The sequence below is a fragment of the Podarcis cretensis genome, assembly GCF_951804945.1.
Source record: "Podarcis cretensis genome assembly, chromosome: 4".
In the NCBI taxonomy this organism is placed as follows: domain Eukaryota; kingdom Metazoa; phylum Chordata; class Lepidosauria; order Squamata; family Lacertidae; genus Podarcis; species Podarcis cretensis.
The window spans coordinates 3777638-3920995 of NC_137173.1; the positions used below are offsets into that span (position 1 = coordinate 3777638).

General features: G+C 46.4%; 3 protein-coding genes and 1 long non-coding RNA gene across 4 annotated transcripts; 3 read left to right on the forward strand and 1 right to left on the reverse strand.

Annotated features, from left to right (window-relative positions):
• Positions 1-15056: 15056 nt before the first annotated feature.
• On the forward strand, positions 15057-24764 carry LOC307214704 (uncharacterized protein). Its single transcript, XM_079973618.1, has 6 exons — positions 15057-15109; positions 16093-16585; positions 16783-16864; positions 17150-17232; positions 18171-18297; positions 21744-24764. Exons 2-6 carry the CDS (start codon positions 16184-16186, stop codon positions 23453-23455), a joined length of 2406 nt encoding a protein of 801 aa, XP_079829744.1. The 5' UTR covers positions 15057-15109; positions 16093-16183; the 3' UTR covers positions 23456-24764.
• A 6750-nt stretch (positions 24765-31514) lies between these two features.
• LOC307214833 (uncharacterized protein) lies at positions 31515-99461 on the forward strand. The gene is made up of 4 exons (XM_079973879.1): positions 31515-31534; positions 89706-90198; positions 90395-90476; positions 98290-99461. The coding sequence occupies exons 2-4, from the start codon at positions 89797-89799 to the stop codon at positions 99321-99323; spliced, it is 1518 nt and encodes a 505-aa protein (XP_079830005.1). The 5' UTR covers positions 31515-31534; positions 89706-89796; the 3' UTR covers positions 99324-99461.
• On the forward strand, positions 31542-104814 carry LOC307214751 (uncharacterized protein). The gene is made up of 7 exons (XM_079973724.1): positions 31542-31565; positions 32707-33199; positions 70823-70931; positions 71715-71797; positions 82189-82315; positions 87888-89603; positions 104087-104814. The coding sequence occupies exons 2-6, from the start codon at positions 32798-32800 to the stop codon at positions 89303-89305; spliced, it is 2139 nt and encodes a 712-aa protein (XP_079829850.1). The 5' UTR covers positions 31542-31565; positions 32707-32797; the 3' UTR covers positions 89306-89603; positions 104087-104814.
• Positions 60912-106151, reverse strand: LOC307215243. The gene is made up of 2 exons (XR_013838420.1): positions 105834-106151; positions 60912-61133 (listed from the first exon to the last, which is right to left on the reverse strand). It is a non-coding gene; the product is annotated as an uncharacterized lncRNA (long non-coding RNA).
• Between the last annotated feature and the right edge of the window lie 37207 nt (positions 106152-143358).

Sequence of the window (143358 nt, forward strand, 5' to 3'; positions counted from 1 at the left end):
CCTTGACCTTTCTATGGGATTTTTATTATTATAGGCTCTGGTCTTCCACTCTAGGGAAGTTGCTCAGTTGTTCCTAAGGGACCAAAAAGCTAATTGCAGCCTGGATACAATTGCCCATTCAAACGGAGTGCAATTAGAATTTATATAGCCCCATGGCTCGCCGATGTGGAGTTCTGGTCCCACTTGGTGGCGGCAGTCGGCCTGGGCCTTGTACACATCCTTGGCCTGGTGCAGTTGCTCCATCAATAGTTGGTGCTGAGACTGGAGCTTCTGGAGCCAATCTGTCACCGTGGGGACTGCAGGTGCTGGCAGCACGTCTGGGAACAAACGCAGATGGTAACCGTAAGTGGCCTGGAACAGGGTCTGCTCGGTGGAGGCGTTCACCGTGTTGTTGTAAGCGAACTCCTCCAATGCCAAGTGGTCAACCCAGTCTGGAGGTACTCCAGGTTCCGGTGGTCGGATCTCACATCCACCAGGTGTCTTGCCCCCTCAGGATGATGGCCCCAGACCTCAAAGGCCACCTTGATGGCCAGTAGTTCCCACTCCCACACGGTATAGTTACACTCTGCCAGAAGAAGCTGGCAGGAATAGTAGGCACAGAGTAACAGCAGCACATCAGGTCTGTGCTGCTGGGAAAAGACGGCACCAAGAGCCGTACTGGAGCCGTCTGTCTCCACCACGAAGCGAAGAGAGGGATTAGGATGCTGTAAAAGCGGCGCCTTCTGAAACGCAACCCCTGAAACGCAACCCCTGAAACGCAACCTCTGCCTCCTTGTCCCAGGAGAATGGTGTCTTGGGGCACAGCAGTCGGGTCAGCGGGGTGGCGCGGTGAGCATAGTCCACAATGAAGGTCCAGTAATAGTTGGCGAACCCCAGGAACCGCTGTAGGTCCTTGCGCTTCTGCGGTGCTGCCCACTCCTGAACTGCTGCCACCTTCCCGGGATCCATCTGCACCCTATCAGGGGGAGAGTTGGTGACCGAAGAACTCCACCAACCGCTGGTGGAACTTTCACTTGCTGAGCTTAGCATACAGCCGTTGCTCTCGCAAGCGCTGCAACATGGACCGGACATGACCCTCGTGGCAAGTTGGTTCATGGGAGTAAATCAGAATGTCATCTAAGAACACCACCACCTACTTGTCTAGCAAGTCCTGGAACATGTGGTTGATGTACCGTTGGAACACAGCAGGCGCATTGCACAACCCGAAAGGCATTACCAGGTATTCAAACTGCCCATACCGTGTCCCAAATGCTGTCTTCCACTCATCCACGTCTCGGATCCTAATCAAATTGTAGGCTCCCCGAAGGTGCAGCTTGGTGAACATCTGCGCCCCTTGCACCCGCTCCAGCAACTCTGCAATAAGGGGCAAGGGATACCGGTCTGGGATAGTAATCCCAGTAATCATGGCAGGGACGAAGCTCCCCACACTTCTTAACGAAGAGTACTGGAGCGGCGGTGGGCGAGGTATAGGGCCAAATGAACCCGCACTCCAGATTCTTGCGACGGAAGAATCTGGTCTGCCCCCTGTTCCTGGTCTGCCCCCTGTTCCTCAAACACTTCTTGGTAGTCCTGGTAAGCAGTGGGGAGCGTTGACACAGCTTCCCCTGTGGGGGTGGCCGCTAGCATCTAGGACTGAGCATGGAAACACGGGTCTGGGAAGCGCACAGTCTAATTGACCCAGTCGATCTGAACATTGTGAGACTCCAGCCAGTCCACCCCGAGCACCAGGGGAAACCAGGGCATGGTGGCAATGTCCAAGGTTCCGCACTTCCCGGTGCTGTGGGTGACACAGGACCAAGGGCTGAGTCTACTGAGTAATGGCACCCGAGCGCAGGAGCCGTCCATCAATTTCCTCCACCTGTCCCGGTTCTGGCTTGTCCTGGAGTGGCACCTGATGGTGGGCGGCGAAGGCAGAGTCCATATAGGAGCGGGTTGCCCCTGAATCTACCAGAGCGTGGGTGAGAATCCAGGGCCCGCCAGAGGGGGTATAGACGCACCAGAACCATGAGGTGTTGCAATTCCACCGGTGAGGGCCCATCATGCGATGTCTGGGACCCCAGGTAGCCTGGGCCATCGGCTACTGGGCTTGGCCATTTCCCTGTGCCCGGCGTTTTCTCAGGACAGGATTGGGCACAGTGTCCACTCCCGCCGCAGTAGAGACACAGGTTCCCCTCCAGATGCCAAGACTTCTCCGAGGGGGAGAGGCGAGGCCGCGCTGCCCCAAGCTGCATTGGCTCCTCCAGTGACTTGGCTGTGGCCGTGGAACTGCTGGGAAGGACCGGAGCCGGGAGCTGGGAGTGCTAGCGGCCCGGAGCCTGGCGACGGTCCTCCAACCGATCGTCTATCAGCAGGCTCCGTTGAATGAGGGTATCCAGCGTGGTGGGGCGATCCATCATGGCCAGCTGGTCCAGTATCTCATCTGAAAGCCCCTCGAGATACTGGTCCTGAAGGGCGGAGTCATTCCAGGACAAGTCCTGTGCCAACAGCCGAAATTCTGTGGCGTAGGCGGCCACTGTGGACTTGTCCTGTTTCAACCACCGAATCGCCCGATTGGCTTGACTCCCCTTCTGAGGGTTGCCGAACGCGGTTTCCAGATGGTTGCAAAACCCTGTATAGTCTGTCAGCAAGGGAGAGTCTTGCCGGAGCAGCGGCAATGCCCACTTGGCCGCCCGGTCCTTCAGCAAGCTGATCAGGAAGTGCACCTTGGTGCGGTCATCGGGGAAATTTTGGGCTCACCCCTGAATATACAGCTTGGTCTGGGCAAGAAACATGGGAAAGCGGGCCAGGAACCCATTTAATTTCTTTGGCAGTGCCACTGGGTACTTGCCAGAAGCTGGGGCCGCGGCACCAGGAACTAATAAGGCGTCCAAACGCTGCTGAAGCGCTGTAGCTGCATTGCTTGGCTGCTGAATGGTGAGGGTCAAGACCTGGTTTTCCTGAGCCAATGCCACCAGCGCAGCCGCCTGGTCAGCCATGGCTTCTGGTTCCTCCTGAACGCACCCCAATGAAGGGGGAGTGCGGGTGTGGCGGGAGCAAACTGTGCTGCTCCCCTGGGTTAACCGAGAGGCGAGGTCCAAGTCCAGTCCGTGGTCAAAGGTGCAACGTGGAGGCAGTCCATAGTAGCTGAAGCTGGGTGCAGGGCAGGGAGTTGGGTGAAATCAGGAACAGGCTTGCAAGCAGGGAGCCATGGCGAGTCAGGAGCTCAGGCAGGAAATAGAAAACCAACAATGTTGCTACCGCAACATGGGACTGGGACTGGCCGGCTTTTATCTGCCCTGATGCATAGGGCGGCCCTGATCCTCTGGTGACTCTCCTCTCTAACCCTGATCCTCTGCAGCTCAGGAGAGGCTGGAGGGTTTACCAGACCCAGAGGCAACCTCAGCTTTCTCTGACGGGGCTGAGAGTGGAGTACCTGCAGGCAATGGGTCACAGGTGAGGACCCTTCAGGCTCATGCCCCAGCCCTGGCTCAGCTGGTTCTGGAGCCGGGGTCTCCTGTGCAGGCTGGGATCCCTCAGGTTCAGCATCCAAGTCCGAATCCCATGCCATCACAGCTTGTCAACAATGTGGAACTGTAGTAGTTCACAATTTGGACTTTATGAACATATGTGGAACAGAAATGTGCAGACATTTGGTCTTTATGAATGAACTGATTTATTGGGAATATATAGAAGATTATTGTTTATGTGACTGCACAACCGGTTACGTCTTGTGTGTTTGTCCATTCCAGGAACAGCATTCCTTTTTTTTTTTTCCCAAATACATTTTTATTGAGGTTATACACATAACAAACATACAAACAGATACAAAAGAAAAAATTATAACAAAAAAAAACACAAAAAAGCGTCAGGATATACAAGCCAACTTTTTCCTCTCTCTAACTATACAAAGATAGATTAATCTGGCTGTTTCACAAAACAGTAAACGATTTAAAAAAAAAAAAAAAAAACACACGCAAAAACCACCTCCTGGACTTCCTTCCATCCTTTTGGTAAGTATCAAATATCTGCTTCCATTACGTATTTGATTTTTAATCTATAGGCCTAAATTCACACGCTGGTAGTATTGTTCTGACCCCGCCAATCACATTAAGCATTTATTCCAATATAGTTCCAGTATTTACTCCAATTATTCAGAGATTTCTGTTCATCGTGGTCTCTTAATTTACCTGTTAATTTATCAAGCTCAGCATAATTTATCATTTTAATTTGCCAATCATTTATATTGGGGATAGTTTCCACTTTCCAATATTGTGCCAATAAAATTCTCGCTGCTGTGGTGGCATAGAGGAATATCGTTCTATCTTCTTTCTTAATATCTTTACCCGTCATTCCCAGCAAAAAGGCTTCGGGTCTTTTGGGAAAAGTGTATTTAAATATTCTTTTAAGCTCATTGTAAACCGATTCCCAAAAGCCTTTCACCTTTTTGCATGTCCACCATAGATGATATAGGTCACCCTCCACCTCCCCACATTTCCAGCATTTCTTATCTTTTAGTCTATACATTTTGGCCAACTTCACAGGGGTGTGGTACCACCTATATAGCATCTTCCAAACATTTTCTCTCAGAGACATACATGCTCAGGAACAGCATTCCTGACCCAGATTTCCACAGGAAGTTCCTCAGATGATTCCCCTTTCAAACAGGATACGTGAACCTGGGCCAGTAGGGTCCTCCTCTCCGGCAGATGGACCCCTCCCCCAAAGCCCCTCCATTGCCCACTTCCCCAGGGGGGGCCCACACCACCCATCAGTCACCAGGATGGCTTTGGTCGTCTCCTGCTTGGAGCACTTCAGGGTTCAGAGCCCCCTGAGCTGAGCTGCTTGGCAGTTCTGGATCACCTCCGGCAGGTACAGCTGGTCTTCCTCCCGCAGGTGAAAGGCAAAAGTCAGGCTGTCAGTTCCTCACGAAGGGAGGGCTTCTCCACATCCGAGAGTGCAGAGTGGGGGGCAAGGAGGGCAGGTCTGAGTCTCTGCTCTGGTTCTCCCCAATACTCACCCCTGGGGGACAGATGTGCAAGGACACGGGGACAGGTGAGTCCATCCCTGAGCACCTGGCAAGGCTATTCCAAGAGTTTTCTCCTGGATTCCAAATACTACTACAGGGGAGTGACATCCCAAGCATTGGCGGTCAATCCTGGCCTCCTTCAACCAGAATATGGCTCCCCAGGCCAGGGGTAGGTAAACGAAGGCCTGGGGGCTGGATGTGGCCCAATTGTCTTCTCAATCCAGCCCATGGACGATTCGCGAATCAGTGTGTTTTTAGATGAGTATAATGTGTCCTTTTATTTAAAATGCCTCTCCGGGTTATTTGTGGGGTATAGGAATTGGTTCATCCCCCCCAGAAAATATATAGTCTGGCCCCCCACATGGTCTGTGTTAAGTTGTGGGCGAACATATCAGACGACACAGCGATTCTTCAAACAGCTCTTGTTTATTCAAAAGGCCAGAACAGAACTGAACTGAGGAGCTCAGTCAGCCTGCTTATATAGAGCTCCAGAACGGCGTAACTGTTGCAACTTTTCTAAAACTATCCAATCACTGAACGTCACTTTTCGATCCTTCATTTGCATACAAACTATCCAATCACTGAACGTCACTTTCTATCCTTCATTTGCATAACTATCTACAGTATCCCCCTGCTGGCCCAGGGTGAGAACTTCAGTACATAACACCCCTCCCCACCAAGATAAGGCATTAGTTACAATCGTAATGGTTTCCTTATATACAGCACTACACGGAATGGTTCAATTAGGCACAAAAGCATATCGGTTACATTTCACATACTTAGACCAACAGTGATACATGTCCAACAACATAGTCCTTTAAATAAGTTGGGCGCTTGGAAGCTCTGCCAGACCGCCGGGGACTGGTAGCCAAGTCTGGGGGGCCACCCAATTCTTGCTGAGGCTGTGGTGCGACCCTAGGTGGCATTGAAACCAAGTCCCTTGGATCTGCTGCTGTGGATGGAACCTCCACAAGTGGAGTTGGCGGAATGTCAGGCACGGCAGTGGTCTGAGTCTGTGGTAACTCTGGCAGACCCTCCGAAGTGGCTTGGTTTGGCTCCACGCCAGCAGTTTGTGAGAGAGGTGTAGGTGGAGCCTCACCATCTGTAAGTGTCTCTTCCAGAGCCATGAGTGCAGTTGGGGGCCCCACAGTAGTGTCCAAGTCCCCAACCCTGCGCCTAAGCTGGTCTATGTGCCGGCGCCACAAGCGTCTGTCTTCGAGTGTCACCTGGTACGAGCGAGGTTCAGTGACTCCCACTACTGTGGCTGGCACCCAAGGAATGTCCCCCACAAAGTTCTGGGCAAAGACCTGGTTTCCTGGAACAAATGATCGTGGCGTGTTGGCACACCCTGGGGGTTTGGCCACGGCAAAGTACGGGTGCAGCTGGTCGAGCAGGGACCTGCGGCGGCGGCCCATAAGCAGTTTGGCAGATGTTGGGTTGAAATAATGACAGACAGGTAGCGAGTGTCATCTGGGAGGCATCTCCCAAACATGTGCCGGGGAGTCGCTTTTATTGAATATTACAGCATTGGCACATATGTGCTTGTTGCTGATTGGTTAACACAAATGCATTACAAGGATTGCATATAAGACATTAATCATCAAGGGATAAAAGGAACACAGAATTAGCCAATTAGGCACAATAATTTGGCGACAATCAATGCCAAAGAGACTTTTGCATCGGCGGCGACCCTTGCTGATGAGCTGAGCAAAGGAGTCACAGTGTTCTTCGGCGTGTGATGTAAATACAGCCATTCAATTATGTGAACTTTTGGTGGGCCTAACTGAATAAGGGCCACAAAAGGTTGGACAGAATCTGTCATTATAACTACATCTGGCAAAACATTAACAATTGCTCGGTCAACCCAATGGATACGCATAATTTCCTTTAACTGGGCAACAGTTTTCTGTTGAGAAGAGGTCAAAGTAATTTGCTCACCAGGAGATTGATGGTCTTTTAAGGCCAAAAAAAGCGGCCGTAAAACTTCAAGAGGGATTTTAAAATATGGTCTTATCCAATTATTGTTGCCCAGTAATTGCTGCAGTTCTACATATTTCATTGTTTTTGGAGCATGAAGCTCAGGGATCACGGGAATGGAATAGCTAGCTATCATTTTGTGTCCTAGGTAATGAAAAGGAGAGGATTCCTGCACATTTTCGGGAGCGATTTTCAAACCGTAAATTGACAAACAGGCTACCATATCCTGTTTCCATTGAGGGGGGAGGTGCGGCGCGGCCAATAATATATCATCCATGTAATGACAGATCAGAAGGTGTGGATACTGAAGACGGAAAGGCTGGAGGGCTTGATTCACATAATGTTGGCACATGGTAGGGGAATTCAACATTCCCTGCGGTAAGACTTTCCATTGATACCGTTCCGTGGGCTGGCTATTATTTAACACAGGAACAGTAAAAGCAAATAATTTACGATCCTTTTCCTGTAAAGGAATGGAAAAGAAACAATCTTGCAAATCTATGATAGCTAATTGGTAGGAATGGGGGATTACATTTGGGTTAGGCAGACCACACTGCAAGGGCCCCATCGGTTCAAGGATTTCATTAATTCTCCTTAAATCCTGGAGTAATCACCATTTCCCACTTTTCTTTTTTATGACAAAGATGGGAGTATTATAGGGGCTAACAGAGGGCTCAATATGATCTGCCAATAGTTGCTCATTAACCAATTGTTTTAAAGCAAGTAGCTTTCCCCCCGTTATGGGCCATTGTTCTACCCATACAGGGGTAGCAGATTTCCAGGTAAGGGGGAGTGCAAGCTCACTCATTAAATTGAATGGTAGCTTGTAATTGTTGCAGCAGGTCTCTGCTCCACAGATTGAGGTGGGTTTTCAGCACACAGGGCTGGATGTATGCAATGGTTTCAGAGCTATCAGGCAGAGAAACAGGCAGCCACTGAACACTTTTAGAAGAGGTTTGAGATCCACCTACACCCCAAACTGCAGAGGCAGACTCAGGGGCCACGTGGGGTCCCAGCAATTACTGGAAATGACAGAAATGTCTGCGCCCGTGTCAATCAAGCCTTCCAGAACCTTGCCATTGATTTTATACTTACGAAGAAGTTTCTGTTCACCAATCCTCTGGATTACAGCTAATAGCTGTGGAGAAAGAGGAGAAAGCTGGTGCAAATTACTATCCATAATAGAAGCAGTAGGATGAGAAGGGAGCACTACCAAATGCGCCCAAGACTCACCCTTTTTTAACTGCATGGGCATATGGCTCCAAAGTTGAACCTTGATTGTGCCCACATAGTCAGGATCTAGGACTCCTGGAATAACCTGGATTCCTTCTTTGGCCGCAGAAAATTTGGGTAAAATTAAGCCTGCGACCTTAGGTGGTAGTGGGCCTGCCAATTGGGTGGGCATGAGCACAATTTCACCAGGTAAAACAGCGTCTTTGGTTTCCTGATTAATTAAATCAGTGGTGAAATCAGAGGGTGTTTCCTTAGGAAAATTTTCAGTGGTGGTAACTGACGGCAAAGGGCTCCCTATTTCTCCTGGCCCGAAAGTGGGGCCACCATGGAGTTTCCCGAACTCCGGCACTGATTTGCCCAATGATAGCCTTTACCGCATTTTGGGCATTTTTTGGAAGGCTTAGCCTTATTGCCATCACCATTCCTATTTGCTCCTCCGCCAGAGGCTCTGCATTCTTTAGCAAAATGACCTGGGCGCTTGCAGTTGAAGCAGTTGCCTGTTGGCTTATTGTTAGCTTGGATGGCACCGGCAAGCAAAGACATCACATGGCTCTGGCTTCCTACATCGGCACAGGTTTGAATCATATCGGCCAGGTCATATTTGGGGCGATGTACAACTGACTGCAATGCCTTCTTGCAGTCGGTGTTTGCATTTTCAAAAGCCAATTTTTTCATCAATTCATTTTGGGCTGTAGTGTTATCAACCTGCCTAGTGACTGATTCTTTCAGTCTATCTAAGAATTGATGGTAGGGCTCCGAATGCTGTTGCTTATTATTAACAAAGGAGCTCCGAAAGGCACGATGTACACAGGTCGTGGTGCGACTGAAATGCAAAGGTGTCAATGTCGCCTGGGCTGGTATATTATCATACGAACCAGCGCCATAAAGTTGATTGGCTGAATGCTGTGGATCAGCCAGGGCTGATGCACTATGCTTAAATTCACTTTCAAAAACTACATATTGCGCCGGAGATAAAAGCATGCACATCAAATCATTCCAATCTTGGGGTAGCATTGTGTAACCGCTTGCTATCCCCTCCAGCATCCCTATCACATAGGAGGATTTTAGGTCAGTATCAGTAATGGCTCTCCTTAGTTCCCTCATAACAGAATAAGGAAGTGCCTCGTACAACACCTGTTGTTGAGCAGTTCCTGGGTTTGTATAGGTGATAGGGAAAGCAGATGGCATTTCACCAGCCCATTCAGACTCTTCCTCTAAGGACAGGAGCCCTTTCTGCCTAGCTAAAGAAAGCGCGGTGCGCACAGCTCCTGTAGGAGAGCATGCAGGGGCCGTGGCAGGCAAAGGAGGGATGGGGGGGATGTGGGCTGAGGCGGATGAGACGTAGGGAGGGATTGGCAGGGTTGTGAAGGGGGTGAAAGTTTTGGGTAAGATTGGGGATTGTCTGCAGCGGCTAGAAGGGCAGGGGCCGATGGAGATGCCTGAGGTCCTAATTTAGCGACGGCGTCTGCACATTTCTGCCAAGTGAGCAGACAATGAATCGGAGCCCTCGGTTCTGCGAAGAGGGTTTTTCCGATCTTTTGCCAAGCCTCTACCCCCAAGGAGCCTGCCTCAGGGTACCAGGGACAGTGGCAAGCAATCTCACATAACAATCGTTCAATTTCTTTTAAAGAAATATGAGCACCCGCCACCCGCTGTTTAACGAGATGGAGCAATTCCTTAGCATGCTCCTTCTGAAGCTTAGTCAGTTCTCCCCCCATACTCATGAAGTAGTGCGCTGAGACTTTTCCAGTTGAGTGAAGTACAGGGGCTTGGCTGCGTAAGGGATCTGGCACGTCGGGGTCACCAGATGTTGGGTTGAAATAATGACAGACAGGTAGCGAGTGTCATCTGGGAGGCATCTCCTGAACATGTGTCGGGGAGTCCCTTTTATTGAATATTACAGCATTGCCACATATGTGCTTGTTGCTGATTGGTTAACACAAATGCATTACAAGGATTGCATATAAGACATTAATCATCAAGGGATAAAAGGAACACAGAATTAGACAGGCATAAAGGTCTCCTATCATGATTGATATAGCGAGACTTAGAGAACGTACAGATAGGTACAGGTCAGGAACTAAATGTGCACTTAACATTCTAGGGTGATAAGAAAAGAATGTATACAGATAGATAAGAGCAGGTCAGGACATGTAAGCTGAACTTAATACAAACTGAAAATTACAGGCTGGTGCCAGGGTGGTGAGAAAGGAATGTACTGAAAGATAACTATTCATCAGGCAGGACTCCGCCCTGTGGCTGCATGAGGGGTGATGTGTTGTATGAACAAGTATTCAGCGAACCGCTCGTTCCAGTCTCCCCGATCCAGGCGCGCCAGTGCCTCTTTTGCCGAGCACACCATTCTCTCTGCTTGCCCGTTGCTGGATGGATGAAATGGTGCCGTTAGGGCATGGCGAATGCCTAGTCTCAAAAGATACAGCTCAAAAGTGCCTGACGTGAACTGTGGTCCATTGTCGGAGACCAGGACACCAGGACACCCATGCGTCGCAAAGAGGCCTCGCAGCACCCGGATGACAGCCTCGGTAGTGGTGGAGGGCATCAGAGCCACCTCCAGCCATTTGGAATAGGCGTCCACCACTACCATAAAGGTCCGGCCGTGAAAGGGGCCGGTCAGATCGATGTGCACCCTTGACCAGGGTGTCTTGGGCGTCTCCCAGGTGTGACCCTTAGCTGCCGGTGCTGCAGGCCTCGATTCTTGGCACGGTTGACAGGGGGGAACCCAGGCAGTGATGGCATCGTCCATGTTAGGCCACCAGACGTAACACCGAGCCAACGCCTTCATTTTGACGATTCCCGAGTGGCCAACGTGCAGAGCCTCCAGGACATGTTGTCTTTGGGGAATCACAACGTGGTCTCCCCACAGCAGACAGCTGTGATGAGCCGAGAGTTCATGTTGTCTGGTTGCGAAGGGCTGGAACTCCAACGCAAAAGGCCCTTGTGGCCACCCCGTCCACACCCAGTTGAGAGCACACGGCTGATGGTGCGATCCTGGGCAGATGCAGAAGCCACAGTGGCAGCCGATACAGGTGCTGCCAGAAGATCCTCAATTAGGAGGAGCGATGAAGCAGGAGCCGGGTCTTCCACAAACGCTGGAAGAGGGCAACGGCTGAGATAGATGCCATAGATGGTATTCATGGAACCTCTTCACTCCAGCCACAAGTGCCAGTGCCTCCTTGTCGAGCTGGCTGTAATTCCGTTCAGTCAGAGATAGCGTCCTGGAAAAGTAGGTGAGCGGTGCTTCTCTTCCATCTGGAAAATGGTGACTAAGGACAGCGCCGATGCCAAAAGGTGAGGCGTCGCAGGCAAGGACCAGCGGCCTGGCTTCACTGTACTGTACCAGCACACTGTCCGATGAAAAGAGAGCCTTGACCCCGTTGAAGGTGGCCGTCTCCCAATGACCCCAGGCCCAAGGCGTCTTAGTGCTAAGGAGTCGGTGAAGAGGCTCAGCCACCGTGGCTTTGTGGGGCAGGAACATGTTATAAAAGTTCAGCAGCCCCAGGAATGCCTGCAACTCCATCTTGTTCTTTGGGATGGGGGCCTGCTGGATAGCGCGGATCTTGGATGTGGTCGGGTGAAGGCCGGAGGCGTTGATAAGATAGCCCAGGAACTCTACCTGTGGAACAGCGATCTGGCACTTCTCCCTCTTTACCTTGAGCCCGGCCTCCTGGAACCTTGTCAGCACGTACGGAGGTGCTTGAACAGCTGCTGGTGTGAGTCTGCGGACACCAAGACGTCATCAAAATATGGTACCATGCCCGGAAGCCCTTGCAGGAGACGCTCCATAAGGCTTTGGAAGATGCCAGGAGCCACACTCACCCCGAACGGTGGCAATGGAATGCCCCTCGGTGGGTGACGATCATCTGGGCTTCAATAGTGGCATCATCGACGGGCAGTTGTTGATAGGCTTGGGCAAGGTCCAGCTTAGCAAAGACCTTACCCTCACCCAGGGAATGCAGCAGGTGTTGGACAACAGGAACCGGATAAGCGTGCTGCTGGAGTGCCTTGTTGATCATGCACTTGTAGTCAGCGCAGATTCTCACCAACCCGTCTGGCTTGACAGGCGTGACGATGGGTTTCCCACTTGGCATGGTCAACCGGCTCCAAAACTCCTTGGGCGATCAGCTTGTCCAGTTGTTCGTCCACCTTAGCCTTGAGAGCAAAGCGAACCCGGCGTGGCTTTAGCTTGATGGGGGCGACTTGTGGATCAAGGCTAAAGGAGATGGGCGTACCTGTATATTGCCCCAAAGTGCCTTCAAAAACCTTGGCAAAGTCTTTGACCAGACCCTGAGTCTCTGCGTTAGAGATGCAGTTGATGCCGGTGACTTCCAAGCCGAGGGCATCAAACCAGTCTAGCCCTAGGAGGCTTTAAAGAAAATCTCACCTTTAAAGTAACCCTCTAAGTAACTAAACCGAATTGACCCAAGCCTGCCTACCTCTGCCAACCTCAACTTCGCTCTTCAAGCCAAAAGACAACACTTCCCTGTCCCCGGGTGAAACCCCCTGGCCTTTCATTGGTAGAGCTGCCACAACACCAGTGGCATTTACTTCAGTGCTGCACGAGGAATGACTGAGCGGGCGGCGAGATGCTTTCAGCCTCGGACACTTGGCGGGTTCTGAAATGGCCATGCAGGCCAGATTCATGACCCTGGCGGGCTGGATTAGGCCCACGGGACATAGATTGAGGACCCCTGGCCTACACTGACTGGCAGCAGCTCCCCAGAGTTTCAGGCAGGGATTTCGTCCAGCCCTTGCAGGAGATGTCAGGGGTTGACCCTGGGACATTCTGCATGCCAAGCAGATGCTCTAGGGCTCCCCATATTTCCCTGCACTTTCAATGCTATGCTATTAGAAACTGTGGAGATTCCACCTGCCACTTTTGAAAGGAGAACACTCCCCTGATTAATAATAATAATAATAATAATAATTTATACCCCACCCATCTGGCTGGGTTTTCCAAGCCACTCTGGGCGGCTTCCAACAAGATATTAAAATACAATAGTCCATCAAATATTAAAAGCTTCCCTAAACATAACAACAACCATCCATTTTCAGTCCATTGAATTAGCAATTAAGCATTTCTGGAAAGGGAAATGGCATATTTTGTATATTAGTATAAAAAGCATGCATAGGAAAGTATTACTCATTTATTTTGAGAATAGGATTTATTTCTTTTGAACTTTGCTGGGTTCCTCCTTGGCAGCCAGTGCGATTGTTTCAGCAGGGCTCGAACTCAGGACCCGCTGCCTTGAGGGACATCTAAGAGCAGCTGGGCAGGGGAAAGGTCTCCCTTGGGAGGTGGGGGACTCTCCTTCCTTGGAGGTTTCTCAGGAGAGGTCAGACGGCCATCTGCCCTGGATGCTTGAGCGGAGATTCCTGCATTGCTGGGGGTTGTAATAATAATAATTTATAATTTATACCCCGGCCTTCAGTTTGTAAACCGAGGTACCACTGTATCATCATCATCATCATCATCATCATCATCACCACTGCTACTTCTACCTGAAATTCCATAAGTCTAGCTCTTCTCTGAGATTTTGTTTGGCCCAGTCATGGCATCCCCTCCATCTCCAATGTCAGTCGTCTCTTTGGTCAACCCAAGATTGACAGGAGCAAAAACAAAAACAGAAAACCTGAAGCTACTTATCTTTCCTAACAATTCTGAAGCTGACATTTAAGATGGCCTGGGCAGTTGAGAGCAGCCCAATCGTGGTAGAAAAAGGAATAATTTGAAGAAGATTGTTCAAAGAAAAAACTGTAAGTTACTTTTTATTGTGGGGGTGTTAGGTTCCCAGGAGTTATAGGAGGCGCCGTTGAGCTTTGTGAAAATATATGAGGTTGGTCACATTCAGGTATTTTTTGAATTTCCAGGCAGATATGACAATCCCACAGGGAGCCTTACCAAGAGAGGCCACGATCCCACGATTCTCCTCCATGACGTCCTTATGCAGAGCTCTCTGGTCTCAACAACAACAACAACAACAACAACAACAACAATAATTTATACCCTGCCCATTTGGCTGGGTTTCCCCAGCCACTCTGGGCGGCTTCCAACAAAATATTAAAATACAATAGTCCATCAAATATTAAAGCTTCCCTAAACATAATAACAACAACCATCCATTTTCAGTCCATTGAATTAGCAATTTGAACTTTGCTTGGTTCCTCCTTGACAGCCAGTGAGATTGTTTCAGCAGTGCTAGAACAGCCATCTGCCATGGAAGCTTTAGCTGAGATTCCTGCATTGCTGGCGGTTGTAGTAATAATAATAATAATAATAATAATAATAATAATAATAATAATTTATTTATATCCCGCCCATCTGGCTGGGCTTCCCCAGCCACTCTGGGCGGCCTCCAATCAAACACTAAAATACAATAACCTATTAAACAGGACTGCCTATTTAGGGAACTAGACCCGGCCCCCTCTTGCTTCGGGTTGGACTAGATGACCCTGGGATCCCCTCCTCTCTCTCCACTCCTGAATTCCAGGAGGAGCTTCCTTGCCTCCTGCAAAGCCCTTTTCCCTGCAGGCTCTTCCTCTGGTTTCTGGCCAAGGGAGGGAGATGCTCAGAGTCCAGCCAAGAGCCTCACCCCCAAAAGGATATCTGGGCATGGGCGGAGCCGGGGGGGCAGCTGCCCCCCGAAATCCATAAAAAATAATAAGAATCTGAGAGAGGGCTGAGCGAGGGAGGACTCGGCTTGGCAAGGGTTAAAGGGAAGTGAGCTGCCTTCCTAGAGAGGACAGGAAGCGGGGGGGGCAGGTCCTCCAGCTCCAAGGCCCCTCCCTCCCCAGTCCTTTCCTGCAAGGAAGGGGGGGGTGTTGCTTTGGGGTCTCTCCTGCAAGGGCTGCCTCGCTCTCCCCTCCTGGGATCTGGTGAGTCTCCTCTCTCTCTCTCTGGGATCTGGTGGGGGTCCCAGGGCTGCAGCAGGGGAGGGGGCCTGGGGGGCCTGATCTGCTCCTGCAGGGGGGGGGGACCCCAAGTCAGGGAGGAGGAGAGGGTCCTGCCAGGGAGGGGCCAGGTCTGCCACGCTCTCCTTCCTGCAGATCAGAGGATCCCTGACTCCCACAAAATCTCCCTTCTTTAAACAAAGAAGTCCCTGGCTCTTTAACTCTGTGTGACTTCGCTCAGCGTCATTGCACAACGGAGGAAACATGTGCAAATGGTTTTCCAAAGCTGGACGGGGAGGTGGACACTAGTCCCTCCCAAAAAAAGAAAAAACCACGGGGAGGGAGGAAGGGAAAGTAGGAAAGAGAGGCCAGGAATAAAGAGAGGGATCCCAGCCCATAGTCTGGCTGCTGCATTGCAAACCAGTTTGTGTTAAGCCATCTAATAGAACAACAAAAAATCAAGGGAGATGTCTTTGGCCCCGCCCACTTGGCCCTCTGGGGGTTGGCCAGATACATACCTGGCCCTCAGAGCAAAGAAAAAGGGACCCCACCCCAGAAGTCTGTTTGAAAGTCCAAGTGCAAGAAAAGGAGACAGAAGCAGTGGAGTGGGGGGGGGGAGCAACTTCTGAGGACCCCCAGGTGAGGACCCCCCACTAGAACCAAGCATCTATTTTTCACAAGATAGGTTCCGACGTCATCAATTGACTGGAAGGATGGAGAAACCAGGTTGATTAATCTCTCAGAAATCCCTTCAGTTGCCTCCACATTCTGCATTCCTAGAAGGCTAGAGACTTATTTCTTCTCCTCTTCCTCCTCCTCTTTTTTTTTAAAAAGATATCTCATGGTCTGGGATGCGGTGCAGTCCAGCCCTGGTTCCCAGCAAGACTCATCCATGCTTGCTCAGGGAACCATTCCCCCCCCCCCCCGTCCTACAAATTCTATAACAGAACAATGTATTTGCTTTGTAGGATTTGCTAGAGCTTCTCATTTAGACGGGCAGAACTTGGCAGAAGACCAAAGGGTTCCTTCCGATCTCTCAGAGGCTTCCTAAGAGCACAGATGGATGAGCAAGACTCAGCTGGCCCTGGAACAGGAAGAGGCCATGCCAGCCAAACAGGGAGCACTGGGGGGTTCTGGGAAAACTCTGTGCAGAAGATCCTGGGTGAGGTGGACACCCTCCGCTCAGAGGTGCAGAGTCAGCAGTTGAGGCAGTTCTGCTGCCAGGAGGGCAAAGGACCCCGAGAGGTTTGCAGCCGACTCTACCACCTTGACCATCAGTGGCTGAAGCCAGAAAGGCACACGAAAGCTGAGATGCTGGACCTGGTGATCTTGGAGCAGTTCCTGGCTGTCCTTCCACTGGAGATGGAGAGCTGGGTGAGGGAATGCGGAGCGGAGACCAGTTCGCAGGCGGTGGCCCTGGCCGAAGGTTTCCTCCTGAGTCAGGCAGAGGAGAAAAAGCAGGTGAGAGAGACTTTCCACTGGATACTCCCAAGGGGCTCCAAACAGGACAGAGAAGATCCCATAATGGTCTGCTGATGGCCCATGCTTTTTCTGGGAAAACCATCCATGGAATGAGATCTCACACCCTTCAAGTCTTTGTCATTCTCTTTCTAGTATTTCTCCCCATTCTCTGTTTTGAATCCTTGTTTCTTTTTCAGGGAAAGGATCTCTTTGCAGAAATGGACCTGGATTCCTGTGAGGCAGAGAGGCCTCCGTTGGACACCAGAGAGAGGCCACTGGGTAAGGAGGAAGGTGGTTTTTCTCAATTTGGTCTCATTCTGTTGGTTTCCCAACTCATCTGAGGGTTCTTTTCATCTTGTTTTGGGGGGAGACAGTTGGGAACAAGGGTCCAGAGGAGGGGAGATGTATTTCTGCACAAACAAACATATGAAATGGGCACAAACCTCCAAATGCACTCAGCAGGTAAGGTTTTCTCAAAGGCCCATCTGTAGTTAGAGATGCCCTGTTTCACCTGTGAGAGAAGCAGGCACTCCTGGCATCCTGCTTACCTTTTCTCTCTTGCAGGTGACAGAAGGATGCCGGCAAGACCTCATGATCTGCCTTTTCATGGGGGCAGAAGGGAAGCAGCGGCTGTGGAACCAGATCAGGTCAGGGGAAGCTGCCTTGTGGGGACAGAGGCTGAGGGATGGAGCAATGTCATTTACTGGTTGGGCACAGAGGAATGGTGGGAGGAAGCAGCCGGGGAACTAGGAAGGGAAGATGGCTGAGAGCCCAAGAAGTGGAGGTAGAAGAAGGATGGGCGGTCAGAGGGAGAAGAGGGAGAAGCCTGGGAAGAGGAGGTGTCAGAAGCTGAAGGGCGTAGTGAGCTGGGAGACTCTGTGGCAGAATGCAGTGCAGAATCAGAGGCAGAAGAGGAAGGCGGCAAGTGGGAAAGGAAGGTCGAGAGGCAGAGGTGAGTCAGGATAAATAAGAGCCACCGGTGGCTCCCTCTCCTTTTGCCAGAAGCCACCCTCCCTGCTTGTCTCTCAGACCCAGGAGACCCCCCTGCATTGCAGGAATCTCTGCTAGATCATCCAAGACAGATGCCCAACCAAAAGAGACTTATTTTATTTCTAGATTGATAACTGAATGCAAAAATTGGTTTCTAAGAAGTGGACAAATGAGAACAAATAGTGGCCTGGGTTCAACTAACCAGCCCCATCGGATGAAAAATGGGGCTTGCTCCACATTCCTCCCCCTCTCCATGCCCCCATGACCCCCTTGGATTTGACTCTAGGGCATTGGGAGGGAACCTTCCCAGAACGGCTCACAAGGAGATGAGAAAGTGGATCCTTCCATTGGGGAAACTGGAATGCTTGCGTAGGCAGAATGACTTGAAAAACACAAGGTGGACTACCACCTATTTGCGCAGAAACGAATACCCATAATTAAAATGCAGATTAAAATAAGCATCCATAATTAAAATGTGCAGCAAAGCAATCGTATTAAAACAGCACCACAATGTACAGGAAGGAAGCAACAGAGCATTGTGGAGCAGATCATATTTCTGCTGTCTCAGAGGAAGATATTTCCCTTTTTCTTTTAGGGTCCAGTGTGCTTTGAAGATATTGCTGTTCGTTTCACGGATGAGGAGTGGGCGTTGCTGGATCCTGACCAGAGAGCTCTGCATAAGGACATCATGGAGGAGAATCGTGGGATCGTGGCCTCTCTTGGTAAGGCTCCCTGTGGGAACGTTATAGCTGCCTGGAAATTCAAAACATACCTCTATGGGACCAACCTCACATATTTTCACAGAGCTCAATAGTGGCCCCTATAACACCTGGGAACCTAACACCCCCACATTAAAGAGTAACTTACAGTTTTTTCTTTGAACAATCTTCCTCAAATTATTCCTTTTTCTACCATGATTGTGTTAGGATATTGATGTTCCGTTCCACCTAAACAGATGTGTGGAGCTATTGTATGTCACATGTCTGTTTACATTCCAGCACAGCTTGCTGGGAACTTCCGTTTGTGTATAGCTTTTGCCTCATGCTTCCTGCTCTTAGACATGAAGGAGAGCAGACATGTTTTCCTTTGTCTTGATCTATGCTGAATAAACTGCTTGTAAATATGCTTTACATATGCCTCTGTACACCCTTCTGTTGCACAGAGTTAATTACTCTGCTGATTAGAGGGTGCTCCAGCTTCTGAAGAGTTCTGAAGCTGCGGGTCGCTGTTTGATGCTGTTCCGAGGACCGGAGTTTGCCCGGTTACCGGCCGGTGGGCTGGAGCCAGCTGGGGGCTTGCCAAATGCCCCTGTTTCCCTTGGACGCATCCCAACAGATTGGGCTGGTCTGAACTTCAGAGGCCATCTTAATGTTAGTTTTTATTGTTCAGCTCTGGCCCTTGAGCTGATACGGCTCATCTTGCCTTGAGCCCAGCAGAGTAAAATCCCAGAGTCCGCAAACGAAAGGATGAAGCAGGTATGGTGCTACATTGCGAAAAGCTTTATTCCTGAACTATGCTGAGATTATAAAAATATACATCTTGTCTCTGTGAGAAGCAGAGAGCAACTCTCAACGAAACGACAGAACAAAGAAACAGGAAACCAGTGAACGTCACAGTCTCCCTTTCCCGTGGGAACCCAACAGTAACTTGACTGTGGAATGGAAACATAGTCCCATGACTTGCAGCTGCTCAATGAGGGAAACAGAAACTAACACTTAAATGTCAGCTTCAGAATTGTTAGGGAAGCTGAGTAGCTTCAGGTTTTTGTTTTTGCTCTTGTCAGTCTTGGGTTGACCAAAGAGAGGACTGGCAGCGAAGCTCAGGTGCTGCCAGCCAGAGAAGAAGCAGGCCTAGGGAGAGGAGAGTTAGCAGCGGAAGGCAGAGAGGAGGGGGAGAGGAACTGTCATTTGAGCTCTGAACAAAGGGGAGAAGAAAAAGAGAGAGAGAGTGACAGACAGCTGTGTGAGAGCTACAGGAGTGAGTCAGACGCTGGAATGCAGGAAGCATTCTCTGCCAAATTTAAAGATACTGGAAGAGAAGGTGGGGGCTTCCGTGCTGGGGAAGGGGGAGGAGCTCAGTTTGGGCAACTCCATCTTCTGGGGAGGACGATGAGCAGAGGAGCTCCGTCCAAGTTTGTTGTTTTAGCAATAAATCGGAAATTATTAACAGCCAGAGTCGTCTCACGTTTGTGGGAAAGACCAAGCCATAACAAGGACTGACATTAGAGATGGAGGGGATGCCATGACTGGGCCAAACAAAATCCATCCCAGAGAAGAGCTAGGCTTATGGAATCTCAGGTAGTAGTAGCAGTAGTGATGATGATGATGATGATGATGATGACGACGACGACACAATGGTACCTCGATTTACAAACTTAATCTTTTCCGGAACAGGACTGTTCTTAAATCAGGGTACCACTGTAGTAATAATAATAATTTTTATTTCTACCCTGCCCATCTGGCTGGGTTGCCCCAGCTACTCTGGGCAGCTTCCAACACATATGTAATCATGAAACATAAATAACACTAATCTGATTCCATATAAAAAGAACATTAACTTTAAAATGAATAACTTCTACTAGTGGCCAAAATTTTGGAAACCTTTTGTGAAAAGTGTATTTCTGAGATTTGATGGCTCATAACACCACTTTTGTGTGGAGTAATACCATAAAATTATATAGCAACGGAAAGATAATTTAATGAAGAAAGTAATGCAATGACTTTTATGAAGGAGTATTTATTGGAACAGCAGTCATAAAGTGAAAACGTGAAACCTTTGGTAACCATTGGTAACCTTTAGTTGTAATTACGGCTTTACAACGCCTTCCCATGAGGTTTTTAGTTCTGCAGCTCTAATAATGTGAAACCAAGACTGAATTCTGGCCTCTGTTAATTGGGCTTTATTGCTGGGTTGCCTTTGATTAACAAGTTTCTTTAGTCGGCCCGATAGATTTCCGATTGGGTTAAAGTTTGAGCTATTCCCAGGACATTCCGGCAGTGAAATATCATTATCTTGAATGCACCTTTTGCACACAGCAGCAACACGACATAGAGCTGAATCCTGTTGAAAATATATAAATGCTTCGGTATCTGGGAAAAGATCACCTGCGGAACACTTCAGTTTGGGCTAAAGTATTTCGTTTTATGTATTTTGGGGCATTTACATTCCCATTAATGACACAAATTCTGCCCACACCTTTTGCTGTGATACAACCCCAGATCATCACACTGTCTGGGTGTTTCACGGTCAGTGTAATGCAAGTAGGATGTAAATCTTCTCTGATTCTTCTCCTCGCGTATTTCATGCCACCTTACCAAGCAAGGAGATTTGGGTCTCATCCCTCCAAATAACACTGTCCCATTGTTCCACTGTACAGTTAACATGGGTTTCATCTTTTCAACCTTTGTTTGAGAGATAACAATGGCTTTTTCCTTAGAACTCTAACATTTAGACCAGTCCTTGCACTCAACTTCACATTACATTGTGCCATGTCATCTTGTATACACCCAGATGATTTTCTTCTGTCATGTAGGCACAGTCTCTCCACTCGTCCATCGTCACTTGCCTTTGTGCACCTTTCCCTGCCTTTACCGGTCTGATTTTGTAGTGACTGAGTCTCCTTATACCTCTTCAAAAATATAGAAATGCCAGCTTTGGTTATGTTTTCCCCAATCTCTCTTCTAATTTCTTCATAAATGTAGCCTTGTTCACTTAATAGTACAATCTTACATCGCTTTTTGGGTGACCAGTCAACGTTTTGTGCTATTTCTATAATTTTATTATGTTTTACAACATAAGTAAATTGTGCTTCATTTTTCTGGTTATTTGGCTATAATGTTTGATAGAATACGGTATAATTAAACAAACTTTGTTGAATTGCATTCTTGATGAAATTATGTTTCCATTGATATATAATGTTATATTATTACTCCAAAAGAAGCGGTGTTTTGAGCCATCAAACCTCTGAAATACACTTTTCTCCAAAAGGCTTCTGCAATTTTGACCACTACTGTATATCAAACAAAGCAACATTGAACGACACATCAGAATCTCATAATAAATATGTTGGTTAATGACAAACAACACATGTAATGAACATACACCCAACTCCCTTCAGTTCTTCTCCATTTATTCCTGAGGCTCTAATCCCTTTCTCTCTCCAATGCAGATTGTGATGAAATGGAAACTGAGAACAAAGGTGAACACGACAAAATCCCCAGAGAGGAGAAACCACGCAAAAATTTGGAGTGTGGAGAAAGCTGCAGTCAGAGCTCCCATTCCACTTCCCATCAACAAAATGTCATTGGAAAGAAACTCTATCACTGCATGGAATGTGGAAAAAGCTTCAGTCACAGCTCCCATCTCATTTCCCATCAAAGAATTCATACAGGGGAGAAACCCTATCAGTGTGTGGAATGTGGAAAGAGCTTCACTGATAGCTCCTCTCTCAATTCCCATCAAAGAATTCACACAGGGGAGAAACCCTATCAGTGCGTGGAATGTGGAAAGAGCTTCAGTCAGAGATCCCATCTCACTTACCATCAAAGAATTCATACAGGGGAGAAACCCTATCAGTGTGTGGAATGTGGAAAGAGCTTCAGGAAGAGCTCCCATCTCACCTCCCATCAAAGAATTCATACAGGGGAGAAACCATATCAGTGTGTGGAATGTGGAAAGAGCTTCACATGTAGTTCCTCTCTCACCTCCCATCAAAGAATTCATACAGGGGAGAAACCCTATCAGTGTGTGGAATGTGGAAAGAGCTTCACTCACAGCCACAGTCTCACTTTCCATCAAAGATTTCATACAGGGGAAAAACCCTATCAGTGTGTGGAATGTGGAAAAAGCTTCACTGATAGCTCCTCTCTCACCTCCCATCAAAGAATTCATACAGGGGAGAAACCATATCAGTGTGTGGAATGTGGAAAGAGCTTCACTGATAGCTCCTCTCTCACCTCCCATCAAAGAATTCATACAGGGGAGAAACCCTATCAGTGTGTGGAATGTGGAAAGAGCTTCATTCACAGCCACAGTCTCACTTTCCATCAAAGAATTCATACAGGGGAAAAACCCTATCAGTGTGTGGAATGTGGAAAAAGCTTCACTCATAGCTCCTCTCTCACCTCCCATCAAAGAATTCATACAGGGGAGAAACCATATCAGTGTGTGGAATGTGGAAAGAGCTTCACTGATAGCTCCTCTCTCACCTCCCATCAAAGAATTCATACAGGGGAGAAACCCTATCAATGTGTGGAATGTGGAAAGAGCTTCACTCATAGCTCCTCTCTCACCTCCCATCAAAGAATTCATACAGGGGAGAAACCTTATCAATGTGTGGCATGTGGAAAGAATTTCAGTAAGAACTCCTATCTCACTTACCATCAAAGAATTCATACAGGGGAGAAACCCTATCAGTGTGTAGAATGTGGAAAGAGCTTCAGTCAGAGCTCCCATCTCACTTCCCATCAAAGAATTCATACAGGGGAGAAACCCTATCAGTGTGTGGAATGTGGAAAGAGCTTCACTGATAGCTCCTCTCTCACCTCCCATCAAAGAATTCATACAGGGGAGAAACCCTATCAATGTGTGGAATGTGGAAAGAGCTTCAGTAAGAGCTCCTATCTCACTTACCATCAAAGAATTCATACAGGGGAGAAACCCTATCAGTGTGCAGAATGTGGAAAGAGCTTCAGTCAGAGCTCCCATCTCACTTCCCATCAAAGAATTCATACAGGGGAGAAACCCTATCAGTGTGTGAAATGTGGAAAGAACTTCAATCAGAAATACAGTCTCACTTCCCATAAAAGAATCCATACAAAGGTTGGAAAAAACATTATACAGCTTTTGGAGCCTGGCAAATCCGCATCTTTTAGCCTTTAGCTGATTCACATCTACTGCCCTTTTAACGTGGTTTTTTGTGTTTTTATGTTGTAACATTCATCAGACCTGTGGGTGTAGGGAATAGGTGCCAACTATTAAAGGTCTGGGGGTCTTTGCCCCCCCCCAATAAAATATTTGAGGAGAACTTCAAATTGGCCGCCCGATTTATGGCGGACGGAAGCTCTTTCAGCTGAAAGAGCCCTGGCACTTTCAAGATTGGGGTGATCGTGAGAGCATTGCGGAACCCCGAAAAATACCTCAGACTGAGCATACTGAGAACCTGCTGTTTCAGCGGGTACCCTTAGCAACTCCCCTGCTCCCCAGTAAGCGTTAGTAAGAGCTCCGAGAGCGAGCGGGATTGGAGACGGTACTGTGGAGTCAACTCGCTTCCTTCATTGCGCGAAGCTCTAAAGATCGTGAGTGACCAATTTCTCGGACTAAATTAAGATTGGAAAACTGTGAGTAAAAAGGGTTTGCATTTGGACATTAAATTGGACTGGAAGGGATTTAAACACGGAGGTTGATCCCTTTCCGCTGAAGTGAAAGTGAAAGCAGTTACCGCTGACCGAAGCCGTAAGTTTAAAAGACTTGCTAAAAACTTTCAAGGAAATATTCCAAGCCCCTCTTTCTGCAGGGGGAAGGGGGGAGAATTTGACTGAATTGGGACCCTGCATGAGATAGATTTGACAGAGAATAGACTCTTGCTTTCTGGAAGCGGACCTCCCAGTGAGGAAAGGCTAGACTCCATTATTACGTCACAAAGGGAGAGGATACTTTCAACTTTTGTTTTCCTCTTTGGGGATTACAAAGTAACTGCTGCTGTCTGAACTCGCTGAAACATTGTACAGTGTATCTTTTACCCTCCTGGAATTGTTTACAATAGTTCAAATCAAATTTGGATGCTTTTCAATAGGAATAAGAAGAGTAAAAGATTGGCGATAGGCGAAGGGGATCGAGATCCGGATATGCTCGTACGCCTTCCAATCTGCACCCCATCCCGAGGGGCGACGGTAGGGTGAGCAAGGATTACTCACCTCCGTCACTGGTGTTGTGCAATGCCAGGTCTATAGGCAACAAAACCGCCACCCTGTGAGATTTCTTTACCTCGCAGGGGGTTGACCTGGCTTGTGTGACGGAGACCTGGGTGCGTGAAGGGGAAACTGTTACCTTACGAGAGATGGCGCCCCTAGGTTTCTCCATCCTCCACCAGTTGCGGACTGTGGGCCGGGGGGGAGGGGTGGCATTATTAATCCGGGAAGATTGTTCTTTCAGGGCTCTACCATCACCATCGATCCCCGGCATTGAATGTATTGGCCTAGTGTGGGGCTCTGAGGTGAGCTTGGCTGTCTGGCTGGTGTACCGGTCACCTAGTGCACCAGCAGCCACCCTGTCAGGTCTGCTGGAGGCGGTGGCCGGCTGGGCCTTGGAGTTCCCTAACCTATTGGTATTGGGGGACTTCAACATCCATGCTGATGCCACTCCCTCCTCACAGGCTCTGGACCTGGTGTCTTCCATGGTGACACTAGGGCTCTCCCAGTTTCTTTCGGGCCCCACACATCAAGCAGGCCACACGCTGGATTTGATCTTTGGCGCCGGTATAGATGTGATCATGTCTCTTTCGATGAAGGTGCCATGGTCTGATCACTACGCTCTGAAAGCCAGGATTGACTTTCCACCCCCACCCTGCTTAGGTGGCCAGCCAATTTGGGCTCGCCCGCAGAGGCTGATGGACCCTGATAGATTCCGTCAAGCCTTGCGGGACCTTGCTCCCCCTGGCAACTCATTGACTGAGCTTGTTGAGGGCTGGAATATCCAGCTCCTGGCAGCCATCAATGAGATCGCACCTAAGCGCCCTCTGCGACACCGCAGAAACCGGGCTCCCTGGTTTACCGAGGGGCTCCAGAAAATGAAGCGGGACCTCAGACGGCTAGAGCGAGTATGGCGGGGTGCCCGTGACGGAGCCTCAAGAAGATCTTATAGGGTTTTTATGAAAACCTATGAGATGGCAGTGAAGGCCACTAAGAAGTCTTACTTCTCGGCCTCCATAGCACCTGCTAGCTCTCGCCCGGTGCAATTATTTAGTATAATTAGGTCGTTAACGTCCCTTGAAGGACAGCCAAATTTAAATAACAATCTGACACACAGCTGTGAGGCATTTGTGAGCTGTTTTGCGGAGAAGGTCCTGTTGCTCCGCCATGATCTCCCTGCCAATTTGGATACAATAAAGGAACTGGAGGCCCCTCAACTGTCCTCTGGTCCAGTATTGGACCACTTTGACCGGATATCCCCAGCCGCTGTGGACAGACTCCTCCGAGCTGGAAAGCCCACCACCTGTCCTCTTGACCCGTGCCTGTCTTGGCTGATTAGAGCGTGTCCAGACGAGGTGTGGGCCCCCCTGGGGGATATCATCAATTTGTCCCTTGGCACCGGGATATTCCCAGGGGAACTGAAGGAGGCAGTGGTGCGCCCGCTCTTAAAGAAAACATCATTAGATCCCTTAGATCTATCCAATTACCGCCCGGTTTTGAATCTTCCATTCCTGGGTAAGGTGATTGAGAGAGTGGTTGCTGAACAGCTTGGTAGGTTTCTGGATGAAACATCGGCTCTGGATCCATTCCAGTTCGGCTTCCGCACTGGTCATGGGACCGAGACGGCTCTGGTCGCCCTAACAGATGATCTCCGCAGGCAGCTGGATCGAGGCGGGTCGGGGCTGCTGATTCTTCTAGACCTGTCAGCAGCCTTCGACATGGTCGATCACAAACTCCTGGACCACCGCCTTGCCGACGTGGGGATTCAGGGCACAGTCCTTCAATGGCTGCGCTCGTTTCTCTCTGGTCGGGGACAGAGGGTGGCGCTTGGGGGGGAATTGTCATCTTGCCACTCCTTGGTGTGTGGAGTGCCCCAGGGTGCGATACTCTCCCCAATGCTTTTTAACATCTTTATGCGCCCCCTCGCCCAGCTTGTCCGGAGTTTTGGGCTGGGCTGCCATCAGTATGCTGATGACACCCAACTCTATCTGTTGATGGATGGCCATCCTGACTCAGCCCCAGACACACTGACCAGATGTTTGGAAGCTGTGGCTGGATGGTTACATGGGAGCCGGTTGAAGTTAAATCCTTCAAAGACAGAGGTCCTCTGGCTGGGACTGGATGATATGGGATTGAGGGGGCAACTCCCATCTCTTGCGGGGGTGCAATTAGTGCCAGCACCGTCCGTTAAGAGTTTGGGTGTAATCTTCGATACCTCCCTCTCCATGGAGGCGCAGATTGCAGCTATAACAAAGGTGGCATTTTTTCATCACCAAGCTAAGCAGTTGGCTCCTTACCTCTCTCGCCCTGACCTAGCCACTGTGATCCATGCGACGGTCACCTCCAGACTGGATTATTGTAACTCGCTCTACGTGGGGCTGCCCTTGAGACTGACCCAGAAACTCCAGCGGGTGCAGAATGCCGCAGCGAGACTCCTTACGGGGTCTTCGCTGCGAGATCACATTCATCCGGTGCTATACCAGCTGCACTGGCTCCCGGTGGAGTACAGGATCAGGTTTAAGGTGCTGGTTTTAACCTTCAAAGCCCTATACGGCCTAGGACCCTCGTACCTACGGGACCGCCTCTCCTGATATGCCCCACAGAGGAACTTACGGTCTTCAAATAAAAACATCTTGAAGGTCCCAGGCCACAGAGAGGTTAGGCTGGCCTCAACTAGAGCCAGGGCTTTTTCGGCTGCGGCTCCAACCTGGTGGAATGCTCTGTCACAAGAGACAAGGGCCCTGCAGGACTTGACATCTTTCCGCAGGGCCTGCAAGACAGAGCTGTTCCACCAAGCCTCTGGTCAGGGCGCAGCCTGACTCCCTCCTTTGGCAATCTTTACAAAACTTTAGTTTATGGTTGCTATCAATTTTGATTTTAATTAATTTTTATAATGTTGCACTGTTTTAGTGTTGTTAGCCGCCCTGAGCCCGGCTTCGGCTGGGGAGGGCGGGATATAAATAAATTTTTTTATTATTACTATTATTTAAAAGGGAAATTCCCTTATTCCGAACAGGATTCCTTGCAAGAAAAGGGAAAAGTTGACAGCTATGAGGGAGAGGATCCCAAAGACCTGCTCCCCGCTGCCAGGACTCTCAGTTGTGAGGAACTGACAGCCTGACTTTTGCTGGAGCCAGAACAAGATTTCTTGCTCCAGGTGATAGAGAGCTGCCAGTCAGCTGCCCTGAGAGGCCTCCACGCCCTTCAGGTGTCCAAGCACCAGACAGCAGAGGCCATTCTGGGGAGGGACCACCAGGGGGAAGTGGGGGAGGACGGGGCTTTAGGGAAGGGGTTGTCCGTCTGCCGGTGAGGAGGACCCTACTGGCCCAGGTTCACGTATCCTGTTTGAAAGGGGAATCATCTTAGGGCCTTCCTGTGAACATCTGGGTCAGGAATGCTGTTCCTGGAATGGACAAACACACAAGAGGTAACCGGCTGTGCATTCACATAAACAATACTCTTCTATATATTCTTATCACAATATCAAAGGTTTATCTTGCACATAAACAACACATAAAGTGCAATAATATAGATGGAAGTACCCAATAAATCAGTTCATTCATAAAGACCAAACGTCTGCTAGTTTCTGTTCCACATATGTTCATAAGGTCCAAATTGGAGCCTACTACAAGTTCCACAGCATTGACAAGGATTCATAGCTGTCAACTTTCAGATTTGAAAATAAGGGATCAGAAGCCTCACCTGTCCTGGAGACAGTCTACAAGATATCTAACAATCCGGGATAGCAGCGGGAAACGGCGCTGGAATAAGGGAATTTCCCGCAAAAAAAGGGAAGGTTGACAGCCATGCAAGGATTTCCGGAATAATGCCTTGTTTCGCTCTCATGGGCTTCATCCGTTGTACATATTCTAAGCAACAGAAATGAATATAATGTTGTAATTCAACATATTTTAACAAATTAACAAACCTGTGTTTCATCCAGAAACCTACCAAGCTGTTCAGCAACCACTCTCTCAATCACCTTACCCAAGAATGGAAGATTCGAAACCGGGCGCTAATTGGATAGATCTAAGGGATCTAATGATGTTTTCTTTAAGAGTGGACGCACCACTGCCTCCTTCAGTTCCCCTGGGAATATCCCGGTGCCAAGGGACAAATTGATGATATCCCCCAGGGGGGCCCGCACCTCGTCTGGACACGCTCTAATCAGCCAAGACGGGCACGGGTCAAGAGGACAAGTGGTGGGCTTTCCAGCTTGGAGGAGTCTGTCCACATCGGCTGGGGATACTGGAGCAATACTGGACCCGAGGACAATCAAGGGGCCTCCAGTTCCTTTATTGTATCCAAATTGGCAGGGAGGTCATGGCGGAGCAACAGGACCTTCTCCGCAAAAAAGCTCGCAAATGCCTCACAGCTGTGTGTCAAATTGTTATTTAAATTTGGCTGTCCTTCGAGGGACGTTAAAGACCGAATTATACTAAATAATTGTGCCGGGCGAGAGCTAGCGGAGGCAATGGAGGCCGAGAAGTAGGACTTCTTAGTGGCCGTCACTGCCATCTCATAGGTTTTCATAAAAACCCTATAAGGGAAAAGTTGACAGCTATGCTCTCCCTACTCTTGTTTCCTCCAATAGTCACCATTGCTGGATGAAGAAAGCCTGTGGCACATCGTCAAGAAGAGAAAAACAAGTAATAAATGAAATAAGAAACTGAGAAAATAAGAATCCACTGATAGCCTCGCCTTGTCCTCCGTCAACTGCCACCAACTGCTCTCTTCTCCACTCGCCTCACTACTAACCCAAAATGGCCGCCTGCAAGTCTGTGGTCCTTGTCACCATGGCAACCCCCCCCCTCACCTGGACCTGGGCCCACCTGGCTCCACCTATTGGGAGATGATCTATAATGAAATGAAAAAAAAAATGTTTAAGTTAACCTTTGTTAAAAGACCAGAAGCATTTTTATTAGATGTTTTAGGGCAAGATTTACCAAAAATTAAGAATAATCCATTCATGTATGTGACAACAGTGGCCAGAATTTAACTAGCTCAAAGATGGAAAGGCGATGAAATACCAGCAAAAGAACACTGGCAAGAAAAGTTGGTGGAATAACTGAGAGACTTAAAGATAAGGGCAAAACTGACTTTTAAAAAGATTGGGAAGCTTTTAAGATGTATATATAGAAACAATGCGTAGAAATGAACTCACTGGCAGGATTTGAGTGATACACTTACAGAGGACAAATACAAATAGAAAATACAATTATGAGGTAAAAATGAGAAGGAAGAGACAAATGTTATTACCTTCATTTTAAAATGTAAGGAATACAAAATTATAAGCAAAAGAAACAGAGGTGTTATAAACCAGGAAGGGAAGTTGGGGGAAGTCGCGGGGGAGGGGGGGCGGTGTTAATTGAAATTGTACAATGTAATTTGAATTCTTGATTATGTTAAAATTTCCTTAATTCAGTTATTAAAAGTGGCTCCTCTTACTTAAGGGCCGTACAGACCTCATGGGACACCAGAGCAGATTCCCTTGTTGCTTTTTTAGTCAACCAGCAATGGGGGTTGCATTTCCTTATTTACAGGAGGGCTGTTGCTGAAGCACATGACATGCTCTTCACACTTAGTTATCTATTAGGAGCACAGGCACAAATTGTGTGTGTGTGTGTGTGTGTTTGTATTTGCAAACTACCCCAGTCTCTGAGCAGTGAGATTCCAGGGGTCCCAGACACTTCTCCAGATTCAGTTTCCTTGGAACGAGGGTCAGTGGAGACTGGGGCGTCTTTATGATATAGTTTTAATTACTCACATACACAACCGGAGTGTAGGACGGAGGGGCTCACAGCATCAACACCCAAACAGATTGCTTCTACATTAGTCACAGCTTTGGCTCCGGCACAGAGCAAGCTGGTTTCGGGGTTTCCCACAACTCTCTCTGGGTCTTGCTTTCCTACCTAGCAGCCAGGTGAGATGGGAGGGGGGGAGGACACCCCCCCATTAGCTGCAGCTCTTGCAACCCAGCTCCTTCGTTGGGGATGCTGAGGAGGACACTCTGTGGCCAGCGAAGGCCCTTGTCTTGCCAAGAAACTTGTCTGTGGGAATCGTGCATCCATAATGCTATGGAAAGGGTGAATGTCTTCTAGAATTCTCTGGTGTCACCAGAAGAGGAAGCAGTTCTTTTCAGTTAGGTCTGTTATCAACTACAGAGGATGGGTAGCCTTGGGAGCCTCTTGGGGAGATGGAAGTGATGAAAGGACTGAATCCATGAGGGAGAGCTACTTGCTCTGAGATGGGGGAACCCATTGTTAACTGGCAGCTTCTCCCCAGAGTTCCAGGCAGGGATTTTGTCCAGCCCTTGCAGGAGAAGTCAGGGGTTGACCCTGGGTCATGCTGCATGCCAAGCAGATGCTCTAGGGCTCCCCATATTTGCCTAGCCTTTCAACGCTATGCTATTAGCAACCATGGAGATTCCACCTGCCTCTTTCTGGTCGATTTAAATAATAATAATAATAATAATAATAATAATTTATTTATATCCCGCCCATCTGGCTGGGCTTCCCCAGCCACTCTGGGCGGCCTCCAATCAAACACTAAAATACAATAAGCTATTAAACAGGGCTGCCCGTTTAGGGAACTAGACCCAGCCCCCTCTTGCTTTGGGTTGGACTAGATGACCCTGGGATCCCCTCCTCTCTCTCCACTCCTGAATTCCAGGAGGAGCTTCCTTGCCTCCTGCAAAGCCCTTTTCCCTGCAGGCTCTTCCTCTGGTTTCTGGCCAAGGGAGGGAGATGCTCAGAGTCCAGCCAAGAGCTTCACCCCCAAAAGGATATCTGGGCATGGGCGGAGCCGGGGGGGGCAGCTGCCCCTCAAAATCCATAAAAAATAATAAGAATCTGAGGATCTGCCAAGCGAGGGAGGGCTGAGCTGGAGGGACTCGGCTTGGCAAGGGTTAAAGGGAACTGAGCTCCCTTCCTAGAGAGGACAGGAAGCAAGGGGGGGCCAGGTCCTCCAGCTCCAAGCCCCCCCCCCCAGTCCTTTCCTGCTTTGGGGTTTCTCCTGCAAGGGCTGCCTCGCTCTCCCCTCCTGGGATCTGGTGAGTCTCCTATCTCTCTCTCTGGGATCTGGTTGGGGTCCCAGGGCTGCAGCAGGGGAGGGGGCCTGGGGGGCCAGATCTGCTCCTGCGGGGGGGGGGGACCCAAGTCAGGGAGGAGGAGAGGGTCCTGCCAGGGAGGGGCCAGGTCTGCAACGCTCTCCTTCCTGCAGATCAGAGGATCCCTGACTCCCACGAAATCTCCCTTCTTTAAACAAAGGAGTCCCTGGGACTTTAACTCTGTGTGACGTCGCTCAGCCTCATTGCACAAGGGAGGAAACATGGGCAAATGGTTTTCCAAAGCTGGACGAGGAGGTGGACTAGCCCCCCAGAAAGAAAAAAACACCATGGGGAGGAAGGAAGGGAAGGTGGGAAAGAAAGGCCAGGAATAAATAAAGAGAGGGATCCCAGCCCAGAGTCTGGCTGCTGCATTGGGGACCAGTTTCCCAGTCGTCTCCAAGGGCAGCTCCCCACGGAGGCCACTGCAGCCAGCCCCTCGCACCCAGAGCAGGGCATCCCAGGACCACAGCCTCTCTGCCCCAAAGGGATTGTTGCTGGAAAACCACCTGGAAATCGGCACACCTACTCACTGAGCCTCCAGGGACCTTGGCATCAATGGCTGTGTGTGCGTTGTTAATAATAATAATAATAATAATAATAATAATATAAGAATAAAAAATTACCCTCCTAAATTTCAAGGGAGATGTCTTTGGCCCTGCCCACTTGGCCCTCAGGGGGTTGGCCAGATACATACCTGGCCCTCAGAGCAAAGAAAAAGGGACCCCACCCCAGAGGTCTGTCCTGAGAGTGGCAGAGAGTCCAAGTGCAAGAAAAGGAGACAGAAGCAGCGGAGTGGGTGTAGGTGTGGGGGGCAACTCCTGAGGACCCCCACTAGAACCCAGCATCCATTTTTCACAAGATAGAAATGACTCCTTTGTCAGTAGGTTCCGACGTCTTCAATTGACTGGAAGGATGGAGAAACCAGGTTGATTCATCTCTCAGAAATCCCTTCAGTTGCCTCCACATTTTGCATTGCTAGAAGGCTAGAGACTTGTTTCTTCTCTTTCAAAAAGATAGCTCATGGTCTGGGATGTGGTGCAGTCATGCTTGCTCAGGGAACCATTTCCCCCCCTGTCCTACAGATTCTATAACAGAACAATGTATTTGCTTTGTAGGATTTGCTAGAGCTTCTCATTTAGACGGACAGAACTTGGCAGAAGACCAAAGGGTTCCTTCCGATCTCTCAGAGGCTTCCTAAGAGCACAGATGGATGAGCAAGACTCAGCTGGCCCTGGAACACGAAGAGGCCATGCCAACCAAACTGGGAACAGTGGGGGGTTCTGGGAAAACCCAGTGCAGAAGATCCATGGTGAGGTGGACACCCTCCGCTCAGAGGTGCAGAGCCAGCAGTTGAGGCAGTTCTGCTGCCAGGAGGCCAAAGGACCCCGAGAGGTTTGCAGCCGACTCTACCACCTTGACCATCAGTGGCTGAAGCCAGAAAGGCACACGAAAGCTGAGATGCTGGACCTGGTGATCTTGGAGCAGTTCCTGGCTGTCCTTCCACTGGAGATGGAGAGCTGGGTGAGGGACTGTGGAGTGGAGACCAGTTCGCAGGCGGTGGCCCTGGCCGAAGGTTTCCTCCTGAGTCAGGCAGAGGAGAGAAAGCAGGTGAGAGAGACTTTCCTCTGGATACTCCCAAGGGGCTCCAAACAGGACAGAAAACACCCCATAATGGTCTGCTGATGGCCCATCTATTTTCTGGGAAAGTATCCATGGAATGAGATCTCACACCCTTTAAGTCTTTGTCATTCTCTTTCTAGTATTTCTCCCCATTCTCTGTTTTGAATCCTTGTTTCTTTTTCAGGGAAAGGATCTCTTTGCAGAAATGGACCTGGATTCCTGTGAGGCAGAGAGGCCTCCGTTGAACACCAGAGAGAGGCCACTGGGTAAGGAGGAAGGTGAGTTTTCTCTGTTTGGTCTCATTCTGTTGGTTTTCCAACACATCTGAGGGTTCATTTCATCCTGTTTTGGGGGGACACAGTTGGGAACAAGGGTCCAGAAGAGGGGAGATGTATTTCTGCACAACAAACATATGAAATGGGCACAAACATCCAAATGCTCTCAGCAGGTAAGTCTTTCTCAAAGGCCCATCTGTAGTTAGAGATGCCCTGTTTCACCTGTGAGAGAAGCAGGCGCTCCTGGCGTCCTGCTTACCTTTTTTCTCTTGCAGATGGCAGAAGGATGCCGGCAAGACCTCCTGATCCGCCTTTTCATGGGGGCAGAAGGGAAGCAGCGGCTGTGGAACCAGATCAGGTCAGGGGAAGCTGCCTTGTGGGGACAGAGGCCGAGGGATGGAGCAATGTCATGGACTGGTTGGGCACAGAGGAATGGTGGGAGGATGCAGCTGGGGAACCAGGAAGGGAAGACGGCTCAGAGCCGAAGGAGTGGATGTGGAGGAAGGATGGGCGGTCAGAGGGGCAAGAGGGAGAAGCTGAATGGGCTTAGTGAGCTGGGAGACTCTGTGGCAGAATGCAGTGCAGAATCAGAGGCAGAAGAGGAAGGAGGCAAGTGGGAGAGGAAGGTTGAGAGGCAGAGGTGAGTCAGGAGAAGGAGGAGCCACCGGTGGCTCCCTCTCCTTTTGCCAGAAGCCACCCTCCCTGCTTGTCTCTCAGAGCCAGGAGACCAAAATAGGCTTATTTTAATTGTAGATTGATCATTGAATGCTGAAATTGTTTTCTAAGCAGTGGACAAATGAGAACAAATAGTGGCCTGGATTCACCTAACCAGCCCCATCGGATGAAAAATGGGGCCTGCCCCCCAATCCTCCCCCTCTCCATGCTCCTATGGACCCCTTGAATTTGGCTTTACGGCATTGGGAGGGAAGCTTCCAAGAAGCAGCTCAAGAGGAGAGGAGTAATTGGATCCTTCCATCAGGCAAACTGGAAGCAACAGAGCATTCTGGAGCAGATCATATTTCTGCTGTCTCAGAGGAGGACATTTCCCTTTTTCTTTCAGGGTCCAGTGTGCTTTGAAGATGTCACTGTTCGTTTCACGGACGAGGAGTGGGCGTTGCTGGATCCTGACCAGAGAGCTCTGCATAAGGACGTCATGGAGGAGAATTGTGGGATCGTGGCCTCTCTTGGTAAGGCTCCCTGTGGGATTGTCATATCTGCCTGGAAATTCAAAAAATATGTCTATAGACCAACCTCATATATTTTCACAGAATTCAACAGCGCCCCCTATAACACCTGGGAACTTAACACCCCCACAATAAACAGTAACTTAACCTTTTTCTACCACGATTGGGCTGCTCTCAACTGCCCAGGCCATCTTAAATGTCAGCTTCAGAATTGTTAGGAAAGATAGTAGCTTCAGGTTTTCTGTTTTTGTTTTTGCTCCTGTCAGTCTTGGGTTGACCCAAAGAGACGACTGACATTGGAGATGGAGGGGATACCATGACTGGGCCAAACAAAATTCATCCCAGAGAAGAAGAGCTAGACTTATTGAATTTCAGGTAGAAGTAGCAGTGGTGATGATGATGACGATGATGATGATGATACAGTGGTACCTCGGTTTACAAACTTAATCTTTTCCAGAACAGGACGTTTCTTATATCAAGGTACCACTGTAGTAATAATAATAATTTTTATTTATACCCTGCCCATCTGGCTGCATTCCCCCAGCCACTCTGGGCGGCTTCCAACACACATGTAAAAATGAAACATAAATAATAATAATAATCTGATCCCATATAAAAAGAACATTAACTTTAAAATGAACAACTTCTCCTAGTGGCCAAAATATGGAAACCTTTTGTGAAAAGTGTATTTCTGAGGTTTGATGGCTCATAACACCACTTTTGTGTGGAGTAATACCATAAAATTATATAGCAATGGAAAGATAATTTAATGTAGAATGTAATGCAATGAATTTTATGAAGGAGTATTTATTAGAACAGCAGTCATAAAGAAAAAGCGTGAAACCTTTGGTAACCATTGGTAACCTTTAGCTGTAATTACGGCCTTACAATGCCTTCCCATGAAGTGAACCAAGTTTTTAGTTCTGCAGCTGTAATAAAGTGAAACCAAGATTAAATTATTGCCTCTGTTAATTGGGCTTTATTGCTGGGTTGCTTCTGACTAACAAGTTTCTTTAGTCGGCTCCATAGATTTCCGATTGGGTTAAAGTTTGGGCTATTCCCAGGCCATTCCAGCAGTGAAATATCATTATCTTGAATGCACCTTTTGCACACAGCAGCAACACAACATAGAGCTGAATCCTGTTGAAATAATAAATAAAAATAAAAATATATAAATATATATAACAACAACAACAACAACAACAATTTTTATTACGGTCCAGAGACCCAACAGATCATTACAAATCAACACACAGTTCATACAACCTACCTCCGGGTTAATCAAGAATTTTGTTTAGAATATAGGACTCATTTGAGAGCCAGTGTGGTGTAGTGGTTAAGAGAGGTAGACTCGTAATCTAGTGAACCGGGTTTGCGTCTCCGCTCCTCCACATGCAGCTGCTGGGTGACCTTGGGCTAGTCATGCTTCTCCGAAGTCTCTCAGCCCCACTCACCTCACAGAGTGTTTGTTGTGGGGGAGGAAGGGAAAGGAGAATGTTAGCTGCTTTGAGACTCCTTAAAGGGAGTGAAAGGCGGGATATCAAATCCAAACTCTTCTTCTCTTCTTCTTGCAACCACCGATAAAAACTTTGCCACTGCTAACGTTCTAGTTTTTGTCCGGTCTTCCAGTAGGAACCTGACATAGTGAGCCTCTGATTTTCCCGGGAAGGGTACCAGCAAGGGTAGTATCAGTTCAGCCCTGGCCTGCTCATATTTTGCACAATGCAACAAAATATGATTTATGGAATCGATGTCTTGAGCACACGAGCAAAGTCTGTCCTGGTAGGGAACTCCTCTCAACCTACCATCCAGCACTGCAGAGGGGAAGACATTTAGTCTGGCTTTGGTGAAAAGCCTTCGATAGTTAGGTACTGTCAGGTTTTTGATGTAAGATGTTAACTTAAAGACATACCCATATTGAACTCCTGCTGCCAGCGGACTACAGACTGCGTGTGATCGAGATGGCAAGTCACTGTGTGCATTGTCCCATAATCTTTGCTTTAAAACCTTTTGGGCGCCTTCATAACCCAGGTAATACAGTGGAGGGGGGGGGGGAGACAGACCAATAGAGGTGGCTTTTTTAGCTATGGTTTTCTGCCATTTGCTGACAAATTCCTCATGGGTCAGGTGATGGTACAGACCCTTCCCTAGATCAAACACTGAAATCCTGAGCCAATGTTTTAGGGCAGACCACCACGCTTTACTTGAAATTGGGCATTCACCAGCTTCTAACAGAAATTGGGGACGCAGTTACGTACCTGCAGGAGAGATCGTATAAATTTTGCCTGAAAGCCATCTAGCTTTGGCAGGTCCCCATTATGCCAGACATTTGCTGCATACAGGAGTTGGGAAACAGGCTTTGCGTTGAAAACCCTTAAGGCTGCTGGAACATATTTGCCGCCCTTTGTGAAGAAGAATCTATGTATGGCTAGCTTTGTAATCTCCGCCTTTTGAAGGGGGGTTTGCCAATGGTGCTTCCAAGATCCTGTATGATCATAGAATCATAGAGTTGGAAGAGACCACAAGGGCCATCGAGTCCAACCCCCTGCCAAGCAGGAAACACCATCAGAGCACTCCTGACATGGTTGTCAAGCCTCTGCTTAAAGACCTCCAAAGAAGGAGACTCCACCACACTCCTTGGCAGCAAATTCCACTGTCAAACAGCTCTTACTGTCAGGAAGTTCTTCCTAATGTTTAGGTGGAATCTTCTTTCTTGTAGTTTGGATCCATTGCTCCGTGTCCACTTCTCTGGAGCAGCAGAAAACAACCTTTCTCCCTCCTCTATGTGACATCCTTTTATATATTTGAACATGGCTATCATATCACCCCTTAACCTCCTCTTCTCCAGGCTAAACAGGCCCAGCTCCCTTAGTCGTTCCTCATAAGGCATCGTTTCCAGGCCTTTGACCATTTTGGTTGCCCTCCTCTGGACACGTTCCAGTTTGTCAGTGTCCTTCTTGAACTGTGGTGCCCAGAACTGGACACAGTACTCCAGGTGAGGTCTGACCAGAGCAGAATACAGTGGCACTATTACTTCCCTTGATCTAGGTGCTATACTCCTATTGATGCAGCCCAGAATTGCATTGGCTTTTTTTAGCTGCCGCGTCACACTGTTGGCTCATGTCAAGTTTGTGGTCAACCAAGACTCCTAGATCCTTTTCACATGTACTGCTCTCAAGCCAGGTGTTACCCATCTTGTATTTGTGCCTCTCATTTTTTTTGCCCAAGTGCAATACTTTACATTTCTCCCTGTTAAAGTTCATCTTGTTTGTTTTGGCCCAGTTCTCTAATCTGTCAAGGTCATTTTGAAGTGTGATCCTGTCCTCTGGGGTGTTAGCCACCCCTCCCAGTTTGGTGTCATCTGCAAAATTTGATCAGGATGCCCTTGAGTCCATCATCCAAGTCGTTGATAAAGATGTTGAATAAGACCGGGCCCAAGACAGAACCCTGTGGCACCCCACTAGTCACTCTTCTCCAGGATGAAGAGGAACCATTGATGAGCACCCTTTGGGTTCGGTCAGTCAGCCAGTTACAAATCCACTGAGTGGTAGCATAGTCAAGACCGCATTTTACCAGCTTCTTTACAAGAATATCATGGGGCACCTTGTCAAATGCCTTGCTGAAATCAAGGTAGGCTACATCCACTGCATTCCCTTCATCTACCAGGCTTGTAATTCTGTCAAAAAACGAGATCAGGTTAGTCTGACACGACTTATTTTTCAGAAATCCATGCTGACTATTGGTGATCACAGCATTCCTTTCTAGGTGCTCACAGACTATTTGCTTAATGATCTGCTCCAGAATCTTCCCTGGTATTGATGTCAGACTGACTGGGCGGTAATTATTTGGCTCCTCTCTTTTCCCCTTTTTGAAGATAGGGACAACATTTGCCCTCCTCCAGTCTGCCGGGACTTTGCCTGTTCTCCAGGAATTCTCAAAGATGACTGCCAGTGGTTCTGAGATCACATCTGCCAGTTCTTTTAATACTCTTGGATGCAGTTCATCTGGCCCTGGAGACTTGAATACATCTAAACTAGCCAAGTATTCTTGTATTATCTCCTTAGTTATTCTGGGCTGTGTTTCCTCTGCTGAATCATTTGCTCCAAATTCTTCAGGTCGGGCATTGTTTTCTTTATCGGAGAAGACTGAGGCAAAGAAGGCATTGAGGAGTTCAGCCCTTTCTGTGTCCCCTGTTTGCATTTCACCATCTTCTCCTCTGAGTGACCCCACTGTTTCTTTGTTTTTCCTTTTGCTACAAACATACCCATAAAAGCCTTTTTTGTTGCTTTTAACCTCTCTAGCAAGCCTGAGTTCATTCTGTGCTTTAGCTTTTCTGACTTTGTGTCTACACGTGCGGGCTATTTGTTTGAATTCCTCTTTGGTGGTTTCCCCCCTTTTCCATTTTTTGTACACATCCTTTTTTAATCTTAACTCAGTTAAAAGTTCTTTAGATAGCCACCCTGGCTTCTTTAGGCACCTTCCATGTTTCCGTCTCATTGGTATTGCCTGAAGTTGTGCTTTTACTATCTCCCTCTTAACAAACTCCCAGCCATCATGAACTCCCTTTCCTTTTAGTATTACTGTCCATGGGATCTCACCCAGCACTTCCCTAAGTGTTATGAAGTCGGCTTTCTTAAAGTCAAGAAATTGAGTCCTAGTATGCTTGGCTGCTCCTTTCCGCTGTATAGTAAACTTCAGAAGAGCATGATCACTCGCGCCTAATGATCCTTCCTCTTCTACCCCACTAACCAGGTCATCAACATTGGTTAGGACCAGATCTAAAATGGCTGTTCCTCTTGTTGCTTCTCCCACTTTCTGGACAATGAAGTTGTCTGCAAGGCCAGTGAGGAATCTGTTTGACCTTATGCTCTTGGCTGAGTTTGACATCCAGCAAATATCCGGGTAATTGAAGGCCCCCATTACTACTACCTCCCTTCCTTTTGCATGCTTGGCCATCTGTTCCAGGAAGGCATCATCTATGTCCTCCGTTTGGCTTGGGGATCTATAGTAAACTCCCACAATGAGGTCACTGTTATTCATCTCTCCCTTAATTTTGACCCAAATGCTCTCACTTTGGCTTTGAGGTTCTAAATCTTGGATCTCTTCACAGGTATACACATCCCTGACATATAACGCCACTCCTCCTCCTTTCTTGTCTGGTCTGTTTCTCTGAAATAGATTTTATCCCTCCATTATTACATTCCAATCGTGGGACTTATCCCACCAGGTTTCAGTGATGCCTATTAAGTCATATTTAGTTTACTGTACCAAGAGCTCAAGCTCATCTTGTTTATTTCCCATGCTTTGCGCATTAGTGTACAGACATTGAAGTCTATTAATCATTCCCCCGTGTCTCTTATTTAAGGATTTTTTCCTCCCACCACTAGGTCTGCGTGCTGTTTGCTCCATTCGGTCTATGACATTTGGATGATCATCTTCATCAATTGATAGACTCCTACCTTCAGGAGCACTGTCTCCCTCCCCCACATTAGTCAGTTTAAAGCCCTCCTGATGAGGTTTCTGAGATTTTTGGCAAAAACATTCCTCCCAACCGTTGTGAGGTGCAGCCCATCGCTTGCCAGAAGTCCATCTTCAAGAAACTGCAGTCCATGATCTAAGAATCCAAACTGTTCCTGTTTACACCATTTGTGAAGCCAGCTGTTCACTTCCACTATTTTTCCCTCTCTCCCTGGGCCACGTCGTTCAACTGGGAGGACAGATGAGATGACAATTTGAGCATTTAATTGCTTCAATTTCCTGCCCAGAGCCTCGTAGTCTCTTTTGATCTTTGGAGGCTATTGCTTGCAGTGTCATTGGTTCCCACATGAACCAAGAGGAAGGGGTATTTGTCAGTGGGTTTTATGATTCCTTGCAGTCGTTCAGTTACATCTTGGATCTTAGCCCCGGGGAGACAGCACACTTCCCGAGACATCTTGTCAGGCCCACAGATCATTGCTTCTGTTCCCCTCAGTAGGGAATCCCCTATCACCACTACATGCCTCCTCTTAGGTTTGGTTGGGGTTCTTCCGTGATCTGTCCGTTCCAAGGTCGCCTGCACATTTCCTGAGGACTGACTTTGCTGCTCGTCTTCATATACCTGATCGACTGTAACGAGGGAGAGATCCTCAAATGGAGTCTGCTCGTCGTCTTCCATGCTAGGGGAGAGGACCTCAAAGCGATTGTGTATTTCTAAACAATCAGAGCAAACCCTGGGCCTCCTACTTCTTTGAGTCACGTTTCTCCATATATCTGGCTCCTGTGTTGGTGAACTAGCCTCCTTCTCAGGGGAGTCCCCTGTCTCCTCCTTGGTGGAGACGGTGTGCTCTGTTGCTTCCAAGAAGAGCTCCAGCTCTCTAATTCTTTGGAGCGTAGCTACACGTTCCTCCAGTTGCTGGACTTTGTCTTCTAAGAGCGCAATCAACATGCAATTGCTGCAGGTAAAGCTGCCTGCAACCTTTGGCAAGATGGCAAACATTGCGCAGGAACCCCAGGCGACTGCAGCTGTTCCCTCACCCTCCATCTTGAGAACGTGTCGTTGGGGGTGGCTGCAGCGGTCCTCCATCATAAAAAGCGTGAAGACAGGACAAATAACTCCCCCCCCCCAAATCTAGGTCTCCCCCAACAAACGTTTGAGACTAGCTCCCCTAAATCTAAAAGATGGATCAAACCGCTGCCCTGCAAGCTCTGATAAGCTCCTCCCACAGCTAATCACCTGCCTCACACCCTGCCCCCTCTGACCTTTGCACAGGGAGAGCAGCTAATCAGCCACAAGAAACACACACACAAGAAATCCCTTTTTGCTCCTTCTTCAGCTGCTGCCCTGCATGGAATGTGAGCCCTAGGTAATTGAAGTATTTTACCTGTTCAAGTTTATGGCCATCCAGCACCCATTTAGACTGGGAGAATCTTCTTTCGAAGACTAAAATTTTAGATTTTTCATAATTAATGGATAAACCATTTCCAGAACAGTAATCAGAAAATTTCCTCAGCAGATAATTCAAACCCGGTCTGGAACGTGAGATGATGGCCGCGCCATCAGCATATAACAACAGAGGGGTCCTTCTCATTCCTATTTTGGGAATGTGTCCATCTGGGTCCATTAAGTTCTCTTCTAGGTCATTTAAGAATAGACAAAACAATGTGGGGGCCAAAATACAACCCTGTCTCACCCCCCTAGTCATCTCGATGCTGTTCGATAGCTGTCCCTGTTGACCGTATCGGACCTGCAGTTTGGTTCCATTGTACAGGGCTTTTATGAGAAAGAGAAGTCGTTTGTCCTGCAAAATTAGACTTATTTTGGACCATAGCTGGGATCTGGGGATGGAGTCAAATGCTGATTTCAGATTTCAGATCCATAAAGGCCACAAAGAGTTTACCCTGTAGAGGCCTGGTATACTTCTCAGCTAGGAAGGACAGCATTAGACAGTGGTCTGATGTTGAATGGTTCTCACGAAAAGCTGCCTGGGCTTCAGATAGTATATTATGTTCATTTAGAAAAGTTGTCAGTTTGCTACTGAGGAAACGGGCATACAGCTTCCCAATTATTGAGAGCAGGCTAATTGGCCTATAATTGGAAGGTACATTTGGGTGGCCTCTCTTAAAGATTGGAACTACTATAGCATGTTTCCAGCTATATGGTACCTTACCCGAGTTATTTACTACCGTAAAGAGTGCTGCCAGAAGCGGAGCCCACCAGTGCTGGTTTGATGTAATCAACTCTGCTGGGATAAAGTCTTTCCCCAGAGCCTTTCCATGCTTCAGATTCCCAATTAATGTATGGACTTCCTCCACAGTAACCGGCCTCCAATTAGGGAGCAGTGACAATTCTGCCCTGTCATCCTCCTGTAAGCTGGAAGGGAGGTTTGGATTTTCCATAAATATATTTCTGAAGTGATTCTCCCAAACCTGAGCTGGAATGACACAGCTGGGGGCTGAGGAACTATTTTTCATTGAGTCGGAGACCAGTAGCCAGAAGAGTTTAGTTTCATTGTTTAGTGAGGCATTCAATAGCAGGGACCAGGAATTTTGTTCGGACTGTCTTTTTTTTTGAGGCCAAAAGGGCTTTATACTCTTTTTTGATTTTAAAATAAGATGGAGGTAAGTAGTTTAATCCAGCGTTTCTATAGGCCAAATAAGCGTTCCTTAAGGCTTCCTTCTTTGTGCGGCACTCTTGGTCAAACCAACCGTGCCCTTTTGCAGTGCGTGGCTTGCCGGCTGAGTTTATGTTAACCAAAACCACATCCTGCAAGGACTCAGTGAGATTTTCGTAAGCCGTCAGGGAGGAGTCTATTGATAGATTGTTTATTATAATTGATCTTAACTTAATTGCAGTTTGTTAATTCAATCTATTCTCAACTGCAATTGCTATCTCAGGTGTCCATTTTTTCCTACGCAATGCTGGATAATTTGCTTTATCTATGACCTCATGTTCTATCTAGAGCGCTGAATTGAATTTTGGCCAGTAGTGGAGATGATTAGAGGTAGGTGATCGCTTTCAGTCCTATTATCTATGGTGAATTTTTTAATTGATTCGAAGGCCTCTCTGTTTGTGAGGCAGTAGCCTACTGTGCTGGCTCCATTTGTATTTATGAATGTGTACTCGCCTTCTCTGACCCCGGGGAATGCCCCATTAGCAATGATGAGGTCAAGACTTATTTGTAAAAAAAGCCAGGCAGAATCGGGCATAGTTGATTTGGCAATCTTTCGAATGTCTACGTGGGGGTGGGTTTAGAAAGAGGGCGTTATTTTCCTTTAGATCTCTTAATATTGGGAATTTTATTTCCAGGCTATCATCATTTGAGCCTATTCTGGCATTCATAACTCCCATTAGGTAAAAAGGCGATCCAGGGTGCCTAATTTGTAGGGAATAAAGGAAACTATGGAATTTACGCCACGTGCTCTCGATCTGTGTTTGCACTGTATATGGTGGGATATAAGCTGAAACAAGAATGATACTCGTGGATTCCAGATGCAAAGTGATCCCCAGTGCCAACTGCTCGAAAACTGAGCACTCAGTAACTTGTGACGCCAATTGAGTGAAAACCAGAGTTACTAGGCCCCCCCTCGGTCGTCCCCTTCCAAGCGGTTTAGAGGCCGTGATTTCATAGACGTTGTAACCGTCGAAAACTATGTTAATAAATGCTAATAAATATTCATTAAAAAAAACAATGAAAACTATGTTGTCAGTTGCCCAAGTTTCCTGCAGCACTATTATGTCAAACCCCGTTATATATTCACGAAATGGCTCATCCCCTAGTTTGTTGGCCCAACCCGCTATGTTCCATGAGATGAAGTTAAGGCTGCTTGTTCCATAACTGGCTTGGCTTCATTGTGATGGGGAAATTGTTATCAGCTCTCCCACTGGTTCGGAAATGATGCAGCCGTTCTTAGTATATGCACGGTGTTGTTCTCGGGGTTGATTTACAGCATTTTCCCCATTTCCCAGCATCGACGGTGTTTTCTGAATTGCTGGGACCATCAGGGGATCTTCGTCAAAGACAATTAAATCTGTCTCTGGGTCGTCACTTGGCATTGGCTGATCACATTCCAGCTGGAGTAGAGAGTGGTGAAATTCTGGATCTGCCAAAGGCATAATGGAGTGTCCTAACTTTGAATTATCTAGATTGGGCTGGCATTCTTTGTGTGTTTGGCCTTTTTGCTTTGATGTTTTCCTCTCCAAGGGAGTGTTGCAGCTGGGTTCACCGCACATATTCCTCTTTGACAGCCCTCCCGAATGAATCATGGCCCTATGGCGAAAGCCCTTCGGCAGAGGGGGCGTTGATTGCTTGGGGTCGGTCCGGCTATACGACAAGTTTGGCAGTAGTTGTTTTCGTTCTGGGTCTTTAAAAACACGCCTTAAAACAATATTATAGTCCTGTAAAATGGCCCTATATTTCAGTAGCATTTTAGGGGTAGCTGAGTCAGAAAATGTCAGCATGAGTCTAGTGTGCTGGGGGTCCGTGCAGAGCAAGTTTATCGTGATCAGAGTGTTGCAATGGATATTTAGTAAAAGCTTAAAGTTTCTCTTCACACTGTCAATTGATTTCCAGTAAGGCAGCATACTATTAAAAGGATATATATCGAGAGCTACTTGAGTACTTTGTAGGATCAGGTCCCTACTTTCGCTTTTGTTGTTTTTAGTCTTTCTAGTCTCTCGGTTATCAAGTCCTGACCGGTTACACCCCTGTAGGCGATGGTCTAGAGGGAGGGCAATGCTGTGGTCGGTCTCTTTAGCACTGAGTGAGGTATTTTTGGCTGCCAGGAGACCAACTCCGTCAGGAGAGACGTTACCTTTTCTAATTTGATGTTAATTTCCTCCACTGTTCTTGCAGTCAGCAGACAGTGGTCCGCGAGTATTTCTGCATAGAGCGGTGCCCCCTCAGATGGTAGTTCATGAGCGCTCATCTCAGCATTCTCCCCTGGGTGATCTCCACCCATTAAAGCATCCCCACCTACCTGGGAATGAGTTCTGTTTGGTGCAGTGAGTTCTGAATTCTGTGCTCTTACAAAATCGTCCATTTTGCTCTGCTTTCTCTTCTGTGGGCTCACTTGTGGAGATGAGGCCGGTCGTTTCTTTATCCTAGGCATTTCCCAGAGATAGAGCCGCTGCTAATTTATGTTGTAAATCAAGGAAGCTCGGCGTCTACCCACGATAGGCGTCTAATCTCCACTCCTGCAGAGCCGGAGCTAATTAAGGCTTTCTCCGGAACTTTCCAGACTTTCTCTAAAGCTTTTAACTCATGCCCTTGGCTCAAGCATTGTAAATTAATAGCTGCCAAATAACAAAGATAAAATACTGAGGCTGATAAAAGCTAATAAAAAGTGATAAAAATAAAAGAAAAACAGCATCAACTGATGCGGAGCTTAAGTCAACGCTACCACTGACGCCATTTTGGAATTATATATATATATATATAATATAATATATAATATATATTATATATATCTTGAAAAAAACTATTTCCATTGGGGTTTTTACTCTCTTGCTGTTTTGCATATTGTTTCTTTCAAGTAATTCCATTATTTTATCTTTTTGACTCGACAAAAAACTTCCATCGTTTGTTCCTTTAATTTCTAGACCTACCGGTAGATACTTTTTTTTACTGGCCCCAAATCTCTTACTTTAAATTCCTTTCTTAGTTGTTCTGCAAATTTTTTCACTTGCTTTTGATTTTTTCTAGAATAAAGCAATTCATCAACATAAGATAAACATAATTCTTGTTTATCACCCTTTCCTTTAGTGTACAAGCAATTATCAGCTAAGCTTCTTTTAAAGCCAAGATTTTTCAAAGCATTATCACGACACTCTTTCCAATTTTAGCTGATTGTTTGATCCTGGTGCTTGATTCATAAAAATTTCTTCGTGCAGAGTTGCATTAAGGTAAGTTGTTTCAATATCAAAATGGTTTACCTTAAACCCACGTTGTGCTGCAATAGCTAGCAGTAAACGTACACTTTCACTCTTTGCAGTAGGAGAAAGGTTTCATCAAAACTTTCACCTTTTCTTTGCGTAAAACCTCGTGCTACCAGCCTAGCTTTGTACTTAACACTACCATCTGCTAAATGTTTTATTTTATACACCCATCTACAGTCCACTGCCTTTTTTCCTTCTGGCAATGGCTCAATAGTAAACACATTATGTTTCACTAAAGATTTCATTTCTGCTCTCATTGCATTTTTCCACCTTACTGTTTCTTGGTGTGGTAACTTTAAAACCTCATAATCACGAGGCTCTTTCTTCACATCAACAGTTTTAACTTCTTGTATAGTAAACCTTTCTGGAGGTACCCACTTATTGCTTCTTTGTGATCTTCTAACTTGAGCACTCTCCCCCTCTGAACTATCTTCCCCTTCTGATTCATCTTCCTCAGGAGAAATTGGTTCAGCTTTAGGAGATTGTGTACTGGGACCCTCATCCTCTGATTCCTCATCACGATCACTTTCAGAACTTTCTCTAATTTGTGACTTTTCTTCCTCAGATTTCACAAATTTATCTGTATCTGAAGACAAAACAACTTCTGAATTTCCATGTAAACGAGCCCAACCATCTTGCTCACAAAACTCTGCATGTCTTGATATCACAACTCTGCCACGCCCTCATGCAGAACGATACCCTTTTGACCAACTTTGATAGCCAACAAACCTAAGTTTCTTTGCCTTGGGATCGCCTTTCCTTCTCTGTCCTTTTGGGATGTGAACCCAAGCCCAACAACCAAAAGTTTTAACATGATCCAAAAAAAGGTTTTTTTCCCATAAAGCAAAAAATGAGGGGTATTGTTTATGGTAGAATGAAACAATCTGTTCTGTAGGTAATTAGCACAGAGAATTGCTTCCCCCCAAAACTTCCTGGATAAGCCAGAATCACTTAGCAGAGAATCTAGCATTGTTTGCAAAGACCTTATCTTGCGTTCTGCAACTGAATTTTCTTAAGGCGAAAAAGGACACGATTTACGGTGACTAATACCACGTTTTTTCAACCATACCTGGAGAGCTTCAGACATGAACTCGCCTCCACGGTCACTCTGGAATTGGGTAACTTTGTAGGGAAACTGCCTTTCTATATAGTTGACCCAATTTTTAATCAGTTGACCAGTTTCACTTTTGTGTTTTAACAAGTATACCCAAGTATGCTGGCTATAATCATCCACAAGAACCAGAAAAAACTTTGCTCCTCCTTCAGATTCTGCAAATGGCCCACAAAGGTCTGAATGTACTAACACAAATGGCTTCTTGCTAATTCTATTACTTTCACGATAAGATCCCTGCTTACTTTTAGACTCCTTGCAAGTATTGCAGTCCAGAAAAACTGAACATTTTTTCATTTTAATTCCCTTACTTAATTCTGGCATTTTTGCAATACTGCGGAAATTGGCATGCCCCAAACGACGATGCCACAGATGCTGGCACTCATCATGCAAGGCTCTATTACAGGCTTTAACACATGCCCCAGACTCACTTACTAGCTGGTCTTTCAAAATAAACCATTTTTTAGTGTAACCACTTTTCCAGCTTTCTCTATTTTACATCCTGACCCAGAGAAGGTTACCATAAACCCCTGCTTAACAAGACTTGTAACTGAAAGCAAATTAATTTCTAAACCTGGTACACATAAAACATTGGTAAATTTGGTACTTAAACAGTTAATATTCACACTACCCTTTCCAACTGACTCATGCACTGTTCCGTCAGCTAGTACTACATTTACAGATTTACAAGGTTGCTTTTCTACAAGGGCTTGTGCAGACTTAACAAAAAATGTTTGTCACTGCTGAGTCTAAAATCCAGTCCTGTCCAACGTCGTGACTGGTGCCTCGAACTGCTGCAGAAACATACTGGACTCGACTCTTCCTGTCTCCTTGCTTCCCAGCAAATGCAGGCCACCCTTTTCTTGTGTTTTCTCCCCCAGACACAGTACACTGTCGTGCTAAATGCTTGGTTGACCCACAACAATAGCATTTTCTGACTGTGAAAGCTGCTTCCTCTCTGGTCTACAACCTCATGTTGCCGCCCCTCATCAATCTTTTACTGGACTGCCTCCCATTTCCGGAGTTACGGTGAGGGATTGTCACCTTCCTCTCATGGCGTCTTTCCTCCTCATCAAGCAAACACCCAGTTAAGAAATGCATCGGTAATTGGCTTTCTGGAATTGCCTCCAGCGTCATCACTAAATTATCCCATGACTCAGGAAGTGAATACAGTACAATATAAACCTTTCTCCGCTCAGAAAAATGTTCCCCAAGTTCATTTAACTGTGAAAATAAATCATGCATTCTTTGAAGGTGTTTTGAAACACATTCACCCTCACTTAGTCTGGCTCGGTACAGAGCTCTCAGAGTAATTTTGCTGCCAGCAGTGTCTCTAATGTGTATTGCTTTCAGTACTTTCCAGATCTCACTTGCTGTTTCAAGGTCTCACACATGAGATAACTGAGACTTCTCTAAACTCAAAATTAGATTGGCATATGCTTTGTCCTCCAGTCTTTGGTCTGCTTCATCTACTTCTTCATCCTCATCTTTTACAGGAGGGTTAACAATAACAGTCCAACATTGTTGTTTCTTTAAAAATGCCTGCATCTGTAAACTCCATGACATATAATTGGACTCTCCCAGTTTCTCTACTGGAAAATATGAAGCTCCCCTTGAGCTCCAGCTCCAAGTCCAAGTCCAGCCATGGCTCCACCAAGCTTTCAGCTTTCCACTCAGTCTTTACTCACACGTGGCTTGAAGAATTGTTTGGCTCCTGGTCTCAAACAGACACTCTCTGCTGGCGCCTCCACACAGCCAGCTGCTTGAGAAACGCTGAGTTGCTTCTAGTCTCTGGGTTATTTTCATGTTCTGTCTCTGCCCACTCAGGACTGGGCCCATAACCCGTTAGAGGGGGATTTTCCACTGGTGGCAGATGACAGAAACTATGACACCACAAGACTGGTGTAAAACCAAATTAAATAAAGGTTTTATTATAAAACAACAAACAGCAAAGCTTGTGGGTGTTTTTCCTGCAGGAAGGTTCAAACTGCAGCTTTTCTCCTTTTTTATAATAATATTTATTAAAGATTTTTTCAAAGTTACAAAAAAGAAAAAACGACAAAAAGAGGACAAAACGAAAAGAAAAAATAAAAAGAAAAAAAATACATCCATCATTCTCAAATTTTTAACTTTCATTACCTTCTTTCCTTGACCTCCTCCTCCTCCCCTTTCTTGTATCCTAGTTAATAATTATCACAGCAAATACTTTCCATAGTTCATAATATTTTGTCCTAACATTATCTTAATCTGTTTTCATCTTGTCATATAGCAGACCTTGGAACTTAAATCTTAAATCTTATTTTAACCATCTTCTCATAACCATATCATTAACCTAATTTTTTAAACATTTTTACTAGAACCAAGTAGTTCCATTTCAACATTTTTCTAACATTCAACAATTATTTAAAAACAGTCCTAATGATAAAAGGAAAAAAAGTAAAACAATCCAATCTTCATCCAGCGTCCCTTCCTCCTGGTCCTGGATTTTGTCAGTCCTTTTTGTCCCATTAATCTAGCGCATTAACCTGGTATCCTTAAATCCGAGGCCCTCAAGTCCCCTCCATGTCCCTTCCGCAACTCTTCTTCATATTTTCCTTTCACTCGTGGGAACTCCAGCTTAGTAATTTTTTTGGCGGATATTGAATATAAATTCACCGTCCAGTCACGCTTCCTCTGAGCCTTCTCTGCTAGGAAGCTCTGACCTGGTAGGATAGCAGAGTAATGCAGCGGTCCTGAGTCCATGTGAGAAAGGGATAAATCAAGTCCAAAAGACAGATCGGTTCTTATCTTTAGAAGAGTTTATTTACAAGCCATAAATCAGTCTCTCCATCGGAAACCTCCGCCATTCCAAAGGCATTCCTCCGTGCTTTCCAAAAGCACACAGACAGCTCCGTTGAGCTGTGTCTCTCAGCGTCTCTCGGTAGAACTGAAAGTAACTCTCACAGACAAAGCCTGTGATGTAAGGCCCTGCTTCCGGCCCCTCCCAGATGCAGGGCACCACTGAGTTTTAACCCTGTCTGTTCCAAACTCCACACCCCCTCTTGTCCTGCATCTGGGGACAATAGCCAACAATGCTTTCCCCATACACAAACCCTCACAGAACTCCTCGTGCTTCTGGAAGGTTAATGGTTTTGTGAAACCATCAGCGAGGTTCTTGGTTGAGGGACAGTATTTCAGAGCAACTAGCCCCTCACGAACGCTCTGACACACATTTTGAAAACGTATGTCCAAATGTTTGGTCCTCGCCTTGAACTGCCCTGTCTCAGCCAGTTTTAGACACGGTTGATTGTCTTCATGCACCACAACGGGCAGACAATTTTCTCCACAGATTTCCTCGACCAAACACACATAGAACTCCAACTCTCTGCAAGCATCTGATAGCGCACTGAACTCAGCTTCAGTAGATGAAAGCGCTATGAGACTTTGCTTCCGGGACCTCCACCCAATTACTGAGTCCCCAAACTTCACCACTAGACCTGACACTGATTTGCGATCCTCAAGGTTAGCCCAATCCGAGTCCACCCAAGCAGTCAGCTTGACATCTCCTTGAGCTGACAACTTAAGACAAAAGTCTTTGGTATCTTGCAGGTAACGCAGCACCTGCTTTATACCATTCCAGGCCTGCACACTAGGACTTGAGGCCTCTCTACTGAGCAGATTGACAGCAAACGCTATATCTGGTCTGCTCCACTGTGACAGATACAACAGACTACCCAGAGCTGACTGAAAGAGCTCAGTGTTTTCGAACACCACACGTTCTACTTGCTGACACTCCTTTACAAAACCAGCCTCCATGGGTGATCTGGCACCTGAACACTCAGACATCCTGAACTTCTCAAGCAACTGTTCAATCTTACCTTTCTGGCAAAGCAAGAAGCTTCCATCACTTGCTTTTGTGATCTGCACGCCCAAATAGGATTTGACATCTCCAAGCTGCTTCAGCTTGAACTGCTTTCCAAGCTCTCTAGCAAACTTTTCCACCTGTTTACCTGTCTGTGCCATGATCAAAAGGTCGTCAACAAACACCTGGATCACTTCCTGTTTTAAGCCTGACTCTTTAATGTAAAGACAACTGTCTGCAAGAGATCTCTTAAAACCTAGCCATTCTAAGGCTTCATATAGGCACATATTCCAATTCCTGGCAGATTGACGTAATCCATAGATGGATTTGTGCAATCGCCACACAACACCTGGCTCACTGACTTCAAACCCTGGAGGAGGAAGCATGTACAACTCCTCCTTGAGATCTGAGTTCAGGTAGGCGACATCTACATCAAAATGGTTCACCTTCCAACCTCTCTGTGCTGCTATCGCCAAAAGCGTTCTCAGAGTTTCCGCTCTCGAGGTTGGCGAATATACCTCTGTGAAATGGATACCCTTTTTCTGTGTGAATCCTTGGGCCACTAATCTCGCTTTATACTGTGGTTCTCCTGCTTCTGTGGGTTTCAAACGGTAAACCCATCTGCAGCTAACAGCTTTTTCGCCCATTGGCAACTTCGTGAGAGAGAACACACCTAGAGACTCCATTGAGTTCATCTCCTTCTGCATCACCTCATGCCATTTGCTAACTTCTTCCTGAGGCAACTTCTTAACATCCTCAAAGGATTCAGGCTCACATCTAGCCACACCAACCCAGACACTAGTGGCTTCATACCTTTCAGGTGGCTTTCCCTTCGTTGATCTTGCTGACCTCCTCAGCGTGAATTCTGGAACTGCGCCTGATTCACCTGGATCAACCCTACTATCCTCTGTGTCAGACACATCCCCCTCTAACCTGCTGCGCTGTTTCGGGCGTACAGCTGGTTCTGCTGGTGAGGATGGTGCACTCCTTAGCTCAGACTTGATAGTGACCTGTGGAGGGGTCCTAGGACTCCCTTTTGGAGAAACTGGCACTGGACCCTGTTGCTGTGGACCACGCGCATCGGCAACAGGTTCAGCTTCGCCTTCCTCCTCTTCCTCATCTGAGTCTGACAGAACATCTGGGTTCCCGTGAAGACGCTTCCACCCACTCTGCGCGCAAAACTCAGCACTGCCGCTAATAAGCAGCTTAGACTGGTTGCCAGTAGGGTATGTGAAATGCCACGCCTTTGAACCCGGCTCATAGCCCACAAAGATCATCCTCCTAGACCTTGGCTCACCCTTTCTGCGCATGGCTTTTGGAATGAGAACCCAAGCCTGAGAACCAAAAACATGGAGAAACCCCACCTTCGGCTTCTTCTGATGCAACAAGTAATACGGTGTGTTGCCTACACTGGAATTGTACACCCTATTCTGCACAAAACATGCTGTCCGATAACTCTCTGCCCAAAAGCGCTGTGGCAAACCTGGGTCTGCCAACATAGCATTCGCAGATTCCTGTAATGTGCGAAGCTTTCTCTCTGCAACCCAGTTCTGTTACGGAGAGTAGGGGGCCGTCAATCGATGATTGATACCTTTCTGCCTGAAAAACGATTGCAGCGCAGAACCTGTAAACTCCCCCCGCGATCAGATTGAAAGGAAATCACCCTGGTAGAGAACTGTAGTTCTATCACTGTGATCCAATCCCTGATCAATGCAGCCGCTTCTGACTTGCATTTAAGTGCAAAAACCCAACTAAATTTCGAAAAATCGTCAATCAGAACCAGAACCCACTTAGACCCAGCTAAAGAAGGTGTCGGCATGGGACCTGACAAATCTGCATGGACAAGTTCAAAGGGTTTGCTGGTTCTCCTCTCTGATCTGGGATATGGGCAAGTTGTGACTTTCGACTGCTTACAGGCTTGACAATCTAGGTATTTGTCACAAGCCTTGAACCTACAACCAATGGTGTTCTCTGCGGCTTTTCTCACAAGTGACCACCCAGCGTGCCCGAATTTTCGGTGCCACAAGCGAATACAACCATCGTGTGGTGGGACATTTGCACACTGCACATGGGCATCTTCAATGGACTCTCCACTAGCCCCATTTTCCACCAGCCCCATTTTTCCACCAGTCCCATTTTCCACTAGTCCCATTTTTCCACCAACCCCATTTTCAACAGGCATCTGCACCAGAAAGAGCCTGTCTGTTCTCTCAACACTGTAGATCTTCTTTCCATCCCTGTAGAAGGAACAACAAGTGTTAGAAAAATGAACATCGAACCCAGCATCATTTAAGGCTGTTACACTTAAAAGAGAGTGCGCAAGCTCTGGGACAACATAAGCTTGCACCCAACAATCCAAGAAAGAACAATATAAAGACCCAGATTCAGTCAGTGGTCTCTTAGATCCATCTGCCATTTTGACATAACGTCCAGTTTTAACTGTCTTGCAGTTCCTCAGGAGCCCACCAGATGGCACAAGACAGTGAGTGGCTCTCATATCGATAATTAGAGACAAAGTGTCTCTCTGGCTGTCTTCCAAAGCTGCCATGGCAACGCTCGCACCCCCACCGGGGCCTCTGCAAGTGTCAAAGTCAGTGTCCTGCCTGGTTGCCATGGACACAGCCTCCCCCCGATCAAGGCTTTTGCCTTTTCCCAGGGCCGCTGCCGCAGCTGTGAGATGATAAGACGCCTTGTCTTTGTTTTTCTCCTGGCCTGCCGCTTTCCCACGTCGCTGCTGAGAAACCGGTCTTGGGAAACTGCTTTGTTGACATTCCACGTCGGCTGGCCTCCTTGCCGCCATCCTGTGCCTCTAGCGGACAATTGCGGACCAGATGTGTGCTGCTACCACACCGATAGCATCTCTTGGAAACAAAGGCTCTCACACAGTCCTCACCACTCCTGGGTGCTGCCCCCCCGCTCCTTCTTGGGGTGCAGCCTGTGCTCTCTTTCACAGCCCTCTGCCGCTTTGATTCTTCGTCAATCAAACGTCCGCTAATATAATCGATCGTAAGATCTTGCGGCGGCATCGTTTCCATCGTTAGAACCAAGTTCTCATAACTCCTGTCCAAAGAGCTTAAAAGCGTATAAGCCTTAAGTTCATCTGGGAAGGGCACATTGAGCCGACGCAGCTTACTGAAAATAGTCAGCACCTGGGCAATGTGATCCCTTATCGGTTCCCCTGGTGACAGCCTCTTCTCAAACAGAGAACGTATCGCATGGATCTTAGCCCCAGCTGTGGTCCTCTGATGTATCCTAGTCAGAGCAGACCAAATCTGATGACAGGTACGTAAGCCATCAATATGAGGGAGCTGCGACGCTTCAATCGCCATCACTACGTGGGACATGGCTTTCTTGTCTTTCTTTGCCGCTGCAGTGGCCCTCTCCACATCTGTGGCTCCTGCATTGGGGCCGGCCACGACTGGATCAGCCTGCGTGCATTCCCACAGCTGCTTTCCCTCCAGCCAATAGTACATGCGCTTATTCCAGTCCTCCCAATTGGTGCCATTGAGCCTTTTGAAGGGGATATTGAAGCTCTCATGGCCCTGTGCCTGAGCAGCCATCTCCTCCCCCCGGGGCTTTCAGCGTACTCACATGTCTGCCAGCAAGCTGGACGTCCGAAGCAGCCGTCTCTCTTGGCTCTTGGCTCCGCTCCCCAGCATCTCCCACTGCCCTTCCTGGCAGGAGATCACAGCAACTCAAAGCTGGCAATTCTCCTCCCTTCTCACACTTGTCAGGAAACACGTAACGTCCATAACCTTTGCGGATATTGAATATAAATTCACCGTCCAGTCACGCTTCCTCTGAGCCTTCTCTGCTAGGAAGCTCTGACCTGGTAGGATAGCAGAGTAATGCAGCGGTCCTGAGTCCATGTGAGAAAGGGATAAATCAAGTCCAAAAGACAGATCGGTTCTTATCTTTAGAAGAGTTTATTTACAAGCCATAAATCAGTCTCTCCATCGGAAACCTCCGCCATTCCAAAGGCATTCCTCCGTGCTTTCCAAAAGCACACAGACAGCTCTGTTGAGCTGTGTCTCTTAGCGTCTCTCGGTAGAACTGAAAGTAACTCTCACAGACAAAGCCTGTGACGTAAGGCCCTGCTTCCGGCCCCTCCCAGATGCAGGGCACCACTGAGTTTTAACCCTGTCTGTTCCAAACTCCACATTTTTGACCCTTTTCAGCAGATCTGCCCCATTTCCATAGTCCAGACTAAACACATGTGGTATTTCAACACCCGTTTCAAATTCCCTCCAAAATTAAGAGCCCCCACAACTCCAAACATCTGACGGCCCATTACCAGACTAAGAAAGTCCAAACATCCCTGCATGGGAGGGTCAGTCCAACCCCCCATTTCCAAACCAAACTTTATCTTTCCAAATCTGGTTTTCTCCAAATTCATTTGTCAAATCCAAAGGCTCATGATCCTGCAGGGCCGCAACTCCCTCCATTTCTGGCACCCAGGATTCAGCAGTATCCTCTTCTCTCGTCTGTGCTGTCAAAGCACACTCCTGTTTTAGATCCTGGGTAGGCTCCAAATAGTTTCCTACTGCCTGTTCAAAATTTCTGGCCGCATTAGTCATCAAGTCCGTCTTCTGGCTTAGCTAATCCAATAGGGCATTTATTCTACAGAAAGCACCCAACAGAGCTTCTGAAAACATTGTCCTACAAGGTCACCAATCCTTTCCCACGATTGTAATCTGTAACAGCTGCCAGCTCCTGAAGTTGGTTACAATTTCACAGTCTCCCTCTAGGGGGAAAACTTCTGTTTATTCTTTCTCTTAAGAACAATAGCAACAAAGTTTCTTTTTCAAAAAATTCAGTCAATATTTGTTCCTTTGAAATGCGAAAGGAAACAATAGAGTCACTATGTTACTCTTCTTTTAGCTGTCTGTCAAAAACATTTGTCTCTGGTCAATGAGCTTCAAACGTCAGTCCTGACACTCCGCTCCAGGATCAGGACGGTGGAAAGTTACTTTACTTTAAACTCACTTCTGCAGGTTTAAACAGTCCAAAAAAGAAAATCCCCCTTCTTCTCCTGCTACCGAAGGGGGCTCCACGATTTTAAATGATGAAGACCAGACCTTTAAAAGTAATTTTCTAAGCTCTAGTTTACGTTGTCTTTGCTTTGTTCTGACTACAAAGAAACAGAAGACTGACTTCCTGTTTAGACCTTCCCGTTTCAGTACCGAATTGAATTAAAATTTTGAGTCCAATTCCTCTCTACTGGCTAATTCTTATTTAAAGTCCAATTGTTCAAGTTTCAAGTACTCACGGGTGATTCTTTAGATGCCAAATTGTCCCAGGAAAAAGGGGGGGGACGCTAAAGGTGCCCGCTGAGTCCCATGGTCACAGGCTTCATCCGCCTGTGATTTTTTAGAGGGTCCCCGCTTCGCCGCAGCGGATACGACCCGTTTCACGCGGAGCTGGTCCCTCCAGTTCAGAGGGAGTCCGCCATTGCCGATGGTGCCACCCCGGAAGTCCTCCAAACTGCAGCTTTACTGCAGCTTTACTGCAGCTTTAAAGCTGCATCTTTACTGCAGCTTTTCTCCTTTTGTAGTCATGGCCCTAGTGATGCAGGTGGCCTAGGGACGCAGGTGGCGCTGTGGGTTAAAGCCTCGAAAGGTCGGCGGTTCGAATCCCTGCGGCGGGGTGCGCTCCCGCTGCTTGGTCCCAGCGCCTGCCAACCTAGCAGTTCGAAAGCACCTCCAGGTGCAAGTAGATAAATAGGGACCGCTTACCAGCGGGAAGGTAAACGGCGTTTCCGTGTGCGGCTCTGGCTCACCAGATGCAGCTTTGTCATGCTGGCCACGTGACCCGGAAGTGTCTCCGGACAGTGCTGGCCCCTGGCCTCTTGAGTGAGATGGGCGCACAACCCCAGAGTCTGTCAAGACTGGCCCGTATGGGCAGGGGTACCTTTACCTTTACCTTTAGTCATGGCCAGCTGTACCCAATTTACCCAGAGCTTACAGAAACTGTTCTTAAAGGTACAAACATCTTTACTGTTTCTATGCAGAATGTTTTTTCCCCAACATTTCCTGCCTTTACCAGTCTGATTTTGTAGTGACTGAGTCTCCTTATACCTCTTCAAAAATATAGAAAGGCCAGCTTTGGTTTAGTTTTTCATCTAATTTCTTCATAACTGTAGCCTTGTTCACGTAATAGTACAATTTTACATCACATTCTGGGTGACAAGTCAACTCTTTGTGCCATTTTTAAAATTTGATTATGTTTTTCAACCTCACTAAATGACCAACTTGATAGCAATCACATAAGTTACTGACAAAAGTCAACCTAAGCAAGTTGTGCTTCCTTTTCTTGGTTATTTGGCTATATGGTTTGATAGAATATGGGTAATTGAAAAAACTTCGTTGGATTGCATTCTTGATTGCATTCTTGATCAAATTATCTTTCCATTGATATATAAATTTATAATATTACTCCAAAAGAAGAACAACACTTTTTTCCAAGTCTTCCACAATTTTGACCAGTACTTTAAATCAAACAAAGCAACATTCAACAATGCATCAGAATCTCATAATAAATATGTTGGTTAATGACAAACAACACAGGTAATGAACACACACCCAACTCCCTTGAGTTCTTCTCCATTTGTTCCTGAGGCTCTAATCCCTTTTTGTCTCCATTGCAGATTGTGATGAATCGGAAATTGAGAACAAAGGTGACCACAATAAAATCCCCAGGGAGGAGAAGCCACGTAAAAATTTGGAGTGTGGAGAAAGCTGCAGTCAAAACTCCCATTCCACTTCCCATCAACAAAATATCATTGGAAAGAAAGTCTATCAGTGCATGGAATGTGGAAAGAACTTCAGGAACAGCTCCAATCTCACCTCCCATCAAAGAATTCATACAGGGGAGAAACCCTATCAGTGTGTGGAATGTGGAAAGCGCTTCACTGAAAGCTCCAACCTCACTTCCCATAAAAGAATTCATACAGCGGAGAAACCCTATCAGTGTATGGAATGTGGAAAGAGCTTCAGTCAGAGCTCCCATCTCACTTCCCATCAAAGAATTCATACAGAGGAGAAACCCTATCAGTGTGTGGAATGTGGAAAGAGCTTCAGGAAGAGCTCCGATCTCACTAAGCATCAGAGAATTCATACAGGGGAGAAACCCTATCAGTGTGTGGAATGTGGAAAGTGCTTCCGTCAGAGCTCCGATCTCACTTACCATCGCAGAATTCATACAGGGGAGAAACCCTATCAGTGTGTGGAATGTGGAAAGAGCTTCAGACAGAGCTTCCATCTCACTTCCCATCAAATAATTCATACAGGGGAGAAACCCTATCAGTGTGTGGAATGTGGAAAGAGCTTCAGGAAGACCTCCTTTCTCACTTCCCATCAAAGAATTCATACAGGGGAGAAACCCCATCAGTGTGTGGAATGTGGAAAGAGCTTCAGTCAGAGCTCCCATCTCACTTCCCATCACAGAATTCATACAGGGGAGAAACCCTATCAGTGTGTGGAATGTGGAAAGAGCTTCAGAAAGAGCTCCCATCTCACTTCCCATCAAACAATTCATACAGGGGAGAAATCCTATCAGTGTGTGGAATGTGGAAAGAGCTTCAGAAAGAGCTCCAGTCTCACTTCCCATCACAGAATTCATACAGGGGAGAAACCCTATCAGTGTGTGGAATGTGGAAAGAGCTTCAGAAAGAGCTCCAATCTCACTTCCCATCACAGAATTCATACAGGGGAGAAACCCTATCAGTGTGTGGAATGTGGAAAGAGCTTCAGGAAGTGCTCCTCTCTCACTTCCCATCAAAGAATTCATACAGGGGAGAAACCCTATCAGTGTGTGGAATGTGGAAAGAGCTTCACAGATCGTTCCTCTCTCATTTTCCATAAAAGAATTCATACAGGGGAGAAACCATATCAGTGTGTCAAATGTGGAAAGTGCTTCACTGAAAGCTCTTCTTTCACTTCCCATCAAAGAATCCATACAAACGTTGGAAAAACCAGTATACAGCTTTAGGAGCAAGGCAAATCCACACCTTTTTAACCAGGCCTTTTTCTGATTGACATCTAATGCTATTTTAACATGTGATGTTTTGTGTTTTTATGTTGTGTTTTTATGTTCTAAGCATTCTGAGACATGTGGGTGTAGGGAATACAGCCACTCTTAAATTCCTAGGGGTCTTTGCCCCCCCCCCATAAAATATTTGAGGAGGCCACCCCCCAGGTTTTCTTTGTGTATTTTTCAAATGCAACCTTTTATTCTTCCGCTACTTGGCATACAATTTCGCTTTCAATTTGCCCCTTTAAGAAATTTTAAAAAACCGCACAAAGGTCATGAGAAAAACAAAATACAAGAAGATACAAACGTGGACAAGTCCCATCTTTGCGGGCCAAACACAAAAGTTGCTTTAAAGGAGGCTTTCCCAAACTTGGGTCCCCAGCAGCTCCTGGGACGATAGTTTCCATCATCCCTCCCCATTGCTCCTTCCAGCTAGGGATGATGGAAGTTCTAGTCCAAAAACAGCTGGAGACCCAAGTTTCCTTTAAAGGGAAAGTAGGCTGGCCCTGTTATTCCCTCTGCTGGCCAAAAGCACTGCTCCAGAATCTGAACCACCCCCAGTACTCCTAATTGGAATTTATAGAGCGCAAAACTGAAGTTTGATCGGCACTTCAACCTCTAGTCAGCTTCTAGGTGCTTTCTGCACCACCTAGAGTACCCACAGAATTGTGGCTTCTACTGGCAACACACAAAGGAGAACAAATGAAAGACAAACACAATGAGCAAGAAAAAACCTGGAAAGGGCCATACCAAATAGACATCCGGTGTGAAGAGGTCACTTTCCCCATTGCTGAACAATGCCACAGGTAGAGGTGATGAAATGCTAGAAGTGTTCTCCGGGGCAAGGGGAGCTGCTGAGAAATAGAACTTCGGGCGCAAAATATTACTTTTTTAAAAAATCACTGCCATTATAGGCATTGTCATTCTAATGGTGTGCATGCACCATGTGATTGATAGTGCAAGGCGGGCCTTACCTGGCCCCCACCAATATTTTATTCAAGTCGGCACAACTGGTCAGGTGATTTAAATCACCTTCCTTTGCACATGTTCCAGCTTGCCAAGATCCTCATTTGTGCTTTTTAAAATGTGTTTGCCCATCATCTGAAGATTTTACAATATAAACATACAGGATGAAAGCATGGCTTTCTCAAAAACAAGACAAGCCAGAGAAATCTCTCCATTTTTATTCTTTTCTTTTTTTGGATGGAGTTATACACTTTGTTGATCAGGGAACTGCTGTGGAAATTGTGTATTTTGATTTCAGTAAGGCTTTTGACAAAGTCCTCTGTGATATTTATGTGAGGAAGCTGGTAAAATGAGGCTCAATGAGGTAACTCTTAGGTGGATTTGACTGACCGAACCCAAAGAGGACTCCTTCATGGTTCCTCCTCATCCTGGGGAAAAGTGACCAGAGGGGTACTGCAGGGTTCTGTCCTGGGCCCGTTGTTGTTCAACGTCTTGATAAGTGACTTGGATGAAGGAACTGAGGGGATGCTCCTCACATTTGCACACGACACGAAACGGACCATAATGGCATCCTCTCTCTTCCTCAGCAACAGACAGGGAGACAAAGAACAGTGCAAAAGCACAGCAGAGCAGAAGAGATAAGACTGACTTCTGTTCTTACACTTTCCAAGCCTAGGAAAGTAAACAGGGGCATGTGACATACTAGCCACATATCCAGCAACGGGAGGAGTGAATTGCTAACTCACCACACATGATTGCAGGTGATATAAGGAAAAAAACCTCCTCCTTTTTCCTTATGGGGTACCCAAGGGCCCATATAGAGTCTTTTTGTAGGTTCTCTATTGGTAGGAGAAAATAACAGAGACCAACCAGAGAATATTGAGAAGCAAAGCAGCTATTAAGCCTCTTCTTTATTAACTGTTGCAACAGGGTGCTCCCCCACAGGCAGGAGAGAGGAGGAGGACCCCGAGCCATGCATGCAAGCCCTTATATAGACATTTTTAATTGCCTGCCCTGGAGTCCAAGACCACCCCCAGAAACATCATACATACATCACAGAAAAGGCAGTCTACAACAGAAATCTGAGTGCATTGTTTTTACCTTGAGAAATATTTGAGGTGACTGAAAGAGTGAAATATGGCTTTAGGACTTTTCCTGTGGGTTTTGGACATGTGGTTTATATATCTATATATGTGTTTGCTTGGTACATTTAGATTTATATTTACTAAAAAATTTAATAGCAATTCCTCCCTTTGGGGCTATATTTTTTTTCTAAAAAATTGTTGCCCCACAAATAATAACTTGGTATGTTGCAAATGGATGCCTTCGTGTAAATCTTACGAGACTTGCATGTCAGGCCTCTTAAAGCTGTTTGCAGATGTAGCAGTGCATATAGCTGGACATAGGATATCACATAAAAAATAACACATGTTGCATTTTGTTACTAAATTACTTGTGGCAATCTAGCACTTTGGGAGAAACATTCTCCGTAGTGGTCTATGCTTTACACTTAGCGGGAAGGTCAAATAATGAGTGAAAAATGCAGTTTGTTTTGTTTCTGCCTTTTGTGTGTGTTCCCAGGTGTCAAAGCTAGCTCTCCTCTGGTCTCACACCTTCATCATAGCACAGCAGCAACAATCCCTGGTGAATCCCTGTAGGGCTTTCATATTGACCATGTCACCTTGTAGTGGCACTGGTTTGGACATTTCTTGAGAGAGATGTCTTTGCCTTGGCCTTTCTATGGGATTTTTATTATTATAGGCTTTGGTCTTCCACTCTAGGGAAGTTGCTCAGTTGTTCCTAAGGAACCAAAAAGCTAATTGCAGCCTGGATACAATTGCCGAATTCAAACGGAGTCCAATTAGAATTTATATAGCCCCATGGTTCTCCGACGCAGAGTTCCGGCCCCACCTGGTGGTGGCGGTTGGCCTGGTCCTTGTTCGCATCTTTGGCCTGGCGCAGTTGCTCCATCAATAGTTGGTGCTGAGACTGGAGCTCCTGGCAGCACGTCCGGAAACAAACGCGGATGGTAACCGTAAGTGGCCTGGAACAGGGTCTGCTGGGTGGAGGCGTTCACCGCGTTGTTGTAAGCGAACTCCTCCAATGCCAAGTGGTCAACCCAGTCTGGAGGTACTCCAGGTTCCGGTGGTCGGTTCTCACTTCCACCAGTTGTCTTGCCCCCTCAGGATAATGGCCCCTTGTGGTGATGATAGGTCCTTGCGGTTCCGGAGTGCTGCCAATTCCTGAACTGCTGCCATCTTCTCGGAATCCATCTGCACCCATCAGGGGAGAGCTGGTGATCAAGGAAGTCCACTGACCGCTGGTGGAACTTTCACTTGCTGAGCTTAGCATACAGGCGTTGCTCCCGCAAGCGCGCCAACATGGACCGGACATGACCCTCGTGGCGAGCTGGGTCGTGGGAGTAAATCAGAATGTCACCTAGGTACACTACCACGTACTTGTCTAGCAAGTCCTGGAACACGTGGTTGATGTACTGTTGGAACACGGCAGGCGCACTGCACAACCCGAAAGGCATTACCAGGTATTCAAACTGCCCATACCGGGTCCCAAATGCTGTCTTCCACTCATCCCCGGCTTGGATCCAAATCAAATTGTAGGCCCCCCGAAGGTCCATCTTGGTGAACATCTGCGCCCCTTGCACCCGTTCCAGCAACTCTGCAATAAGGGGCAAGGGATACCGGTCTGGGATGGTAATCTTATTCAGGGCCCAGTAATCATGGCAGGGACAAAGCTCCCTACACTTCTTAACGAAGAGTACTGGAGCGGCGGTGGGTGTGGTAGAGGGCCGAATGAACCCGCCCCCCAGGTTCTTGCGAAGGAAGTCCTGCAAGGCTTAGTGCACCAGAACCATGAGGTGTTGCAATTCCACCAGTGAGGGCCCATCATGCGATGTCTGGGACCCCTGGGCCATCAGGGGAGAGGCGAGGCCGCGCTGCCCCAAGTTGCATTTTCTCCTCCAGCGATTTGGCTGTGGCTGTGGAACTGCTGGGAAGGACCGGAGCCTGGAGTTGGGAGTGCTGGCGGCCCTGAGCCTGGCGATGGTCCTACAACCGATCGTCTATCTGCAGTCTCCGTTGAATGAGGGCGTCCAGCGTGGTGGGGCGATCCATCATGGCCAGCTGGTCCAGTATCTCATCCGAAAGCCCCTCGAGATACTGGTCCTGAAGGGTGGAGTCATTCCAGGACAAGTCCTGTGCCAACAGCTGAAATTCTGTGGTGTAGGCGGCCACTATGGACTTGTCCTGTTTCAACCGCCGAATCGCCCGATTGGCTTGACTCCTCTTCTGAGGGTTGCCGAACGTGGTTTCCAGATGGTTGCAAAACGCTTTATAGTCTGTCAGCAAGGGAGAGTCTTGCCGGAGCAGCGGCAATGCCCACTTGGCCACCCGGTCCTTCAGCAAGCTGATCAGGAAGTGCACCTTGGTGTGGTCATCGGGGAAATTCCGGGCTCGACCCTGAATATACAGCTTAGTCTGGGCAAGAAACATGGGAAAGCTGGCTGGGGACCCATTGAATTTCTCCGGCAAGGCCACTGGGTACTTGCCAGAAGCTGGGGCGTCGGCACCAGGAACTAATAAGGTGCCCAAACGCTGCTGAAGCGCTGTAGCTGCATTGCTTAGCTGATGAACGGTGTGGGTCAAGACCTGGTTTTCCTGAGCCAATGCCACCAGCACAGCCGCCTGGTCAGCCATGACTTCTGGTTCCTCCCGAACGCACCCCAACGAAGGGGGAGTGTGGGTGTGGCGGGAGCAAACTGTGCTGGTCCCATGGGTTACCGGAGAGGCTAGGTCCAAGTCTGGTACGTGGTCAAAGATGCAACGTGGAGGCAGTCCGTAGTAGCTGAAGCTGGGTGCAGGGCAGGGAGTTGGGTGAAGTCAGGAACAGGCTTGCAAGCAGGTAGCCAGGGCGGGTCAGGAGCTCAGGCAGGAACTAGCAACCAACAATGTTGCTTCTGCAAGTTGGAACTGGGGCTGGCCGGCTTTTTTCTGCTGGAGGGTTACCGGACCCAGAGGCAACCTCAGCTTTCTCTGACGGGACTGAGTGGAGCACCTGCAGCTAATGGGTCCTCCAATACCTCAGGAGCCAGAGCAGACTCAACTGGTGCCTGCACCTGAGGTTCCAGCACAGGTGAGGACCCTTCAGGCTCATGCCCCAGCCCCGGCTCAGCTGGTTCTGGAGGCGGGGAATCCTGTGCAGGCTGGGATCCCTCAGGTTCAGCATCCAAGTCTGAATCCCAGGCCATCACACCTTGTCAACAATGTGGAACTGTAGTAGTCCCCAATTTGGACTTAGCAGACATTTGGTCTTTATGAATGAACTGATTTATTGGGACCTCCATCTATATTATTGCACTTTATGTGTTGTTTATGTGCAAGATAAACATTTGATATTGTGATAAGAATATATAGAAGAGTATTGTTTATCTGAATGCACAGCCGGTTACGTCTTGTGTGTTTGTCCATTCCAGGAACAGCATTCCTGACCCAGATGTTCACAGGAAGTCCCTAAGATGATTCCCCTTTCAAACAGGATACGTGAACCTAGGCCAGTAGAGTCCTCCTCTCCGGCAGACGGACAACCCCTTCTTGTTCTTTTTATTAATGATTATTATTGAAATTTACAATCACCAACCAACCCCCACCACCCACCACCAAAACATCACATCTTATTACATGTATCCTACTTTGTGTTTCATAGATCCATTAGCTTCCGTCCTTCCCTTCCACCAGTTTTCCTATTCCATTCTATAGTTTACAGATTCTTTAATTATAAATTATACCATGACATGAGATTTATTTCAATCCTGCCAATGTTTTCATATTTGTACAATTCTCACTTATATAAACCATAAATTTACTCCATTCTTTTTGGTACTTTGTCTCCTCCTGATTGCGAATTCTGTGTGTCAATTTAGCCATCTCAGCATACTCAACCAACTTTATCTGCCATTCTCTTATCATCTGCATCTCCTGTTGCTTCCACTTTAGAGCTATCAGAACTCTGGCTGCAGTTGTTGCATATAAATATAATCTTTGATCTATCTTTTTAATCCCTTCTCCCACCAAACCTAGCAAAAATTCTTCCGGCTTTTTGGGAAAACTGTACTTAAACATCTTTTTTAACTCGTTGTAAACCGCATCCCAAAACTCTTTTATTTTATTGCAAGACCACCACATATGATAGAAATCACCATCTTTTTCCTTGCACTTCCAGCAGGTTTTACTATTTGTTCTATACATTTTTGCCAATTTGGTGGGAGTGAGATACCAACAATAAACCATTTTCATAACATTTTCTTTTAAGGCAGAACAAGCAGTGAATTTTATGCTCTCATTCCAGAGTTTGGCCCATACATCATATTCTATGTTATGTCCTAAATCAATGGCCCATTTTATCATAGCCTCTTTTATAAATTCAACTTTTGTGTTCCATTCTAGTAAGAGATTGTACATTTTTGATAATAGCTTGGATTTACTTTCTAAAATATCTATTTGAAATTTCGATTTTTTTATCCTCAAATCCTATTTTTTATCCTCTTTAAAGACATCATTGACTTGATGGTATTGCAACCATCTGTCAATTTTTCAGCAATACACTCATAGGGCTTTAATTACAACCTTTTGTCGGCCTTCATCAAAATTTCCTCATATGTGGCCCCTCTCCCTAGTATGTTCAGTTTGTTAACTGTTAATATATCAATTGGTGACAGCCACCACGGTGTTTTCCTTTCCAACAAATTCTTGTTTCTTTCCCAGACTTCAAATGAGGCACCTCTTATCACATGATTTGTAAAGCCCTTACGTACTTGTTGAACCCCTCCAAATCTAACAAGTCTAGGTTCTCCTGAGTTATCCAGTCCTTTGTCCAACATAAACATGCCGCTTCATAATAGAGTTTCAGAACAGGTACTGCGAACCCCCCTCTTTCCTTCTTATCTTCTGTCAATATTTTAAATTTAATTCTTGGTCTTTTCCCTTGCCGTAAGAAACGCGAGAGAGTTTTTTGCCACTCTTTGAATTGTCTTAAACCGCTTATGATCAGAATTGTGTGGAACAAAAACAACATTTTCGGTAGTAGATTCATTTTGTTCGCAGACATTCTTCCCGTCATTGATAGCTTTAATATGTCCCATATTTCTAATTCTCTTTTAATCTCCTTCCAGACTGGTTGATAATTGTCATCAAAAAGATTTATATTCTTTGCCGTCATCCAAATTCCCAGATACTTCCCCTTCTCCAAAGCCCCTCCCTCCCCCACTTCCCCATGGGGGTCTCCCACACCACCCACTACTCATCAGGATGGCTTTGGCCGTCTCCTGCTTGGAGCACTTCTGGGTTCGGAGCCCCCTGAGCTGAGCTGCCTGGCAGTTCTGAATCACCTCCTGAAGGTACAGCTGATCTTCCTCCAGCAGCTGAAAGGCAAAAGTCAGGCTGTCAGTTCCTCACGAAGGGAGGGCTTCTCCACCTCCGAGAGTGCCGAGTGGGGGGCAAGGAGAGCAGGTCTGAGTCCCTGCTCTGGTTCTCTCCAATACTCACCCCTGGGGGAGGGATGTGCAACCGCAGCACATCTGCAAAGAGAAGGACATGGGGACAGGTGAGTCCCCATGCATCGTCCCCGGGATGAGAGGAGGAGGTGGCGGCGGCAGGGAGCCGGGCAGGGAAGTTGCTGCTGGGGATGAAGAGGCGGCGGCAGCAGAGGCGGACTTCTCTCCCTCTCTGGTGCTGCTGCTGTGAGGCGCTTGCCAGCCCACCGGCCCCTCCTGAGCGGGATATGGGTGGGCGGACAGGGTGGGTGGGGGAGAGGCGCCGGGCCCGCCTCGTGCCCTGACAGGAGCCGCCGCGGGCGCCCTTGACGCGGCGCCCCTCATGCCGCCTCGAGAGTTCTTGGGGGGCAGCGTGACTCCGCCGGGCCCCGCCCCTCACTCCGCACTCGGCTTCAGGGCTGTGAAGGGAGCCCGCCTTCCTCCTCGCACGTGGCGAGTCGTCGGGGGAGGTTGAGAAACCACGCACATTATTCATAATAATAATAATAATAATAATAATAATGGTTTTAAGACTCCCCCCCCCCAAGGAAAAGGCACTTTCTTGCCCTGCCCGTGGGCCAGGAGGTCGTGGCGGGCGAGGCCTTCAGCAGCGGGGCCCTTATTTGCGCTGCCAGCCTGACCTTCACCCTCTTACATATAGAGACGCGGAGGTGCAACGTGAATACAGTATGATATTGGGGGGGGGAGGTAAGCCCCGCCCTGCATAGTTGATCACATTGGCAATGCCCATCAACTGGGGGACTGGCCCCCTGAAATGTTTTATTGGGGGGCCTGAAGCAGCGGCGTAGCGTGGGGGTGCAGGGGGGGCCGGGCGCAACATCTTGGGGGCGGCGTGCTCGCACTCGAGTGCTAAAATCAACGGGTTAGGGGGCGCAAATTACTTGCCTTGCCCTGGGTGCTGACAACCCACGCTACGCCACTGCAGAACAATGGGGGTGGAGACGCTCTTTTGGGTATGCTGGGCCGAGGCCGTTTAGGGCTTTAAAGGTCAGCACCAACACTTTGAATTGTGCTCGGAAACGTAGTGGGAGCCAATGTAGGTCTTTCAAGACCGGTGTTATACCTCAGCATGGCGCAGGGACTGACTGAGCAGGTGGCGAGATGCTTTCAGCCTCGAACACTTGGCGGGTTCTGAAATGGTCGTGCAGGCCAGATTCACAACCCTGGAGGGCTGGATTCGGCCCGCGGGACATAGATTGAGGACCCCGATCTACACTGACTGGCAGCAGCTCCCCAGAGTTTCAGGCAGGGATTTCGTCCAGCCCTTGCAGGAGGTGTCAGGAGTTGACCCCGGGACATTCTGCATGCCAAGCAGATGCTCTAGGGCTCCCCATATTTCACTAGTCTTTCAACGTTATGCTATTAGCAACCGTGGAGATTCCACCTCCCTCTTTCGAAAGGAGGACACTCACCTGATCAGTAGTAATAGTAGCAGTAGTACTAACAATAATAATTTATACCCCACCCATCTGGCTGGGTTCCCCAGCCACTCTGGGCAGCTTCCAACAAAATATTAAAATGCAATAGTCCATCTAATATTAAAAGCTTCCCTAAACATAATAACAACCATCCATTTCTGGAAAGGGAAATGGCATACTTTTGTATATTAGTATAAAAAGAATGCATAAGAAAGTATTACTCATGATGAGAATAGGATTTATTTATTTTGAACTTCGCTGGGTTCCTCCTTGGCAGCCAGTGCGATTGTTTCAGCAGGGCTGGAACTCAGGACCTGCTGCCTTGAGGGTCATCTAAGAGCAGTTGGGCACAGATCGGACGGCCATCTGCCATGGATGCTTTAGCTGAGATTCCTGCATTACTGGGGGTTGTAATAATAATAATAATAATAATAATAATTATTATTATTATTATTATTATTTATATCCCGCCCATCTGGCTGGGTTTCCCCAGCCACTCTGGGCGGCTTCCAATCAAACACTAAAATACAATAACCTATTAAACAGGGCTGCCTATTTAGGGAACTAGACCCGGCCCCCTCTTGCTTCGGGTTGGACTAGATGACCCTGGGATCCCCTCCTCTCTCTCCACTCCGGAATTCCAGGAGGAGCTTCCTTGCCTCCTGCAAAGCCCTTTTCCCTGCAGGCTCTTCCTCTGGTTTCTGGCCAAGGGAGGGAGATGCTCAGAGTCCAGCCAAGAGCCTCACCCCCAAAAGGATATCTGGGCATGGGCGGAGCCGGGGGGGGCAGCTGCCCCCCAAAATCCATAAGAAATATTAAAAATCTGAGAAAGGGCTGAGCGAGGGAGGACTCGGCTTGGCAAGGGTTAAAGGGAACTGAGCTGCCTTCCTAGAGAGGCCAGGAAGCAAAGGGGGGGCAGGTCCTCCAGAGCCAAGGCCCCTCCCTCCCCTGTCCTTTCCTGCTTTGTGTCTCTCCTGCAAGGGCCGAATAGCAGCCCCCTCCTGGGATCTGGTGAGTCTCCTCTCTCTCCCCCCAGAGGGTGCGGTGGGGAGACGGGGGGGGGGTTCCCAGGGCTGCAGCAGGGGAGGGGGCCTGGGGGGGGGGGCCTGATCTGCTCCTGCGGGGGGGGACCCCAATTCAGGAAGGAGAGGGTCCAGCCAGGGAGGGGCCAGGTCTGCCACGCTCTCCTTCCTGCAGATCAGAGGATCCCTGACTCCCACGAAATCTCCCTTTTTAAAACAAAATAGTCCCTGGGACTTTAACTCTGTGTGACGTCGCTCAGCCTCATTGCACAACAGAGGAAACATGTGCAAATGGTTTCCCAAAGCTGGACGAGGCGGTGGACTAGCCCCCCCCCCCAAAAAAAAACCCACGGGGAGGGAGGAAGAAAAGGTGGGAGAGAAAGGAGACGAGTAAAGAGAGGGATCCCAGCCCAGAGTCTGGCTGCTGCATTGTTATCCAGTTTCCCAGTCGTCTCCCAGGGCAGCTCCCCACGGAGGCCACTGCAGCAATCCCCTCGCACCCAGAGCATGGCATCCCAGGACCACATCCTCTCTGTCCCAAAGGGATTGTTGCTGGCAAAGCAGCCGGAAATGGGCAGGGACCTTGGCATCAATGGCTGTGGGGGGGGGGTTAAGCTCTCTAATAAAATAATAATAATAAATTAGCTGCCTAAATTTCAAGGGAGATGTATTTGGCTCTGCCCACTTGGCCCTCAGAGCAAAGAAAAAGAGACCCCACCCCAGGGGTCTGCCTGGAGAGCGGCAGAGAGTCCAAGTCCAAGAAAAGGAGACAGAAGCAGGGCAGTGTGGGTGGGGGGAGAGCAACTCCTGAGGACCCCCGGATGAGACCCCCACTAGAGCCAAGCATCCATTTTTCAAAAGATACAAATGACTCCCTTGTCAGTCAGTTCTGACTTCATGCATTGACTGGAAGGCAGGAGCAACCAGGCTGATTCACCTCACAGAAATCCCTTCAGTTGCCTCCACATTTTGCAATCTTCCTTCTAGGAGGGCTAGAGGGTGCTTTCTCCTTCTCCTCTTTTTAAAGAAGATCTCTCCTGGTTTGGGCTGTGGTGCCATCCAGCCCTGGTACCTGTCAAGACACATCCATGCTTCCTTACAGATTCTGTTGTTTCTTCTGACCTACAAATTCTGTAACAGAACAATGTATTTGCTTTGTAGGATTTGCTAGAGCTTCTCATTCAGACAGACAGAACTTGGCAGAAGACCAAAGGGTTTCTTCTAATCTCTCAGAGGCTTCCTGAGAGCACAGATGGATGTGCGAGACTCAGCTGGCCCTGGAACAGGAAGAGACCATGGCAGCCAAACTGGGAGCAGTGGGGGGTTCTGGGAAAACTCTGTGCAGAAGATCCTGGGTGAGGAGGACACCCTCCGCTCAGAGGTGCAGAGCCAGCAGGTGAGGCAGTTCTGCTGCCAGGAGGCCAAAGGACCCCGAGAGGTTTGCAGCCGACTCTACCACCTTTGCCACAAGTGGCTGAAGCCAGAAAGGCACACGAAAGCTGAGATGCTGGACCTGGTGATCTTGGAGCAGTTCCTGGCTGTCCTTCCACCGGAGATGGAGAGCTGGGTGAGGGAATGCGGAGCGGAGACCAGTTCCCAGGCGGTGGCCCTGGCCGAAGGTTTCCTCCTGAGTCAGGCAGAGGAGAGAAAGCAGGTGAGAGAGACTTTCCTCTGGATACTCCCAAGGGGCTCCAAACAGGACAGAGAACATCCCATAATGGTCTGCTGATGGCCCATCCTTTTCCTGGGAAGGCATCCATGGAATGAGATTTCACACCCTTACAGTTGTTTCTTTTTCAGGGAAAGGATCATTTTGTAGAAATGGACTTGGATTCCTGTGAGGCAGAGAGGCCTCCGTTGGACACCAGAGAGAGTCCACTGGGTAAGGAGGAAGGTGGGTTTTCTCCGTTTGGTCTTGTTCTGTTGGTTTTCCAACTCATCTGAGGGTTCTTTTCATCTTGTTTTGGGGAGAACAGTTGGGAACAAGCGTGCAGAGGAAGAGAGAAGTATTTCTGCACAACTAACATATGAAATGGGCACAAACGTCCAAATGCTCTCAGCAGGTGTGGCTACCTTTGAAGGTGACCCGGAAACTGCAATTAATCCAGAATGCAGCAGCTAGATTGGTGACTGGGAGCGGCTGACAAGATCACATAACACCGGTTCTGAGAGATCTGCATTGGCTCCCAGTATGTTTCTGAGCACAATTCCAAGTGTTGAAAGCCCTAAATGGCCTCGGTCCAGTATATCTGAAGGACATCTCCACCCCCCTCGTTCTGCCCGGACACTGAGGTCCAGCCGCTGAGGCGCTTCTGGCAGTTCCCTCATTGCGAGAAGTGAGGGTACAGGGAACCAGACAGAGGGCCTTCTCGGTAGTGGCGCCTGCCCTGTGGAACGCCGTCCCAGCAGATGTCAAGGAGATAAGCAGCTATCTTATTTTTAAAAGACATCTGAAGGCAGCCCTGTTCAGGGAAGTTTTTAATATTTAACACTGTACTGTTTTTAACACTTGATTGGAAGCCGCCCAGAGTGACTGGGGAGACTCAGCCAGATTGGCGGGGTATAAATTATTATTATTATTATTATTATAGGCCCATCTGAAGTTAGAGATGCCCTATTTCACCTGTGAGAGAAGCAGGCACTCCTGGCATCCTGCTTACCTTTTTTTCTTTTGCAGGAGACAGAATGATGCCGGCAAAACCTCCTGGTCCATCTTTTCATGGAGGCAGAAGGGAAGCAGCAGCTGTGGAACCAAATCAGGTCAGAGGAAGCTGCCTTGTGGGGACAGAGGCCGAGGGATGGCGCAATGGAGGAGCAAAGGCAGGCTGCACAATGGTGCACTATTTGATCCCTTGCCAGAAACCCCAGAGAGGAGGGGAGTTAGAAAGCTGTCGGGAGTCGGGGGCCTTTACTCTCGGCAGCGGCTTTTGTGGAAGAAGAGGCTCAGGGAATGAGCTGCTGTTCTCATTAGGCCTGAAACTCAGCCAAGTCTGTGAATATCGTGTTCTTTTTTTATTATTATTTTTAAAATTTTTATTACATTTTCAGTTTAGGTAAAGGTAAAGGTACCCCTGCCCGTACGGGCCAGTCTTGACAGACTCTGGGGTTGTGCGCCCATCTCACTTAAGAGGTAGGGGCCAGCGCTGTCCGGAGACACTTCCGGGTCACGTGGCATTTTCAGTTTACAGAAAAGAAAAAGAAGGACAAACCAGAAAAAAGAAAGAAAGAAAAACAATCCAACTTTCAAAATACATTTTTAGGTTACTAACTGGACTTCCCCACATCTCCCTCACCCTGCGTTCTTTACAATAAACATATCAGCAAATTATTACCTTGTTTCGTATCTTATTTATATCTTTCAGAGTGTTTTACTTCTAAATTTAAAGTACCTTTTGTCAAATATTTATACCTTAAGATAATACATAAAATAACTTTAAATTTCAACTTTTTCTTACTTATAACTTAACTTTCTATTTTCCTAATCTAATTGCAGGTGCTAAAATTTCCAAGTCATGCAGATTCTTAACATTCATACAACTTATAATGTTTTTGTAAATAGTCCTTAAATTTCTTCCAGTCCTCTTCCATTGTCTCTTCTCCCAGATCTCGGATTCTGCCAGTCATTTCAGCCAGTTCCATATAGTCCATCAACTGCGTCTGCCACTCTTCCAGCGTAGGAAGGTCTTGTATCTTCCAATATTTTGCAATGAGTATTCTTGCTGCTGTAGTTGCATACATAAAAAAAGTTCTATCCTTCTTTAACACCTTTTGGTCCACAATGCCCAGGAGGAAGGCCTCTGGTTTCTTAGGGAAGGTGTACCTAAACACCTTTTTTAACTCATTATAGATCATTTCCCAGAAGGCCTTCACTTTTGGACAAGTCCACCAAAGATGAAAGAATGTCCCTTCAGCCTCCTTACATTTCCAACATTTATTATCAGACCGATGATATATTTTTGCAAGTTTGACTGGGGTCATGTACCACCTATATATCATTTTCATAATATTTTCCTTCAGGGCATTACATGCCGTGAATTTCATTCCAGTGGTCCATAACCTTTCCCAGTCTTCTAACATAATGTTGTACCCAATATCCTGAGCCCATTTTATCATGGCTGATTTGACTATCTCATCCTGGGTGTTCCATTTAAGCAGCAAGTTATACATTTTCGAAAGCGCCTTGGTCTTAGGTTCTAACAGTTCTGTCTCTAATTTCGATTTTTCTACCTGGAATCCTATTTTTTTGTCTGACTTAAAAACCTCTTGAATTTGAGCATAATGAAACCAGTCTTGCACCCTATTCTTTCATTTTTCAAAGCTCTGCAGCCTCCAATTATCTCCAATTTTTTCTATTATTTCCCAGTATTTCGGCCATCCGGCCTCCATATTGGTTTTTTTTCGAACCTTGGCCTCCGCTGGTGATAACCACCTCGGGGTCTTACCTTCCAATAAGTCTTTGTATTTTGTCCAGACCATAAATATAGCTTTCCTGACAATATGGTTTTTAAACATTTTATGAACCTTTACCTTATCGTACCACAAATATGCATGCCATCCAAAAACATTATTATACCCTTCCAGATCTAGGACGTCAGTGTTCTCAAGGAGTAACCAATCTTTCATCCAGCAGAAAGCCGCAGCTTCATAATATAACCTTAAATCTGGCAGGGCAAACCCCCCTCTCTTTTTTACATCCGTTAATATTTTAAATTTTATTCGGGGCTTTTTGCCCTGCCAGACAAACCTAGAAATATCTTTCTGCCACTTCCCAAAACACTCCACTCTGTCCACGATCTGTAGGGTCTGAAACAAAAATAACATCTTCAGCAATACATTCATCTTTATAGCTGCAATTCGACCCAACAAGGAAAGTTTCAATCTTGACCAGGTCTCTAAATCTTTCTTAATTTCTGACCAGCATTTTTCATAATTATCTTTAAATAGATTCAAATTTTTGGCAGACAAGTTTACCCCTAGGTATTTTACCTTTTTAACAACATTTAACTCTGTCTCTTTCTGAAACCCATCTATTTCCAAAGGTGTCAGATTTTTCTCCAAAACCTTGGTTTTTTGCTTGTTCAGTTTGAACCCCGCTACCCGACCAAATTCATAAATTAATTATAACACTCTCTTCGTACTAGATTCTGGCTCCTGTAGTGTTAAAACCAAATCATCTGCAAAAGCTTTCAATTTAAATTGTTTCACTCCGACCTGTATTCCTTGTACCAACCTAATCATGTTCAAAAGCACCTCCAGAACAGAAATAAATAACAGAGGGGATAGGGGGCAACCTTGTCGTGTTCCTTTTTCAATTTTAAATTCTTTTGTCACCACATTGTTTACTATCAGTTTAGCTTTCTGCTCTGAATAAATTGCCTCTATTCCATTTTCAAACCCCCGTCCCACTCCCATCCCTTCCAAATTTTTTTTCATAAACCTCCAAGAAATGTTATCAAAGGCCTTCTCCACATCAACAAAAATTAACACTGATTTTGTATTAATGTTGGTTTGCAAAAGTTCCAGAATATCAATAATATTCCTAGTATTATCAGACAAATGTCTTCCTGGGAGAAAGCCTGCCTGGTCCTTGTGAATTACTTCATTTAATACTTTTTTAAATCTACTTGCCAAAATATCTGCAAAAATTTTGTAATCCACATTTAGGAGTGAGATGGGACGGTAGTTCTTAAGTTGAGTCTTTTCAGTTTCCACTTTAGGGATCAATGTGATGAAGGCTTCTTTCCACGATTCCAGTGCCTTCTTCCCCTCCAAAATCTGATTGCATACCTCCATTAATGGTTGTATCAAATAATCTTTCAATATCTTATAATACTTGGAGGTAAGCCCATCCGGACCTGGAGATTTGCCTAGTTGCATATTCTGGATGGCACCCTCTATTTCTTGTTGTGTTATTTTATGATTCAGGATTGTTCTCTTTTCCTGGGCAAGTTTTGGTAAACCATTTGTTTTCAAAAATTGGTCTATCTCCTTCTCCTCTTGTGGCCCTTGAGTATAGAGCTTTTTGAAATATCTCTGGAAACACTTCCTAATTTCTTCGGGTTTCTGGATATCTTTCCCTTCAATCTCTAGATTGGTGACTGTATTCAATTTTTGTCTCTTTTTCAATTGCCATGCTAATAGTTTCCCACACTTGTTAGCTGATTCAAATGATCTTTGTTTCATTTGTTTAATTTTCCACTCAACTTCTTGATTTATCAGTTTTGCGTACTGTGCTTGGTAGAATTTAATTTCTCTCAAGATCTCCTTCGATTTTGGCTTAGATCTCAACTTTTTCTCTCCATCCCTTATCTTCTCTAAAATCTTATCTTTTTTCCCATTCCAGATTCTTTTCTTTATCGTGTTCTGTTGTATCAGAAACCCTCTCATAACTGCTTTGCTTGCATCCCAGATTGTTCTCCTTTCCACCGTAGTATTCAAATTTATTTCAAAATAATCTTTCAAGGTTTTTTGGGCCTTCTTCACAATCTCCTGATCTCTTAATAGGGTGTCATTCATTTTCCATCTAAAGGAGCCGATTGGAGTAAGTCTTAATTCCATTTTCATAGCGTTATGGTCGGAGCAAGTTTTTGGGCAGATTTCCACTTTTCTAATCATAGGTGCCAGCCTTCTAGTTGTCCAAATTTGGTCTATTCTTGTCCATGACAGATGAGCCTCAGAAAAGAAAGTTCCTTCTCTACCTAAGGGATTCTTAGTCCTCCAAATATCGATTAAGTCCATATTGTCAGTTAGTTCAAAAAAAGTTTTGGGTAGTCTGCCATCTTTTGTTAGACTTAGGTCTTGTGACTTATCCATATTTGTAGAGACCACTCCGTTCATATCTCCCATCATAATGATGTTGGTGTAGTCCAAATAGTCCAGGATTGTCTCATGCAGTTTCCTATAAAATTCTGATTTCCCCTCGTTCGGTGCATAAATTCCTAATAGCAAAAATTTTTCTCCTTGGGCCTGTATTTCAATAGCCAAAACTCTTCCTTGCTCATCTTTGAATAAAAATTTTGGTGACAGGCTCTCCTTTGCATAAATCACCACTCCTCTTTTCTTTACTTTATCCGATGAGATGAATTCTTGGCCTAATCTTTTATTAATCAAGAATTTTCTATGGAGCCTGGTCACATGTGTTTCCTGCAAGCAGATGATGTCCAATTGTTCTTTTTTCAATATATGAAAAATCCTTCTTCTTTTCTCTGGGGAATTTCCGCCATTTATATTCCAACTAAGAAGCTGCAGAGACATCCTGGGTCAATCTATTGGTCCTGTGGTGACGTCCCTTTCTTTTGGTCCTCTGGTCCCGAGGGAGTAGGTGCCAGTATAGGTGTAAGCGGTGGCGGTGGCCAGGCTCCTGTTGTCCCTTTCTGTAGATCCTCTTCGTGGTCGTTCAAGAACTTTTGTTGGTCTTCTGCTGTTCTAATTTTAACTTTCTTTCCTTTGAAATTAAAAGATAGTCCTTGAGGAAACTCCCACCTATAAGGAATTGAGTTGCCTCTCAGTAATTTTGCAAGTTCTATATACGTCGCTCTAAGATCCAAAAGCTGTTTTGGTATGTCTCTGTAAATTTCAGCTCTGTTGCCGTGGATGTCAAGTGATTTTCCAAAATGAAGGCCTAATATTTTATCTCTCTCTTGCTTAGATCTTAAAATGATCAAACAGTCTCTGGGTTTATCCCTCCTCGTCACTCTTCCCAATCTGAAAGCAGTCACAATTTTAAAATCCTTATCCTCTTCAATACCCCAGAACTTTGAAAATTCTAATGTCAGATAACCAATCAGATCTTCCTGTTCAAGTTCTGGAATAGCTCTAAGTCTAAGATTGCTTTCCCGATTTCTCAGTTCAGTCATTGACCAGTAGGCCTGCTGTTCACTAATCTGTTTATGCAACGGCTTCACCTCCACCTTTAATGCCTCAACTTTCAAGTTGGCTTCCTCTGCTTTTTGTTTGGCTTCCTCAGCCAGTTTGTGATTCTCTGCTGTTGCTTCTTGAAGATTCCCAATTGCTTGTGTGTGTTGAGCCACCTGGTCAGTCAATTTATTTATTGAGGATGTGGCTTGATCAATTTTAGTCGAATGTTCGTCGCCTTTTTATTTAGAATTGCCAGTTGTTCTAGGATCTGATTTAAAACTTTTTCAGATCCTCCTGAAGCCATATCCCCAGTAGATGTCTGCTCAACAGCCCCTTTTTGTATTTCTAGAACAGCTGGGACAGATGATCTACGTGGTTGGGAAGTCAAAGTTGTTTGTACCAATTGTTTTGCCTTTATTTTAGCCAGCCTTGTTTTCCCTGCGTCACTCATTCCAATCCCGTCTGTGTATCAAGGTCAGACTGTATGTGTTCCCATGAGAGAGACAGTTCCAAAGTATAAACAACCAGGCAGCAGAGAATCAAAACAAAATATAGTTCCCAGAGAATTATAAATCCAAAGTCCTCTAGGGGGAGTAATAAAGTTCAACCGAAAGAAAGAGGTTTTTCCTTCTTTACAGTCCCAATAATCCAAAGAAGAAACAACTGAAGTTCTAAAAGGTCTTTTAGTTTCTTTTTAGCATTAAGCTTTCCCCAACTTAATACAAAGTCTCAGAGAGGGTGCAAGAAACAGTTTCCCTATTTCTTCTATGGTGTAACGTTTACATGCAACACTTTCAACCTTAAAAACAATATCAGCAGTTTGGCAGTTTGACAGTTCTTCTTTACCCTGGCAGCCCACAGATTTGGTTTCTTCAATTATTTATAAATCCCAAAGGAAGAAGGAAGATCCAGTCAGAAAATCAGCATAGATACTCCGAAATTGTCTCTTTTAATCCCTGCCAAAAGTTCAATAGTCTGCACGATAATCCAATCTTTTTTATAGTTCTTTCAAAGCGCTTCCCGCTTGTCAAACTTTGCTTTGATCTCTTTAGCACGGTCGGGAAACGGACTTCCTCGTTACGTTTCCCGTTTTCAGCCAAATTAAATACTTTAGTCCCGATACTTTTTTTTTTTTTAAATAATTTTTATTAACTGGCCAATCACATCAAATTAATTTTTTTTTTTAATAAATATTTATTAGCATTTCAATAACACACATAGACACACACAAAAAAAGAAAAAATAACAGAAAATACAAAAATTTAGAAAAAGAAAACAATTAAAAAAAACAAATGAAATTTCAATTGCTTATTTTCATATAACTTCTTTCTTAGACCTCCTCTCCCCTCCCCTTCTTGTATTCCAATTCAAATTATTAGTCCTGCAAATCCTTATTACTTAATTCTCAACCTTAAACTTAATAATTTTAACATACTGTAATTTTACCTTTCCTCATTCTTCCATAAAATTATTATTACATTCCTCATTTTCATTTCCTTTTAAACATTTTAGACACCAATTTTAGCTTATCTAATCTTAAACATCTTATACATCATTTCTTATTCTTTAACATATTTCTTAAAGTCAATATTTCCCTTCCATGGCTTTCCCAACTTCCATACGAATATCAAAACAAATTAAAAGTAAGTAATTAAGAAATTCTGTACCCTTTGGATTACCAAACTCCAACCCCCCTTTCCCGGTTTGGTCCCCAATAAATGTTCATCAATCAATACTGTTTAACCTGGAGATCTCACGTCCGAGGCTCTCAAGTCACCCTCAGTTCCTCTCTGCCGGCCTCTTGGATAGTCCTTTAGGTTAAGCCCCAAGGCTCGAAGGGGCTCTGACCCAACAAGATCCATAATTTTTCCAGTTGGCCCTCCATATTTAAGATTAATGCTAATGCGGTGCTCCACACTCAAATTTGCAATTTCCAACTCAGTCCAATCTTTCCACCTCAAATTTTTATTCTCCTTTGTTGTCTGCATGCCAGGCCCCAAGCTGTAATTCTCCCTTGACATCTGCAAAATTGCCAGTCCACCTTCCTTTTCCTCAAAATCCACAGTCTCATGACTCTCAAATTCCTCTTGTTGTTGATGTATATAAACTTCCTGCCTCCACTCCCTGTCAGCTTCAACAATGTTGTTTACTGCCAGGGCCAGAGTGTTCGCATTTGTAGTCAAAACATCTGTCTGATCTTGTAACTTTCCCAGGAGAGCCAGTATTTTGTTGAGTTTAGTCTGATTATTGCTTTTTTCAGCCATTTTTACAGTGTCTCTCAGTTTAAAAACCAGTCAGTAAGTTGATTTGTAGCTGCTCTCCCTTATTTTCTAGAAGTTGCAACAAATATAGCCAGCAGATGCAACAAAGACAAAGTTCCCTTTATCCTTTCCTTTTGACAGCTATTTTGACAGCTGTCAAAATCTTCAATAGTTCCTCAACAGGTTCTCTCACAGGGCGTCCCCGGGTTCTGGGGGGGTGAAACTTTAGCTCCAAACGTCAAGTTTATCCTCCGGTAAAGTTTATAGCGTCAAGCCGTGAAGTTTTTTTTTTTTTTTTAAAAAAAGAAAAAAGTTCTCTCGACCTTAAGTTGCAAGCTCTTTGCGTTAGAATATCTACTCAAAGGGGGGGGCGACTTCCTTTTTGACCCTTCCCCGCTCGTTCCCAATTCAGGAAAAATTTGTTTAAGATCCAGATTCCATGTTTACTCACGGGTTCTTGTTTTTGAGTCCGAATGTTTCAAGGAAAAAGTCAGCGCTTCTCCGGCAATGGCATGCGGCTTCGCTCCGCAGAAGGAGCAATCGACTCACAGCACCGCGCCGTCCCCCGTCCCCATTCCTGAGCCTTTAAAAAGGCTCCTTCGCGGTTTGGGGGGGCGCAAATGGTGCCCGCCGAGTCACCACGTTCACAGGCATCAGCGCCTGTGATTTTTAAGGGTCCCCGCGTCGCCGGCGCGGACAAGACCCGATCCTGCGGAGCCGATTCCCTCCGGAGCTCGGAGGGAATCCGCCATTAATCGGCAGCGCTAACCCGGAAGTCCCCAATCACATCAAATTAAAGGTAAAGGTAAAGGTACCCCTGCCCGTACGGGCCAGTCTTGACAGACTCTGGGGTTGTGCGCCCATCTCACTTAAGAGGCCAGGGGCCAGCGCTGTCCGGAGACACTTCCGGGTCACGTGGCCAGCGTGACATCACTGCTCTGGCCAGAGCCAGAGCCGCACACGGAAACGCCGTTTACCTTCCCGCTGGTAAGCGGTCCCTATTTATCTACTTGCACCCGGAGGTGCTTTCGAACTGCTAGGTTGGCCGGCGCTGGGACCGAGCAGCGGGAGCGCACCCCGCCACAGGGATTCGAACCGCTGACAATCACATCATATAAATTCCGAATTACAAAGCCAAATTTTTAAATTTTGTTAAATTTTGTTGGGGGAACCCATACTTCAAGATCCAAAGGGGAATTCAGATCATCTTCTTATTACTGCGTTAATGTCCAAATCAGTCCCAATCAGTCCAAACAAAGTTCATAATTCTATCCAGTCTTATCTTGGTGTTGCCACATCATATCTTGTTCGTATAATTTCTCTTTTTCCTTTACGATCTCTTCTGCTAGTCTCCTTAAGCCGATAGCAAGTGTAATAATCCTGTGTGGATTTCCCGTTCCTCCACTAAGTCCAGATGGTTTCCATATATCTCCTTCATAGATAACATCACTTTTTCCATCGTAAATTTTGGCATTTGTCACTCTTAAGTCCCACCGAGGAGTTGATTCACGATATGTAAACAACTCTATTTCCCTCTTTCTCCTCCCAGACCCAAGAGCTCCCACAATGCCTCATAAAATGGCGAACGGCATTTTTTCCTGACTGCGTCACTCCAAAACTCTTAGCTTTCCAGCTTCATCTTGAAACATTGCTTTGGATCGAAAGTTTATCTCCACACAGCCTTAAATCCACAGCTTAAGTCCTTAATTTCTGACTCATTAGGGGAGGGGGATTCTTGTTAAGTCACATAAAAAGGTAGAGGCAGGTTTTTCCCCCCTCCCCCCTCAGTCATTACCGTATCTTGACGTTCTTCTCGTATTTTATTGTTGTCTTGTTATCAGAGATCTCTTCTGTCAGCAGTATTTACTCCCCTTTTTCCTTGATGTATGTGCAATTAATCATGGCCAAATTATTTCTTTTAAAGATCATTGCAACCAGCGGCGCGAATCGGGGACGGCGTCGAGGAGTGCCGAAAATCCCACAGGAGGGCTTTGTGCCTAGTGCCCCCACCCCCACAAATTCGGGGGTGGTATAGGGCACAGCAGGCAAGGGCCGTCCCCCCCCCATAATCCTGGGGGGGTTAAGGAGGCTAATTACCCCCATCATAGCCTCCAAATTACCTCGTGTGGGTCGGAGAGATGTTATTGTCAGCCATCTTCTGATGCGCCACCTAGTGGCCCCAGTCCCGATACTTTTTAAGTCCCCTTACTCACGGGTTGTAGTTGCAAATCTGATGTTCCAAGAAGAAAGGTCGGCGCTCATCCGCAGCAGCCGCGCGGCTTTGCTTCCCGCAGAAAGAGCGATGAACTCACAGCGCCGCTCCCCCTTTCACGTTCCGGAGCCCCTTACGGGGTTCCTTCTCCGTTTCTGGGGGGGCTTCTGGTGCCCGCCGAGTCCCACGGCCACGAGCTCACTCTGCCCGTGGTTTTTCTTAATGGGTCGCCGCTATGCCGCAGCGAACGACCCTTTTCTGCGGAGCCCCTCTTCAGAGCACGAAGAGGACCGGCATTGCTGTTTCGTGCCGCCTCCGGAAGTCTATCTATCGCGGTTTCTTGTGAATATCGTGTTCTTGCTGATAAAGAATTAATTGCAGCTGTGAACTGTGGGGTTTCCTGCCCAGATACCTCATACCAGTCTTCTGAATGTTGCCAGCAGAATTCATTTGTAGTTACTGCTTTATTTCTACATTGACCATGGACTGCTAAAATAGGCTTCTAAGCTTTGGAGAAACCATAACCAGCAGTGGCCAGAATTCCCCTAGCCAGCCCCATCAGCAGCACAAAGAGAACTGCCCTCCACTCCTCCCCTTGACGTTCCCTCCCCAGAACAGTGCATGGGGAGAGTAGAGGGGGCAATAAAATAAATGCCTAATACAAGAATTCCTTTGTTAAAAGAAGCTCCCATTATTAAAGTGGGAAGCAAAAGAATCACTTAAAAAAAACACAGCAATTAAGAGGAAGGAAACAACAGAGCATTGTGTAGCAGATCATATTTCTGCTGTCTCGGAGGAGGACATTTCCCTTTTTCTTTTAGGGTCCAGTGTGCTTTGAAGATGTCGCTGTTCGTTTCACGGACGAGGAGTGGGCGTTGCTGGATCCTGACCAGAGAGCTCTGCATAAGGATGTCATGGAGGAGAATCGTGGAATCGTGGCCTCTCTTGGTAAGGCTCCCTGTGAGATCGTCCTATCTGCCTGGAAATTCAAAAAATATGTCTATAGACCAATCTCACATATTTTCACAGAGCTCAATAGTGGCCCCTCTAACACCTGGGAACCTAACACCCCCACAATAAAGAGTAACTTACAGTTTTCTCTTTGAACAATCTTCCTAAGATTATTCCTTTTTCTACCATGATTGGGCTGGCCAGGCCATGTTCAATGTCAGCTTCAGAAAGATAAGTAGCTTCAGGTTTTCTGTTTTTGTTTTTGCTCCTGTCAGTCTTGGGTTGACCAAAGAGACGACTGACATTGGAGATGGAGGGGATGCCATGATTGGGCCAAACAAAATCCATGCCAGAGAAGAAGAGCTAGACTTATTGAATTTCAGGTAGAAGTAGCAGTGGTGATGATGATGATGATACAGTGGTACCTTGGTTTACAAACCTTCCGGAACAGGACTATTCTTAAATCAAGGTACCACTGTAGTAATAATAATAATTTTTGTTTATACCCTGCCCATCTGGAAACCTTTTGTGAAAAGTGTATTTCTGAGGTTCAGGTTTCTTTAGTCAGCTCCAAAGATTTCTGATTGGGTTAAAGTGTGGGCTATTCAGTATGGACTAAAGTGTGGGCTATTCAGGTTGCCATCAGTATGCTGATGACACCCAACTCTATCTGTTGATGGATGGCCATCCTGACTCGGCCCCAGACACACTGACCAGATGTTTGGAAGCTGTGGCTGGATGGTTACGTGGGAGCCGGTTGAAGCTAAATCCTTCAAAGACAGAGGTCCTGTGGCTGGGACGGGACGATATGGCATTGGGGGGGGGGCAACTCCCATCTCTTGCGGGGGCGCAATTAGTGCCAGCACCGTCTGTTAAGAGTTTGGGTGTAATCTTCGACACCTCCCTTTCCATGGAGGCGCAGATTACAGCTATAACAAAGGCGGTATTTTTCCATCTTTGCCAAGCTAAGCAGTTGGCTCCTTATCTCTCTCGCCCTGACCTAGCCACTGTGATCCACGCGACGGTCACCTCCAGACTGGATTATTGTAACTCGCTCTACGTGGGGCTGCCCTTGAGACTGACCCAGAAACTCCAGCGGGTGCAGAATGCCGCGGCGAGACTCCTTACAGGGTCTTTGCTGCGAGATCACATTCATCTGGTACTATACCAGCTGCACTGGCTCCCAGTGGAGTACAGGATCAGGTTTAAGGTGCTGGTTTTAACCTTTAAAGCCCTATACGGCCTAGGACCCTCGTACCTACGGGACCGCCTCTCCTGGTATGTCCCACAGAGAAACTTACGGTCTTCAAATAAAAACATCTTGAAGGTCCCAGGCCACAGATAGGTTAGGCTGGCTTCAACTAGAGCCAGGGCTTTTTCGGCTGTGGCTTCGATCTGGTGGAACACTCTGTCACAAGAGACTAGGGCCCTGCAGGACTTGACATCTTTCCGCAGGGCCTGCAAGACAGAGCTGTTCCACCAGGCCTTTGGGCAGGGCACAGCCTGACTCCCTCCTTCGGCAATCTTCACGGAGCTCTGGCCCAATGGTTGCCATTGGTTTGATTTGAATTAATTTTATAATGAATGATTTTAGAGTGTTGTGTTGTACTGTTGTACTGTTTTATTGTTGTTAGCCGCCCTGAGCCCGGCTTCGGCTGGGGAGGGCAGGATATAAATAAAATTTATTATTATTATTATTATTATTATTATTATTATTATTCCCAGGCCATTCCAGCAGTGAAATATCATTATCTTGAATGTACCTTTTGCACACAGCAGCAAAATGACATAGAGCTGAATCCTGCTGAAAATATATAAATGCTTCGGTATCTGGGAAAAGATCACCTGCGGAACACTTCAGTTTGGGCTCACGTATTTCGTTTATGCATTTCCCCGCATTTATATTCCCATTAATGACGCAAATTCTGCCCACACCTTTTGCTGCCATACAACCCCAGATCATCACACTGTCTGGGTGTTTCACAGTTGGTGTAATGCAAGAAGAATCTTCTCTGATTCTTCTCCTCTTCTCCGATTAAAGAAACTTGCGTTTTTCATGCCATCACTACCAAGCAAGGTAGTGTCCTTTTTTAAAAAAAATAAAGTTTTTTATTTATACAACAAGAAAAAAGAAAAAAAACACAAATACCAAATTACACACAAATTACAAAAATAACCACAGACACATAATTTTCTTAGCAAACAATAAAACATCTATTGGTCTTAACACTAAAGACCCAACCTCCCGTCTATTCCATATTTCAAATTCATATTACTTATTGCCAATACACACTTTTATAATAATTAAACTTATTCTTAATAAATCTAATTTCTTATATCTACCTTGCAACTATTACTGAAGTTCCTCGAATGTTGCGACAGAATTTAAACTACTATATTTATTTTTCAGATATTCTTTGAAAACCTCCCATTTTGAAACAAATTCCTGTTTTGATTTATTCTTTATTTTTTCTGATAAACCATCTAATTCGGCATATTCTGTCAATCTTGTATAGAGGGGATTTCATTACTCTGCCATTTTGCTGCGATCAAAACTTGTTGCCGCCGTCACATATAAAAAGATACCCTTTCTCTTTTGTGGAATATCCAAATCTGTTATTCCCAGGAGGTAGGCCTCTGGTTTTTTATTGAAAGAGATCTTTAGCATTTTTTGCAGTTCTGCATGTATACTCTCCCAGAATACCTGTATTTTCCTACATATCCACCACATATGGTAGAATGTTCCTGAGTCTCTGCATCTCCAACAATTACTTGACACATTTTTATACATTTTGGAAAGTTTCCATGGTGTTAGATACTATGGATGTTGCATTTTTTGAAAGTTCTCTCTAATAGTGTAACAGTTTGTGAATTTCCAATTGATCTTCCATAAATTTTCCCATTGGGCCATGGTTATTGAATGGCCAAAATCCTGGGACCACCTCACCATTGCCACTGTTACTTCCTTAAGTTTTGGAAAGAGTTTTTCTTTTAGAATTTACAAGATCAGATTCGAATCGGGACATTTCTGTTGAGAACCCCTTTTGTTTGTCAGATTTAAATTTTTCAAATAACTGATGGTATTGGAACCAGTCTGAAATGTGTTCTCTTATTTCCTCAGTTTTTAAATTTTATTTGGTTATCTTCATTTTTTAGAAGTATTTTATATGTTGGCCAGCTTTCCTGAGTATTTTTCCATTTTACTGCTATGGCTTCTATTGGAGAAGTCTACCACGGGGCTTTAGGCTCCATCAGGTCTTTATATTTTTCCCATACAGCAAAGAGTGACTTTCTTATTATATGGTTGGTAAAAAAAAATTATGATTTTTCGCTTTTCCATATATCAGTTAGGCGTGCCATCCCCAACGATTGTCAAAACCTTCCAGGTCCAGGAGGTCTGGATCCTGCAACGTGTACCAATCCTTTTAGCCAGGTGAAACAGGCTGCCTCGTAGTAAATTTTTAGGTCGGGTAGGGAAAAGCCTCCTCTCTCTTTTATGTCTATTTATTTCCATTTGAATGCAACACACATCAGTTTTACTTTCAAGTGCTAGATCCTTGTTAAGGACAATGCATAATCAGAAAAGCACTTTCACGCCTCTCCACTTGCAAGGCAATAAACAGCATGACTAAGGGAAGCCTTTCCAAACAGTGGGCTTGCTGCATGGCATTAATCGCTAGCAGTTTCTTATGGGACAAGAGTCTTCATTTTGTGTAAGGCAAACAGAGTAAACATTGGGCAAACAAACAGTTTCTTTACCCTTTACAATAGTGCACTTGAATGCCTTAACCCACCATCTGTAGAGGAGGCTTTTGTACTTCATCACTAACTTACTAAAAAGCTGTTATTTAACAAATAACTCTTCTGTCTCCTTCACCTTAAAAGCATCTTGAAATCTTTACAGGCAGAAGAGAGGAAGTGAAAAGTATGTATCGTTCACTCTTAGTTGAAACATGAACCTTTTAAACAGAAGCACCCCGACTCCAACTACAGAAATCAAGCTCAAGTCTCCGCCAAGGTCACTGCTCCAAATTGCCCCCACAAAGAACTGAGACAAACCCCTTAGACTTGTTTTGTGCATTGTAGCACAAGTGCTACTGGGTAAGATTTCAATAGTGGCCAAGCTTTTAAAGACGCTTGTTTCCCACCTGGTTAAAAGAAGCATTTGTGGGATAACGGAGAAATGCTTTTTTTTTTAAAAAAAAAAAACACTTCTCAAAACTCCAGATTCTGTCACAAACCAACCAGAGTTGATGTGACAATGCTAAAACTCCTTTTCTGGATTTGAAATTACAAGATCTTTGCAACCAGTGCCAGCTTTAAACAACTCTCTCTTTTCGGTCAAAGAGTTGCAGTCCCCTCCCATGTAACACCCCAGACCTGTACTTGATAACTCAGTGGGGATTTAAACAGGTATGTGTGTAAGAATAGTCCTAAGGAACAATCTTGATCTTCTTAAAAAGAAAAGAAAAAAACAGCATTTGTGGGTGGAGTGAAAGGACAATTCTTGCTTTGCCATTTTGCCCCCAGTCTCCACCTACTCTGGTTACAATTCTCAAATATGTCTATTTTATGTCTATTAAGATCAGGTGTTTATTCCTAGGTTTCTTCCCTTCCCACAGGAATTTGGAAATTTCTCTTTGCCATATCTTGAGGCAACCTGTCAAGTAAGGTAGTGTCCCATTGTTCCGCTGTCCAGTTAACATGGGTTTCATCTTTTCAACCTTTGCTTGAGAGATAACAATGGCTTTTTCCTTAGAATTCTAACATTTAGACCAGTCCTTGCACTCAACTTCCCATTACATTGTGCCATGTCATCTTGTATACACCCAGATGATTTTCTTCTGTCATGTAGGCACAGTCTCTCCACGCGTCCATCGTCACTTGCCTTTGTACACATTCCCTGCCTTAACAAGTCTGATTTTGGAGTGACTGAGTCTCCTTATACCTCTTCCAAAATATAGAAAGGCCAACTTTGGTTACATTTTCCCCAATCTCTCTTCTAATTTCTCCATAACTGTAGCCTTCTTCACTTAATAGTACAATCTTACTCACTATCTGGAGACCAGTCAACTCTGTGCCATTTCTATAATTTTATTATGTTTTACACCCTCACTAAATGAAAGAACACACAAAACCAACCAACTTGATAGCAATCACATAACACACTGACAAATGTCAACCTAAGCAAGTTGTGCTTTCTTTTTCTGGTTATTTGGCTATAATTTTGATAGAATAGGGGTAATTGAACAAACTTTGTTGGACTGCTATCTCGATTGCATTCTTGATCGAATTATCTTTCCACTGATATATAATTTTATGACATTACTCCAAATGAAGTGGTGTTATGAGCCAGCAAACCTCTGAAATACACTTTTTTCCAAAAGTCTTCCACAATTTTGACCACTACTGTATATCAAACAAAGCAACATTCAACAACTCATCAGAATCTCATAATAAATATGTTGGTTAATGACCAAAAAATACAGGTAATGAACACACACCCAACTCCCTTCAATACTTCTCCATTTGTTCCTGAGGCTCTAATCCCTTTTTGTCTCCATTGCAGATTGTGATGAATTGGAAATTGAGAGCAAAGGTGACAACGAAAAATTCCCCAGAGAGGAGAAGCCACACAAAAATTTGGAGTGTGGAGAAAGCTGCAGTCAGAGCTCCCATTCCACTTCCCATCAACAAAATGTCATTGGAAAGAAACCCTATCAGTGCATGGGATGTGAAAAGAGCTTCCATAAGAGCTCCAATCTCATTTCCCATCAAAGAATTCATACAGGGGAGAAACCCTATCAGTGCGTAGAATGTGGAAAGAGCTTCACTCACGGCGGCAGTCTCACTTCCCATCAAAGAATTCACACATGGGAAAAACCCTATCAGTGCGTAGAATGTGGAAAGAGCTTCAGTCAGAGCTCCGATCTCACTAAGCATCAAAGAATTCATACAAGGGAGAAACCCTATCAGTGTGTGGAATGTGGAAAGAGCTTCACTGATAACTCCAATCTCACTTCCCATCAAAGAATTCACACAGGGGAAAAACCCTATCAGTGCGTAGAATGTGGAAAGAGCTTCAGTCAGAGCTCCCATCTCACTTCCCATCAAAGAATTCATACAGGGGAGAAACCCTATCAGTGCGTAGAATGTGGAAAGAGCTTCACTCGTAGCTCCTCTCTCACTTATCATCAAAGAATTCATACAGGGGAGAAACCCTATCAGTGTGTGGAATGTGGAAAGAGCTTCAGTCAGAGCTCCGATCTCACTAAGCATCAAAGAATTCATACAAGGGAGAAACCCTATCAGTGTGTGGAATGTGGAAAGAGCTTCACTCGTAGCTCCTCTCTCACTTATCATCAAAGAATTCATACAGGGGAGAAACCCTATCAGTGTGTGGAATGTGGAAAGAGCTTCACTCACAGCGGCAGTCTCACTTCCCATCAAAGAATTCACACATGGGGAAAACCCTATCAGTGCGTAGAATGTGGAAAGAGCTTCAGTCAGAGCTCCGATCTCACTAAGCATCAAAGAATTCATACAAGGGAGAAACCCTATCAGTGTGTGGAATGTGGAAAGAGCTTCACTGATAGCTCCAATCTCACTTCCCATCAAAGAATTCACACAGGGGAAAAACCCTATCAGTGCGTAGAATGTGGAAAGAGCTTCAGTCAGAGCTCCCATCTCACTTCCCATCAAAGAATTCATACAGGGGAGAAACCCTATCAGTGCGTAGAATGTGGAAAGAGCTTCACTCATAGCTCCAATTTCACTAAGCATCAGAGACGTCATACAGGGGAGAAACACTCTAAGTGCGTAGAATGTGAAAAGAGCTTCACTCATAGCTCCAATCTCACTTCCCATCAAAGAATTCATACAGGGGAGATACCGTATCAGTGTGTGGAATGTGGAAAGAGCTTCAGTCATAGTGCCCATCTCACTTCCCATCAAAGAATTCATACAGTGGAGAATCCCTATCAGTGAATGGAATGTGGAAAGAGCTTCACTGTTAGCTCTAAACTCACTTCCCACCAAAGAATCCATACAAAGGTTGGAAAAACCATTATATAGCTTTAGGAGCCAGGCAAATCCGCACCTTTTTAACCAGGCCTTTTTCTTATTGACATCTAATGCTATTTTAACATGTGGTGTTTGGTGTTTTTATGTTGTGTTTTTATGTTCTAAGCATTCTGAGACGTGTGGGTGTATGAATACAGCCACTCTTAAATTCCTAGGGGGTCTTTGCCCCCCCTATAAAATATTTGAGGAGGCCACCCCCCAGGTTTTTTCAAGACCTGTCAAGACACATCCATGCTTCCTTACAGATTCTGTTGTTTCTTCTGACCTACAAATTCTGTAACAGAACAATGTATTTGCTTTGTAGGATTTGCTAGAGCTTCTCATTTAGACGGACAGAACTTGGCAGAAGACCAAAGGGTTCCTTCCGATCTCTCAGAGGCTTCCTGAGAGCACAGATGGATGAGCAAGACTCAGCTGGCCCTAAAGCAGGAAGAGGCCATGCCAACCAAACTGGGAGCAGTGGGGGATTCTGGGAAAACTCTGTGCAGAAGATCCTGGGTGAGGAGGACACCCTCCGCTCAGAGGTGCAGAGCCAGCAGTTGAGGCAGTTCTGCTGCCAGGAGGCCAAAGGACCCCGAGAGGTTTGCAGTCGACTCTACCACCTTGACCAACAGTGGCTGAAGCCAGAAAGGCACACGAAAGCTGAGATGCTGGACCTGGTGATCTTGGAGCAGTTCCTGGCTGTCCTTCCCCTGGAGATGGAGAGCTGGGTGAGGGACTGCGGAGCAGAGACCAGTTCCCAGGCGGTGGCCCTGGCCGAAGGTTTCCTCCTGAGTCAGGCAGAGGAGAGAAAGCAGGTGAGAGAGACTTTCCTCTGGATACTCCCAAGGGGCTGCAAGCAGGACGGAGAACATCCCATAATGCTCTACTGATGGCCCATCCTTTTTCTGGGAAAGCATCCATGGAATGAGATCTCACACCCTTCAAGCCTTTGTCATTCTCTTTCTAGTATTTGTCCCCATTCTCTGTTTTGAATCCTTGTTTCTTTCTCAGGGAAAGGATCTCTTTGCAGAAATGGACCTGGATTCCTGTGAGGCAGAGAGGCCTCCGTTGGACACCAGAGAGAGGCCACTGGGTAAGGAGGAAGGTGGTTTTCTCCGTTTGGTCTCTTTCTGTTGGTTTTCCAATTCATCTGAGGGTTCTTTTCACCTTGTTTTGGGGAGAGAAAGTTGGGAACAAGGGTCCAGAGGAGGGGAGATGTATTTTTGCACAACAAACATAAAATGAGCACAAACCTCCAAATGCTTTCAGCAGGTAAGGCTTTCTCAAAGGCCCATCTGTAGTTAGAGATGCCCTGTTTCACCTGTGAGAGATGCAGGCACTCCTGGTGTCCTTTGAAATACCGGATGACCTATGAAATACCGGATGTAGTTTCATGTTGTCTGGCAGCCTGAGCCTAAAGGCCACCGGATTGACCTGTTGTGTAACTTCGAAGGGTCCCAGTCGCCTTGGCCTTAATTTCTTGCAACCTCCCTTGAATGGTAACCCTTGTGTTGACAACCACACCCGGTCCCCCACCCTTATAGTCTCTCCTTCCCTTCTGCTCCTATCTGCCTGCCTCTTGTATTCTTCCTTAGCCCTATCTAAATTCAATTTCAGCTGTTGATGTATTGCTTCCATTTCTTCCACAAAATGTTCCGCCGCCGGTACGCTCCATCTGTCCTCCCCTTCCCCTGGAAAGACACCCATAATTGGCCATGAATGGACTCATGCCCGTGGACACATTTTCTGTGTTATTGTAGGCGAACTCAGCCAGGGCTAATTTCTCTACCCAGTCATTCTCTCGGTCATTTACATAACACCTCAGATATTGTTGCAAAATACTATTTGCCCTTTCCGCCTGCCCATTGGTTTCTGGGTGCCTGGCGGTCAAGAAATTGACCTCCACATGCAGTAGGCTCATGAGCTTCCTCCAGAACCGGGATGTAAATTGTTTTCCTCTGTCAGAGTCTACCCTCAAGGGGGCACCATGCAACCTAAAAATGTGTTTTACAAACAACCTGGCGGTTTCTTCCGCCGTTACCGCATGTGAGCAAGCTATAAAGTGGCACATCTTGGTTAACAAGTCCACTACTACCATGACCGCCGTTTTCCCCTTGGATTTAGGCAAATCCGTCATAAAATCGATGGACACTGCCTGCCATGGCCGTTCTGGTGTGGGTAATGGTTCCAGCAACCCCGCCGGTGCCGCTCTCTCCCCTTTGGCTCTCTGGCAGCGGTCACACCTCCTTATATATTCTTGTACATCTTCCCTCACCTTTGGCCACCAGAACTGCCTGGTGACTAACAACATCGTCTTGTGTTGCCCAAAGTGCCCAGTGGTGGGACTGTCGTGCAGTTGTTTGAGTACCCTACTCCTCAATTCCCCCTCTGGTATGTACAAAGCCCCCTTGTAGTACAGTGCCCCGTTTCTCTCCTCAACCCCCCCGGGGTTCTCCCCTGCTCTCCGGAGCTCTCTGAGCTTATTTTGGGCGTATTCATCACTCTCTTTTTTATTATTATTAATTTTTTTAAGAGATTTTTCTTTTACAAATTTATATAAACACATTCATATCCAATATAATACAAAATTCTTTTAGACTTCCCCCCGCTCCCTCCACAATCCTCATAATTTTGAATTTAGTTCACATTTCCTTTATAGTTGTATTGCCAGTTTATAAATCTTTACAGCTCTTTTCCCTCTTACAATACCCTTTCTCCTCACAAAGCCTCTTTAAATCCAACTAGCGTTGTCTGTTCATCACAAATATTTTCCAGATAAATCGTAAACTTTCTCCAGTCCTGAGTGAACTTGTGATCTTTTTGATATCTGATTTTTCCTGTCAGTTTATCTAATTCAGCAAAGTCTATTAATTTCCGTCTCCATTCTTCCAATGTTGGTAATTCTTCTTGTTTCCATTTTTGAGCCATTAAAATTCTTGCCGCAGTCACTGCATATTGAAAAAGTTTATAATCACTTCTTTTAATTTCTCTTCCTGTAATTCCTAACAAAAAGGCTTCTGGTTTCTTCACAAACGTATATTTAAACATCTTTTTCAACTCATTATATATCATTTCCCAGAAGCCTTTCACTTTCTTACACTCCCACCACATATGGTAAAATGACCCTTCCCTTTCCTTACATTTCCAACATTTGTTACATGTCTTATACATTTTTGCTAGTTTAACGGGAGTGATGTACCATCTATATACCATTTTCATAATGTTTTCCTTTATCGTCATACATGCAGTGAATTTCATATTTTCGTTCCATACCTTCTCCCAATCTGCTAGTTGTATATTATAACCAAAGTCCCTGGCCCAATGTATCATAACCGATTTAACTTCTTCGTCTTTTGTTTGCCATTCCAATAGCATTTTGTACATTTTTGACAATACCTTATAGTCATTGTTTATTATCTCTTTCTGAAATCTAGACTTTCCTTCAATATATCTCCTCTCTTTACAATCTTTTTTAAACATTTCATTTGTTTGGAAGTAGTGCAACCAATCATAAACATATTTTTTAACTTGTTCATATGGCTTCAATTTCCATTTCCCCCCTTCTTTAATTACAATGTCTCCATAAGTCATCCAGTCCTCTCTCATATTTGTCTTTTTGACACTCATGACCTCCAGTGGGGATAACCAATGAGGTACATTTGGTTCCAAAATATTTTGGTACCTATCCCATATTTCTATTAGGGCACCTATTCATCACTCTCAGACCCCTCTACCATTTCTCGTTGTCCCACCAATGCTGCCCCACACACCCAGTGGTATTCGGGTATCACATGTCTTTCTTCCGGCACTCCCTCCCCCTCCAAATATTCTGGTTTCCGGGAGAGAGCGTCCACCCTTACGTTTTCTTACCCCGGTACGTAGCGAATCTCAAAATGGAACTTGGAAAACTCCTGTGCCCATCGCACTTGTCTCTGGTTTAATACCCTGGCTGTTCTCCAGTATTCCAGGTTCTTATGGTCTGTGCACACCTGGATCTTGTGTTGTGCCCCTATTAGTAGATGTCGCCAGCGTCGAAATGCTTCATAAATGGCCAGCAGTTCCCTGTCGTACACTGTGTAATTCCTTTCCGACTTGTTCAACTTCTGGGAGAAGAAGGCACACGGTCTCCAGTTGGACGGATCTCTTCCCGGCTGGAGCAGTACTGCCCCTATCGCTCGGTCTGATGCATCGGTCTCCATCCTCATTGGTTTCTGCAGATCCACGTGCAAGAGCTGTTCTTCCAAAGAGAACGCCTTCTTTAGGCGGTCAAACGCTTGCTGCGCCTCTTCCGTCCACACAAATTTCTTCTTACTGCTGAGGCAATGGGTGATGGGTGCCGTTAAATGGGCAGAGTTTTTGATGAACTTCCGATAGAAATTTCCAAACCCCAGGAATCTCTGCACGTCCTTCCTGGTTCGAGGTGTCTTCCATTCCAGTACCGCCTGTACTTTACTCGGATCCATTGCTAATCCCTGGTCTGACAAACGGTACCCCAGGAATTCCACCTCTCTGGTATGGAACTGGCACTTCTCTAGTTTGACCCATAGCTGGTTTGCTTGTAACCGGCTTAGTACTTCCCGGACATCTCTGACATGCTGCTCCTCGTCCTCTGAGTAGACCAGCACGTCGTCTAAGAAGGCTACACAGTTCTTGTACAGCAAGGGTCCTAGAACGTGGTGCATGAAGGATTGAAAGCATGCTGAGCCCCCTTGTAATCCAAAGGGCATAACGAGATACTCGAAGGCCCCCAGTGGGGTGAACATGGTGGTTTTCCATTCGTCCCCTTCTCTCATTCGTATCAGGTCGTACGCCCCCCTTAGGTCCAGCTTGGTAAAAAATTTTCCCTTCCTAACCCTGGTCAAAATGTCGTCAATTCTGGGCATGGGAAAGGCTACTGGTTCCGACACTGAGTTGACGGCCCTGAAGTCCACTACAAGCCTGGGCTTATTAGTGTCTTTTTTGTCCACAAAAAACACTGGACTGCCCCCCACCGCTCTCGACTCCCTTAGGAAACCTCTCTTTAGGTTTTTGTCTATGAATTCCCTTAACTCCTGCAGCTCTCTGTCTGACATGGCGTACAGTTTGCCCACTGGTAGATGGGCTCCCGGGAGTAGGTTGATTTGACAGTCAAAGGGTCTATGAGGGGGTAGTCTATCTGCTTCCTTCTCACTGAAGACGTCACTCAGGTCGGCGTATTGCCGTGGTATTTCTCCCTTTTCCCCCACCTCCATCCCTGCCAAACTTGCCATGGCCAACCCAGGGTTTCCTCTTCCCTTGCAGTGCTCCAAGCAATGAGCTGACCCGAAAGAGACCGTCCGCTGGTGCCATCCCACTAGCGGGTCATGTAGCGCCAGCCAGCTCATTCCCAAGATGATGGAAGGTCCCGCTAGTGTGGCTACATGAAATGCAATGACTTCCACGTGCCTTGCCACTCTCATTGTCATAGGCACCATCTGTTGGGTTACTTCTCCCCCCAGCAGTTCCCTCCCATCAATCGTAGTAACCTGCAAAGGACGACTTAAGGGCAGCGTCTGTATCTGGTGCTCTGATGCAAATTCCTTACTCATGAAATTGCAAGAGCTGCCTGAGTCTAACAGAGCCTTTATAGTGAGTGGATGTCCGTTGGGTAGCTCTAGCACCACCCCTACGGCGATGGCTGCTCGGGGGGGTTCAGGCTTGGGCACGTTCACTGATCCTTGGCCTGGCTGCTGTGCCCTGTCGCCGGCAGCCAGGCGTTGGCTTTTACTTGCTCCTTAACCCCCTCCTCCTCACTCCCAACAGCCCCCACCATTCCTTGCCATGCCTTCCTTTGAGGGCAGACCCTGGCAAAATGTCCTGGCTGTTGGCAGAGGAAGCACTTTTTGGCGCCCTTTCCCTCCTTCTTCCGCCCTTCGTTGAAATTTGAAGTTCCCCTCGCGCGCACGCCTCCAATTTCCATCGGTTCCACTGGCTGAGAAGATTGCTCTGGCATCTCAGGAATGCAGAAATCATTCCAACGCTCTCCTCTCCCTTCCCGCTTCTCCAAAGCCCTCGCCTCTTGGCGTGCACCAATCGTAAGCGCCGCTTTGGTCAGCTGATCCATGGACTCCGGACGGGGCGCGCAGGAAAGTTCATCTTTCACCGCTGGGGATAGGCCTTCAAGCAACATTTGAATCGGGTCCGAAGCCAGGTCCCAACCCAGTTTGTGTATGAGCATGGCAAATTGCGCCCAATACTCTCGGACTGATTGATTTCCCTGTTTGCACGCCATCAACTGCCTGCGTACCACGCCCTGTTCAATCTGGCTGGAAAACATCAAGTCCATCGCAATAAAGAATTTCCTCAAGTCTTTCAAGGCGTCATTATTTGATGCCATCAGGGGTCGAACCCAGTCTCTAGCCCCCCCTCGAGGTGACCAATCAAAAAAGCCACTCTCGCCTCCTCATCGGCAAAGTCATCATACTGCAGGTTCAGGGCATACTGCATCTCTGTCTTAAAGGCTTGGTAGTTCCCTGGGTCACCCCCAAATTTCTGCACCAACCCCGGTACCTTCCTTGCAATGGGGGTGGGTTTCCCCTGTGCATCCTGAGCTCTCCTTTCATCGAGCCGCGCCGTTAGCAGAGCCAGCTGGCGTTCCAAATCTCTGTTTCTCTCCTCCAGAGTTGGTCCTCCTCCAGCTCCTCCCGCTCCTCCGGCTCCAGTTGGGTTGCTCATGATGCCTTCCTTCGCACAAGTAGCGTCAGGGACTGACGGATTGCTGTGATGAGATATGGGGCTACTTGTGTGTGAGTGCTTACAGTCTCAGAGTCTTGTAATCAGTTTCAAAACTGTCCCTCTCCGTGCAGCCATCGGTGCATGGCTGCCTTAATCGCTGGCAGAATCCATCAGTGGGCGTTTCCGGAATTTCTTCCAACATAAGAGTTCTTTGACAGATACTCTACGCCTAGATTCTCTACGTGACAGCTTGCTGCGCAAAGTAGGCGTCCCAAGGGGAGGTCCTGAGCTCTCCCCGTTGTTCTCACTGGAAGCGTCTCGGAGCTGTTCCTCCGATTCTGTTTCCGCTGAAACTCTCCCTCTCCCCCTGCTGGTTCCCTCCTCAGCATCCGAGGGTCTCCTAGCATCCTGGAGCCCCTCCACCACTTGGAGCTCCGATGGCAGTTCCCTGACACTACCACTATAGTAATAATTATTATTTTTATTTCTACCCTGCCCATCTGGCTGTGTTGCCCCAGCTACTCTGGGCGGCTTCCAACACATATATAATCATGAAACATAAATAACACTAATCTGATTCCATATAAAAAGAACATTAACTTTAAAATGAACAACTTCTACTAGTGGCCAAAATTTTGGAAAACTTTTGTGAAAAGTGTATTTCTGAGGTTTGATGGCTCATAACACCACTTTTGTGTGGAGTAATACGATAAAATTATATAGCCACGGAAAGATAATTTAATGAAGAAAGTAATGCAATGACTTTTATGAAGGAGTATTTATTGGAACAGCAGTCATAAAGTGAAAACGTGAAACCTTTGGTAACCATTGGTAACCTTTAGTTTTAATTACGGCCTTACAACGCCTTCCCATGAGGTTTTTAGTTCTGCAGCTCTAATAATGTGAAACCAAGACTGAATTCTGGCCTCTGTTAATTGGGCTTTATTGCTGGGTTGCCTTTGATTAACAAGTTTCTTTAGTCGGCCCCATAGATTTCCGATTGTGTTAAAGTTTGAGCTATTCCCAGGACATTCCGGCAGTGAAATATCATTATCTTGAATGCACCTTTTGGACACAGAGCTGAATCCGACATAGAGCTGAATCCTGTTGAAAATATATAAATGCTCCGGTATCTGGGAAAAGATCACCTGCGGAACACTTCAGTTTGGGCTCAAGTATTTCGTTTTATGTATTTTGGGGCATTTACATTCCCATTAATGACACAAGTTCTACCCACACCTTTTGCTGCCAGACAACCCCAGATCATCACACTGTCTGGGTGCTTCATGGTCGGTGTAATGCAAGTAGGATGTAAATCTTCTCTGATTCTTTTCCTCGCGTATTTCATGCCATCACTACCCAGCAAGGAGATTTGGGTCTCATCCCTCCAAATAACACTGTCCCATTGTTCCACTGTACAGTTAACATGGGTTTAATCTTTTCAACCTTTGTTTGAGAGATAACAATGGCTTTTTCCTTAGAACTCTAACATTTAGACCAGTCCTTGCACTCAACTTCACATTACATGGCTCCATGTCATCTTGTATACACCCAGATGATTTTCTTCTGTCATGTAGGCACAGTCTCTCCACTCGTCCATCGTCACTTGCCTTTGTGCACCTTTCCCTGCCTTAACAAGTCTGATTTTGTAGTGACTGAGTCTCCTTATACCTCTTCCAAAATATAGAAATGGCAGCTTTGGTTATGTTTTCCCCAATCTCTCTTCTAATTTCTTCATAACTGTAGCCATGTTCACTTAATAGTACAATCTTACATCGGTTTTTGGGTGACCAGTCAATGTTTTGTGCTATTTCTATAATTTTATTATGTTTTACAATTTAAGCAAATTGTGCTTCATTTTTCTGGTTATTTGGCTATAATGTTTGATAGAATACGGTATAATTAAACAAACTTTGTTGAATTGCATTATTGATAAAATTATGTTTCCATTGATATATAATTTTATATTATTACTCCAAAAGAAGCGGTGTTTTGAGCCATCAAACCTCTGAAATACACTTTTCTCCAAAAGGCTTCCGCAATTTTGACCACTACTGTATATCAAACAAAGTAACATTCAACGACACATCAGAATCTCATAATAAATATGTTGATTAATGACAAACAACACATGTAATGAACACACACCCAACTCCCTTCAGTTCTTTTCCATTTGCTCCTGAGGCTCTAATCCCTTTTTGTCTCCATTGCAGATTGTGATGAAATGGAAATTGAGAACAAAGGTGACCACGACAAAATCCCCAGAGAGGAGAAGCCACACAAAAATTTGGAGTGTGGAGAAAGCTGCAGTCAGAGCTCCCATTCCACTTCCCATCAACAAAATGTCATTGGAAAGAAACTCTATCAGTGCATGGAATGTGGAAAGAGCTTCCGTCACAGCTCCCATCTCATTTCCCATCAAAGAATTCATACAGGGGAGAAACCCTATCAGTGTGTGGAATGCGGAAAGAGCTTCACTCACAGCCACAGTCTCACTTTCCATCAGACAATTCATACAGGGGAAAAACCCTATCAGTGTGTGGAATGTGGAAAATGCTTCAGTCAGAGCTCCTCTCTCACTTCCCATCAAAGAATTCATACAGGGGAAAAACCCTATCAGTGTGTGGAATGTGGAAAAAGCTTCACTGATAGCTCCTCTCTCACCTCCCATCAAAGAATTCATACAGGGGAGAAACCATATCAGTGTGTGGAATGTGGAAAGAGCTTCAGTGATAGCTCCTCTCTCACTTTCCATCAAAGAATTCATACAGGGGAGAAACCCTATCCGTGCATAGAATGTGGAAAGAGCTTCAGTCAGAGCTCCTCTCTCACTTCCCATCAAATAATTCATACAGGGGTGAAACCCTATCAGTGTGTGGAATGTGGAAAGAGCTTCACTCATAGCTCCTCTCTCACTTCCCATCACAGAATTCATACAGGGGAGAAACCATATCAGTGCTTTGAATGTGGAAAGAGCTTCACTGATAGCTCCTCTCTCACCTCCCATCAAAGAATTCATACAGGGGAGAAACCCTATCAGTGCATAGAATGTGGAAAGAGCTTCAGTCAGAGCTCCTCTCTTACTTCCCATCAAAGAATTCATACAGGGGAGAAACCCTATCAGTGTGTGGAATGTGGAAAGACCTTCAATCAGAAATACAGTCTCACCTCTCACAAAAGAATCCATACAAAGGTCGGAAAAAAGATTATACAGCTTTTGGAGCCTGGCAAATCCGCATCTTTATAATCAGGCCTTTAGCTGATTGACATCTACTGCCCTTTTAACATGTGCTTTTTTGTGTGTTTTTATGTTGTAACATTCCTCAGACCTGTGGGTGTAGGGAATAGGTGCCAACTATTAATGGCCTGGGGGTCTTTGCCCCCCCCCAATAAAATATTTGAGGAGAACTTGCAGTTGGCCGCCCGATTTATGGCGGATGGAAGCTCTTTCGGCTGAAAGAGCCCTGGCACTTTCAAGATTGGGATGATCGTGAGAGTGTCGCAGAATCCCGAAAAATACCTCAGATTGAGCATTCTGAGAACCTGGTGTTCCAGAAGGTACTCTTAGCAACTCCCCTGCTCCCCAGTAAGCGCTAGTAAGAGCTCCGAGAGTGAGCAGGATTGGAGACAGTACTGTGGAATCAACTCGCTTCCTTCATTGCGCGAAGCTCCAAAGTCCGGCGATCGTGAACGACCAATTTCTCGGACTAAATTAAGATTGGAAAATTGTGAGTAAAAAGGGTTTGCATTTGGACATTAAATTTGACTGGAAGGGATTTAATAACGGAGGTCAATCCCTTTCCGCTGAAGTGAAAGCGAAAGCTGTTACCGCTAACCGAAAAGGGGAGGTGTGAGGAGGTCAAGGAAACAAGCTAATGAGTTTAAAGTTATAAAAAATGGATTTGTTTTTAACTTATTTTTTCTATTTTTTCATTTTCTGTATTTTGTACTTTTCTTTTTCTTTTTTCTCTTTTCTTTTTTATGCATTTTTGTATTTATGACTTTGTAAAATCTTAATAAATATTCATAAAAAACAAAAAACAAAAACGCCACTCTGCGAGATTTCTTTACCTTGCAGGGGGTCGACCTGGCTTGTGTGACGGAGACCTGGGTGCGCGAAGGGGAAACTGTTACCTTACGAGAGATGGTGCCCCCGGGTTTCTCCATCCTCCACCCGACACGGACTGTGGGCCGGGGGGGAGGCATTATTAATCTGGGAAGATTGTTCTTTCAGGGCTCTACCATCGCCATCGATCCCCGGCATTGAATGTGTTGGCCTAGTGTGGGGCTCTGAGGTGAGCTTGGCTGTCTGGCTGGTGTACCGGCCACCTAGCGCACCAGCAGCCACCCTGTCAGGCCTGCTGGAGGCGGTGGCCGGCTGGGCCTTGGAGTTCCCTAACTTATTGTTATTGGGGGACTTCAACATCCATGCTGATGCCACTCCCTCCTCACAGGCTCTGGACCTGGTGTCTTCCATGGCGACACTAGGGCTCTCCCAGTTAGTTTCATGCCCCACAAATCAAGCAGGCCACACGCTGGATTTTATCTTTGGCGTAGGTATAGATGTGATCATGTCTCCTTCGATGAAGGTGCCATGGTCTGATCACTACGCTCTGAAAGCCAGGATTGACTTTCCACCCCCACCCTGCTTAGGTGGCCAGCCAATTTGGGCTCTCCCGCAGAGGCTGATGGACCCTGATAGATTCCGTCAAGCCTTGCGGGACCTTGCTCCCCCTGGCGACTCATTGACTGAGCTTATTGAGGGCTGGAATACCCAGCTCCTGGCAGCCATCGATGAGATCGCACCTAAGTGCCCTCTGCGACCCCGCAGAAACCGGGCTCCCTGGTTTACCGAGGAGCTCCGGAAAATGAAGCGGGACCTCAGACGGCTAGAGCGAGTATGGCGGGGTGCCCGTGACAGAGCCTCAAGAACATCTTATAGGGTTTTTATGAAAACCTATGAGATGGCAGTGAAGGCCACTAAGAAGTCTTACTTCTCGGCCTCCATTGCATCCGCTAGTTCTCGCCCGGTGCATTTTTTTTAGTATAATTAGGTCTTTAACGTCCCTCGAAGGACAGCCAAATTTAAATAACAATCTGACACACAGCTGTGAGGCATTTGCGTGCTTTTTTGCGGAGAAGGTCCTGTTGCTCCGCTATGACCTCCCTGCCAATTTGGATACAATAAAGGAACTGGAGGCCACTCGACTGTCCTCTGGTCCAGGTATTGGACCACTTTGACCAGATATCCCCAGCCGCTGTGGACAGACTCCTCCGAGCTGGAAAGCCCACCACCTGTTCTCTTGACCCGTGCCCGTCTTGGCTGATTAGAGCGTGTCCAGATGTGGTGCGGACCCCCCTGGGGGATATCATCAATTTGTCCCTTGGCACCGGGATATTCCCAGGGGAACTGAAGGAGGCAGTGGTGCGCCCGCTCTTAAAGAAAACATCATTAGATCCCTTAGATCTATCCAATTACCGCCCGGTTTCGAATCTTCCATTCTTGGGTAAGGTGATTGAGAGAGTGGTTGCTGAACAGCTTGGTAGGTTTCTGGATGAAACTTCAGCTCTGGATCCATTCCAGTCCGGCTTCTGCGCTGGTCATGGGACCGAGACGGCTCTGGTTGCCCTAACAGATGATCTCCGCAGGCAGCTGGATCGAGGCGGGTCGGGGCTGCTGATTCTTCTAGACCTGTCAACAGCCTTCGGCATGGTCGATCACGAACTCCTGGACCACCGCCTTGCCAACGTGGGGATTCAGGGCACAGTCCTTCAATGGCTGCGCTCGTTTCTCTCTGGTCGGGAACGGAGGGTGGCGCTTGGGAGGGGAATTGTCATCGCGCCACTCCTTAGTGTGTGGAGTGCCTTAGGGTGCGATACTCTCCCCGATGCTTTTTAACATCTTTATGCGCCCCCTCGCCCAGCTTGTCCGGAGTTTGGGGCTGGGTTGCCATCAGTATGCCGATGACACCCAACTCTATCTGTTGATGGATGACCATCCTGACTCGGCCCCAGACACACTGACCAGATGTTTGGAAGCTGTGGCTGGATGGTTACGTGGGAGCCGGTTGAAGTTAAATCCTTCGAAGACAGAGGTCCACTGGCTGGGACGGGATGATATGAGATTGAGGGGGCAACTCCCATCTCTTGCGGGGGTGCAATTAGTGCCAGCACCATCCGTTAAGAGTTTGGGTGTAATCTTTGATACCTCCCTCTCTATGGAGGCGCAGATTACAGCTATAACAAAGGCGGCATTTTTTCATCTCCGCCAAGCTAAGCAGTTGGCCCCTTATCTCTCTCGCCCTGACCCAGCCACTGTGATCCACGCGACGGTCACCTCCAGACTGGATTATTGTAATTCGCTGCCCTTGAGCCTGACCCAGAAACTCCAGCGGGTGCAGAATGTCGCGGCGAGACTCCTTATGGGGTCTTCGCTGCGAGATCACATTCATCCGGTGCTATACCAGCTGCACTGGCTCCCGGTGGAGTACAGGATCAGGTTTAAGGTGCTGGTTTTAACCTTTAAAGCCCTATACGGCCTAGGACCCTCGTACCTATGGGACTGCCTCTCCTGGTATGCCCCACAGAGGAACCTACGGTCTGCAAATAAAAACATCCTGAAGGTCCCAGGCGTCAGAGAGGTTAGTCTGGCCTCAACTAGAGCCAGGGCCTTCTCGGCTGCGGCTCCAATCTGGTGGAACGCTCTGTCATAAGAGACTAGGGCCCTGCGGGACCTGACATCTTTCCGCAGGGCCTGCAAGACAGAGTTGTTCCACCAGGCCTTTGGTCAGGGCGCAGCCTGACTCCCTCCTCTGGCAACCTGCACAGAATTTTGTAACATTTGCCATTAATTTGATTTTAATTAATTTTTATAATGAAATGTTTTTAGAATGTTGGATTATTTGATTGTTTGATTATTTGATTGTTGTTAGCCGCCCTGAGCCCAGCTTCGGCTGGGGAGGTCGGGATATAAATTATTATTATTATTATTATTATTATTATTAAAAAGAATAAGACTTTGAAAGGGGGGCGCTGCTGAGCTGCCTGTTGCCATCTGTGTACTAAAAACCTGTGGACTGAGTCTAGGTGAGCGGACCTTGAAACTGTGGAATAGTTACGGCTAATGGTGTAGATAAGCCTGAGAAAAGCAAGCCTAAAGACAGAAGAGGCTCTTAAGCACTAACTTTTGAAGAGTCGGTGATGCAAATGTTGACTGAAATAAAAATAGATGTAAGAGGAACCCAACAGAGCGTACAGGAGCTTAAACAAGAATTTGTAGATTTGAAAAAAGAAATTAAAGAAGTCAAGACAGAAGTTACAGGTCACAAGACAAGATTGTCGGAATTGGAAAGTCCCTGAGAGTCCCTGATGTGGAGAGGAACCAACAGGAAGCGCTTAAGGCAATTGCGTTTTTGCCTGGAAGAGTCTGGGACCAGAAAGAGGAGACACAAGAAGATTGGAAGAAATTTAAAGAATATTTAGCAAAATATTGTTATATATGATAATGAGAAGTCACTTGAAAGTAACAAATAGGCTTAGGACTAAAATATGAACGTGTTGTAAAATATGAAGGATTAGAATACTAATAAAAGAGACGAGGATAGTAAATAGGAGATAATTTTATTAGAAATATGATTTTGGAGGACTGTTACAATGTGATACAATGAAATTCAGTTAGGGGGGACTCGAGGAAGTCAGTTAACAATGTAAGGTAAATTGGGTTTTGAAAGGAATAATTGTTTCTATGTTTTTCTTTTGTATTCTAATGTGTTTTCTTTTGTTGTGTGTTGTGTTGTGTTGTGTAATGTCATTTCTTCTTAGAAATTTGGAAAAGCAATTTTAAAAAATTGAAAAAAAAAATTGAGGAGGCCACCCCCCCAGGTTTTGTTTTTATTAAAAAAATGCAACCTTTTATTCTTCCACAACTTGTCATACAATTTCTCTTTCAATTTGCCCTCTTAAAAAATTTAAAAATAAATGCACAAGGTCATTAGAAAAACAAAATACAAGAAGATACAAACGTGGACAAGTCCCATCTTTGCGGGCCAAACACAAAAGTTGCTTTAAAGGAGGCTTTCCCAAAGTTGGGTCCCCAACAGCACCCGGACTACAGTTCCCATCATCCCTCCCCATTGGTCCTGCTAGCTAGGGATGATGGGAGTTGTAGTCCAAAAACAGCTGGAGACCCAAGTTTGTTTTAAAGGGAAAGTAGGCTGGCCCTGTGACACCCTCTGTTGGCTAATTGGAATTTATAGAGCGCAAAACTGAAGTTTGATCGGCACTTCAACCTCTAGTCAGCTTCTAGGTGCTTTCTGTGTCACCTAGAGTACCCACAGAATTGTGGCTTCTACTGGCAACACACACAGGAGAACAAATGAAAGACAAACACAAGGGGCAGGAAAAACCTAGAAAGGGCCATACCAAATGGACATCGGTGTGAAGAGGTCACTTTCCCCACTGCTGAACAATGCCACAGGTAGAGGAGATGGAATGCTAGAAGTGTTCTCCGGGGCAAGGGGAGCTGCTGAGAAATTGAACTACGGGCTCAAAATATTACTTTTTTAAAAAGTCGCTGTCATTATAGACATTGCCATTCAAATGGTGTGCATGCATCCTGTGATTGATAGTGCAAGGCGGGACTTACCTGGCCCCCCACCAATATTTTATTCGAGTCGGCACCACTGGGTCGGGTGGTTTCCCAATTTAAAAAAAAAACATAAATCTCCTTCCTTATACAATATATATTTTACAATATAAACATACAGGATAAAAGCATGGCTTTCTCAAAAACAAGCCAAGCCAGATAAATCTCTCCATTTTTATTCTTTTATTTTCTTGGATGGAGTTATAAACTTTGTTGATCAGGGGCCTGCTGTGGAAATAGTGCATCTCGATTTCAGTAAGGCTTTGGACAGAGTCCTCTGTGATATTTATGTGAGGAAGCTGGTAAAATGAGGCTGAATGAGGTAACTGTTAGGTGGATTTGACTGACCGAACCCAAAGAGTTTGGTTCCTCATGGTTCCTCCTCATCCTGGGGAAAAGTGACCAGAGGGGGGCTGCAGGGTTCTGTCCTGGGCCCGTTGTTATTCAACGTCTTTATAAATGACATGGTTGAAGGAACTGAGGGGATGCTCCTCACATCTGCAGACGACACCAAACGGATCGTAATGGCGCCCTCTCTCTTCTTCAGCAACAGACAGGGAGACAAAGAACAGTGCAAAAGCACAGCAGAGTAGAAGAGATAAGACGGACTTCTGTTCTTACACTTCCCAAGCCTAGGAAAGTAAACAGGGGCATGTGACATACTAGCCACGTATCCAGCAACGGGAGAAGTGAATTGCTAACACACCACACATGTTTGCAGGTGATATAAGGAAAAAAACCTGCTCCTTTTTCCTTATGGGATACCCAAGGGCCCATATACAGTCCTTTTGAAGGTTTTCTATCGGTAGGAGAAAATAGCAGAGACCAACCAGAGAATATTGAGAAGCAAAGCAGCTATTAAGCCTGTTCTTTATTAACTGTTGCAACAGGGTTCTCCACCCACACACAGGAGAGAGGAGGAGGACCACGAGCCATGCATGAAAGCCCTTCTATAGACATTTTTAATTGCCCGCCCTGGAGTCCAAGACCACCCCCAGATACATCATACATACATCAGAGAAGGGGTGTAGCCCAAGACTACCCCCCAGATGCATTATACCTACGTCACAGAAAAAGCGGTCTACAACAGAAATCTGAGTGCGTTGTTTTTACCTTGTCTGCCAGGTTACCTGTAAATGGTCACTTGACTGGATTACCTGGGGAGCCTGGCCATTCTTTTATAATGATAATACTTAATTCCTGAGCCAAGTCACAGGCCCACTCTATTCACACCTTAAATGTGCCCTTAAGGCAGCATTTGTGAGGACAAAGACAACGGGGAGGTTTTTGCATTTCCTTCGACCTTGTAGAGAAATATTTGAGGTGAGTGAAAGAGTCAAAATGGCTTTAGGGCTTTTCCTGTGGGTTTTGGACATGTGGTTTATATATTTATATATGTATTTGCTTGGTACATTGAGGAACATTTATATAATATATCCTAAAAATTATTTTAACCATTTCCCCCTTTAGGGCTATAATTTTTTCTAAATAATAACAAATAATAACCTGGTTTGTTTTAAATGGATTCCTTCGTGTAAATCTTAAGAGATTTGCATGTCAGGCATCTTGAGAGCCAGTGTGGTGTAGGGGTTCAGAGTGGTGGACTTGTAATCTGGTGAACAGTGTTCGCTTCCCCGCTCCTCCACATGCAGCTGCTGGGTGACCTTGGGCCAGTCACACTTCTGTGAAGTCTCTCCTCAGCCCCACTCACCTCACAGGGTGTTTGTTGTGGGGGAGGAAGGGAAAGGAGAATGTGAGCCGCTTTGAGACTCCTGAAGGGGAGTGAAAGGCGGGATATCAAATCCAAACTCTTCTTCTTCTTCTTCTTCTTCTTCTTCTTCTTCTTCTTCTTCTTCTTCTCCTCCTCCTCCTCCTCCTCCTCCTCCTCCTCCTCCTCCTCCTCCCTCTCCTCCTCCTCTTCTTAAGGCTATTTGCACGTGTAGCAGTGCACATAGCTGGACATAGGATATCACATAAAAAAATAATACAGTTGAAAGGTTCATAAATATGTAAGAAAAGACAGGTATATGTTCCTCTTTGTGTGTCTGTATATATGTGATTGAAACTTTGTTTTACAAGATGTAATATATATATATATATATATATATATATATATATATATATATAATGTATTGCAAGGATATTAATAAAGCTGGGGGGGGGGAGGAAAGCGTGAGGCAAGGGGGAGGTGGTGCCAGAATTTGGCATCGTCCAGGGCAGCACCACCATTTGAGATGCCACGATCCGCCATTGCTCTGACCTCTAGGGTGTGTCCTTTTCTTACCCAGCACCCCAATCTCTGTGCAACAAGAAACTCCAGGGGTGCTTCACCTTACCCGGGGTTTAGTTTTCTGGGAAGGAAGGTTAGCAGAGACTGTAGAGTCTTCAGGATACCTGGTTTTATTTGCACATATATACAACCTGAGCATAGGATGGAGGGGCTCTTAGCACCCCCCCCCCTTACAGATCTTGCTTCTGCATTAGGTTTCCCATAAAGCCCCAAGCCCAGCTTTGGAGTCTGGCACAGAGCAAGAAAGAATTTCAAGAGATCAGATTGTATCCAATTCAGATTTCTTTGTGGGGCAGGTATAGGACCATGAGCATGGGCACCCAATCCGTGAAGGAGCCTTTTTAAAGGCTTCGGAACGGGGACGGGGTGCGGCGCGGTGCTGAGAGTACTCCCTCTTCTACGGAGTAAAGCCGCAAGCCATTGACGGAGAGTGCTGACTTTTTCCTTGGATCAATCGGACTTTAAAATATCAACCCGTGAGTAATACGGAGATTGGAACTTTAAAAAATTTCTTTTTTGGATCAGGAACGAGCGGGGAAGGGTTAAAAAGGAAGTCCACCCCCCCTCTTTGTAAACAATCTAAAGCAAAGGACCTGTTAGCTAAGGTTGAGAGAATTTTTTCTTTGTTTTTTAGTATAAGATTTTAACTTCACGGTTCTGACATTATAAGAAGATTTACTGGAGGATAAAAGATAAATTTTGGGAGCTGAAATTTCACACACCCCCGACCCGGGAGCGTCCCGCGAAAAAGCCTGCTGATGTAATATTGAAGAGTTTGACAGCTGTCAAGTTAGCTGTCAGACAGTTAGCTGTCAGCCGGAAAAAGAGAACTTTGTTTCTGTTGCTTCTGCTGGTTTATTTGTTACAACTTGCTGAAAATAAGGAAGGGCTGATACAAAATAACTGGACTTTCGGTTTTGAGCTGAAAGGAATATTAAGGAACTAAAATCCCCTAGAGGGGTTTTAGTGACATTACAGGAATGGCTGGAGGATGGAAAGTTCAAGCAGAATTGGACAGAGCATTTGTTCTCTTGGGAAAGTTACAAGGTCAATTCAATGTTTTGGCTACAGAGGTTTCAGTACTACGCTTGACAGTAAATAACAGTGTTGAATCTGATAAGGACTTGAAACAGGAAGCCCATCCAACTGAACAAACAGATGAAACTGAAAGTTTTGACAAGATGGAGCAATATGTTGCTTTAGAAGAAAATGAAGGAGGAGCTGGAATTCTGCAGATGCCAAAGGAGAGCTGCAATTTGAGGCCTGACATGATGACAAAAAAGGAAAATAAAAATTTGATGTGGAAAGCCTGGCCTGAATTGGAGACTGAAAAATGGAGAGATCTCCTTTTGTGGAGATCTGAAGACCTGAGGATTACAAATTTGCTGAAGGTGAAAGTTGGAGCTTTGGGGACATTTGGATTTGAAAGGAGTATGAAACAAGAGTTGGAGTACCCCACAGGCTTTGTTTTTAAATATGGAGGTCTGGCTGGAAGCAATATGGTTCCTGTTGGGCCGGAGCTTCTCCAAGATTTGGGGTTTAATATCAAAGACTATCAAAAAGACCGGCAGAGAGGAACTGAGAGAGATTTAAGTGCCTCGGACGTGAGATCTCCAGGCTAAATAACATATAAAGACTGATGGATATTGGTTGGGGACTGGAACCGGGAAAAGGGTGGGTGGAGTTTGGGAATCCAAAGGGTATACAAATATAATTTGCTTTGCTTTTATATTTTTGTTAGTTGTATGGAAATTGGGAAAACCGTGGAAGGGAAATTTTGGTCGACTTTAGGAAAAAGGTTTTTGTTGTTGTTTAGTCGTTTAGTCGTGTCCGACTCTTCGTGACCCCATGGACCATGAAGGGGAGAACTAACTTAGTTGGTCTTTAAGGTGCTACTGGAAGGAATTTTTTTTGTTTTGACTATGGCAGACCAACACGGCTACCTATCTGTAACTATACCTCATTAATTATTCTTAAACCTTTTTCCTCCCCTTCATGGATCACTGCCTTGCCGTGGCGAAGGGGCTTGAAGAACTCAGAGAAGCTATGAACTATGCCGAGCAGGGCACCCAAGATGAACAGGTCATAGTGGAGAGTTTTGACCAAACGTGAGCCACCTGGAGGAGGAACCGGCAAGCCACTCCAGTATCCCTGCCAAGAAAACTCCATGGACAAAGACAACAGGCATATAAAAGTTATGACGCTGGAAGATGAGCCCCTCAGGTCGGAAGGCGTCCAACATGCTACTGGGGAAGAGCGGAGGGCAAGTACAAGTAGATCCAGAGCTGATGAAGCGGCTGGGCCAAAGCCGAAAGGACGCTCAGTTGCGGATATGCCTGGAAGCGAAAGGAAAGTCCAATGCTGTAAAGAAAAATATTGCATAGGAACCTGGAATGTAAGAACCATGAACATGGGTAAGTTGGAGGTGGTCAAAAATGAGATGGCAAGAATAAATATTGACATCCTGGGCATCAGTGAACTAAAATGGACGGGAATGGGTGAATTCAGTTCGGATGACCATCATATCTACTACTGTGGGCAAGAAACCCGTAAAAGAAATGGAGTGGCCCTCATAGTCAACAAAAGAGTGGCAAAAGCTGTACTGGGATGCAATCTCAAAAATGATAGAATGATCTCGATACGAATCCAAGGCAGACCTTTTAACATCACAGTAATCCAAGTTTATGCACCAACTACTGGTGCTGAAGAAACTGAAATTGACCAATTCTATGAAGACTTACAACACCTTATAGAAGTGACACCAAAGAAGGATGTTCTTCTCATTATAGGGGATTGGAATGCTAAAGTAGGGAGTCAAGAGATAAAAGGAACAACTGGCAAGTTTGGCCTTGGAGATCAAAACGAAGCAGGGCAAAGGCTAATAGAGTTCTGTCAAGAGAACAAGTTGGTCATCACAAACACGCTTTTCCAACAACACAAGAGACGACTCTACACATGGACATCACCAGATGGGCAGCATCGAAATCAGATTGATTATATTCTCTGCAGCCAAAGATGGAGAAGCTCTATACAGTCAGCAAAAACAAGACCTGGAGCTGACTGTGGCTCAGATCATCAGCTTCTTATAGCAAAATTCAAGCTTAAACTGAAGAAAGTAGGAAAAACCACTGGGCCGGTAAGATACAATCTAAGTCAAATCCCTTATGAATACACAGTGGAAGTGAGGAACAGGTTTAAGGATTTAGATTTGGTGGACAGAGTGCCTGAAGAACTATGGATGGAGGCTCGTAACATTATACAGGAGGCAGCAACGAAAACCATCCCAATGAAAAGGAAATGCAAGAAAGCAAAGCGGCTGTCCAATGAGGCCGTACAAATAGCGGGGGAGAGAAGGCAAGCAAAATGCAAGGGAGATCGTGAAACATACAGGAAATTGAATGCAGATTTCCAAAGAATAGCAAGGAGAGACAAGAAGACCTTCTTAAACAAGCAATGCAAAGAAATAGAGGAAAGCAATAGAATGGGAAGAACCAGAGATCTGTTCAAGAAAATTGGAGATATGAAAGGAACATTTCGTACAAAGATTTCCATAATAAAGGACAAAAGTGGAAAGGACCTAACAGAAGCAGAAGACATCAAGAAGAGGTGGCAAGAATACACAGAGGAATTATACCAGAAAGAAACGGATGTCTCATATACCCCAGGTAGTGTGGTTGCTGACCTTGAGCCAGACATCCTGGAGAGTGAAGTCAAATGGGCCTTAGAAAGCACTGCAAATAACAAGGCCAGTGGAAGTGATGGTATTCCAGCTGAACTATTTAAAATTTTAAAAGATGATGCTGTTAAGGTGCTACACTCAATATGCCAGCAAGTTTGGAAAACTCAGCAGTGGCCAGAAGATTGGAGAAGATCAGTCTACATCCCAATCCCAAAGAAGGGCAGTGCCAAAGAATGCTCCAACTATCGCACAATTGCACTAATTTCTCACGCTAGCAAGGTTATGCTTAAAATTCTACAAGGAAGGCTCAAGCAGTATGTGGACCGAGAACTCCCAGAAGTGCAAGCTGGATTTAGAAGAGGCAGAGGAACCAGAGACCAAATTGCAAACATGCGCTGGATTATGGAGAAAGCTAGAGAGTTCCAGAAAGACATTTACTTCTGCTTCATTGACTATGCAAAAGCCTTTGACTGTGTCGACCATGGCAAACTATGGCAAGTTCTTAAAGAAATGGGAGTGCCTGATCACCTCATCTGTCTCCTGAGAAATCTCTATGTGGGACAAGAAGCTACAGTTAGAACTGGATATGGAACAACTGACTGGTTCAAAATTGGGAAAGGAGTACGACAAGGCTGCATTTTGTCTCCCTGCTTATTTAACTTATATGCAGAATTCATCATGCGAAAGGCTGGGCTGGATGAATCCCTAGCCGGAATTAAGATTGCCGGAAGAAATATCAACAACCTCAGATATGCAGATGACACAACCTTGATGGCAGAAAGTGAGGAGGAATTAAAGAACCTTTTATTGAGGGTGAAAGAGGAGAGTGCAAAATATGGTCTGAAGCTCAACATCAAAAAAACGAAGATCATGGCTACTGGTCCCATCACCTCCTGGCAAATAGAAGGGGAAGAAATGGAGGCAGTGAGAGATTTTACTTTCTTGGGCTCCATGATCACTGCAGATGGTGACAGCAGCCACGAAATTAAAAGACGCCTGCTTCTTGGGAGAAGGGCAATGACAGGCCTAGACAGCATCTTGAGAAGTAGAGACATCACCTTGCCAACAAAGGTCCGTATAATTAAGCTATGGTTTTCCCAGTAGTGATGTATGGAAGTGAGAGAAAGAGCTGAGCAAAGGGAAGTCAAGACAGAGGACATACTTCTCTGTCCTCCACCTTTTCAGCCCCTTTCAGCACTGCCTCAAACGTCCTGTGCAGAATAGCACAGCACATATCGGAGCTGAACTTTGGCCTCATGATGCTGCAGAGATGAAGGGGGGAGAGGGTTAGATGCTGCCTCCTCTGAGTCTCCCTTGCCCCCTTCTCCCTCCTGCCTGCTCTTCCTCACCCAGAGCTCCCCCTGGAGTTCTGTCCCCCACCCCCACAACCCCATCCATCCCCAACAAACCCCTCACCTCAGCTGGAGGAGGGCCAGGGCCAGGCTCAGGGATTGATCCCTGAAGCGCTCCAAGTCCCCCAAGATGTCCTGGAAGAGAGCAGAGGAGGAAAGCCAGCTCTTTCCGGGGGGGCAGCCAGAGAACTGCACCCTGAGGTGCCCCCTAGCCCTTCGGTGTTCACACTTGCTCACCTATCACCACGGGCTCCTCTGGGACTTGCAGCGGGGCCACCCTGTTCCTCCTCTGGCAGCTGAACAGGACCCCGAACCACTTGAACCTAGAAGAGAGGAGCGGGGGGGGGGGGGGGAGAGCGACTCATGAGCCCCAATGGGGGGGTGTTTGTATCTGTGCGGGGGGCCGAGATAGGAAGGTGGTGGAGTCTTCCTTGGAACCAGAGAGACCCCCATCAAGGGGGAGAAGGCTGATGACATTGTGCAGCTTGAGAGATGCAAGATGGAGCCAGACAGAGGTGTAGTGGTTGGAGGGCTGGACTAGGAGGACCGGGGAGAGCAGGGTTCGAATCCCCACTCAGCCATGAAGCTCCCTGGTGGACCTTGGGCCAGCCTGGCCTACTTTGCAGGGCTGCTGGGAAGATAAAAATTGGTGGCAGGGAGAACCATGGAGGCCACTTTGAGCTCCTGGGAGGAAAGTGGGCTAGGGATGTCCTAATAAAAGCAGGGAAGAAATGGGGAAGGCAGGGAAAGAGTGTGGAGGAGCTGAGCTCTCTGGAGAAGACGGGCCGGGTCAATTTCCAGAGAGCCAAGGCTGTGCAGGGGACCCCAGGACTCACCCCCCCCCCAGGAGACCAAGACCAAGGGAAAGAATCCTACTTACTCTTAGGATATAGTTCCCTTCCACCTTAAATGGTCAGGCATGATTATTGTGTGTCACATGCCTGTTTACTTCCTGCTCACTGGGAACTTCCGTTTTGTATATAGTTTTTGTTCCGGCTCTTTTCCTGGACACGGATGCAAGCAGTCATGTTTTTCCTTTGTTCTGATCTACGTTGAATAAAGCTGTAAATTTGCTCTCCTGTCTGAATCTTCCGTTGTGGAGACTGCTGAAAAGGGTGTGCACGAGTCTTGGAATGTGTCTGAGGCTCGTGTCGCTAATTGACTGATGCTGTCCTACGGGAGACCGGGAGATCGTCCAGAGACGACGTGGAGGCCTGCCTGATTCCTTCGTCTCCCTGGCAGTATCCCAACCCTTACAGCCTGCCCATTTCGTCCAGGAGGAAATCCCACCTTCCTCTCTAAACTAGCTGTCTAAAATGCCCATCCAAGCCTAACTCTGACCCCAACCCCAGCCCTAAGCCTAACCCTAACTACCCCTCTATGTACAAAATAAATATATACAAAATGTGCACAAAATAAAATAAAAAAATATTAAAATAAAGAACAATAAGATAAAAGTGTTAAAATACAAAACTAAAATAATAAATCAACTAAAAGTATGAAATGAAATGGGAAGCAAAATAAGAAACTGGAAAAAGAACAATAAACCAAACGTCTTCCCTAATCTCCGCCAACCGCCACCAACTCCTCTCTCCTCCACTTGCCTCACTCCTAACCCACAATGGCCGCCTGCAAGTCGGTGGCTTTTAAGGGAGAAGCAAGAGAGGTCACAAAGGAGGGCCGGTCCTTGTCACCGTGGCAACCCCTCCTACCTGGCCCCTCCCGAGAGGTGATGCTCCACCTTCAGAACTCGGAGGCCCCTGCAGTTCCGCCTGCCCCTGGGCTGCATCTTCCTTTCACCACCTTCTTCCTGCAGCCCCACTCCCAAAGGGAGGCCAGCCCCACATCCTCCCAGGCAGGCCAGGGGTCTCCATAGCGCAGGATTGGACCATGTGCTTTGCATGCAGGTCTTCCATCCTGGGCGGCATCTCTGGGGGCGGGGGGGGGGGGCTGGGAATGTCTGCCCCCCCTGTCCAAAACCCTGGAGAGCTGCTGCCAGTCAGTGCAGGTGCTGCTGAGGTTGATGGGTCACAGGACTGACTGTGTCCAAGGCAGCTTCCTGGGAATATTCCTTTTATGTTATAGAGCTGAAGAGGAGCAAGCTAAATAACTTCTGCCCCAGACCGACCATCGATTCCTTTAAGAGACAATCTGGAAAAGTCCCTGTTTTTATACAACAAGGTGCACCAGAATTATTATTATTTGTAGTATATTTGTTGATACTTTCTCAACTAGAAAAAAGATACACCTTAAAATTCAGTAGGCTGAAACTCTTAACCCGTAAAATGTTTAAAACGATTGTCTGAGTAAAAATTAGCATGCAATCCTAAGGCCCCTAGGACAAATCAGATCAACTCCTCCTCTGCTGGAGACAAGAGATTTGGTGTCAGAAGCGACCTCCCAAATTCTGGCTCCTCCGATGCCCTGGCCAAAGATTGGGGGGGGGGGGGGGAGATAGGAAAGTGGTTGTATTACTCTGTAGCGTGAGTGGATATCTCCAGTTTGGGGGGGTGTCGGGGGGGGTGGACCTTCAAATGCTCTCCATTTCGGTTGGCCCTGCTGATGTTGGATCTCCGATGAAGAGAGGATCGAGGCATTGGAGGAGCCAGAAGTTGGGAGGTGGTTTTTGACATCTCTTGTCTCCAGTATAGGAGGAGTTGATCCGATTTGCCCCAGGGGCCCTTTGGATTGCAGGCCACGGGCCTTAATTTTTAACTCAAACAATCATCCTAAACATATTACATGTTGATATCCTGCTTTTCTCCCTAAGAGAAGGACTCAAGGCAGCTTACACTTAAGACTGAAACAGCTAACCCCATGGAAAAAGTGTAATAATTTAAGAAACCATTACATATTAATGTAATTCATAGATATATCTGGTATCTTGGAAGCATACAGAACATTCCCATAGAGGCAGCATGCCACCAGCGCTTTCATGCAAAGCTGTCACTTCCCCAAAGCCTCTTGGGACAAGGAAGTCTTGGACCTGCCGGCCAAAAGACCCCAAGGAGGGAGCCAAGCTCATTTCTCCAGAAAGGGAAGTACCAACAAATGCCGCTTGTTCACGTTAAACTGCAATTGTTGTTCATAAAGCAGCTATTCAAGACTGTATGCAAAGTGGGCCTGTGTCATCTTCATGCCTGTTTCATCTTAATTTTGGGGAAGACAAATCGCTACACAGAGAGATTTAATAATGCAGAAAAAGTAGGATAGAATCTTTTAGATTTCCCCACTACATTTGTGTAATTATTTTTATGTACTTTATACCAGTGTTTTAAGCGAAGCAACAAACGAGAAAGAAAAATAGCATATTTTCCGACTGATTGATTGCAGTGGTTTGGCTTTCTGCCAAGTGCCCCTGGGGAAGACGGGGGGGGGGGAGGAGCTCAGCTCCGCAGGATTCGCAGGGGGCTCAGGGCACAGAAATGGCTCCTCTTTCGTTAAGGGCCCCACAGACCTCATGGGACACCGGAACTGATTCCCTTGTTGCTTCTTTTGTAGCACCCTGCTTGTGGTTAACGCTTAACTGGAATGAAATATTCAACGCAGCAATAGAGAAATTAAAATAATAATTTATTTGTCAGACAAATACAGTGGTGCCTCGCAAGACGAACGCCTCGCAAAACGAAAAACTCGCAAGACGAAAGAGTTTTCCGTTTTTGAGTCGTTCCGTAAGACGAATTTCCCTATGGGCTTGCTTCGCAAGAAGAAAGCCCATAGGGAAATCTCCGGGGACCTCTTTTAAATGCTGGCGGTGGGGAGCAAAGCCTTTCGCCCCCCTCCAGCCTTCAGAAGAGGTCCTGGACCTCTTCTGAAGGCCGGCGGGGGGCAAAAGTCTTTGCTCCCCCCCGCCTGCCTTCCCGGGATAGCGGAGAAGCGCAGCGCGTTTCTCCGCTATCCCGGACGGCTTTTGAAGACAGGCGGGGGGGAGGAAAGACTTTCGCCCACCGCCTGCCTTCAGAAGACCTCCGCTGTCCCGGGGGCTTTTAAAATGCTGGGGGTCGGCAGCGAATGTTTCGCTGCCGCCCGCCAGCATTTTAAGATCGCTGTCCCGGGGGCTTTTAAAATGCTGGCGGTCGGCAGCAAAGCCCTCCTGTCCCTGGAGCTTGCGGGGCGGGAGGTGGGGAGAAGGGCTTTTCTTCCCACCGCCAGCCTTCAGAACAGGCTTCTGAAGGCTGGCGGTGGGAAGAAAAGCCCTTGTCCCCCCCCCCCCCCAGCCTTCAGAAGAGGTCGGGGGACAGACTGTCCCCGGACCTGGTCTGAAGGCGGTTTCCATAGGAACGCATTGATTGATTTTCAATGCATTCCTATGGGAAACCGTGCTTCGCAAGACAAAAAACTCGCAAGAAGAAAAAACTTGCGGAACGAATTAAGTTCGTCTTGCGAGGCACCACCGTAAATGAGAGACACAGTGGTATATGGTTACCAAAGCTCTGCCCCCTCCAGCCCTGATGGTCAGCACTTATATTTCCTCAGCTCAGCCCCCTTGCTCCTCCTTTGGCTGCCTCTGTCCAATCAGTCCTGGTTGAAATTCCTATTGGCTGTTTGCTAGAACCAATCATAAAAGATACACCCATTTCCTATTGCCTTTTATGGGAAACAAAGAGCTATATTTCCTTTTATCCATAAATGGCAAATAAGTAGTCATATATCTTACATTTGCCTCAACAAGGAACCTTAATTACCAGCTCACCTCTTGCCCTCCTTGCCCTATTGCCCTCCAAAACAGATGGTTAATGGTTTTAAATTTTTATCTTAAACAGATGTCAGAGATCTTGGGTTCACATTCTCACACATCATCAATGACAGATCTCCTTCTTTGGAGGTCTTTAAGCAGAGGCCTGACAACCATATGTCAGGAGTGCTCTGATGGTGTTTCCTGCTTGGCAGGGGGCTGGACTCGATGGCCCCTGTGGTCTCTTCCAACTTTATATGATTCTATGAAATAAGAATCTAACATAAGAATCTAACATTTCTTACTTTCTAAATCCTTTGCATAATTACATTTAAGCCAATATATTTCATACATAACATATATAGATTTTAGAAGCAAAGGCCTTTTCTAAGTAAAACTTCTTCAGTTTACACCCCCCTTTCCTGGCCAGCTGCTGTTTCTATTAGCTCTTGCCCTTTAACCTTAGGAAAATATGGCTCAAGTTTAATGGGAGGCACATGGTTTTATTTTACTATTTACCAACTCTTAATTGTGTTTTTGCAGCGTGATTGTATTCTGTAGGGTCTGCAACCTAGTAACCTTTGCTCTCAGCCTGTAATTCCCTTTTTACAACTTTGAGAATTTTGTCTCCTGCTATAAATCAGAGGGGCCCTTGTCCAGGAAGATAAACATCTGCCAAAAGTCTTTTAGACAGCTGGTCTTCTGCCTGGCATAAAAACATCTTTAAGCTCATTTTTAAAATACAGGCCTTGATCAGATGCCTCACTTTGAGTCAATGGAGGTTGCAGGAGGGCGGTTGATAAAACACACCCCTCGCACTTGGTTACGTCTTAGGAACACAGGCACAAATGATTGTGTGTGTGTTTTTGTAGTTAGACACTCCGCCTGTCTCCGAGCAGTGAGAGACTCCTGGGGTTCCAGGTCCATCTTTGATTTCCTTGAAACAAATGTCGGCAGAGACTGGGGTATCATTAGGATCAATTGTGTTAAGGAAAATTCCGGGTTGAGAGGTCGGGGCACCAGTCGCCCGCAGGTCCATGCAGTCAGTAAAGAAAATTCCAGCCAAGCAATTTGGAGCAAAACGGCAGTCAATAGACTTAGATCCTTTATTTTTTATTATTATTAATTTTTTTTGAAGTTTTTAAGTCTACAAAATAACAGAAGGAAAGGTTTACACATATGTACATGTTAGTAACACAAAGCATCACACCACCCTCACACACCCCCTACCATTGGTTCAACATAACTCGAAATGTGAGTTAAAATCTGATTTCCATCGTTGCTTGACCTTAATTCTATAACTTATCAAAAATCATCCAAAATCAAACATACAAAATCAATACAAATCAGTTCACCCCGCCAAAAAAGCAGACTCAGAGTCAGCTAACTTTTTTAAAAAATAATGAAAGAGTAGCACAGATTCCATGTATGTGAATTCCTTTTGCACAGCAGCGTCCACATTTAGAACTCTGCAATTCTATGGTTATTATTATCCTGAAGGCAAAGGTGACCCCAGCAAGGTGTGTCTGTGTGTCTTTACTCTTTGCCAAAGCCTCTTGCAGTTCTCAGCCCTGCTCACTTGATGTCGCAAAAAAACCAGCATTCGCTAGCAAGCGTTGGAGTGAAGCCTTCTAAGGCTCTGCGGTCACCAAAATAAAACAACAAGAGCCATGACTTAAAACTGCCACTGCCTTCCTGCTTTCCCTGAAGAGGAACTCACATAGTCTGCAAGACCCGTTCCCCTCAAGCCCTGCCTCCTTGACATCCGATGCAACATCAGGTGTGGGGCAGGTGAGGTCACGACTTTCTGCAAAAACACAGGAGGCAGCGATGGGCATCAATGGATTGCTGTGGGTTTGGGAGGGTCAGTATGGATGGGGCCTGGGAGCCTCTCTGCTTTATGCTTCAGTTGTATATTTCTTGTTGTTGTTGTTGTTTAGTCGTTTAGTCATGTCCGACTCTTCGTGCCCCCCTGGACCAGAGCACGCCAGGCACTCCTGTCTTCCACTGCCTCCCACAGTTTGGTCAGACTCATGTTTGTAGCTTCGAGAACACTGTCCCACCATCTCGTCCTCTGTCGTCCCCTTCTCCTTGTGCCCTCCATCTTTCCCAACATCTGGGTCTTTTCCAGGGAGTCTTCTCTTCTCATGAGGTGGCCAAAGTACTGGAGCCTCAGCTTCAGGATCTGTCCTTCCAGTGAGCACTCAGGGCTGTATATATGTGTAAGTGTGTGTGTGTGTGTGTGTGTGTGTGTGTGTGTATGTAAATAAATCCATATAACCTAAAGACATCACAGTCTTTGCTGACCTCTCTTCTGAGAAAATGCAACCTGGAATCTCCCACAGCTCAGAGTATTGTACGTTTGACAAAGTCCCCTGTGATATTCTTGTGAAGAAGCAGGTAAAATGTGGGCTGGACAAGGTAACTGCAGGTGGATTTGTAGCTGGTAAACTGACTGAACCCAAAGAGTGCCACTAATGGTTCCTTATCACCCTGGAAAAAGTGACAAGTGGGGTGCCACAGGTTTCTGACCTGGGTGTATTATTGTTCAAAATCTTTATAAATGACTTGGATGAAGAAACTGGGAGGGATGCTCATCAAATTTGCAGATGACACAAAATTGGGAGAGGTAGCTAATGCTCCAGAGGACAGAATCAAGATGACCTTAACAGATTGGAGAACAGGGCCAAAATGAACAAAATGAATTTCAACTAGGACAAATGTAAGGTTCTGCACTTAGGCAATGCAGAAAAGAGCCTGGAAAAGAGCCTGAGAGGAGATTTGAAGGGCCGTTGCATGGAAGAGGGAGCATGCTCCTGCTCTGGAGGTTGGGACCCAAAACAATGGCTTCAAGTCACAAGAAAGGAGATTTCAACTCAACATCAGGAAGTACTTTCTGACAGCAAGGGTTGTTCGGCAGTGGAACAAACTACAACCCTGAACAAATTACAACCCTGGTAGATGAAGGGAACGCAGTGGATGTAGCCTACCTTGATTTCAGCAAGGCATTTGACAAGGTGCCCCATGATATTCTTGTAAAGAAGCTGGTAAAATGCCGTCTTGACTATGCTACCACTCAGTGGATTTGTAACTGGCTGTCTGACCGAACCCAAAGGGTGCTCATCAATGGTTCCTCTTCATCCTGGAGAAGAGTGACTAGTGGGGTGCCACAGGGTTCTGTCTTGGGCCCGGTCTTATTCAACATCTTTATCAACGACTTGGATGATGGACTCTAGAGCATCCTGATCAAATTTGCAGATGACACCAAACTGGGAGGGGTGGCTAACACCCCAGAGGACAGGATCACACTTCAAAACGACTTTGACAGATTAGAGAACTGGGCCAAAACAAACAAGATGAATTTTAACAGGGAGAAATGTAAAGTATTGCACTTGGGCAAAAGGAAAAATGAGAGGCACAAATACAAGATGGGTGACACCTGGCTTGAGAGCAGTACATGTGAAAAGGATCTAGGAGTCTTGGTTGACCACAAACTTGACATGAGCCAACAGTGTGACGCGGCAGCTAAAAAAGCCAATGCAATTCTGGGCTGCATCAATAGGAGTATAGCATCTAGATCAAGGGAAGTAATAGTGCCACTGTATTCTGCTCTGGTCAGACCTCACCTGGAGTACTGTGTCCAGTTCTGGGCACCACAGTTCAAGAAGGACACTGACAAACTGGAACGTGTCCAGAGGAGGGCAACCAAAATGGTCAAAGGCCTGGAAACGATGCCTTATGAGGAATGGCTAAGGGAGCTGGGCATGTTTAGCCTGGAGAAGAGGAGGTTAAGGGGTGATATGATAGCCATGTTCAAATATATAAAAGGATGTCACATAGAGGAGGGAGAAAGGTTGTTTTCTGCTGCTCCAGAGAAGCGGACACGGAGCAATGGTTCCAAACTACAAGAAAGAAGATTCCACCTAAACATTAGGAAGAACTTCCTGACAGTAAGAGCTGTTCGACAGTGGCATTTGCTGCCAAGGAGTGTGGTGGAGTCTCCTTCTTTGGAGGTCTTTAAGCAGAGGCTTGACAACCATATGTCAGGAGTGCTCTGATGGTGTTTCCTGCTTGGCAGGGGGTTGGACTCCATGGCCCTTGTGGTCTCTTCCAACTCTATGATTCTATGTTCTATGATTCTATGATTCCCCTGCGAGGTTGTCAATGCTCCTTCCTTGGAGGTTTTTAAGTAGATGTTGGATGGCCGTCTGTCCTGGATGAGGGGTTGGACTAGATGTCCTTTGGAGTCCCTTCCAAACCTATGATTCTATGAGTGCATGTTAGTATGTGTAGCTCGGTATTGTGTATACCAGCAGTGAGCCTCCCGGTTTTCAAATGCCCGGTCTTCAAATGCCTCAGCGACATTCGGGATCTGGCTTCCATAATCTCCCTCCCAGACTCTGGCGTATCACAGTGGCCAAGAGGCAGGTTTTTAGAGTTCTGTGTGATCCTACTGCCCTCTGCCTCCCTGTCACGTGGGCGCTTTGCGAATGCTTGCAGCCCCGCTTTAGTTAATGAACTAATCCCTGCATCTGTTCCGTTCACAGTGACGGAGGGGAATGCGTTTGGGCAGATGAGCTGCTGTTAGGAACACCCCAGAGGGATGCTGTCTGGAGAGCCTGCATTCAGATCACCTGTCTTCTGCATGAAGTGGTGCCCTTTGCCTTGGGGGCAGCCTCCTTGTCAGAGGGATGGAGTTGACACGATGGGCCCACGGCTCCCAACTGATTCCAGCTGCCCAAGAGGCAAGCATCCCCATCCATCCTCTCTGAGACGTGACAATCCCCTACGATGCTCACCAGCTTGTTAAATAACAATTCGGCCAACCAATGGGATAGAGGCCGTGATGATGACAGCATTTTGGCTGGACTGAGATGCGGGGGTGGGGGTGGGGAGGGGTGGGGAGGGCAGAGCAGGGTTATCTAACAAGCCTCAGCTCTCGTTAACCATTTCCTTAATGTGACATCTGGTTCATTTAGGGGGGAAAAACTGCAGCTGCAGAATGCAGGTCTATTCTCGTCAGTCCTTTTCACAATGTCGTTTTGTAGACTTCCGTGTTCCTTAATAATAATAATAATAATAATAATAATTTATTATTTCTACCCCACCCATCTCTGGGTGGCTTCCAGCAGAATATTAAAATACAATAGTCTATTAAACATTAAAAGCTTCCCTAAACAGGGCTGCCTTCAGATGTCTTCTCAAAGTCTGGTAGTTGTTTTTCTCTTTGACATCTGATGGGAGGGCATTCCACAGGGCGGGTGCCATTACCGAGAAGGCCCTCTGCCTGGTTCCCTGTAACTTGGCTTCTTGCAGGGAGGGAACCGTTAGAAGGCCCTCGGAGGTGGACCTCAGTGTCTGGGTTGAATGATGGGGGTGGAGATGCTCCTTCAGTTATACTGGACTGAGGCCAGTACTGGGCTGGCACCCACCTGTAAGTCTCGAGCCATTTTGGGGTGGGCATCATTGTCAAACGTGCCCACGGCCTCCCTTTGCCAGCCCTGCCGTGCCTTAGCTTTTGAACTGGACCCATGCCAGCAGCAGCAGCAATTAACGCTTCACATGATAAGAAAAGGCATTTTCAATTAGATTTTTACTAGTACCCCAAGATCTATCAAATGGAGTCCTGATGCAACCCCCCAAAAAAACCCCATACACTTAGAATGCAAGAATTCAGAATTTCATAGAATCTTAGAGTTGGAAGGGACCCCCAAGGGTCATCTAGTCTGACCCTCTGCAATGTGGGAATCTCAGCCAAAGCATCCATAACAGATGGCCACCCAACCTCTGTTTAAAAACTTCCAAGGAAGGAGGTTTTGTTCTGCATGCCAAAACTGAACAGAGCTCACAGGCCGCCCACCCCAGAACCTCCGCTCCTGGTTACCCCTTGCTCTCAGCTTTGCTCTCAGCTTTCCAACTGTAGCAGGAACCCCCCCACCCCAATCATTCTGTTTGTACAAACTTCACACACACACACACACACTCACACTCACATACTACATACGCTATGCTTCTGTTATAAATTCATAGAAAATCAACCATACATTGGATTTGCACTGTTCCACTTTTATTTTACTCCATGAAGGAAGGACTACAAAATGGGGCAGGTTTGATACAGGGCAGCCATAATCCCTTCAGCATCCCAGCACATACACAGGTGCCCTGCCCAGTTGCTATGCCAACCCTGATGGTCCCAGACAGAAGACAATCAAGATCACAAAGAACTTGCATATGGGAGTGGATTCAGCATGGACTGAAACAAAGGACACTGATCAGATCTTCCCTCAGGGGGCAGGAAACTGCAAACTCCCCTTTGTCTCCTGGAAGTTCCTGGAAGTGACTCATGGGGAGGGGGAAAGGAGGAACCAGCCAGGTGACAAGACACTCAGGTTACCACCAACTCCTCCCTCAACCCCTCCTTTCTGTAATGTATGCATGATGTTTCTGGGGGTGGGCTAGACCTAGAGGAGGGGAATTTCAAAAGTTTTTATAAGACCTTGCACACTATTCTTCTGGGTCTTTCCTCTCACCTGCAAGTGAGGGGAGCACCCTGTCGCGACAGTCTTTCTTCAATAAAGACCAAGCCTACAGGCTGCTGATTTGCTCCAATTTACTCTGGTTGGTGTCTTTACTTTTTGTCCAAGGGAGCCCTCAGATTTTTCTGGTAACACCCCAGAGAATCCTGGGAAATGTAGTGTGTTAAGGGTGCCAGGAAACTACAGCTCCCAGGATTCTTTCCTGGGGAGCGGTATGGAACGTGCTGTACATTTACAGTAGGAATGCAATCATTTTAGCAATGCAATTCAGGGTGGTGGGGGTGTGTGTTATTTTTTGTGCCACCGTGCTTAAAAAAAATTGGGAGGCATAAATTTTTGTCAATCTAATTCAAGTCATCTAGAGATCTGCCAGTAGAGTCCTGTGTACCTCGTGCCCACTGCTGGCATCAGGAATGTTCTCCCCTCTTAAATATAGGCTGTGTTCTTGCCTCCCCATGGGTTGGGGCTGGGCCAGCGGCCAGGGAGAGAAGGGGCTAAACTTCTAACTTCTGTCATCTGAATCATCCAGGCAGGCATTCCCCCACCCCACCCTAAATGGCGAATGACAGACTTTTCTGGAAATTCCCACAGAGGTAAGGTTAGCTGGGTGATAAAAATGGCGATTATCTTTTGCCCAAAATGCTTTGCTGCTTTTTCTACCAGTCAGTTTCAGTGCAGCTGGAGGGGTTCTGGCGCAGATTTAGATTTGTGCAGTTAAAGTGTGTCAAAGCATGCCACTTTTATTTATTTATTTTATAAAAAGTGCTCCACCCCCACCCCCCCGGTTTGGAAAACTAACTGAAGTGGGAAGCAGATAGCTCAATCGGGAGAGCATGAGACACATATTCACCCAGTGCTTTTCCAGCTGCACTGGCTCCCGGTGGAGTACAGGGTCAGATTTAAGGTGCTGGTTTTGACCTTTAAACCCTATATGGCCTAGGACCCTCGTACCTACGGGACCGCCTCTCCCGGTATGCCCCACGGAGAGCCTCAAGGTCCATAAATAGCAACACTCTAGAGGTCCTGGGCCCTAAGAAAGTTAGATTGGCTTCAACCAGAGCCAGGGCCTTCTCAACACTGGCTCCGGTCTGGTGGAACGCTCTGTCTCATGAGACCAGGGCCCTGCAGGATCTGATTTCTTTCCGCAGGGCCAGTAAGACAGAGTTGTTCTGCCTGGCCTTTGGCTTGGAATCAACTTGATTCCCTCCCCCTCTTTCTTTTTTCCTTTCTCCTCCTGTGATGAGGCTGCATTTTAATGTTTTAATGTTGTATTTTAATCTTGTTTTTTAAGTTGTATTTCAATCAACTTGTTTTTTATTATTGGTTGTTAGCCGCCCTGAGCCCGGTCTTGGCTGGGAGGGCTGGGTATAAATAAAAATTATTATTATTATTATTATTATTATTATTATTATTATTAGGGTCAAGGGTTCGAGTCCCATGTTGGGCAAAAGACTCCTGCATGGCAGGGATTGCCCTCGTGGTCCCTTCAATGGTTCAATGGTTCTATGGCATGTAAACTGCAAGCCAGTCAGGATGGATGGATGTTCACTGTCCTATGATCTATAGCTGAGGGAGAAATTTGATTCTGTTGGCATTTTAATCCATCTCTCCATCAGGGGAGCCAGAAGGTAGCTTCTCCTGCAAGTCAGCTATGCAGATCCAGGTGTGTGTGTGTGTGTGTTAGTATTAGGTGCAGGCAGAGGGGCTCCCTGCCCCACCATTGCCTCCTCGGCCCCACCTGCCCCACCTCTCTGGGGTCAAACAGCCTGCTTTTGGAAAGCCCTACATTAATATAATAAAATGACCTATTGGCTGGGGATGTTTAATCTCCCCATGAAAATATTGACAGATGTTCTTTTTGTAGATTAACAGGATCCTCGGCACACGCTTTTCAGATGAACCCAAAGCACAGACGCAGAAGGAGGGCTGGCTGGGGTTTGCTGGCGGCTTCATTTATGGCCAAGCCATCCAGGCTGTGAAGAGTGGATACTACCATTCACAACACAACACTTGGGCAGCTCAATAGCTTTCATTGCAAGGATAGAACACAGGTATGGATGTGGGTGTCACTGTAATAATAGCAAAAAGCAAAGCTATTGTGAATTTGGACAGAATCTAGCCTCTAAATCTAGGAATGCAGATACAGAGAGCCAGTGTGGTGTAGTGGTTAAGAGCGGTAGTCTCGTAATTTGGTGAACCGGGTTCGCTTCCCCGCTCCTCCACATGCAGCTGCTGGGTGACCTTGGGCCAGTCACACTTCTCTGAAGTCTCTCAGCCCCACTCACCTCACCGGGTGTTTGTTGTGGGGGAGGAAGGGAAAAGGAGAATGTTAGCCGCTTGGAGACTCCTTAGGGTAGTGATAAAGCGGGATATCAAATCCAAACTCTTCTCTGCCACCTCCTCCTCCTCTTCTTCTTCTTCTTCTTCTTCTTCTTCTTCTTCTTCTTCTTCTTCGTCCTGCTTTCTTTTGTCTTGGTCAGCCCACACCTGGAGTCCTGTGTCGAGTTCTGGGTGCCACAATTTAAGAAGGATGTTGACAAGCTGGAAGGTGTGCAGAGGGCAACCAAGAGGATCAAGGATCTGGAAACCATGCCTGATGAAGAACGATTGAAGGAGCTGGGTATGTTAAGCTTGGAAAAGAGGAGGCTGAGAGGTGATATGAAAGCCATCTCCCAATATCTGAAGGGCTGTCCCATGGAAGATGGAGCAAGCTTGTTTTCTCCTGCTCCAGAGGAGTGGATCCAAACCAGTGCATTCAAATGACAAGAAAGGAGATTGTGACTAAGCATTAGAAAGAACTTAGAGGAGGAGAAAACCTTGTCTCTACCCACTTCGTCTGTGCCAAGCATAATTTTATAAATTTCCTTCATATTGCCTCTTACCTTTCCCCCCTAAATTTAAAAGTCCCAAATGCTGCAATCTTTCCTTACAGAGGAGTCACTGCCTCCCCTTTATCATTTCGGTTGTCATTTCCTAACAAGTTTAATTAATAATAATAATGTCAATAGATACATTTATTATCCTTGCACTTATTTAAGAATGTATACATCCATAGCAGAGAGAATCTCTGTCAGATTAGGAACAGTGGAGCTGAAATGTAGACACGGGATCTCAAAAGAGAATTTGCACTACACCCTTTTTTTTTGCACCCCCCATTGGAGAGAAGTCAACTCTGCACCACGCTGGTGCAAAACCTAGTGGGCCATGAAGTTGGTTTGTCAACATTCTGTTCCGGAGATTTGCTGTGACGATGAGTCCCGAAAATCTCTGTTCACGGCAGATGCACCTTAATTTCTCAGCTCGGATATCGACAGCTGTTAAATGAAACATGCAAGACAGGATTGCTCAATTGGATTACACAACTTTCATCATGCATTTGTTTTTACCGCAACTTTTCGCCAGGAATCTGCGTGGACATTTGGAAAAGCCTGTGGAAGGAGACGCACCGTTCCGTTTGCAAAGCTTTTGCCCCTGAGAGATCTGAAGAGGCTACTTGTTCCCTTTTATCGACAGGCATTGCCAGAAAAGAAAGCCACACAACAACAAAACATTAAACACAATGCACGAAGGTTCTGCATCATACAGCGCAATCCGTAATAATTAAACCAACAAAATCTGCAGGATAATTGTGGAGCCTCTAAAACAAACATCCTTTCTGGGTCCAGGACCAAGAGAGAAAAGCGTGATTAATAGCCAGAACAGTTTCTCTTCAAAAGACAGGCTGCTTAATTGTTTGCTTAGCCATTTCCCTCTTAATGCTCGATCTAGGGGACATTTCCATACATTATGGTGCCGGATTTCCTGTCCAATCATATGGGCACATCTGACTTTGAAAACACAGCCTGCTCCATCATTGTGAAATTACAGCTGCTTGCCATCTGGCTGAAATTGCAGGGAGGGTCTGCTTCCCTAGGTTTTAGAACTTAAGACAGTAGTAGTTAAGTAATGGAGACGGACTGTGCTGAAGTAAGCAACTTCCAGCCAGCAGTGCCTATCAATCAGTTATCTCAGTTTCATTGGATACATAAGAAGCTAAGGAGAGCGTGCTGGGATCAGGCCAGTGGCTCATCAACAGATGCTTGTGGGAAACCTGCAATCAGGATTCGAACACAAGAGCAGGTCTCCCCTCCCGTGACTCCCAGCAACTGCTGTGCTGAATGTGGAGGCAGAGAAGAGTCATCCTGGCTAGTAGCCATCAATAGCCCTCTCCTCTATCAATTTGTCCAATCGTCTCTGAAAACCATCTAGGTTGCTGGCCGTCACTGCCTCCGGTGGCAAGGAGTTCCATGGTTTAACTACGCACTGCATGAAGAAGTCATTTTTCTGTCCTGAATCTCTGCTGGATGTTCATGAGTTCCAGTGTTATGAGAGGAAGAAGAATATTTCTCTCTCCACATTCTCCGTGCTGTGCATAATTGTATAAACTTGTGTCAAGTCGCCTCTTCACTCGCCTTTCCTCCGAACTAAAAAGTCTCAGATGCTGCAATCTCCCTTTGATCATTTTGGTTGCCCTTTTCTGAAACTGTTCCAGCTTTGCAGCATTGCATCAGGAAAAGGCTGAACTCGCCGTTCCCTGGAAAGTTCCTGAGACAGTTCTCTTTGCAGAATGACATTATAAACCCTTACAATTCGGGACTCTCTCAATTTTAATTGTTATTCAAAAGCCACTTCTTCAAATGCCAATATGTGAAATTATCCTGGGTGGGAAACATCAAGTTGAGAATCTCTTTCTTTTTCTTTACCTCTGCCCCATTTGGTCCATTTCTTCCTGGCCTCCTTTGCAAACGTGGAAGGTCGGCGGGTCCCAGCAATGCCATCCAGCCTGACCTCTGCTAATTGAACAGCCTCCAGCCATATCTATATCCAGCGCCGCTTAAATCGTTCTTGGCTGAAACGTTTGTCTGCGAAGGTCAGCTGGCCTTGCTCTGATGGCTGCGGGTAATGGAGAATCTGTCTGTTCTGATGAAGATTTAAGCGGCGGTTCTTAAAATAAGACCCGTCTCTTTTTTGTCTGATTTAGATTTCCCTGCCTTCAGCTCCTGGCTCTTGGCTGTTCTTTACTGCTGTCTTCTGCTGGGTGAAGGACTGGACCAGTATGTGCTAAACTTTTTCTTTGCGAAGGTTTGTATACATTGCTGTTGCCAGAGGCGCTGAGAACATGGCTCCAGAGGGCACCAAGAATTGGGAACCGACTGCCCCTAATCTACCACCATTTTCTCTTTGGGTGAAGCACCCAAGATGGTCAGGAACAGCTGGGTGACAGAATGAATTCTTGCTCTACATTGGAACATCTCTCTCTACTGTGTCTCTTGGAAAGCTGTGTTATGCGCAGTTATTTCAGAAACGCACTTACCCATTTTCTGTCTCCTTGGAATGAAGGTCAGCAGAGACTGTGGTGTATTTAGGATTTATGTGTTTGTGGGAGATTTGCAGCCCTATCTAAAAATGCACATTCCTGCAAGTTAGCATGTGAAGGGATTAAGACCACAGAGCCACAGGCTGATCGGCAGGCCCAGACCATAGAAATGGAGCTGGTAGAAAGGGCTCTGTGTGATGTCATTTCCCCATCCCTCCTGAGGGGGAAGGAGCATATAGTACCGTATTTTTCTGTGTATAAGATGCCCCCTATTTTTGGGGACTCAAAATTAAGAAAATGCACTATGCACTGTCTGTGTATAAGATGGCTTCTTATTTTAAACTTCAGAAATTTAGGAAAAAATATAGTCTTATACACAGAAAAATATGGTAATTCCTATTCCTTTCTCTCAACCCTTTTCTCTTTAACCAATGATGGGAGCAGAAGTATGTATATCCAGCTACTGTACTCCAGCCTCAGGCAAATGCTTATAAATGTAAATCTGTAAGTCTCTTGCCTGCGTTTATTTTACTGCTGTTGCTACTAACTCATGACTATGAGTAAGTAAATCATATTTTAAACTTACATGTGCAGCAATGCAGAAATTAGAGGGGAATGTGCCTAAAATTCATATATTTGTGAAAATAACATATATAAATGCCTTATATCAGTCAGTAAAGGTAAAGGTAAAGGTACCCCTGCCCGTACGGGCCAGTCTTGACAGACTCTGGGGTTGTACACCCATCTCACTTAAGAGGCCAGGGGCCAGCGCTGTCCGGAGACACTTCCGGGTCACGTGGCCAGCGTGACATCGCTGCTCTGGCCAGAGCCAGATCCAGAGCCAGAGCCGCACACGGAAACGCCGTTTACCTTCCCGCTGGTAAGCGGTCCCTATTTATCTACTTGCACCCGGAGGTGCTTTCGAACTGCTAGGTTGGCAGGCGCTGGGACCGAGCAGCGGGAGCGCACCCCGCCGCAGGGATTTGAACCGCCGACCTTTCGATCGGCAAGCCCTAGGCGCTGAGGCTTTAACCCACAGCGCCACCTGCGTCCCCATATCAGTCAGTACCGCCTACTAAAACTTGATTGCTAAGAGAAATTTGCACCAACATTTTCATCAGGATTTTTGCAAACTGCTGCAGCAATATGCACTGAATTTAAAACTGGAAAAATGAGGAACTTAGAAAACCAAAATGGAGAGCTGTGCCTATCCCTAATCTGGAGCAGATCTCTCCATCTCTTTGCATCTCAGGCAATGCCAACTTTTGCAAGGTGACCCCCCAAATCCTGCTACCGGCCATATGTCTTTTATTCAGGGTCCCATAATAAGCATCAGGGAAGTGGAAATAATGGTCCCAGGTGTCCTGGGTCTATTCCAGGGCAGATCCTTGGCTGCATGGAAGAATATCAGAATGTGAAGGAAGCAAACAATTACTATATTGTGCAGGGTTGAGAAAGGCACACAGCGTGGGTTGCTATCTTTGGACCTGAAATGCCATGAAGGCTTCCTGGGTGACCTTGAAGCCAGTCACCGCCTCTCTGCCTGGCCTAACCTACCTCACAAGGGCGTTGTGAGGATTAAATGAGGAAGAAGGAGAGGCACCTTCAGCTCCTGTGAGAAAAATGGTACCATACAAATGCAATAAACAATTAAATAGTCACTCGGATGCCTTGAAAAGAGCTCAGCTCAGATTTAGCAGAGTCCTAAATTGCCTCTTTAATTGCCAGTGACATTATTGCATGATGATTCTCCTGGGGTACCAGCCATTGTCTTGTCTTGCTCTGTGGGTGGACCCAACAAGGAAGTCTGGGGAAGTGCTGGCAACTGAGCGATGCAGAGAGCTGTTGCTATTTTAGTTTCTTCTTCTTCTTCTGAGGCCGAGAAGAAAGAACGGGCAGCGGCGTGTCCTTCTCCTGTATTGAGCCAACTGCAGCTGGCTGCCTTGGTTGGCAGCCCAGGGAGAGGAAAAAGCCGATGCGCTCACAGAGCGAGAGAATGATGATGAATTGTCACTGTCTCCTTGGTGAGCGATCGCTTCCCAAATCCACTTTGTTCTAGCTTTTTAACAGCAAAACAGAGCTGCCGCGCACTCAAATTCGGTTTTTCATTTGGCCACGCAGCTGTGTGCTCCTGGAATCTCATCAGTTCTGCTGGGAAAGGAAATAAACCCATTTGCAAGGCATTTGGACCAAGCGTTTCCCAGTATCCAGAGCCAGGATTTTATGCTTTCATTTCCACCCCTTTCTAAAAAAAACAAAGAAGGTAGTGAATCACAAACACAGAGGCATACACGCCACTTGCGTGTTCAAAGCAGGGTTTGTTGCTCACTGATCAGTCCTCGCAGATTCTCAACCCCAAATCCCATTTCCATTGGGCTCTTCTCATACATGACACCAGCCCACATTAGAACATAGGGATGCCCATCTAGAGCAGTATCCTGCTGTCTCAGTGGCCAACCAGTTGCCTTTATGGGAAGCTTGCAATCAGGGTCTGAACACAGGAGTCCTCTCCCCTCCTGCAGTTTTTAGCAACTGGTGTTCAGAAGCATCACTGCCTCCAACCGCGGAAGCAGATAATAACTCTAGATCAAGGGAAGTAATAGTGCCACTGTATTCTGCTCTGGTCAGACCTCACCTGGAGTACTGTGTCCAGTTCTGGGCACCACAGTTCAAGAAGGACACTGACAAACTGGAACGTGTCCAGAGGAGGGCAACCAAAATGGTCAAAGGCCTGGAAACGATGCCTTATGAGGAATGGCTAAGGGAGCTGGGCATGTTTAGCCTGGAGAAGAGGAGGTTAAGGGGTGATATGATAGCCATGTTCAAATATATAAAAGGATGTCACATAGAGGAGGGAGAAAGGTTGTTTTCTGCTGCTCCAGAGAAGCGGACACGGAGCAATGGTTCCAAACTACAAGAAAGAAGATTCCACCTAAACATTAGGAAGAACTTCCTGACAGTAAGAGCTGTTCGACAGTGGAATTTGCTGCCAAGGAGTGTGGTGGAGTCTCCTTCTTTGGAGGTCTTTAAGCAGAGGTTTGACAACCATATGTCAGGAGTGCTCTGATGGTGTTTCCTGCTTGGCAGGGGGTTGGACTCGATGGCCCTTGTGGTCTCTTCCAACTCTATGATTCTATGATTCTAACCATCATGGTTAGTAGCCATCGATAGCCCTCACGTCCTCCATGAATTTGTCCAATCCTCTTTGAAAGGATGACCATCTGTCATGGATGCTTTGGCTGAGATTCCTGCATCGCAGGCAGTAGGACTAGGTGACCAACTTGACAGTTCTATTATCCTAAAGACATCTAGGCCGTTGGCCGTCACATGACTATTGCAGGCACTACAGTGGTACCTCGGGTTAGGAATTTAATTCGTTCTGGAGGTCCGTTCTTAACCTGAAACTGTTCTTAACCTGAGGTACCACTTTAGCTAATGGGGCCTCCTGCTGCCGCTGTGCCGCCAGAGCACGATTTCTGTTCTCATTCTGAAGCAAAGTTCTTAACCCAAGGTACTATTTCTGGGTTAACGGAGTTTGTAACCTGAAGTGTCTGTAACCTGAAGCATATGTAACCCGAGGTACCACTGTATATAACAACACAACAACAACATATTATTATTATTATTATTATTATTATTATTATTATTATTACCCCACATATCTGGCTGGGTTTCCCCAGCCACTCTGTGCGGCTTCCAACAAAATATTAAACTACAATAATTCACCAAATATTAAAAGCTTCCCAAAACAAAGCTGCTTTCAGGTGTCAGATAGTTGTTTATTTCTTTGACATCTGGTAGGATGTCCACAGACATTATAAATTCCACAGGGCTGGCACCACTACCAAGAAGGCCCTCTGACTGATTCCATGTACCTTCGCTTCTCACAGGGAGGGAAGCGCCAGAAGGCCCTCGGAGCTGGACCTCAGTGTCCGGGCTGAATGATGGGGGTGGAGACACTCCTTCAGGTATACTGGACTGAGGCCGTTTAGGGCTTTCAATGTCAGCACCAACACTTTGAATTGTGCCTGGAAACGTACGGCCAATGTAGGTCTTTCAGGACCAGTGTTATGTGGTCTTGACGGCCGCTCCCAGTCACCAGTCTGGCTGCCACATTCTGGATTAGTTGCAGTTTCTGGGTTAACTTCAAAGGTAGCCCCACGTAGAGCGCATGGCAGTTGTCCAAGCAGGAAATAACCAGAGCATGCACCACTCTGGCATGTGGGCAGGTAGGGTCTCAGCCGGCGTACCAGATGGAGCTGTTAGACAGCTGCCCTGGACACAGAATTGACCTGTGCCTCCATGGACACTGGTGAGTCCAAAATGACTCCCAAAATGACTATATACTGCAGCCATGTTCGGCTGTTAACCACCATTTTTTCTTCCTGATCTGAGAATGTCCTGTCCAGATTTTGAGCTAAACATTCTCAGTGAGGTCTTTTGGGCCTGAGCTCCTTGGCAGGAACTTGGCTGGAAAAAGAGAACTGCGAGCTGTGCTTCTTTCGATAAACCACCTCTAGCATTGCATCGATTCCCAAGGTGACAAATCACCAAGCTCCCGTTCCTCAAGTTAATGAGACCTTCTGAGCTGGGGCTCTGGGCTGTGCGTCCCCATTTCTGGCCATTATGATCTTGCACTGAGTCATCGAAAGAGAACTGGCATGCTTAGTAGGCCAGTAAACCTTTGAACGCCATCAGTTCTTTCCAAGTTGGCTGGTGTTCAGGCAGGCTTGCCTGCCAACCCAAAATGCAGGACAGCCCAGATGACATTAAATGAGAATTAGACAAAAATCCATGGAGGAGAGGGCTTCTATTGGCTATTAGCCACTGTGGCCGTGCCTCTGCCTCGACAGTTTGATGTTTCTGAATAGCAGTGGCTGGGAATCGCAGGTGGGCAGAGTGCTCTTGAGTTCAAATCCTGCTTGTGGACTTACCAGACGCATTTGGTTGGCCACTGTGAGAACATGATGCTGGATTAGTTGTAGAATCAGAGTCGGAAGGGACCATGGGGGAGGGGGGGTCGTGTGGTCCAATCTCCTGCAATGCAGCAATCTCTTCCCCCCAACATGGGGGGGCTCAAACTCACAACCCTGCGACTCTAAGAATCTCATGCTGCAGTGACTGAGCTAACCCAGCTTCTGTCCTGATCTGCCAGCGAGGCTCTTCTTATGGCATGTCCTTATAATACCCCAATTCTGCTGGTAAAGTGTGTTTCTGAGAGGCAAGGCACTCACAGAATCACACCAGAGGGATATTTATAATGTCTGTCTGCCTCTTTATGTCTCGGCTGAAGCTCCAAATCCAGAGGTTCCAAAGGGCTGGAGAGGCTGAGATCTCAACAAGGAGGGTCTCCCAGGAGGTGGCCAGAACCGTAGAATCATAGAATTGTTGAGTTGGAAGGGACCCTGAGGGTCATCTAGTCCAACCCCTGCAATGTAGGAATCTCAGCTAGAGCATCCGTGGCAGATGGCCTTCCAAGCTCTGCTTAAAAACCTCCAAGGAAGGAGAGTCTACCACCTCCCAAGGGAGACCCTGTTCCACGGTCGAACAGCTCTTACTGTCATAAATTCTTTTCACATGTTTAGTTGGAATAGCCTTCCCTGCCACTTGCAGCCATGAGTTCGAGTCCTACCCTCCAGAGCAGGAGAAAACAAGCTTGCTCCCTCTTCCATGTGACAGCCCTTGAGATATTTGAAGATGGCGGCGCAAGCACTTGCAGCGGCTCGGCACTCCGAAGACCGGTTTTCAGTGAGTTGTGTTTTATTTTTATCTGTGAACTTACTGCTGCTATGGACTGTGAACACTCAGGGACAAGTAATTTATAGTCGTCAAGAGCTCTTAAGTATCGGCAGAGAAGGCTGCAGCCAGGAGGTCTTAACCTACAACATTCCAGCTGAGCTTATCAGAGAGCCTCCATATCCTTGGGATACTCCCCTTGCTCTCCTGGCCAGAAAGAAAAGAAAACGGAGAGGGCGTAAGCAGAAGAGGGGCTGTAGGGCCGGACTACGAGTGAGGCTAAGTAAAAATCCTCACAAGCCTGCACTGCCAAGTCTCCTTGTATCAAATGTTAGATCTTTACCCAACAAGGTAGAGGAGTTGGAACTTATTACCTCTCGGCAGAAAAGTATCCGGGACTGTTGTGTTATGGTCCTTTTAGAGACGTGGCTGGATTCCTCCTTTCCACAGGGACTTTTGCAGCTAGAAGGACGCTCAGTAATTAGAGCAGATAGAACCGCCGAATCCGGGAAGAGTAGAGGAGGAGGAATCTGCGTTTATATAAATAACAACTGGAGCTCGGACATTAAAAAAATGGACACGCATTGTTCTCCTGACTTGGAGTACCTAGTGGTGAAGTGCCGCCCTTTTTATTTGCCACGTGAGTTTAATGTTGTCATAATAACAGCGGTGTATATACCTCCCGATGCAAACACTATTACAGCTATGGGTCACCTGCTAACTGCTATTAGCAAACAGCAGCGGGCCCACCCGGATGGAGCATTTGTGGTTGCTGGTGATTTCAATCGAGCCGATTTAAGGACTGTGCTTCCTAAGTTCCATCAGTATGTTGATTGTCCCACTAGGGGGGGAAATACCCTAGACCGAGTATATAGCAACATCATGCATGGATACAAGACCAAGCCCTTGCCCAATTTGGGACAGTCAGACCACATATCCTTACTTATGATACCATCATATAGACCTCTCGTACGCAGAATTAGACCATCAACTAGAGAGATACGAGTGTGGCCAGCAGGTGCACCCGAGCAACTTCAAGATTGCTTTCGGAACACTGAATGGTCACTTTTTGTGGAGAATAATGTGGACACATACGCTTCAATAGTACTGTTCTATGTCAAAAGCTGCATTGATGTCGTTACTACCACCAAACAAATACGGGTGTTTCCTAACAACAAGCCCTGGCTAAACAGGGATGTGTATCTTCTGCTAAAGGCAAGGAATGCTGCTTTTCACTCTGGCGATGCGCAACAGTATAGAGAAGCTAGAGCCAAACTGAAAAAGGGCATCAGGGATGCTAAAGCCATGTACTGCCGGAGGATCGAAAAGCATTTTGAGAGCTCCGACCCTCGTCGTGTATGGCAAGGCCTGCGACAAATTACAGGGCAAAATATTAAAAACGAACTGGCTAACAGCAGTGCGCACCTGGCTGATCAGCTGAATCAATTCTTCAGTCGTTTTGAGGTGGGAATTGGAACCACCGTCACTACAGCATTGGCTACCAGCACACCATCAGGAACTATTACTGATAAACAACCACTTTTATTACAGACCTCCGACGTACAACGTGCTTTTCGGAGCATTAATATTAGGAAGGCAGCTGGACCGGATGGAATTATGGGACGAGTTATTAGGGACTGTGCTGCAGAATTAGCTGGTGTATTTACGGACATTTTTAATCTATCCCTGTTGCAGGGTTCTGTCCCTACCTGCCTGAAGACATCGATTATAGTGCCAGTCCCTAAACAGTCAGTGGTGGTATCTCTCAATGACTACAGACCAATAGCCCTAACATCTGTCGTTATGAAATGCTTTGAGAGATTGGTGCTAGATTATATTAAGGCTGGTCTTCCATCCACTCTAGATCCGTTCCAGTTTGCATATAGAAGGAATAGATCTACTGATGATGCTATTTCCATCGCTGTCCATACTGTACTGAGTCATCTAGAACGACAGGGAACCTACGCAAGGCTGTTGTTTGTGGACTACAGTTCTGCCTTTAATACAATTCTACCAGACAGGTTATTCCTTAAAATGACCAATTTGGGTATACATCAGAAGATCTGCTTGTGGGTAAGGAATTTCCTGACCGATAGGCCGCAGACAGTGAGAATGGGACCTTACCACTCTTCTACTCTAGTATTAAGCACAGGAGCCCCTCAGGGGTGTGTGTTAAGCCCCTTCCTCTATTCCCTGTACACATTTGACTGCACCCCACTGTATAAGTCTAACAAAATCATCAAATTTGCGGATGATACAACAGTGGTGGGGCTCATTAGTGAGAATGATGAGGCTGCTTATAGGAAAGAAGTACAGGGGTTAATTCAATGGTGTAAAGAAAATAATCTTATGCTTAACACCAAAAAAACCAAAGAACTCATAATTGATTTTAGGCGAAAGAAAAGTGTATTTTTACCATTGCACATAAATGGCGAGGAGGTGGAGAGGGTTGGTAGTTTTAAATACCTGGGCACTTACATCTCTGAGGACCTCTCATGGACTGCAAATATTAATATGGTTGTGAGGAAGGTACAGGGGAGGTTGTATTTCCTGAGAATGCTCAGAGGATTGAATCTATCTCAGCACCTACTTCTGTCCTATTATCATAGTACCATTGAGAGTGTCTTAACCTATAGTATATTATCGTGGTATGGGAGCAGCTCTGGAATGGATAAAAAAGCCTTACAGAGAATAATTAAAATTGCCCAGAATGTTATTGGGCTCCAACTACCAACCCTGGATGAGATCTTCACGTCTCGCAGCTTGAAGAAGGCACACAATATCCTGAGAGATCCCACCCATCCTGCTCACAACCTCTTTGAACTGTTGCCTTCGGGCAGAAGATATAGGACAATGAAAACACGAACCACACGCCTTCTGAATAGTTTCTATCCAAGAGCTCTGATTGCACTAAACAATGATCTCAGGGCCAGTTGTAAGAAATAGCAAGCAGTGAGTAGTAAGGAATGAGATAGGTTTTAGGTTATGCTATGCTTCTAATAGGTTGTGTTATATTCTGGATTATGTATGTTTTAATAGATTATGTCTGAATAGGATGAGAGTGTTGGAGATACGTGCAAATGTGTATGTGAATCCGGTCTTGGGTGTTTGATTTTCGTTGTTGTGTATACTGTGTATATACGGACAATGACAATAAATTTATCTAATCTAATCTAATCTAATCTAAGATGGCGCTCATATCTCCTGCCAGTCTCTTCTTCCCCAGGCTAAACATACCCAGCTCCTTCATAAGGCTTGGTTTCCTGTCCTAAATTCCCATCACCCCTAGAGCTTTTCGTTTTGCGGGCTGGTTTTAAGTCTCAAATAGCATGTGCGTATTCACCTTGCCGACAAAGGTCCGTCTAGTTAAAGCTCTGGTTTTCCCAGTAGTGATGTATGGAAGTGAGAGCTGGACCATAAAGAAGGCTGATCGCCGAAGAATAGATGCTTTTGAATTATGGTGCTGGAGGAGACTCTTGAGAGTCCCATGGACTTCAAGAAGATCAAACCTATCCATTCTGAAGGAAATCAGCCCTGAGTGCTCACTGGAAGGACAGATCCTGAAGCTGAGGCTCCAAGACTTTGGCCACCTCATGAGAAGAGGAGACTCCCTGGAAAAGACCCTGATGTTGGGAAAGATGGAGGGCAGAAGGAGAAGGGGACGACAGAGGATGAGATGGTGGGACAGTGTTCCTGAAGCTACCAGCATGAGTCTGACCAAACTGCGGGAGGCAGTGGAAGACAGGAGGGCCTGGCATGCTCTGATCCATGGGGTCACGAAGAGTCGGACACGACTAAATGACTAAACAACAACAACATTTGCAAGCATCTATTTATGTAGCTGGTAAATCGCTTTCTGGTTAATTATAGGGGAAACCAGGGGAACTCAAGATTATGGGGAATGCTGCATCAGAGGGCATCTGAGCTGCAGAAGTTAGGACAGGATAAGTGATGCTGAATTCACAGAGAATGCTTCGGCAAACCTTTTAAACAATAGCAGTTTGTTTTGTTTGTAATGACTGCATGCCAAATGTTTAAACAAGGAACATGGTGCCTCCTTGGTTAACCCAGAGTAAATACCACCCCATGTTCCCATACCCGCAGCTATTTAAATCCCTACTTTGTCCCTAAGCATGGAAGGGTAGTTTTCTGCAGTGGTTAGAGTACTGCACAAGGACCTGGGTTCAAATCCCCACTCAGCCATGTAGCTCAGCGGGTGACCTTGGACCAGTCGCTGCCTCTCAACCTAAGCTACCTCACAGGGTTGTTGTGAAGATAAAAATGAAGAGGGAAACTACCATATATGTGCTGAGCTCCTTGAAGGGAGAAGTGAGATACATATGCAATGAACCAGCAAACAAATACAGTGGTGCCTCGCAAGACGAAAAGAATCCGTTCCGCGAGTCTCTTCGTCTAGCGGTTTTTTCGTCTTGCGAAGCAACCCTATTAGCGGCTTAGCGGCTTAGCGCTATTAGCAGTTTAGCGGCTTAGAAAAAGGGAGAAAAAAGCGAAAAAAATCGCAAGACTCGCAAGACGTTTTCGTCTTGCGAAGCAAGCCCATAGGGAAATTCGTCTTGCGAAGTGCCTCGAAAAACGGAAAACCCTTTCGTCTAGCGGGTTTTCCGTCTTGCTAGGCATTCGTCTTGCGGGGCACCACTGTAATAGTGAAATCCCTCTTTCACCACCCTGGGAGTAAGGCAGGATGTCTCAAGGGACAGACGAGGATTAAGTTATGGTTACCAGATGTCCCCATTTCCCAGGGACAGTCCCCAGATTTACAAATCTGTCCCCGGACAAAATATGTCCCTGGATTTCATTAATGTCCCTGGATTTATCTTTTAAGTGTTGAAGATTTAATAGTAGGGAATGAATGTTGCGTGATCAGTTCAGTGGCGCAAGACACATCGTATGGGGACTTCCGGCGAGGCAACATGGCGGGCGCCACGGCAGCGGGCAGCTCCTGAAGCCAGCCAGAGCTAACTGCGCTACCAGGCTGGCTCCGGGCTGTGGAGACTGCTGTTGCCACCGCCACTGCCGAAGGGGAACTGGGGACACCCAGCATGTCAACTGGGGGAACTGCTGACCCCCCCCCAAGCCAAATTGAGCCAGGAGCAAGAGCGCCTGACCACCTGGCTGACTCTGGGGCCAGGAAAACCCTGGAGCCGATGCAGGGAGAAGGAGGAGAGGAGAAGGAGAAGGAGAAGGAAGAGAGAGAAAGAGGAAGGAGAAAAAAGAGTGGAGCCCTGACCTTGCTGTGCCACCGCTGAGGAGGAGAGGTAGGAGAGCACTGGGAGGGCAAGGACATGTGGCTGAGCCCAGGCCCGACCCAAGCCTATTCCATGGCGGCTAGCGCCCCAAGAGAGCAGGCTGGGGCCCAGAGGAAGGCCACGCGACAGAGGAGACCACAGAAGAGAAGATGTGACTTCTTTTAAAAAATTAAATAACTTTTTTAAAAAAATAACTTTTTTTTCCTCTGGGGAGACCCAGCCACATGGGCAGGGTACAAATAATAAATTATTATTATTAAATTATTATTCTCCTTTCAAAAAAAAAAAAAAAGTGTCACCGGATTCTTTGAAAAAAATCTGGTAACCTTAGATTAAGTCATCCGAACCGTCAGGTGGGGGACAGTCAAATAAATAGTCAGAGTGGGAGAAAATCCTGGCATGGCTTATTAAGGTGATGGACAGGGAGGCAGAGAACAGGATTCCCTGCCCAGCAGCTGCTGGAGAGATGATGTGAGCAGTCTAGTCTTGTCACGTTAACGCTACGCTGTCATCGCAGAATTCTCTCTTTTTTCCACGTTTGTTTTGGAGATGGAGGGAGGGAGCAGGCATTTGTTTCACGCCAACTTTCAAAGTCAACTTGTGCATCTCTCCCCAGCTGCCCCCACCCACCCAGGCCAACCCTCCAATTTGGGAAGAGAGCTAATTTTCTCCTCCGCTGGTCTCCAAGGGTGTCTCTCGGGAACAGTGAGCACCACCGTGCAGTTTTAACCCAGGAACGCTCCAAACAATACGCACCAATTATTCCCATTTCGCGGCACATTTCACAAGCGGCACGTCAAGGCTTTGTGGTGACACTTTCCGGGCCAAAGGAATGGGGTGTCGTCGCTCAGAAGAGGGACGGGCTGGTGTGATTTCATGTACATAGAAGCTGTGCAATTTCACCCAAAAGGTACAGGGGACTGTTTGTCATTACTCAGTGCGTGGCAGGCACTCTGCACATGCTCAGATACCCCCAGTATTATTTTTATCTCCCACTGTGAGAATAGGATGCTGAACCAGATGGGTCATTGGCCTGATCCAGCTGACTCGTGTTTTTATGTTCTTACATATTTATTATTTAAATTTATTCATTGCATGCAGGCTCTGTTAAGATTCCTGCTCCGTGACTGCAGTCATGGGATTGTTGTCTATCACATGACGGTGTATGTTTTGACTCCACGGAGTGGGAAGTGACGGAGACAGGATATTTGTGTTCCTGTGTTCCGTGAATTGGGACTATTGTTCTTTTTCTCTTTGCTGTCTGATGCTAGAGAGAGAGGGAGCCATGTTGCAGTGCTCCGTGTGTTTTTATAAGTAAATAAAGTAGATTAGCCAAAATGCTGAGTTGCTGAGGTCTGTCACACAAACCGTGAAGACTCTGTGGAACCCTAAGTGTGCCGATGTCTGTTGGCATCGGCCACTGTGATGTTCGGGCTGAAGAAAGCTTTTGAAGCTCCCAAACGATCGACCAGTAGGGAGAGAACATGCCAGCTGGGCGTGTGTCTTTGCCAGGGTCCTACTCGAGAGTAGGACGGGCTCCTGACAGGCTATACCTTTTTCTCCAAGCAGCTCAACGTTGCATACATGGTTCTCCCCTCTCCTCATTTAATAATAATAATAACCCATCTGGCTGGGCTTCCCCAGCCACTCTGGGCGGCTTCCAACAAAAGATTAAAAATACATTAAAACATCAGTCATTAAAAACTTCCCTAAACAGGAAGCCTTCAGATGTCTTCCAAACATTGGATAGTTGTTTATTTCTTTGACATCTGATGGGAAGGCATTCCACAGGGTGGGCGCCACTACCGAGAAGGCCCTCTGCCTGGTTCCCTGTAACTTCACCCTGTAATTTAACCCCCACAACGACCCTGTGAGGTAGGATAGGTGGAGAGGCAGCAACTGGCACCCAAGGTCACCCAGTGAGCTTCATGGCTGAGTGGGGAATCAAACCATGGTCTCCTGGGTCCTTGTCCAACACTCTTAACCATTGGCCATATGTCTTTCAACTAACTAAGCCAGGGGTCAGCAAACTTTTTCAGCAAGGGGCTGGTCCACTGTTCCTCAGACCTTGTGGGAGGCCGGACTATATTTTTTGGGGGGAAATGAACGAATTCCTATGCCCCACAAATAACCCAGAGATGCATTTTAAATAAAAGAACACATTCTACTCATGTAAAAACACGCCGATTCCCGGACCGCCCGTGGGCCGGATTTAGAAGATGATTCGGCAGGATCCGGCCCCCGGGCCTTAGTTTGCCTACCTATGAATTACGTCATTCACTTGCTAGACATTTCCCCACTCACTTTCCTAATTGTAAAATGTTGTGTGTGTGTGTGCGCGCGCGTGGAGTGTTAATTAAAGGGGATATGTTGCACAGAGGTGCTCAAGCACTTCAACCCACTTTAGCGGCTCGAGTCTAAATCTCAGGTGTGCACCTAAATCCCTTCTACCTGCTGCTTTCAGCCTGGAGGGCCCCTCGCCTCCCGCTTGACCAGTGCTTAGACTGAGCCTCCTCTCCCCCCATCATCACCGCCTTTCAAAGCACTCTGCTTTCCCCATCACAGCAGAACCGGCCGCTCGCTGCTTCCCAAAGCCACCCCAGAGATATCTAGCGGGATTTATTTTTTCATTACGGAGCAGCTGCTTTAATGGCAGAGTGAGAGATTGTCTCATCAGGAGTGGAAGTCCTAGCCCTACCAGATGCCGAGCTTGCAGGAAAATGGGGGGTGGGTGGGTTATGGGGCACTTGGAGGAAGGGGGGTCATGGTGCTTAACCCCTCTCACAGCCACAGATCCCCCCCCCAAAAAAATATCCCCCTCTCCCCAGATCCCCTTCCTAGGCAGACTCACTTAGAGGTTTTAAAGCCTGACTAGGGGTGGGGGTGGTAAAACAACAAGGGCCTGTCTGAGTGTGTGTGTGTGAGAGAGAGAGAGAGAGAGAGAAAGAAAAGAATCAGGGACCAGGGAAATGCCATTTGCTTGCTGACTGTCCCTTGCTAATTCTCCCTGTCTCTGGAAAAGTAGTGTTGTTCTTTTGATGCTATTTACTTCTCTCTTTTTTGTTTCTGAATACTGTATTTTATTCTCTCATTTCCTCTGACCTGCCCAGAAAGCCTATGAAAAGTAATTAGATAAGCATTTTGTGGTGTGTGTGTGTGTGTGTGTGTGTGTCAGCCTGGATGATGCCCTGAGATCCTTCCAATTCTTGGTGGTCCTTATGCAGCGAGGGTTAGAATAGGGAAGTTTTAAATGTTTGAAGTTTTACTGTGCTAAATGTTACAGGTTTACAGCTGTGTTGGTCTGCTGTAGTCGAAACAAAACAAAATAATAATAATAAAAATCCTTCCAGTTGCACCTTAGAGGCCAACTAAGTAAGTTATTGGTATGAGCTTTCGTGTGCATGCACACAAAAGTTTGTGCTTAATGTTTTTAATTTGTTGGAAGCCTCCCAGAGTGTTTGGGGCAACTCAGTCAGATGGGCATAAATTCATCATCATCATCATCATCATCATCATCATCATCATCATCAAAGAGAGCATTCTATTCCTGAACTGGTGAGACAAGTTTCTTTGCAAGACCTCAGCTGGCCAGCACCCCAAAAAGATGAACTGGGTTGCCGATAGGAGAACAAGACCCAAAGCAGGGAGTGTGAGCTGAGCTGGAAAACAGACTAGAAGCTGGAGACACAGAGACCTGCTTGCTCTCTGCTGGATCCACAGTTGTGGCAAATGGAGAAGCAAGATCTG

What these genes read in the sequence shown, in the direction of transcription:
- LOC307214704 (XM_079973618.1), top strand. Translation starts at nt 16,184, where the DNA reads ATGGATGAGCAAGACTCAGCTGGCCCTGGAACAGGAAGAGGCCATGCC. An exon ending in AGGCAGAGGAGAAAAAGCAG is followed by an intron (nt 16,586 to 16,782) that starts GTGAGAGAGACT and finishes TTTCTTTTTCAG; the next exon opens with GGAAAGGATCTCTTTGCAGA. An exon ending in TGGGATCGTGGCCTCTCTTG is followed by an intron (nt 18,298 to 21,743) that starts GTAAGGCTCCCT and finishes TCTCCAATGCAG; the next exon opens with ATTGTGATGAAATGGAAACT.
- LOC307214751 (XM_079973724.1), top strand. Translation starts at nt 32,798, where the DNA reads ATGGATGAGCAAGACTCAGCTGGCCCTGGAACACGAAGAGGCCATGCC. An exon ending in AGGCAGAGGAGAGAAAGCAG is followed by an intron (nt 33,200 to 70,822) that starts GTGAGAGAGACT and finishes ACACCCTTACAG; the next exon opens with TTGTTTCTTTTTCAGGGAAA. An exon ending in CAGCTGTGGAACCAAATCAG is followed by an intron (nt 71,798 to 82,188) that starts GTCAGAGGAAGC and finishes TTTTTCTTTTAG; the next exon opens with GGTCCAGTGTGCTTTGAAGA.
- LOC307214833 (XM_079973879.1), top strand. Translation starts at nt 89,797, where the DNA reads ATGGATGAGCAAGACTCAGCTGGCCCTAAAGCAGGAAGAGGCCATGCC. An exon ending in AGGCAGAGGAGAGAAAGCAG is followed by an intron (nt 90,199 to 90,394) that starts GTGAGAGAGACT and finishes TTTCTTTCTCAG; the next exon opens with GGAAAGGATCTCTTTGCAGA. An exon ending in CACCAGAGAGAGGCCACTGG is followed by an intron (nt 90,477 to 98,289) that starts GTAAGGAGGAAG and finishes TCTCCATTGCAG; the next exon opens with ATTGTGATGAAATGGAAATT.